This window comes from Siphateles boraxobius, unplaced genomic scaffold, assembly GCF_051911475.1.
Source record: "Siphateles boraxobius isolate OS27281-9 unplaced genomic scaffold, OSU_SipBor_1 49, whole genome shotgun sequence".
In the NCBI taxonomy this organism is placed as follows: domain Eukaryota; kingdom Metazoa; phylum Chordata; class Actinopteri; order Cypriniformes; family Leuciscidae; genus Siphateles; species Siphateles boraxobius.
In genome coordinates this window covers 2,349,775-2,493,953 of record NW_027509130.1, presented here as the reverse complement: position 1 = coordinate 2,493,953, position 144,179 = coordinate 2,349,775, and the positions used below count along the sequence as shown (strand labels likewise).

At 39.3% G+C, this 144,179-nt stretch overlaps 5 protein-coding genes and 2 long non-coding RNA genes across 7 annotated transcripts; 5 read left to right on the top strand and 2 right to left on the bottom strand.

Moving 5' to 3' along the window:
- The first annotated feature begins 10,927 nt into the window (after window positions 1-10,927).
- On the top strand, window positions 10,928-17,289 carry LOC143711071 (pregnancy zone protein-like). Its single transcript, XM_077202355.1, has 28 exons — window positions 10,928-11,032; window positions 11,119-11,233; window positions 11,312-11,432; window positions 11,517-11,626; window positions 11,700-11,870; window positions 11,959-12,183; window positions 12,262-12,474; window positions 12,553-12,702; window positions 12,953-13,102; window positions 13,190-13,265; window positions 13,477-13,654; window positions 13,748-13,973; window positions 14,056-14,179; window positions 14,254-14,375; window positions 14,456-14,507; window positions 14,600-14,683; window positions 14,791-14,967; window positions 15,088-15,163; window positions 15,248-15,404; window positions 15,495-15,569; window positions 15,648-15,810; window positions 15,885-16,069; window positions 16,139-16,354; window positions 16,441-16,562; window positions 16,679-16,760; window positions 16,853-16,936; window positions 17,019-17,124; window positions 17,194-17,289. The coding sequence occupies exons 1-28, from the start codon at window positions 10,986-10,988 to the stop codon at window positions 17,232-17,234; spliced, it is 3,648 nt and encodes a 1,215-aa protein (XP_077058470.1). The 5' UTR covers window positions 10,928-10,985; the 3' UTR covers window positions 17,235-17,289.
- A 23,156-nt stretch (window positions 17,290-40,445) lies between these two features.
- Window positions 40,446-49,072, top strand: LOC143711066 (pregnancy zone protein-like). The gene is made up of 34 exons (XM_077202351.1): window positions 40,446-40,722; window positions 41,663-41,846; window positions 41,916-42,072; window positions 42,184-42,236; window positions 42,371-42,391; window positions 42,495-42,660; window positions 42,740-42,824; window positions 42,911-43,025; window positions 43,104-43,224; window positions 43,309-43,418; window positions 43,492-43,662; window positions 43,742-43,966; window positions 44,045-44,257; window positions 44,336-44,485; window positions 44,736-44,885; window positions 44,973-45,048; window positions 45,254-45,431; window positions 45,525-45,750; window positions 45,833-45,956; window positions 46,031-46,152; window positions 46,233-46,284; window positions 46,377-46,460; window positions 46,568-46,744; window positions 46,865-46,940; window positions 47,028-47,184; window positions 47,273-47,347; window positions 47,426-47,588; window positions 47,663-47,847; window positions 47,915-48,130; window positions 48,222-48,343; window positions 48,460-48,541; window positions 48,634-48,717; window positions 48,800-48,905; window positions 48,975-49,072. The coding sequence occupies exons 1-34, from the start codon at window positions 40,643-40,645 to the stop codon at window positions 49,013-49,015; spliced, it is 4,347 nt and encodes a 1,448-aa protein (XP_077058466.1). The 5' UTR covers window positions 40,446-40,642; the 3' UTR covers window positions 49,016-49,072.
- Window positions 49,073-58,930: 9,858 nt separating this feature from the next.
- cdc42ep1b (CDC42 effector protein (Rho GTPase binding) 1b) lies at window positions 58,931-71,571 on the bottom strand. The gene is made up of 2 exons (XM_077202487.1): window positions 69,760-71,571; window positions 58,931-59,665 (listed from the first exon to the last, which is right to left on the bottom strand). Exons 1-2 carry the CDS (start codon window positions 70,208-70,210, stop codon window positions 59,181-59,183), a joined length of 936 nt encoding a protein of 311 aa, XP_077058602.1. The 5' UTR covers window positions 70,211-71,571; the 3' UTR covers window positions 58,931-59,180.
- A 9,712-nt stretch (window positions 71,572-81,283) lies between these two features.
- Window positions 81,284-83,998, bottom strand: LOC143711189 (uncharacterized). The gene is made up of 2 exons (XR_013194772.1): window positions 83,857-83,998; window positions 81,284-81,712 (listed from the first exon to the last, which is right to left on the bottom strand). It is a non-coding gene; the product is annotated as an uncharacterized LOC143711189 (long non-coding RNA).
- Window positions 83,999-85,062: 1,064 nt separating this feature from the next.
- LOC143711076 (caspase recruitment domain-containing protein 10) lies at window positions 85,063-111,726 on the top strand. Its single transcript, XM_077202369.1, has 24 exons — window positions 85,063-85,305; window positions 87,632-87,853; window positions 90,061-90,198; window positions 90,641-90,827; window positions 91,735-91,873; window positions 95,295-95,465; window positions 95,538-95,657; window positions 97,725-97,850; window positions 97,931-98,098; window positions 98,761-98,853; window positions 98,937-98,973; window positions 100,342-100,382; window positions 100,469-100,557; window positions 100,633-100,679; window positions 102,108-102,216; window positions 102,349-102,505; window positions 103,889-104,012; window positions 105,500-105,740; window positions 107,146-107,212; window positions 107,305-107,407; window positions 107,519-107,677; window positions 108,339-108,445; window positions 108,517-108,632; window positions 109,291-111,726. Exons 1-24 carry the CDS (start codon window positions 85,299-85,301, stop codon window positions 109,493-109,495), a joined length of 2,973 nt encoding a protein of 990 aa, XP_077058484.1. The 5' UTR covers window positions 85,063-85,298; the 3' UTR covers window positions 109,496-111,726.
- Window positions 111,727-115,705: 3,979 nt separating this feature from the next.
- Window positions 115,706-116,876, top strand: LOC143711180 (uncharacterized). The gene is made up of 3 exons (XR_013194763.1): window positions 115,706-115,889; window positions 116,084-116,243; window positions 116,330-116,876. It is a non-coding gene; the product is annotated as an uncharacterized LOC143711180 (long non-coding RNA).
- A 14,860-nt stretch (window positions 116,877-131,736) lies between these two features.
- LOC143711067 (alpha-2-macroglobulin-like) lies at window positions 131,737-142,568 on the top strand. The gene is made up of 34 exons (XM_077202352.1): window positions 131,737-131,910; window positions 132,119-132,302; window positions 132,369-132,525; window positions 132,635-132,687; window positions 132,855-132,875; window positions 132,976-133,141; window positions 133,225-133,309; window positions 133,381-133,495; window positions 133,569-133,689; window positions 133,779-133,888; window positions 133,960-134,130; window positions 134,205-134,432; window positions 134,515-134,727; window positions 137,010-137,159; window positions 138,187-138,312; window positions 138,409-138,502; window positions 138,799-138,946; window positions 139,038-139,263; window positions 139,352-139,475; window positions 139,545-139,666; window positions 139,746-139,797; window positions 139,893-139,976; window positions 140,056-140,232; window positions 140,372-140,447; window positions 140,529-140,685; window positions 140,760-140,834; window positions 140,914-141,076; window positions 141,155-141,339; window positions 141,408-141,632; window positions 141,717-141,838; window positions 141,951-142,032; window positions 142,119-142,202; window positions 142,280-142,385; window positions 142,469-142,568. Exons 1-34 carry the CDS (start codon window positions 131,828-131,830, stop codon window positions 142,507-142,509), a joined length of 4,326 nt encoding a protein of 1,441 aa, XP_077058467.1. The 5' UTR covers window positions 131,737-131,827; the 3' UTR covers window positions 142,510-142,568.
- The last annotated feature ends 1,611 nt before the right edge of the window (window positions 142,569-144,179 follow it).

The window sequence follows — 144,179 nt, the reverse complement described above, 5'->3', positions numbered from 1 at the left end:
GTGTTAAACACTTAAACTACATGAAATCATTACTGAGAAGTTACAATATTTGTATATTCAATAAATATAAATATTTGTTGTGAATGCAATGCTTTCGAACACTATTCCTCTGGCATGCTATGTTTTAATGTTTTAACTACAGAGCTTAATTGCTTATAATGATAATAGCAGATTGTCTGAGAAAATAATTTTGTGCAAATAATGCACAACAAGGTCAAACTGTTTCCATTAAAAATATAAATTAATTAAAAGTACTATTTGGCCAGTGGAAAAGATTGAGAAAACCTTGATCTGAAATGTATTTTACACTATTTGATTTATTTATTCAAAAACAAGGCAAGGATAGGCTATTAAATATTTTTTTATTAATGACATCCGTATTTCATATTTTCGTAATGTCTGGTACTGTTAAACATGTTATCACGTGGATGAATAATCATATGCAAATGATATTCAATTCAATTCAATTCAATTCAAATTTATTTGTATAGCGCTTTTCACAATACACATTGTCTCAAAGCAGCTTTACAGAAATTGCATTTCGGAAATGTACATAGAAAAATACAGTTAGTTAATCAAGTATTAATTTATGGCATAACATATCGCCGGCTTTGAGTCGTCTCTTCACAGGCGTCGAGTCGTCTCTTCACAGGCGTTGGGGCATCTGAAGTCTCCGTGAGAGGCTGGATACAAACTGGAGCTGACGAACGCTATTTACCTCGGGACTAGCGTCCCGAGATAACAGCAGAAAGGCAGATGGGAAATAATTAGCATAGCTGATGTTCATAATGTTAATGCATTCGAACCGATTCAGCAGTATCAAAGGTTAAGCATTAAGTGAATGCTTGGTTAAAGAGATGCGTCTTTAATCTAGTTTTAAACTGGGACAGCGAGTCTGAGGCTCGTACAATATCAGGAAGGCTATTCCAGAGTTTAGGAGCTAAATGCGAGAACGCCCTCCCTCCTTTAGTGGACTTAGATATCCTAGGAATGACCAGAAGCCTCGAATTTAGTGATCTTAAAGAGCGCGATGGATTGTATGGCGATAGAAGGTCTGTTAAATACACAGGAGCTAAACCATTTAGGGCTTTATAGGTCAGTAGGAATACTTTGTAATTGATACGTAACTTAATAGGTAACCAGTGTAGAGATGATAAAATAGGTGTTATATGATCATATTTTCTTGATCTAGTAAGAACTCTAGCAGCTGCATTTTGCACTAACTGTAGCTTGTTAATTGAGGATGTAGGACAGCCAGCTAATAAAGCATTACAGTAATCTAGTCTCGAGGTCATGAAAGTATGAACTAACTTTTCTGCATCAGAAACAGATAGCATGTTGCGTAGCTTAGCAATGTTTCTAAGGTGGAAAAAGGCTGTTCTTGTAATATATGAAATATGATTTTCGAAAGTCAAGTTGCGGTCTAGTATAACACCCAGGTCTTTTACTGTAGTGGACAAAGTAACAGGACATCCTTCTAAATTAAAGTTGTATTGTAAGGGATTTTGTGGGTAGTTTTTTGGACCAATAAGTAGTACCTCCGTTTTATCTGAATTTAATAGCAGGAAATTACACGTCATCCAGCATTTTATATCATTTAGACACTCTGTTAAATTAGATAAGTTAGTGTTTTCATCTGGTCGTGATGAGATATATAATTGAGTGTCATCAGCATAACAGTGGAAATTAATTCCATGTTTTCTTATAATATTACCAAGTGGCAGCATATATATTGAGAATAGCAGAGGGCCTAACACCGATCCTTGCGGCACTCCATAGTCTGCTGACGTTATCTTTGATTTTTCCCCATTTAGACAGACAAAATGGTAACGGTCTGATAAGTAAGATCTAAACCAGCTTAATGCCTGTCCCTGAACACCAGTGTAGTTTTGTAGTCGATCCAGGAGTATTTTATGATCGATAGTGTCGAACGCAGCGCTTAGATCGAGTAGAACTAGTATTGAGATACAGCCTTGGTCAGAAGCTAAAAGTAAATCATTTGTAATTTTAACTAGCGCAGTTTCTGTGCTATGATGCGGTCTGAATCCCGACTGGAATTTTTCATAGATATCATTTTCTTGTAAGAAAGAGCACAATTGAGCGGACACAATTTTTTCTAGTATTTTAGACATAAATGGAAGATTTGAGATGGGTCTGTAATTTGCTAAGTTATTTGGATCTAATTGCGGTTTCTTAATGAGAGGTTTTATTACTGCCAGCTTGAATATTTTTGGAACATGACCTAAAAATAAAGACGAGTTAATAATATTAAGAAGAGGCTCTTCGACTACAGGTAACACTTCTTTCAGTAGTTTAGTGGGTATTGGATCTAATAAACATGTTGTTGGTTTCGATGCAATGATAAGTTTATTTAGCTCTTCCTGTCCTATAGTTGTAAATCGGTGTAGTTGTTCTAGAGGGGCCATAATTGAGGCTGAATCATAAGACATCATAGAGGATTGTATATTTACAATTGTGTTTCGGATGCTTTCTATTTTCTCATTGAAGTAATTCATAAAATCATTACTACTATATTGTAATGGAATATTTTGCTCTGGTGATGTTTGTTTATTTGTTAGTCTAGCCACGGTGTTGAATAAAAACCTTGGATTATTTTGGTTATTTTCTATTAGTTTGCGGAGATGCTCAGCCCTTGCTGCTTTTAGAGCCTTTTTATAACGTGACATACTGTCTTTCCACGCGATTCTAAAGACCTCTAAATTAGTTTGTTTCCATTTACGCTCTAAGTTACGAGTTTCTCTCTTGATTGCATGCGTAGCACTGTTGTACCATGGTGCTTTAGTTTTCTCTCTTACCTTTTTTAATCTAATTGGTGCAACAATATCTAGTGTACTAGAGAACATGGTGCTCAAACTGCTAGTCATTTCCTCTAGTTCATCTGTTTGTTTGGGTGCACTGCGCAGCTGAGATAGATCAGGTAAGCTATTTGAGAATCTATCTATAGTGGTTGGAAGGATTGTTCTGCCTGGTCGATAACGTTGCGCAACGTGACAAATTTCAGCAGTACGTATTATACAAGTTACCATGTAATGATCAGTGAGATCATCACTTTGCGGTATAATATTTATATCAGTTGGATTGGTTCCATATGATATAATTAAATCTAGTGTATGATTTAGACGATGAGTGGGACCGCTGACGTTTTGCGTGACCCCAAAGGAGTTTAATAAATCTGTAAACGCAGTCCCTAACGCATCATTTGTATTATCTACGTGTATGTTAAAGTCTCCAACAATTATTGCTTTATCGACATTGACCAATAGATCTGAGAGAAAGTATGCAAACTCTTTTAGGAAATCAGCATAGGGCCCTGGAGGTCTATATAGGGTAGCCAAGGCTAGAGATAATATGGATTTGTTTCTTGCATCTAAGAGCGTAACATTTAGCACAAGTACTTCAAACGAATTAAACCTGTGACCTGTTTTCTGAGTAACATTAAGAATATCTCTATAGATTGTTGCAACCCCGCCGCCACGACCGATCAGACGGGGCTCATGCTTATAACAGTATCCTGGTGGAGTAGACTCATTTAGACCGAAATAATCATTTGGTTTAAGCCAGGTTTCAGTAAGGCAAAGTACATCGAAACTATTATCTGTGACCATTTCATTTACAATAACCGCCTTAGGTGTGAGCGATCTAATGTTTAGAAGACCTAGCTTTAGAAATTGTTTTTGTTCACTGATATTTAGATTTTCTGGTTTAATTACAATAAGATTTTTGCTAGATCCTACACTAGATTTATTGTTTGGCCTCACTAAGCGAGGAATAGACACAGTTTCTATATAATGTTCTACACTACTTATATCAATTAAGTTGGGACAGCAAAGACTGTGATTTGGACTTTGACTTACTAGTCAAAAGGTGATATGCAGATGAGGATTTGCATAGTAAAACTAGGCGTTGTAAGCTCCATTTATGGTTGTTTCGGGGAGGAGACGCATGTGCGCACAATCTCCCGCTAACTGGCATTTATAAAGTGAATTCTACGCAGATTCTGGTGTGCGAACGGTTTTATAAGTCTGAATATTTTTTTGCGTACGACGTTTTTGGCTTTCGGGTGCACGTACACTTTTAGTAAGGATCCTACCCAGAGTTTTATAAATGAATTTAATACAAAATTTAAAAAACTATTATTGAACAAAAATAAATTGCATTGGTTTTACTGGGATGGAGAAAGTTTCATTTTTAGGTGTCCGGTCACATCTACATTTACATTTACATTTAATGTAAATCTGACCGGGAAGATAACACATGTGACTCCGAAAAGAAGAGCACCTGAATTAAATCACTATTTAAAAAAAAAGAAAAAATCTAAAACTTGATAAGAAATAGTCTTTGAGATTGTTTAAATGTGTATTCAAATCCACCTATAAAAAAAATAAGTAAATGTGTCCATAAACAGCTGGGGAATTCACATGCCTAGTGGTTACGACATGGTTCTACGCTTTCTCTCCACACTCTTAGCAGATGGCGCTAATCTGCCTTCAAAAAATTTTTAATTTATTAATTTTTTTTTATTATTTTCAATGGCAAAAATTTACCATAAATATTGCATAAATATTAATAAGTAACATCAAATTCCCTCAAAATACAAAATTAAAAAGAAAAAAATATTATTGAACAAAAATAAATTGCATTGGTTTTACTGGGATGGAGAAAGTTTCATTTTTAGGTGTCCGGTCACTTCTGACCGGGAAGAGAACAAGTGTGACTCGGAAACGAAGAGCACCTGATTAACATTGAGCCAGAGAATGTCTAATATGGGGAGAAGTTTCACTGGCAGTAAACTTCCGGGTTCTGAACTCGTTGCAGTTCCACTCTTGCTCCATATGAGGGCGCTCACAGGACGAGTGCAGTATGAATGCAGGTCTATGGAGCTATACCCCTAAAAATTCACTTTTCTCAGGATATAATTTTTTGTCTAGTAATTTGAATGTTGTTTTCGAAAGGAGATGCAAAGAAATTACAGATTACTGGGTGTTAGATTTTTTAGAGTCACTTATTCGCTTTAAAAAGTCTTTTAAAATGGCTATGACGTCATACACGTCTTTACGGCAATCCTTCAGTCACTTTGGTGCTTTCGCGATCTGCACTTTCTTTTCTCTCGAGGCAACGACAACACAGCTGACACAGGTAAATACACGTGCTAGAAGGGTTTTTGTTTTGTTGTTTTTAAAGACCACGCCGAAAATACTTTTGATGCCACGATGCCATCAAGCGGTATCTCTGGACGTAATCAGTCCTTCACTGACCAATCAAAGTCCATTAGCAGAATGCTAGCGTGTTATGGGCAACCACAACTCAACCTGTAAGAAATCGAAAGGACATAAGTACTTGTTCATTCAACTTTGGACCTATAACCCATGTTGAACTTGCAAAATCTACATTCAAATCTGAGATTTCTGAACGGAAATTGGGTGAAAGAGACAAATTTAGCCGTCTAGCCCCATAGACTCCCATTCATTTTGCACTCGGATGATCGCCCCCCAGTGGAACTCTGGTGGAACTACAACCAAAATTCGATACAATAGGGCTTAATAGGGAGTGGCCAGGCTTTCCTTAGATGGCTTTGATTGAGCTCATTTTTTTGTACATTTGGATACCTGTATTTACTTCCTGTTTTCGGTTGAAGTCCACAGTAGTCGATTGTCGAGTGCGCGTGTGCGATCATTGTTAAATTACCATTGCCTAGTTACCAATGATCGCGAGCGCACTCGACAATCGACTACTGTGGACTTTGAACGAAAACAGGAAGTAAATACAGGTATCCAAATGTACAAAAAAATGAGCTCAATCAAAGAACACAAAACACAACCCGGGATTGATGCCGGTTGGGGACCTACTAACATTGCCGGGATCAGTCCCGGAACGCGCGCTGTGTGAACAAACGCCATAATCAATGCCGTGTCGTAATGATGACACTGGCTGAAGTGAAGTGAAAGCAGGCTAATGAAACGGTACATAATGCGCTAGTTTATGATCGAATCAGAGAAAAAAATGTACAAGCATGGTTCCTCCAGAGAGAAATCACAGCACATAAGCAAACTATTGACGCTGCTGAGACATTACATGTCACATCGATGTCACGTGTCTTTACGGGATTTTTACGGGTTGTGTGTGAACGCACTCTCTGATTCCGGAAAATCACTGGCAGTGAAAAAGAACCAAAATAAAAAAAATCCGGGTCAAATCCCAGGTCGCTTTATCTGTGTATTTTCCGGAATCTCTGTGTGAAAGGGCCTATAGATTACACAGCTTCTTTCGAGGATGCAAAATGAATCAGTTCCCGCCCTGATTGTAAAGCCCTACCATGATTGGTTGTAGCGAGAACGTGCTACGATTGGTCAGCTCAATGTGGCCGTTGTCTGATTAGCTTGAGTAAACGGTGGGTGGAGTCCGCTTATTTGTGGATTTGTCTGCACGTCCAGGCAAGAAGTGTTTAAAGGGTAACTAAACCCCTGGTCAGAGCCTGACTCCACCCACTGGCAATATTTGAAAAATGCTGGAAAAGTGGGCAGAGCCCAGCGGAGGGGGGGCGTGCACCTGAGACGCATCTCTCTGTAAGCAACAGTGATGCACAGGTCAATTTAGAAACAACCCGCACCCGACCAACGTTTTCAACTAACCCACCCGCAACTCGGACCGCAAAAAAAGAAAGAAAATATTGTACCCGACCCGCTTCCTGACCCGCATTTTTTAAAAGTATTAATTGCTCATCGTAGAATCATTGGGCCATAGACGTGTAACACAAATGTGTAAATAGCATCGCAAGAAGTACACATGACAAACCCAGCACTTTGGTCATCATCTTTCATTATTTTGGCAAATGTCTCCCACACTTTGCACTTTCTATTTGTGTATTTGTGGAGCTTCCACTCCCCAGTCTTTACCTTTTCTCTTGCCGCCTCAATCTCTACAGACTGAGCTTGTGCGTCATCTTCGTGCCAGTTATTCAGCCAATAAAGTGTAGGCCTATGTATTTCATAGAAAATTTTGTCTAGTACTATATAAATTACAAAAGTTTAATTGGCATCTTTATTTCAAACGACCCGACCGACCGTGACCCGAATATCATTAAAAATATTTTTGGATGACTCGTAACCGCGGGTGACGTTAGGCACCCGCTCATCTTGGATCAACCCGCGCATCACTGGTAGGCAAGGGCGTGGTTAGCTGGTACCCTCTGACGTCAGAGGGTTGCGTACCACAACTTCCAATAGGAAAATGCTACTGCAGTAGCCACCTGAAGAGGGCAGCACTCAGACGTTTTTATACCATATATTGTAGAATTAAAGGGGTCATGACATGAGAAACCAAATTTGCCTTGATGTTTTGGTATATAAGTGATCTATGTACTATTAAAACTTCCTGCAAGTTTCATAGCTTAAGATGTCCTCCCCATTATAAACAAACGTTTATTTAATCAAGCTCTAAATACAGCTCGTTCTGGATCCATGGTATGAAGTGACGTCACGGTACGAAGTGACGTACCAGACCATTGCATATGACCGCCTCCAGCGCAAGACAACTACGCCTCATTTCGCATCATCGCATCATCGCATGCGTTGTCATGCAGCGAGTGGGTCTGTTTACAAGATGACTGTGATGTCTCGCAGATGTGCTTATGTGTTTTATGCAGTTTATTTGCAGCATATGCAGCGCGCCAAAGCTTAATTTAAGCGGTGAGTGAGATGAGTGTGACAGGGCATGTTACTGAAAGAACGAGCAGAGAGAGAGCGAGCCCCGGCCGCGCGCGCGCGCCTTAAATCCGTCTTAAATTAAATCCTCTCTCTCTCTCCCTCCCTCGCGCATATGAATCAAAATCAATTGAGAATTTACACGATGGTAAAAGATTGGAAGACCGAAGTTTCACGTGGTGGAGCATTGTGTAGTCTACATGTGATACAAAATGATTAACGTTAATAATTTATGCATAAGCAGCACTGACCTTAGCCAATCATAACAGTATAGGCGTTAACACTGAAGTTTTAAAGGGGAAACACCCCAAAACAGACTGTTTGAATCAGAGGTGAGAAACAGGGTGGGAAAATGTCATAAATCACTACATTTTTTTATTTATTTTTTGTACAAAAAACTATAGTAATACTATAATTGCACCTAAGGGAACATGATAAAACAAAACAAAAAACATGTCATGACCCCTTTAAAACAATTTAAACCCAAATGTCAAAAAATGTACTCTAATCAATGAACAGCATTTATGAAGCTCCATTCTTAATGATCATTAACTAAAAAAAGTTGTTTTATTGTTTAGTTACCCTTTAAAAATCCACAGATGCGCGAGGGGATTTACAAATGCACAAGTGATTCACAAATGTGTGCAGCGATTTACAAATGCACAGAAAGCGGTTCACAAATAAATGGCAGGCAGAATTGTGTTTATGACATAAAACATATTTGTAAATATTTTTTTATATTTTCAAATCTCATTTTATTTATTTGTGATTTTTTTTTTGAAACTCTTTACATTTATTTGTGGATATTAATATATTTATTAGTGAATTTGATACATTTTTGTGAATATCTTTACGTTTGTTTTTGAATCTCAATCTATTTATTTGGAATAATGCAGAGTTGGCAACCCTGTGATTAATTACCGGGGCTCCGCCCTGAGGATGGCCAGATTGCCTGAGAGTGCTAAATCAACCTGTTCTGAATTATTAAGAGTGTTTAAATAACGCTGGCATCAGTGCAGCTGATTTAGAGTTAAGCGGTAGAGCAGTTGAACAGTGTGGCTCTTAGCAGAAGTGCTGCTGGGTTTTTGAAAGAGACTCTTGATTTCTGTCTAGTCTTGGATGATTGCTCTTCATGGCTGTGAGGGAGATTTGTGTGTGGAAAGGGCTCATTTTAGCCCTTTTACTCTTTGCTGTTGATGGACAGAAAAGGCCGTAAGTACCATGGGCTTTGATGAGAACAGAAGCGCCCTAATGTTTAATCTAATGCAGTTTTAAATATTGCAAAATGAAGCACCAGAGCTTTAACCATGTTAAAAGTTAATTAAGCCTAGTACTTTGTGGCCCTCTTGTGGGGGAATGGTGTTCTTAAACCCTTGTTTTTATGTCTTGTAAGTCATTGTTGAAAAGTTTCTTCCTCATCAAAAGGGTCTTGTTCACTTTTTTTATTAATATTTTTAACCATGGCAGTCCAGTGTTTCCAATTAATTTTTTTTCTGCATGTTAAAGGTTTGTCTCACCCAGACAACCAATCCCACGTACTTAAACATTTGGTGTTCTAATGTCCTATTCAACCTAGAGCTGCATGGTTAATTGTTAAAGAGATTGTGATCTCGATTCAAGTGTCTTCTTAAATGAAATCTGCCATTTAAGAAGCCGGTTTATTAAACCATTGGCAATCAAACAGAACATAAAATCCGTGTTGGTTCTGAGTCAGAGGGCAGTTTTCATGTATAGGTATGAAATTGTTGCTTCAAATGATTGTTTTGACTGTACACCACTAGTTGGTGACAAATGAATGTTAAAATATGTCATTGAATCTTTGAAGATATTCATTCAGTAATGAAACAAGCAAAGTATTTATGAATCATTTTATTAAACTTGCACTATAATTAACGTTGTTAGAACTTCTATTAAGTAACATGTTATTTGTTCAGAACCGTGACTCTTCCTGGAACAAAAACAGTTTATCCAGAATCATGCAGCTCTAATACCACTCCAACCCTCTTCTCCTGATGGAGATGATCTCTTTTGGGCTATTTTTGATGCACAGAACTGGCAACCCTGTAGCAGCCACTTTCTGTGACCGTTCAACCAACATGTAAATGTTCTGACCTCTTTCCATTTGATCCCTAAACTTCATGATATTTATACAGGTTATTCATGGTGACGTTCCCTGCAGTGATTGAAACTGGATCTGATGCCAAATTGTGTGCAAGTCTTCTGAAACCCCAAGAGAGTCTCACAATGAAAGTTTCTCTGCTTGATGATGAAAACGGGATGACTCAACTTGTGCAGCATGTTTCTTCAAAGCCATTTCACCGCTGCTTTTGTTTCAAGGTCTGTCATTAGATGCAATTATCTTGTTTTTGTTATACCATCTGGTTTGTTAACCAAGTTTCTCTACAGGCTCCTCGAGTAGATGGAGATTCTGTGCAGACGCTGAAGGTAGAAGTTCAAGGGAAGGTCTTCAGAGCGACTGAAGATAGGAAAGTCATGTTCAGACGTTATCTGCCTTTGACCTTCATCCAAACAGACAAACCCATCTACAATCCAGGACAAACAGGTGAGCTGTGAATGATCCTTAGTTGAATATTAGCGGTGTAGAAAGTCAATACACAAGTTCTGATCGTCTTCAAGTGCATTATGCAATAAATGTTTAACTTTTTTTGCAGTGAATTTCAGAGTTGTCACCATGAATGCCAAATTTGTGCCTCTTGATCAGATGGTAAGGTCTGGCCATGAACAAATTGCAAATTTATTGCTGGTTATGTTTGTACGCAGTTGCGCTTTTCTTCAATGACTTTGCTGCATAAATGTTTATGCTTTTAAATGCCTAATATTCCTGTTGTTGTCTTTCAGTACAATCTGGTGGTGGTGGAGGTAAGAATTTGCTCTAGTGCAAGTATTTGAATGGAGCCAACACAGCTTTTTGTACTTTTGCTTTGTTTGCAGTTTTTCTCTTAGCGGGTTACTGTTTTAATAGGACAATCAGAAGAACCGGATTGGTCAGTGGACAAATATTTCCTCAACGGACTGGATATTGCAGCTTTCTCATGAGCTAAACCCAGAGGCTCAGATGGGGATGTACACACTAAAGGCTTTTATTGGCGACCAAATGGTCTCCCACGTTTTTGAGGTGAAAATACGGTAAGTCTGTGTATATAATGTGCAACAGTTCAATGACATACCTGGGGTCTTAATCTAAAGCATTTTGTTTCTGGTTTAGTTTTACCCAAGTTTGACGTGACCGTAAACACACCACAGATGTACAGCGTTGCAGATGTGGGACTGAAAGTTGAGGCTTGTGCCAAGTGAGGTTTTTCTTTCTTTTTTTGTTTCCACCACCTTGTCTTGTGGTTTGTCACTACTTGATCTTGTTCCTTGTGACCTTTCCCAGATACACATATGGCCAACCTGTACCTGGTCAAGCCTTGGTGGAAGTATGTCGTGATCCCTTTCCATACGGCATTGTTCCTGACTTGACTCTGCGGTGCCTGAAACAAACCGCAGAGGTGTGACTCCTGTCTTACATTGAGGGTTTTTCTTCTGTTTGTGCTTGACTTTAATGTGACACTTTGTTCTGCTACCAGATGAATGTCACAGGCTGTGCCTCCCTTACCGTTGATACATCAGTGTTTTTCAACACCAAATTTGAAAATAATATGAAAGATACTTTTCTTGTAAATGTGAACATCACTGAGGAGGGAACAGGTGAGCTATTCACTGATATGAACCAACGGCACATGTATAGAGAGTTTACTTGTTAGTTCGGTGCATTTGTTTATTTTTCCCCAGATGTATTGATGTCAAAATCTGCAACTGTGTCCATTACGTTTGAAGTTGGCAAGGTCACGTTTGTGGACATCCCCGATAATTTTGAGCCTGGATCAATGATTAATGGAAAGGCAAGAAAGTTTATCACTTGTGGCAAAAGCCTTCACATTGGTTCCCTTTCCTAACCTTTATCATTCCCAACAGATCTCAGTGTCTCGTTTTGATGGTACTCCAATCGCAAACAAAGTGGTTTATCTCCTGGGTGGTAACAGCTGGCCCAACAAACTGCTGCAGAATCTGACCACAAACCAGAACGGACTGGCCACGTTCTCTCTCAACACTGCTAATCTTCCTAAAGCTGCTCTCAATCTGGTGGTATGATTTGCTCTTTGTATCTTGTGAAATGTTGACCCTACATTCTCTAAATCTTTTAAATGAAACCGATTTCATTGTGGTTCCCCAGGCAAGTGCAACTCCAGCAGTTGTTAATCGTTACAAATCACCATACTTCACTACAGATACAAGGGTTGTTCAGCTTCTCAATCCTGATTCTCCAAACAACCCATCTAGTGAACTGACTATAGTGAAGCTCGAGCAGCCGCTCAAATGTGGTGCTGTGTTTCCAGTGACCGTGAAGTATACTTTTGTTGGAGAGTCTGGCGACTACAGTGTTGACATCCTCTATATGGTGAGTGGATATCTGCTTTTATCAATTCCTTTGGCCTGTTTGTCCAGCACATTTTATGCACCCGTTTGTCTTTGTCAGGTCTTGTCCAAAGGAGTGATCGTCCTCGATGGATTTCAGACGGTCAAAGCGAGGCCTTGTGATGCGGTAACGAGCGGCTCTGTGTCGTTCCAGCTGTCTGTCAGTGTCGATATGGCTCCAGTAGTGCAGATTCTGGTCTACTGCGTTCTGCCCAGTGAGAATGTTGTTGTTGGTAGTGCGTCGTTTGACACAGAAACGTGTCTCCAAAACAAAGTATGTGGTACACTAGCCTCTTTAGGCTTCAAGTGAGGAATGGTGACGTGTCCTACAGTGTGTTGGTCCTTGTTCCAGGTGTCTCTACAGTTTTCTCCTGCTATGGCTGTTCCTGCTGAGGGAAATGTTCTGACTGTCTCTGCTCAAGCAGGATCTCTGTGTGGGATCAGTGCTGTAGATCAGAGCATCCGGATCATGGAGCCAGGAAGACGTCTGAGTGCTAAAATGGTATCAATGTGCAGTTGATTAAAATTCTTGTTGGTCTTGCTTACCATTCCAGGTTCAACTTGAGAATTTATTAATACTGATGGATTAATTGGACAAACCTATGCTATTATGCGGCTGTTATGATTATAGCTTTTTTTTTTAAACCGTAAATTAACACTAATATTATAAACTGACCATAAATGCATTAAGGTTTGGCATTTTTGTTAAACACTTTTTCAGAAACGTGACAAACACTGTTTTATGGTCATAGGTGTTTGACTTGCTCCCAGTGCGCTTGCTATCAGGTTACCCATCCAGTGTTCAGGATGAACCAGAGTGTCTAGGTTTTCGACCCCGTCCAGGTCTTCGTATGAATCCTCCCTACCCTGCTCCTACAAATCAAGCCTACACCACCTTCAAGGTAGAAAACCATTCGTGACCATATAGTTACTGAATAATACAGTCGTTGTCTTTAAATCTGTCTTGTTTTGGCTTGTGACTATGCCAGAGCCTGGGGATGAAGATCTCAACAAATCTCCCTGTACGAGCCCCTCCGTGCCCACTGTATCCCAGATTACCAGAAAGTAGGTCTATGCAGATCGGGAATTCTTTCAGTGAAAAATTCTGCTTGAGTTAGGAAAGGTTGTTTCATGTTTTTTGTGGATCAGCAAATTTTTAATTTTTAGTTTTAATACTACATTTTTTTTATTTTAAAGTGGGGCCGTTATGGGCCTTGTTTATTCTGCAGACACTAAGAAAGTTCAAAGTAAGGTGTAAAATCGCTTGTCTCTCCAGTGAATTTTCGTGGTCGTCCTGGGCCCATGGCTATGGCTGAAAGGGCTCCTCCTGAAATGGCTTCTCCTGAAATGGTTCCTCCCAAAGAGGAAGAGTCACCTCCAGCTCTTTCTGCTTCTGAAGTAACCATCAGGACTTACTTTCCAGAAACATGGCTCTGGCAGCTTTCTCAAGTGGGGTTAGTGAGCACAGTGTTATTCCTTCTAAAGCTATTTGCCTACAGTTTTTACTTCTCCTTTTCCCCTTATTTCTCTCTTGTGCTATCCTTCAGAGACACTGGATCCACACAAATTCCCCTCACTGTTCCTGACACCATCACCACATGGGAGACGGAGGCATTCTGCCTGTCTTCCGAAGGTTTTGGTCTGGCTCCTCCTGCTCTGCTGACGGTCTTCCAGCCCTTCTTCCTTGAGCTCTCCCTGCCGTACTCCATCGTCCGTGGGGAGTCTTTTGATCTGAAGGCCACGGTCTTCAGCTATCTGTCCAAGTGCATCATGGTCTGCCATGGTTTCTTTATATAATGGATTTTTATAAAGAAGGTCATGTGTCTTTGCTCCATGTGCTCTATTTCATTGGCAGGTTAAAGTAACTCCAGATTCATCCACGGCCTTCACTCTTAAACCATATACTGATCCGTATTCATCTTGTCTTTGTGCAAATGGGAGAAAGACCTTTAAATGGGTTCTCTTAGCTTCTGTTCTCGGTCAGTTTTGGACCTCGTGTCTCTAAATTAGGAGTATATATTAGGAGTTGCTCACTTCCTATCTGTCACTGCAGGAACAGTCAATGTGACTTTCAGTGCTTCGGCTGAATCATCCCGTAGTCGATGTGGCACTGAGGTCGTGACTGTGCCGACGAGAGGACGCATTGACATAGTCACTCGAAGTCTACTTGTCCTGGTAAGTGTCAACAAACCTTCTGGAGTCTGGTCATGAAGTTCATACTGCTTTACTGATGTGGTGTTTTATTGCTTCTATAGCCTGAAGGTGTTGAAAGGACTAACACCCAGAGTTGGTTACTGTGTCCAAAGGGTTTGTTTGCACTCAATGATTCCCCAATACTTTCTCCATGTACAGCCAAACATTAGCCTAGTGCTCAGTACAAATCCATTTTCGGTCTGTAGGAAAAGTTCTTTCTGAAGACGTGACCCTGACGTTTCCAAAAAATGTGGTTCAAGGATCAGCTAGATGCTCTGTTTCAGTCCTTGGTAAAGTATTTTATTAAATAGAAATTGACAGGTAATATTTAGGAGAACTTTTACTGGAACTTTTTAACTTATTTTTTGATGTGGGTTTTATGCTTGACCTCTTGTAGGGGACATAATGGGTCGTGCACTAAAGAACCTGGATAGGTTATTAAAGATGCCATTTGGCTGTGGAGAACAAAATATGATTGTTCTTGCTCCCAATATTTACATCCTACTGTACCTGGAAGTCACGGGGCAACTCACCGCAGCAATCCGAGAGACGGCCACAGGCTTCCTAAAGAGCGGTATGGAAAATCCACTTATGTAGGAGACTAAATTAAGAGTTTAGTCCTTCTCTTCACATTGGAGTGTGCCAGACTGTTTAACTCCCTGACCAATTTGCATGTGGCTTTTGACCTAATCAGGATACCAAAGACAACTGAACTACAGACACACTGATGGTTCATACAGCACATTTGGTAATGATGAATCGAATACATGGTGAGTTTCTCACGGTTTTACTGTGTATAATCTGTGGCACCAGCTTTTTGTAAGTTCAGTTTGTGATCTCTTCTCCACGGCCAGGTTGACTGCCTTTGTCATGAGGTCTTTTGGTCTTGCAAGGCAATTTATCTTCATTGATCCACATGTCCTGCAGAGTGCAAAGGATTGGTTGATCAGCAAGCAGGGATCAGACGGCTGTTTCATTCAGCAGGGAACTCTGCACCACATCGACATGAAGGTGCATTACATGTTTCTTAAACTGTGCTCTAATCAATTGAATTGTGAGTGTGAGGCTGTTCTTTTAAATCAGTCTGTGGGTGTGTTTTAGGGTGGAGTTGGTGATGGCGTGACCATGACTGCCTACATTGTTGCATCGCTCCTTGAACTAGGCGTCCCCGTCACAGTAAGAACATCAGTAGTTATATGAGCCCCTTGCAGGTGACCTTTTCTAGATGTTGTCTGATATCTGCTTTGCTTTCAGGATCCCATCATTACCAACGCTCTGTCATGTTTGAGGCCTGCCATTGGGGACCTGGCAAACACTTACACCACGGCTCTGCTGGCCTACACCTTTTGTCTGGCTGGAGAGACCACCACTCGATCACAGCTTTTAACTTCCTTGGACAACTATGCCATTTCTGATGGTGAGATATACCAGTCTCTTGATGGTTCATCGGGGTCTTTTGGCATTAACTTGTCCCCTCCATCTCATCTTAAGGCAATAAGGTCCATTGGTCTCAGACGACATCTGGTGATACTCTGGCGGTGGAGATCAGCTCTTACGTGCTTCTAGCAGTTCTCGCTGTTCAGCCTTTCACAGCGGCTAATCTGGGCTATGCTAACCGCATTGTCAACTGGCTCGTGACCCAGCAGAATCCCTATGGAGGCTTCTCCTCCACCCAGGTGCCTCTGACTACCAAACATGAGCACACAATCATGAGTGGAGTTTTTAATCTAGTGGTTGTTTTTTAGGACACTGTGGTGGCTCTTCATGCCCTGTCTGTGTACGCTGCTCAAGTGTTCAGCTTGGATGGCTCCAGCACTGTTACCGTACAGTCCTCAGAAGGAGACTCGTATAGCTTCAAAGTGAATCGGGACAATAGGCTGCTGTATCAGGAGAAGCGGCTGAATAATGTTCCTGGCAAATATAGTGTTAAAGTGTCAGGATCCTCTTGTGTGTCTGTGCAGGTCTGTATTTTCACCCCCACTTTGTTTCTTATGTGCACATTCTTATCCGACTGTGCTTTTTTTTTTGCTCTGCACTCATACCGTAGGTTGCGTGTTTCTACAACATCCCAACACCTGTTAAAGTCTCAAAAACACTGAGTGTTGAAGCAAAGGTGACTGGAGACTGCCAACCGCTTGAAGCCAATCTCATATTGACCTTCACGGTGATGTAAGAACCTTTCACTTTGTGTCCTGAAACCAGCTCATGTTTATGACCCTTAAAAAAGGAAGCTGTGTTCTTGATCCTGTTGACTAAACCTCTGTTTTCCCATCACCCTCATTCAGGTTCAATGGTGTAAAAGCAAGCACTAACATGGTTATCGTGGACATTAAGCTCCTGTCAGGCTTCAAGGCAGATACGTCACTGGTTCGTATGCGTTTTAAGGAGATTTAGAAGGTCCCAGGATGCTTGAAGCTCCTTCAGTTGTAAATCTGTATGTAAATGTCTCTTCCCCTCAGCTTGGTTCTTCACCCCAATCGTTTGCCCCGCTAGTGGAGCGCGTTGACTCTGAAGATGATCATGTTCTAGTGTATCTGAAAGAGGTGAGACCGTACACTGGGTATATTTCTAGATGCCATCTCATGTTCTGTGTATGTGCTGCTTTTCATCCTTTCTGTCTCGCAGGTTCCCAAAGGTGTCCCCATGAGTTACACTCTACAGCTGAAACGGGTTCTTAAAGTGAACAATCTCAAGCCAGCGGTCATAAATGTTTATGACTACTATCAGACAAGTAAGCTTTCATCCTAATCATGATTTGCTCTGGCTGAATTCCCAGTTCATTTTCATGTTCCTCCCTCAGGTGATTCGTTCGAGACCACCTATACGTGTCCCTGTCCATGATTTGATTCAGTACTGGTTGTAGGACACATGCCTTAAATAAACTGCTTTTGTACAATCGGTTCTCTTTGCCTCCTTTTCTTGCTAATCTGTGACATTTGTTTGAAGCAGGAAGTTTGTGTTCATGAGTTATTTGTGCTGTGACTTCAAATCCTTACACGACTGTAGTTCACTGAGGCCATGACTCAACTTTTTTTTTTGACTGTGGACCAATTAAGTGCTCTTCCCCTTACTAATTAAGGTAATGAACAATTTTTCTATATAAACTTTTATGAAGGCATTCAATAACAGACTATCCAGTGCAGCCAGTTTTACTCTTAAAACCAAAAAGCAATAAACAGACAATTGTGTAATGTAGACAAGTCATTATTCAATGAGCCACTCGGTGAAGCGGTTTTAATTTGACTATAAATCTATTGTTATTTTCATTTGATCCACGGTCAGTCTTCATTATGGAAGATTATGTCCTGGTTCTTACTAACGATCACTTTAAGCTTCCCTTTTCAAATACCAGTATCTCCTCCACGTCCAACTTCTTGCTCAATTGGCTGGTGCTCATTCGCTCTTACTTGTTTGCATTGTTACAAGTACTCTTCTATTTGCTCATTTTTATTAAAAGTGAGATGTTAGCAATATGGAGTGCTAACACTTGCAATTTCGTTCAAACTGGAGGCCAGAGTCTGCTTTTAGGAAATCCCATTATGGACTTATTCACTACAGCTGAATAACCTGCAGGCACAGATATTTTGATTAAACATGAAGACAATAAGCACGATTGCAACTATCTCTATTCAAACAATCTTGGGTATTTTTCAAGAATGATGTACATCTGTAATTAGGATGGCCCCAAATAGTTTACTAACACTTAGGCGACAAGGTTTAGTCAACCAATGTTAGTCGTAGAAAAAAAACTGAAAGTGGCAAAATCGCAGGCTGTAGCCTAATGGACAAATCGTAACTGCAAGAAATATAATCACCCATCATGGAATCACCTCAAAATATGGCTTATCACTTGAAGCATGTAAGAAGTATCTATAGAAAAACGTGAAAAATTTTTACGTTCATGTAACAAATTCCAATGGAAAATATACTCCGATTATATAATCCATATGAAACGTGCATGGAAGGCACATCCACTAGCTAGGCTACTGGGGAGATTAAGTTGGCAGCATTTACTTGATCTTTGCAGCTGAAAACACAAAACATTACCTATTAATTTTTAGACCGTATTTGTTTTTATTTCATAACGCATTCATAATCTCTACTTTTAACTTGTGTGCTGATCAGCCTATATACATTTTATAAAGGCAATTAAAGGGGCATTAATGATTTATGGATGAAAAGTGTGATTAGTCGACTACTGGCTTAAATGAATGACCGACTGGGCGACTAAAATCTTTAGTTTAGTTTATTTAAGAGTTTGACAAGGCAGGATATTGAAGGACAAAACCCTGAAATGTATCAAACAGAACACATACTCAAGACAACCGTATATACCTAATTAAAAAGTAAAAAAAAAAAAAAAAAAAAATTTGAAGAAACAAACAGGAGGGGTAAAACAGATGCATACAAAAACCTGAAATACATCAGGCTTCATACAAGCAGAACCTGCAAGTTATTTATAAAACAGTTTAAGAGCACGTGGAATAAAAGAAAGTTCATGTCTTTTCGATTTACTCCTGGGCACAATAAGTTCTCTACGCTGCCGTAGTAGGTAAATAGGTGTTGGAGCCACAGACAGGAAACAATGCAGTGGTGATGAACTGTCCTTGAGTAGTTTTGTAAAAGTACGTATAGTGGCCTCATCACGCCTCTCACTCAGTGATGGGAGAGAAGAAGTTGGAACACCTATTATCCGACAGCAACGTTTTTTGGACCCTTTCCAACTCATCAGAGAGACCTTTTGGTAGTCCACCCCATACTGGACTAGCGTACTCAAGAACTGGCCGTATAAATGTCAAATATATTTTCATTAAAACATCAAATGGGAGACCCGCGTTTTTAGCAACACAGAGATAGTGGATTCTAGGACGCACCTTCGAAATCATGTACTTAATGTGTGCGCCCCACGACAGATCAGAAGAAATTTGAACTCCAAGTAGTTTAAAGGTGGAAACTCTGCTAATTAGATGTCCTGATATTACAGGAGAGGAAGGGCAGGGATAGTCGAAGGCAGACCTTGGCCCTATCTATAATGCAACACTAATTTTATAACAAACAGAAAAAGAGCTATACTCTGATACAGGCAGTGTTATACAGCAACATGGAACCACAGAAGCCAGTTATTTCAAACATGACTGACGTGTGATTTTGAACGTGTGACCTCACTCGTACGAATTTGTACGATTTGTCTAAACCCACGTGATGGGTAGGTTTAGGGGCGGGGTCAGGGGTAGGTCATTCGTACAAATTCATACGAATTGGGCAACTCGTAAAATAATTATGAGAGGTCGTATGAATTCGTACGAATTAGCCACCTCGTAAAATTCGTACGAATTGCTGTGAGATCGGGCTGAGAATTCTCTTTTCTTTTACCGAAAAATATGCAGAGTCCGCTGTTGCTATAGTAACTGTGGTGGTGGTGATGGCGCAATGGATAAGACACATGCCTTAGGTGTTAGAGACCCGGGTTCGAATCCACTGAGACACCAATGTGTCCCTGAGCAAGACACTTAACCCCTAATTGCTCCAGAGGAGTGCGACCTCTGACATGTATAGCAATTGTAAGTCGCTTTGGATAAAAGTGTCAGCTAAATGAATAAATGTAAATGAGCTACACTTTTACGTGCATCTGATTGACATACATCATGTGATCTTATTTCACAGTTGTTGCTCATGTTGAGGTTATTTCAGCTTTGTACAAAGTTTGCTTCGTACGTTTAGTGCGTTAAGCTGGGAGTGTTAAAAATAGGCGCTGCCTAATCTGCCGTAATGGAAATAAAGCAAGCTCTGTAACAAAAGTGTTCAATGGGGTTGGCAAGTTAAACACCAACCAAGTAGTCCTAGCGCAGCCGCTCAGACGCATTCCGTTTAAGCTCAAACAGCAACATTACACACTAAAAATTATGAAAAACAATGTCAATATTAATGGGCTGTTAAGTGATGTGATTTTATATCCAAGAAAGGGGGGGGGGGGTGTCATGTAGGCTATCAGGATTACTAGGGTTGTTTCAAGTATTACACAACCAGATACCTTGGCAATGATGGTGCGGTTGTGTGTGGCTTGCCGTCAGGCTCGTGGTCTAGGCCCTATAGTTTGTTTGCTTTACTCTGATGATATTCGTATACAACAAATAACTCTTTAAAGTTTGCAACCTAGTGCAAACAATCTGTTGTATCAAGCGTGAAATGGCTCATATCACTCACCTCTTTTTCTGGTGTCGATACCTGGCTATCTGCGCTGCTGGCCATGTTCCCTACAGGTGAGGAAGCAAGGAAAAAATGCTGTTGACAGTGTAGCCTTGCTGTTAAGCTGAAGCACTAGAATGGAAAACGTCAGTGATTCCGGCTTGATTTTGATGCAAGATCCAATGAACTGCCATACAGTAGTGGCCAAAAGTGAGGAAAATGAAAATGGACAGATTAACCCTTTATTCAAATAGTAGGCTAAGTATTGTGTAGTTGTGCTTTGAGTTAAAGGGGTGGTAACATTTTTTCGAAGGCTTGATTTTGCTTGGGGGGTGCACTGTAATATGTGTTCATGCTTCGTTTAAAAAAAAATTTGCATTATTTATCATATATTTTACCTTTATTCTGCACTGCTCTGTCCCTCCTTGTAAAAATGGTCTGATGGTTTCCGGGTTCTATGAGGCCAGTCCCTCAAATGCGCAATGGGCTCAGATTGGTTAGCTGGCCCAGTGTGTTGTGATTCGCTAACCGCCTAGTGCACATTTTTCGGAAACGTCACGCCCCTTAACTTTACCGGTATTTTGTGCTTTTGTGTATTATAAACAATGGTGTCAATAAAACCAATTGGACCCAGAGAATGTTAGTGAAGATGATCAAGCAGAACCTGATCAAGAACGGCTGTTAAACAACGTTTCAGAAAGGTTTGTTTTTTGTTGTTGTCTCATTACTTTTTAGATAACTTTACGCTGTTATTTAATTGTACTAATTAATATAGTATTACAAAAAATAAGCTTCATAAACAAGATTTTCATATAATCGTTCTGACAAATTATACTACAGGACCCAGAACAGAGCCTTGAGGCACTCCACAGAGCAAGTCCGCAGACTCAGACCTTATTTGGTTAGCTGTAACACTGAAGCTACGCCCAGACAAATATGAGGTGAACCACTGCAGAACTGACCCAGACAGCCCTACTTGATCACTTAATCTTTTCAGCAAAACCTGATGGTCGACGGTGTCAAAGGCTGAGGACAGATCCAAGAGAACTAGAACAGTGTGTTTTCCAGAGTCAGCAGACATCATAATGTCGTTTGACACTTTCAATAAAGCCGTTTCGGTAGAGTGTTGTTTACGAAAACCTGACTGAAATGGCTCATGGATGTTACTATTGTCCAGGAAAAATGTCAACTGTTCGCAGACTACCTTCTCAATGATCTTGGATAAAAACGGGAGCTTAGAAATAGGCCAGAAAACTATTAAAATCCGACGGGTCCAAACCTGGCTTCTTTAGTAACGGTTTCACTATAGCATGCTTAAAAGCATCTGGAAAAACGCCAGTAGACAGCGAAAGGTTAACCATTTTGGTTACACAAGGGCCAATTTCTTCCAACACTTTTTGGAATAATCTAAAAGGAATGACGTCCGATGAACAGGAAGATGGCTTCATCCTGGTCACCAATTCGGAGATATCAGCAATCGTCACAGTCCTAAAAGTGGACCACTTGCTGGAGACTGGCTTAAAGACAGCAGCGGTACCCCACGGATTGGACGGGATTTTGTCTTTGATCATTTTGATTTTATTTGTGAAAAATCCCAGGAAGGCATTGCTGTCAGCTTCACAAAAAACAGGGATAACTGGGGCAGCAGGGCAAACAAGTGTATTGATCGTATCAAACAGCACTTTAGGATTTTTTTTGTTTAATGTTACTAGATGACAGATATAGTCAGATCTGGCTTTTCCAACCGTCTCATTATAGGACAACACAAGATCCCTGAGATACAGCCTGTGCACCTCAAGGCTAGTGGATTTCCACAGGCGTTCAGTCTTTCGACACTGTCTCTTAAGATTTAAAATCTCTTCATTAATCCAAGGCCACATTTTTTCCCGAGTAGCCAAGTTTGATTTAACAGGGGCCACCTGATCCAGAATTTTTTCACAGTGATTGTTTAAACAGTGAACGAAATCATCCACATCAAGGCAGTCCATAACTAGAGCAGGATCAAACAAATCAGAAAATGTATCTGCAGTATTTGCCGTGATAACACGTCTCTGAGACCTAACTACTGGAAGCTTTGGGTCAGAGCTGAAGTGAAGATCAAACAGAACAATATTATGATCGCTCATAAAGACATCATTTACAGATACGTTTAGTATATCTAGACCAAGTGTAAAAACTAAGTCTAAAATATGGCCTTTTTGGTGAGTAGGCCCAGATACATGCTGCTTAAAATTAAAAGTTTCAGTCAATGTTAAAAGTTCCATTGCAGGGCAAGATGAGCTGTCATCAACATGAAGATTAAAGTCCCCAAGGATTAAGACAGATTCCAGCTTAATTATAGAGGATAAGAAATCACTAAAATCCCTAAGAAAGACAGCAGCAGGGCCAGGAGGTCGATAAACCAAAATACAGTAGAAGGAGGATGAGAAACCCACCTTGACCATCTGCAATTCAAAAGAAGAGAAATTTTGGGGCAAGATTTCATTACATTTGTGAATGTCCTTGTGCACAATAGCCAGTCCACCACCGCTACGACCAGGGCGGGGCCTCCCAATAGCCGAGCAACCAGCTAGGCAGAGCTCATTTAAATGAATAAGCTCTTCCTCTCTCTGCCATGTCTCTGACAAACACATAATATCCAGGCCTTCTCTTGTGAAAAGATTGTTTAATGAGTGACATTTATTCGCAATTGAACGAGCATTCAACAGGCCAACATGCATTTTGGAAAACGTCACGGAGGCAGTGTCCCTGTTTTGCAGCGGGATTGGTTGAAGGCACGTCCAGCGGTCACATGGTCTCCTGCCGGTCCATACAGAAAAAGCCGGCACAAACACGGAAGTAAACATTTGCGGCGAAAGTCTCTGACCACAACTCCAGCGCTGTAAAGGATTCAGGACACCCGTTGAAAACCGAACAGGCGGCGGCGAGGACACGCTACCACACACATCTAGAAGGGGAATCCGGCGCAGGCACCGAAAACGGTCCCGGCGGCCGAAGTCAACAGAGCCACCGCGCGCTGCTGCACGCCTTCGCCTGACCTGGACACGGGACCGCAAGCCTCTTTTCCTGAATCTCCTGCGGACCCTACCCGGAGCCCGGTATAGTAACAAGTAGTCAGGTGAGTCAGGATCGATAGCAAACGGAGGAGGAAACGCCTGTTTGTATCTGTCGTAATCATCAAACAGGTTCTCCATCGACTCTCTGATGTGAAACAAAGAGTCCCGATCATAAATCCATACAGCCAGGACGCATCCATCTGTTATGCAAGCTGAAATGATCACGTACACTGAGAAAATAACCATTAATAATTTAAAAAACAGGAGACGAGCCACGGCTCTGCCAGTTACAGGCGCCATCATGTTTACTCGCTCTCGCTCTAGCAGAAAAAAAAAAAAAAAAAAAAAAAATTGGCTACTGTTTTACATAACGGGTATGCTAATTCAATTCAATGTTTGTGTGGTAGGTAATCGCCATATATCGTCAATACTATAATATCAAGCTAACGTAGATGAATCTGCAAATTTGAAAATCGATTTGCATTATAGCCTGAGGCAAGACACTTTCACCAGAAAAATAAAAAAACAAACATGACTACCAGCCTGCAGACATTAGGATAGTTATCCTGAAAGATTGTTTATTATAACCATCGTTATAATAAAGCCCAACTAGCATGTTAGTGTTTAACATTACTAGCTACCAGATTGATAATTCGCTACTCTACTAGCATTGATTCATGAAGATAAATGGAGGACCAGATAGATTCCGTAACATGGCCAGGCCATGTTATTCAGCCTTTTACATTTCGTGCGGTAGTCAGCTCCCTGACTCCCTGATTTATTTATAAATTTATAAACACTTTATAGATGACTGACTGCTGCGCTTGTGAGAGGGTGCATGTTACTGAAAGAACGAGCATAAAGAGAGAGAGAGAGAGAGAGAGCCGGTCGCGCGCACTCTCACCGTCTTCAAACTGTCTTGCTCTCCCTCCAATATTGATCCTCGTTCGGCCTTTTAATTTGTCACTTTCCCTTTTTCTTTTTTAGTCTCCTCTGACAAAACCTTTGCCTTCTTCCTTTAAGTTGTTGCTTCGGCCATGACAACAACATGGGTATCAAACGCAAGTTGGGCTCTCACGTCAGAATTTGAGGAAGTTGGGTGTGGTGGGGGAAGTGACATATGCCGTAAAGCAGTCGAATTTTGTCGTTTTTTTTGTGCTCGGGTTCCTACCCGAAACCCGAAGTTACATAGTGCCAGTAAAAGCGATACAGACACTGTCAGGTTACGGCAGATGTGCCATTCAATCTATTGTAAGTCGATGTACCATCTCAAGGGTCTTGGAAATATATTATGAAGGTTGAAAAACTACATAGGGCTGCTTTAAGTTTGAGGAATATTATACCTTTTATAACACGTTCCTCTAGAAAACTGGACATTATTTACGTTCCCAGAACCATTACTGAATATTTGGAGAAAGTTCTTATAAAAAAAGTCTGTTAGCTGGGATTTTCCATCGGCCCACGTGCGGCCCACAAAGAATGAAGGCCTTGGATTGGCCTAGATCTGGATTAAAGACAAGGGCCACAGATGGGCTTTAACTGGCCATAGTCTAAGCCAATTACTAACCCAGGCCCTGCATTAGGCCTGAATGGGTTTTAGTGTTGGTACCAAGTATCAGCCTTAAGTGAACCAGAATCCCCAAAACTGAACCACACCTGAGCATTATCTGAACTGTAAAAAAACATTTGTTAAAAAAGGTCAATGACTGGCAGCTACAGCTGCCAAACAAAAAACGTAAAATTAAAGTGCAAAAAACACTTAAAGTAATTTCCATTAAACTTTTTACAGAAAAACACTGTTTTTTACAAGTATATACATATCTACATGCATGAATTAATGTAACTATATATCACTGCTTCAGCAACTACACATTTACTGCCTCTTAAATAAAGCAACATGCAGCAAAACACCAATGTTCCCTTTCGAAAAGGAACTCGTACTGCGAACTGAAGCAACCGTCAGATCACGGCAATCGTATTGGCCAGCGACAGCCTATGACATCATACTAGTGCGACCAGGAAGTATACAGTAAAAGTGGCACCTAGATAACATGTCATCCTCTTTTCATCTTCAGGGACTGTTTGTGTTTGAAGCGCTCTGTCGAAAAGGTAAAAGAATGTATGAGAAACAAGTTTCTCAGTGTGCCGACCCGTGTCCGAGGTTTCTGACACCCAGAGACACACATGACTTGTGCGTTTATTGTCTGGAGAGCTTGCACGCTCAGTTTTCGAGGGAGCTGTTTGAGTGCACTGTGGGCATTTCCCTTTAAGGACGCTCCACTCTCATTTGTCCATATTCTCGAGGGAAGAGGCACAAGCATCTGTGCCCTGTGGCTCGGTTCCCTCTCATGCCGAGGCAGAGAGAAGATCTAGGTAATGAGGGTCACAGATGGAGCATGCGGAAGAGTTTGAGAGAGGAGTGAATTTCTCGCGTGCTTCCACCACCGACGAGAGCACTCTGCTGGGCTAGGATGCAGCATCTAATGCATTCTCTGTCTCAGCGGACAGCACCATGCCAGGAAGAGCAGGAGATGGTGGTCGAGGGCGAACAAGACAAGTCATCTGAGCCCTCGTGACCTTCCTTCCCCGTGTATGAAGAGCTGTTGGGGGTTATGGAGCGCGCTTATGGTGCGTGCTCGCGGCAGGTTAGACGAGCGGTTCCTTTCCAGCCATAACTCTCCTGCTCCTGTGAGCCTTCCATTCCTTCCTGATCAGCATACAGAGATCACGAGGGTATGGAAGAAACCGTATTCAGCCTGTATCCTCCAACAAAGGCATGCACATTATGCAAATGTCGAGGGGATGGAGGAGCATGGATATGTGGCGATGCCCCCAATCGATAGGACATTCGCAAACTACCTCGCGGGTGGGCATGTATCGACATTGAAAGCACTCGTGCTTGAATGGCAGGGCATACATGGCAGCAAGTGAGGGCGGTGCTTCACTGAATACCATGGCAGTGCTTCAAGCTTACCAAGCCGATATGCTAAAGGTGTTGGACAGACTCGCTCGGCTGCATTTAGATCATGTTTAGTGCGCCGATCCGAGTCTGCGCCCAGGCAGCCAAGGGGTCCTGGCCCGTCCCGGGTTGAGAACTGCAGACAGGACCAGAGGGCTAGCGTCGCCTCCCGGGCCCCTCCTCTTCCGCCTAATAGGTCAATAGAGGAATAGGTCAAGTAGAAGGCGCGGCCAGAGGAAAATAAAATTTCCTTCCCTCTGATGGTCTGCACATCGACTTTCTCATCTTCCTTTTTTTTCCTCGCCCTATGCCCTTCTTCCTCTTCAGGTGCTCAAAACATCAGGCCTGGGCCAATGATGAGTGTGCTGCATCATTTGGAACCCATCTGAAGGCCCGGCGCCGGGCTTGGTATTGAGTGAACCCTTTCAGGCTGTAAGAGTGTGGCAGGCCTCTTTTACATTTAAGGCCTCCGATCTTTAAGTCACAAGTTGAGCTTTGCAGGTATCTTCACCACTGTGAAAGATTAAAGAGACCTATAGAAAGGAGAATGAGGGGATGTTTATTAAAAAAAGTATAGCCTGTAGTGAGTAGCTTGGCCTCTTCTCAATTAGAGAGTTATTTTTCTAAGCCTTCGCTCACCTGAGCTCCACATAATTGATATGGCAAGTGTTCGGCCCTCTTAGGAGATTCTTTGATAAAGTCTGTGTGGTGCCCTGGTGGCCTGTATACAGTAGCTAGCACAAATGTCAAGTGGGATTTATCACTTATGCCATCACTTCAAACAAATTATATTTAAAACTAGAACTCTGATTAATACTAATGATTTTGCTATAAATTACAGAAACAACTTTCCCTTTTCCTTTTAGCCGAGGCTCGTTTTAATAACCGGTAGACTCATTTAAGGTAATGCCAGAATTGACTGAATATACCATTCATTTTTCCCATTGATTTCTTGTTGTTTTACCCCAATAATTTTCTGTACTATTTATCTTAGTACTATATATGTTGTGGAAATACTGCAATGCCGACAATGACGCGAGTCATTGAGTTGACTTAACTGAGTCGTTCACACACACTTATAAGATTAATTCCCAAATGCCACTTCTATATTAATTATATCTTTAGCATTATCATACTACTGAATGTTGGTTCATCTGAATGATGCTCGTCTTTAGAGAAATACTCTCCATTCTCTTTCAGGTCCTTAAAAATGTAAAAATGGATTCTTATTTCCCAATTTTTAAAATTTGTGTGGACTTAAAAATAGAGATCCTATTAAAAAAACGAAATTGTCTTTGAAATCAAATTGGTTTAATATCTTAACTGTGCATTATTTGATGTTCATACTTAGATTTTTTCATCCGCCTCAGTGAAGCTGTATGGCGTCCTTGTGTGTCTAAAAGATGAAGCTCTCTGCCGCTCCTCTTCAGATCTTCCTCCTCCAAAGTGATGTGTTAGCATGGTAGCAGCCTGCTGGAAGTTCTTGGGCTCAATCCCAACGTCTGCTGTGATCGGACGCCTGATAAAAGCTTCAGTCTTCGGCCCATTATGATCCATCTCAAACACAGAGCTCGGCTCCTCCTCTTCCTCCCGATGGCTCGCAATGAGGCAACATGAGCTGTCAATCAACTCCAGAACCTCACTCATGAGGGAGGGGCCGAGGTCCACCGTGAAGGTCGAGAGCGAATCAGATCGTGTCATTGAGACGTCACTGTTCTCCAGTAGGGAACTCTGTCGACTGTCTTCACTGAGCAGTTCAGACGTTTCTGCAAAGCTTTGGTCCAGTCGTGATAAACGAGGCAGCGTGACGAAACCAGTACGAAGACCTGGAGGAGAGGAGAGGGAAATCAACATGTTTCAGCACATCTTTCACATTAGTTAAGCGTGACAGGATGCAGAGATGCACTAAGATAATCAAGTATTGACAATTTACTTTCCTAAAGGGGTGGTATAATGCTCTTTTCACAAGATGTAAAATAAGTCTTCGATGTCCCCAGATTGTGTATGTGAAGTTTTAGCTCCAAATACCCCACAGATATTGTTACATAGCATGTAAAAAATTTACATAGCATCCCAGCACAGAGGGCGGAGCTTTAACGGCTTGTTCTTAGCAGCTTTGATTACCTCACACAGACATGCACTGAACATTTAAAACCTTAAACGTTTAGCCTTTTATGTTCAAACCGGAGTCAGAAAGATGGAGAGACTCAAGAAAAAGTGACAACATGTAGACAACATTTCTGAATGGTTAGTTGATGCATTTATGTAGTTTATGTGTAGACATCTTCTAGTCATTGCAGGGCTCGACATTAAGGCTTGTCCGCTTTTCCGGGACAAGTGGATTTTTTGTAGGACAAGTAGAAGAGAAAATTAGTTGTCCGACCGGACAAGTTAAATTTCAAACAAAATAAAATGCCATGTTACTTCACGTTATGTGCCACTCGTTACGTCTATTTTACAGATTTAATTTTACAGATTTGAAACGAAGACATGTCCTGAATGTGAATGGCCTGTGAATGTCCTGAATGTGACTCGCAGAAAGACGCGCACCAGTATGATGCGCATGCACAGACCGCGCGCCAGAATACAGTTCTCTTTCGCGCTTGAACGAACATCAACACACACAATTAAGCCAAAATGTCATTTGTCGAGTATCTTCATAACACAAGAGCAGTCTTATGATGGACATAAAGAGTTGTGACTCGTGAGAGAATGAGGCGCGTGTGAGATCCGCGTCTCTGTCCACAGCGGCTGCTCTTAAAGGGCCAGCTACCAATAAAGTGTTCTGTCAGTAAAGTTAATGAAAGAACAAAGGGAACAGAGAAAATTACTCACTGCTCTTGACTAAAGAACTTGTGTAGCTTTAATAAGGAGTAGTCTATATATAATTTATAATTTATGCTGCGCAGACTGTTTGATAACTTTATTCAATTTCTGTATATGTCCTACCTGTTAGACAGTTCATTTTTATCCAAACATCAATGGCTTATTGATCATTATAGGTGTTATCAATCATTTAGTTGTTATTGCTAATTTCAGAATTATCACTAATCTGTGTGTGCATTTGGTTTAGAACCAAACAAGTTGACTCATGAAACCATTTGTTTATTATATCGCAATCGCATATCACAACCGCAATATTGATCTCAATAATAGGAATATGACATTTTCCCCAAATCGTGCAGCCCTAGATAAAATTATAAATCTTTACCCGGACAAGTGACTTTTGTGCATGGACAAGTGAAACATAAATTTACTTGTCCGAAGGACAAGTGCCTCAAAAAGTTAATGTCAAGCCCTGCATTGATTAGCATATTCTGTCATGATAATATATAAATCGTGTTTCCAGGGATGGGGTTTATGTACATTTTAGGGTTAGTGATGTCACTAACCCGGGAGGAAGCTTGTGTATCCCCTACCAGCCGTTTGTTGTAGTCCTTAAAAAGCTACTTCTTTAAAAATTGCCTTTGCTTTGAAGATTGAGGGTTGTAACTTTGCAAATTACACACTAACGAAAGTTAGAAAAGTGAAATCATAATCAACCACCCCTTTAATTCACATGGTTCTATAGTGAATGATTTATCACATCACAAATGTTTTTCTGAAACTTTTTTTGACATCATCAGTCCCTCTTATTTTACAAACATCCTCATATAGAGACTTTCTCCATCCAATCAATTTCTCGTGGGAGTCGTGGAAATCAAGAAAATCAAGTCCTGTCCTACATTTCTTCCTCAAATGGGTTGTAAACAGCATTCAGCTCATATTAAGGAAGTTCTAAGAGGACATGCATTATTATTTTTCTTGTTATCAAGAAAATTTTGTTATGTGAGACAAGAGCTTTTGTTGTTGAGATTGTGACAAAAATGTGGAAAAACATAATAGCCTCTTATGGCTTCCATACATATTTCACCCTCCATATTTTGCCTCAAAGAAGCGTATTTTAGGACAGATTGTTTTGCATTGTGTTTATTTGTCATAATAACATAATGCCTCATTTAAACCCCAATTTCTAATTCTGTATAACTAGTCTAGTAGTCAACTCTAATATGCATATATAGGGGTTATTTGTTTTTATTTTTCATTCATTCATTACATGCATTCTTAACATAAAAGCTTGAGTGAAAAGTTTTATTGAAAAAACAAACATAAATTTGAGAATTAACAGAAATTTAAGTCTGTAGTTTTTCCTCTTTGTTGCCATCTCTGTTCAAAATCTGCAATTGCAGTTATTCTGGGAATTATCAACTTTATGTGGGTTGTGCCTAGGCACGGCACTATGCGGATTAATCCAATGTTTTGAGGAGAATGTGCTCATTCGCAATCACAGATTCTTCTCTTTGGAAGTATGTCCAAAGTAAGAATTTTCACCAGAAAATGTGATCTGAAAAAGTAGCTTCCACTTTTGTTCTGACCAACTAAGGGGATTGCAGTAAATAGCGCTGATTAAATCTAACGATCGCTTATCATATCACGTCAAACTGTGCAAATTTGTCAGATTGGTAATATTAACAACATCAACATTGCGTGACTACATTTACTGGTATTAGGGCTACCTGTAGCTCTGTATGTGCTGAAATGGTTCTTTGTGTTAGAGTTTATGGTTCTTGATTCCCGCTTTTTTGTTTTTCAAATCTGTAACTGTCAAAGCCTCCTCATTACTGATTTTCTGGAGCTCAGATATACATCTACAGTTACTACACAGACTGTCAACACACTCTCAACAGGTAAATGATTGCTTTCTTAAAACGTCTATAAATTATAACTTTAAAAATTTTAACAATAATTTCCTAACAATCATGTCTTTTGTCTCTTTTAGTTTAACAGAACATGTAAGTGTGAGCAGCTCTGTTCAGTTAAAGGATACTCATCTTCTGTTCTCCACAAAGTAAGTAACAGAGATATGGAATTTATGATCCATGTTGTTAGATTTTTTTTAATAATGACTTTATGCCTAAACATACCAAAAAAACATTAAAGCTAGGCCTATACAATATGCATACAGGTTGGAGGTGGAGCAGCTTACATCATTGTGCAGACTTTACAACCTTGCCCTCAATGTGGACAGAACAAAAGTGATGGTGATTTTAGGGACAATCACCACCACTCACCACTCAGAGCTATCGTGGAAAGAGCCAAAAACATAAAATTTATGGGCATTCATTTGTCTGATGACTTACCTCCACCACCAACACCACAGCAGTCGTCAAAAAAGCCCAGCTGCGGTTAAACATTCTCCGGAGACTTAGGAAAGCAGGTCTCCCTACTTATCTCCTCATCACCTTCCATAGGGGAACCATCAAATGCATCCTGACCTACTGCCACACTTTCTGGTTCAGTAGCTGTAAGGCACATGAACAGCAGCAGCTTGATAGGACACTGAAGACAGCTTGGAAAATCATTGGTGTCCCTCTCCCTCTCCTGATGGATATGTACAAACAGCATTGCATTCTCAGAGCCACTTCCATCATAAATTATCCTTTCAACCTTTCACATTGCATGTTCTCTCTTTTGCCACCAAGACGAAAGGGACCAACCAGACTTTCACCAGCGACAGGTGCAAAAGCAAACATCTGTGCTGGTAATGAGGTGCATCACTGCAAACGGTATGGGTAACTTGCAATATTGTGAAGGTACCATTGACATGGAGGCATATATTTGGATTGTACAGAGACATAAACTGCCATCAAGATTACATCCTTCCTGGGAAGCAAGACAATGCCAGGCCTCATTCCGCACATGCTAAAACTGAGTGGTTTCTAGACACTCTGCACCATGGAAGGGATGTGCCTGCCTGTTTACTGCAGTCCAGATATGTCTCTTATGGAAAATGTATGACCCATCATGAAAAGGAGAATCAGGCAACGATGACCACAGACTGTTGAGCGGCTGTCTTGTATCAGACAAGATTGGGCAAATATTCAAGATTGGAGCAAAACTCCAACAATTAGTATCCTCAACTCCCAAATGATTAAAAAGTGTAATTAAAAGGAAAGGTGAAGTGACACAGTGGCGAACATGTCTCTGTCCCAACTTTTTTGGGGTGTGTTGCAGCCATCAAAATCAAAATGTGTTCATATTTACCAAATACAATTATGTTGGTCAGTGAAAACATTGGAAAACATGTCTTTGTACTTTTGTCAGTTAAAAAAAGTTTAAAATAGAATTAACAAATCACAGATTCTTGATTTTAATGCATTTTACAAAATGTTCCAACTTTTTCTGATTTGGGGTTGTAGATCGTAATTTTTCAGTTCAGTTCTGACGTAACATTGAACATAACTGACTGATAGGGAACTACTCTTAGTGTTATTGAGCTTTTACTCAACATATCTACGTATATGCTGTTTACACTACCTGTGTATCTTACCCCTTGACGTTTAACACCAGCACATTAACTCTTTACTCTAAGAGCTATTTACACCAGGATTTCAACGTTACATAGGAATGTTATGGAAGTGAGACTGGAATTACTGATGACTCATTTCAGCAGTTCAGAATTGCTCCTTTCTTTGAGATGGTCCTCACGGCAGAACACGAAATCCAGTGGGAGCAGTTGTATCCAACTCCTCCCACCTTACATATACCTAAACCTACCCATCTCCACCCCCTGATCCCTAAACCCACCCCTAATCCTACCCATCTTCACCCCTTAGATCTGGATCCAACTCCGCCCCCTGGATCTCGTGTACTGCAATAAAGTGCTACTGCTTTCTTTTGGGAGACAAAAACTTTATCACGCACTTTGATCTTTAAAACTTTGCAGACATTTAAAAAAAATATATATTCACAAACACCTATATTATACATTACAAGAAAGGTATAATACATGAAAAAGCATAATATGGGCACCATTAAAATCAGTACTGTCAGAAAGTGATGTAAATATAATGAATACTAAACAATCAGTTTGCAAAAAGTAATCATGCTTGAATGCAGAACTTTAATCGTTTTCTCAGAAAGTAGGTAATTTGTTTCAGCATTTATTGTTTTAAAGTAAAGATAAGTTTATTGCTACTGGTACAAGTTGAAGCAGAACACTTGAGGAGGGCTCTCAGGCCATTGCTTATATTTTTTGTCATATAATTAAAAGTTCTCTCTGCAAGTGTTGCTGTCATAAGTCTTGTCTGTGTTTCTGTCTTGTTTCATGGTTAGCAGCTCCCCGTTATGTTTATTAGTCTTCCCATGTGCTTCCTATTAGCCACACCCTCTTGTTAGCTTGTTTGCCCTTGTATTTAAGCCTGTGTGTCTAGTTCAGTCGTTAAAGGAGAACTCCGGTCAATTACCCTCAGGTGATCTATGGTCATTTCTGACCGAAACATTTTTCGTTTTGAACTTTTAAAAATCACAGCTTCATCGGAATGTTACGGAACTTGGTAACTTTTATGGCATTAGGTATGTGATCACACAAAAAAAATTAGGTCATGATCCGAGCAGGCTTAGTGGTCATAAAAAAAAAGTCACACTTGTACTCTTTGCTCAAAAATGAGGACCATAGGAAATGAATGGGACATTGACAAAAACACAAAAAGTCAGAGAATTTTTGTGTGTACAATCTACAAATCGGCCACGATGCAGAAAAAAAGTGTTCAAGAATGAAGGGGTGACACTCTAAAACACCAAGAGTGCAAAACAGAGACACTCACCCACACACACCCACACACACACACACACACACACACACACACACACACACACACACACACACACACACACACACACACACACACACACAAACACACTTTTTATACACATACACACCAATGAATTGTGACCAACCATAGGAAATGAATGGGAAATTGACAAACACAAATTCTCTACAAATTGGCCACCATGCAGAAAAAAACATCAATAGTGAAAAACATAACATAATTAATTATTATAATTAATATATATATATATATAATTATTATTAAAATTATTAAAATAATGTTTAAAAATAATAATAAATTAATATGTTTAAAAATGATAATAATAATAACATATAATAATATAAATAATAATAATAAGCTGTGAAAAAGCATTACTGTTTATTTTTTTTTTATTGAATTGTAATGTTACCTCTAACAAAATGCTTTCTCTGTATTGAGGTTTGACTGTAGCAACAATGCAAAAACGTGTACACTTAACATCAAATTCATTAAATTTTTTTCTATAAACCATGGCAAAAATTATTATTTGAGAATTTCAAAAAAATACATTCAAATCCTTAAAAGTAAGTAATTTTGTCCAAAAACAACTAGAGAATTCACAAGCCTCTCCGTAGAGAGCTATACAGGCATCTAGTGGTTACACCATGACATCACACGTTTAATGTTATTTTCTCTCAACAGATGGCGCTAATCTGACTTCAAAAATTGGATTTAAAAGGTCATGGGCCTCATTTATAACCGTTGCGTACGCACAAAACAGGCCCTGAAAGATGCATATGCTTCCAACGCATAAGTTGTGATTTATAAAAACAAACTTGACAGGAAGTTTTGCGCACCTGCATGCAAACTCTGACCCATGCGTACGAACATTTTGGAGATGGAGCACTTTGGCGACACCGATGGTGCGCTGGAGTTAAATATCTTTTTGGTCACTTTTAGACAGAAAATCAAAAGACAATTATACATACAGAAAGATAATACAAACATAATTTAACTCACCAAGCCTGAAGCAAACATCCATCCCTTCTTAAATGTCCGCGCCAGCATGTTTTAATGTTTTAACTACAGAGCTTAATTGCTTATAATGATAATAGCAGATTGTCTCAGAAAATAATTTTGTGCAAATAATGCACAACAAGGTCAAACTGTTTCCATTAAAAATATAAATTAATTAAAAGTACTATTTGGCCAGTGGAAAATATTGAGAAAACCTTTATCTGAAATGTATTTTACACTATTTGATTTATTTATTCAAAAACAAGGCAAGGATAGGCTATTAAATATTTTTTTATTAATATTACATCCGTATTTCATATTTTCGTAATGTCTGGTACTGTTAAACATGTTATCACGTGGATGAATAATCATATGCAAATGATATGCAGATGAGGATTTGCATAGTAAAACTAGGCGTTGTAAGCTCCATTTATGGTTGTTTCGGGGAGGAGACGCATGTGCGCACAATCTCCCGCTAACTGGCATTTATAAAGTGAATTCTACGCAGATTCTGGTGTGCGAACGGTTTTATAAGTCTGAATATTTTTTTGCGTACGACGTTTTTGGCTTTCGGGTGCACGTACACTTTTAGTAAGGATCCTACCCAGAGTTTTATAAATGAATTTAATACAAAATTTAAAAAACTATTATTGAACAAAAATAAATTGCATTGGTTTTACTGGGATGGAGAAAGTTTCATTTTTAGGTGTCCGGTCACATCTACATTTACATTTACATTTAATGTAAATCTGACCGGGAAGATAACACATGTGACTCCGAAAAGAAGAGCACCTGAATTAAATCACTATTTAAAAAAAAAGAAAAAATCTAAAACTTGATAAGAAATAGTCTTTGAGATTGTTTAAATGTGTATTCAAATCCACCTATAAAAAAAAATAAGTAAATGTGTCCATAAACAGCTGGGGAATTCACATGCCTAGTGGTTACGACATGGTTCTACGCTTTCTCTCCACACTCTTAGCAGATGGCGCTAATCTGCCTTCAAAAAACATTTTTGAAGGCCAAGTCTCTATTTTAACATAATAAGCTGTTTTAACATAATTATATATATATATAAAAATTTTATTATTTTCAATGGCAAAAATGTACCATAAATATTGCATAAATATTAATAAGTAATATCAAATTCTCTCAAAATACAAAATTAAAAAGAAAAAACTATTATTGAACAAAAATAAATTGCATTGGTTTTACTGGGATGGAGAAAGTTTCATTTTTAGGTGTCCGGTCACTTCTGACCGGGAAGAGAACAAGTGTGACTCGGAAACGAAGAGCACCTGATTAACATTGAGCCAGAGAATGTCTAATATGGGGAGAAGTTTCACTGGCAGTAAACTTCCGGGTTCTGAACTCGTTGCAGTTCCACTCTTGCTCCATATGAGGGCGCTCACAGGACGAGTGCAGTATGAATGCAGGTCTATGGAGCTATACCCCTAAAAATTCACTTTTCTCAGGATATAATTTTTTGTCTAGTAATTTGAATGTTGTTTTCGAAAGGAGATGCAAAGAAATTACAGATTACTGGGTGTTAGATTTTTTAGAGTCACTTATTCGCTTTAAAAAGTCTTTTAAAATGGCTATGACGTCATACACGTCTTTACGGCAATCCTTCAGTCACTTTGGTGCTTTCGCGATCTGCACTTTCTTTTCTCTCGAGGCATCGACAACACAGCTGACACAGGTAAATACACGTGCTAGAAGGGTTTTTGTTTTGTTGTTTTTAAAGACCACGCCGAAAATACTTTTGATGCCACGATGCCATCAAGCGGTATCTCTGGACGTAATCAGTCCTTCACTGACCAATCAAAGTCCATTAGCAGAATGCTAGCGTGTTATGGGCAACCACAACTCAACCTGTAAGAAATCGAAAGGACATAAGTACTTGTTCATTCAACTTTGGACCTATAACCCATGTTGAACTTGCAAAATCTACATTCAAATCTGAGATTTCTGAACGGAAATTGGGTGAAAGAGACAAATTTAGCCGTCTAGCCCCATAGACTCCCATTCATTTTGCACTCGGATGATCGCCCCCCAGTGGAACTCTGGTGGAACTACAACCAAAATTCGATACAATAGGGCTTAATAGGGAGTGGCCAGGCTTTCCTTAGATGGCTTTGATTGAGCTCATTTTTTTGTACATTTGGATACCTGTATTTACTTCCTGTTTTCGGTTGAAGTCCACAGTAGTCGATTGTCGAGTGCGCGTGTGCGATCATTGTTAAATTACCATTGCCTAGTTACCAATGATCGCGAGCACACTCGACAATCGACTACTGTGACTTTGACCGAAAACAGGAAGTAAATACAGGTATCCAAATGTACAAAAAAATGAGCTCAATCAAAGAACACAAAACACAACCCGGGATTGATGCCGGTTGGGGACCTACTAACATTGCCGGGATCAGTCCCGGAACGCGCGCTGTGTGAACAAACGCCATAATCAATGCCGTGTCGTAATGATGACACTGGCTGAAGTGAAGTGAAAGCAGGCTAATGAAACGGTACATAATGCGCTAGTTTATGATCGAATCAGAGAAAAAAATGTACAAGCATGGTTCCTCCAGAGAGAAATCACAGCACATAAGCAAACTATTGACGCTGCTGAGACATTACATGTCACATCGATGTCACGTGTCTTTACGGGATTTTTACGGGTTGTGTGTGAACGCACTCTCTGATTCCGGAAAATCACTGGCAGTGAAAAAGAACCAAAATAAAAAAAATTCGGGTCAAATCCCAGGTCGCTTTATCTGTGTATTTTCCGGAATCTCTGTGTGAAAGGGCCTATAGATTACACAGCTTCTTTCGAGGATGCAACATGAATCAGTTCCCGCCCTGATTGTAAAGCCCTACCATGATTGGTTGTAGCGAGAACGTGCTACGATTGGTCAGCTCAATGTGGCCGTTGTCTGATTAGCTTGAGTAAACGGTGGGTGGAGTCCGCTTATTTGTGGATTTGTCTGCACGTCCAGGCAAGAAGTGTTTAAAGGTTAACTAAACCCCTGGTCAGAGCCTGACTCCACCCACTGGCAATATTTGAAAAATGCTGGAAAAGTGGGCAGAGCCCAGCGGAGGGGGGCGTGCACCTGAGACGCATCTCTCTGTAAGGAACAGTGATGCACAGGTCAATTTAGAAACAACCCGCACCCGACCAACTTTTTCAACTAACCCACCCGCAACTCGGACCGCAAAAAAAGAAAGAAAATATTGTACCCGACCCGCTTCCTGACCCGCATTTTTTAAAAGTATTAATTGCTCATCGTAGAATCATTGGGCCATAGACGTGTAACACAAATGTGTAAATAGCATCGCAAGAAGTGCACATGACAAAGCCAGCACTTTGGTCATCATCTTTCATTATTTTGGCAAATGTCTCCCACACTTTGCACTTTCTATTTGTGTATTTGTGGAGCTTCCACTCCCCAGTCTTTACCTTTTCTCTTGCCGCCTCAATCTCTACAGACTGAGCTTGTGCGTCATCTTCGTGCCAGTTATTCAGCCAATAAAAAGTGTAGGCCTATGTATTTCATAGAAAATTTTGTCTAGTACTATATAAATTACAAAAGTTTAATTGGCATCTTTATTTCAAACGACCCGACCGACCGTGACCCGAATATCATTAAAAATATTTTTGGATGACTCGTAACCGCGGGTGACGTTAGGCACCCGCTCATCTTGGATCAACCCGCGCATCACTGGTAGGCAAGGGCGTGGTTAGCTGGTACCCTCTGACGTCAGAGGGTGCCGTACCACAACTTCCAATAGGAAAATGCAACTGCAGTAGCCACCTGAAGAGGGCAGCACTGAGACGTTTTTATACCATATATTGTAGAATTAAAGGGGTCATGACATGAGAAACCAAATTTGCCTTGATGTTTTGGTATATAAGTGATCTATGTACTATTAAAACTTCCTGCAAGTTTCATAGCTTAAGATGTCCTCCCCATTATAAACAAACCATTTATTTAATCAAGCTCTAAATACAGCTCGTTCTGGATCCATGGTATGAAGTGACGTCACGGTACGAAGTGACGTACCAGACCATTGCATATGACCGCCTCCAGCGCAAGACAACTACGCCTCATTTCGCATCATCGCATCATCGCATGCGTTGTCGTGCAGCGAGTGGGTCTGTTTACAAGATGACTGTGATGTCTCGCAGATGTGCTTATGTGTTTTATGCAGTTTATTTGCAGCATATGCACCGCGCCAAAGCTTAATTTAAGCGGTGAGTGAGATGAGTGTGACAGGGCATATTACTGAAAGAACGAGCAGAGAGAGAGCGAGCCCCGGCCGCGCGCGCGCGCCTTAAATCCGTCTTAAATTAAATCCTCTCTCTCTCTCCCTCCCTCGCGCATATGAATCAAAATCAATTGAGAATTTACACGATGGTAAAAGATTGGAAGACCGAAGTTTCACGTGGTGGAGCATTGTGTAGTCTACATGTGATACAAAATGATTAACGTTAATAATTTATGCATAAGCAGCACTGACCTTAGCCAATCATAACAGTATAGGCGTTAACACTGAAGTTTTAAAGGGGAAACACCCCAAAACAGACTGTTTGAATCAGAGGTGAGAAACAGGGTGGGAAAATGTCATAAATCACTACATTTTTTTATTTATTTTTTTGTACAAAAAACTATAGTAATACTATAATTGCACCTAAGGGAACATGATAAAACAAAACAAAAAACCATGTCATGACCCCTTTAAAACAATTTAAACCCAAATGTCAAAAAATGTACTCTAATCAATGAACAGCATTTATGAAGCTCCATTCTTAATGACCATTAACTAAAAAAAGTTGTTTTATTGTTTAGTTACCCTTTAAAAATCCACAGATGCTCGAGGGGATTTACAAATGCACAAGTGATTCACAAATGTGTGCAGCGATTTACAAATGCACAGAAAGCGGTTCACAAATAAATGGCAGGCAGAATTGTGTTTATGACATAAAACATATTTGTAAATATTTTTTTATATTTTCAAATCTCATTTTATTTATTTGTGATTTTTTTTTGAAACTCTTTACATTTATTTGTGGATATTAATATATTTATTAGTGAATTTGATACATTTTTGTGAATATCTTTACGTTTGTTTTTGAATCTCAATCTATTTATTTGGAATAATGCAGAGTTGGCAACCCTGTGATTAATTACCGGGGCTCCGCCCTGAGGATGGCCAGATTGCCTGAGAGTGCTAAATCAACCTGTTCTGAATTATTAAGAGCATTCAAATAACGCTGGCATCAGTGCAGCTGATTTAGAGTTAAGCGGTAGAGCAGTTGAACAGTGTGGATCTTAGCAGAAGTGCTGCTGGGTTTTTGAAAGAGACTCTTGATTTCTGTCTAGTCTTGGATGATTGCTCTTCATGGCTGTGAGGGAGATTTGTGTGTGGAAAGGGCTCATTTTAGCCCTTTTACTCTTTGCTGTTGATGGACAGAAAAGGCCGTAAGTACCATGGGCTTGGATGAGAACAGAAGCGCCCTAATGTTTAATCTAATGCAGTTTTAAATATTGCAAAATGAAGCACCAGAGCTTTAACCATGTTAAAAGTTAATTAAGCCTAGTACTTTGTGGCCCTCTTGTGGGGGAATGGTGTTCTTAAACCCTTGTTTTTATGTCTTGTAAGTCATTGTTGAAAAGTTTCTTCCTCATCAAAAGGGTCTTGTTCACTTTTTTTATTAATATTTTTAACCATGGCAGTCCAGTGTTTCCAATTAATTTTTTTTCTGCATGTTAAAGGTTTGTCTCACCCAGACAACCAATCCCACGTACTTAAACATTTGGTGTTCTAACGTCCTATTCAACCTAGAGCTGCATGGTTAATTGTTAAAGAGATTGTGATCTCGATTCAAGTGTCTTCTTAAATGAAATCTGCCATTTAAGAAGGCGGTTTATTAAACCATTGGCAATCAAACAGAACGTAAAATCCGTGTTGGTTCTGAGTCAGAGGGCAGTTTTCATGTATAGGTATGAAATTGTTGCTTCAAATGATTGTTTTGACTGTACACCACTAGTTGGTGACAAATGAATGTTAAAATATGTCATTGAATCTTTGAAGATATTCATTCAGTAATGAAACAAGCAAAGTATTTATGAATCATTTTATTAAACTTGCACTATAATTAACGTTGTTAGAACTTCTATTAAGTAACATGTTATTTGTTCAGAACCGTGACTCTTCCTGGAACAAAAACAGTTTATCCAGAATCATGCAGCTCTAATACCACTCCAACCCTCTTCTCCTGATGGAGATGATCTCTTTTGGGCTATTTTTGATGCACAGAACTGGCAACCCTGTAGCAGCCACTTTCTGTGACCGTTCAACCAACATGTAAATGTTCTGACCTCTTTCCATTTGATCCCTAAACTTCATGAGTTTACACAGGTTATTCATGGTGACGTTCCCTGCAGTGATTGAAACTGGATCTGATGCCAAATTGTGTGCAAGTCTTCTGAAACCCCAAGAGAGTCTCACAATGAAAGTTTCTCTGCTTGATGATGAAAACGGGATGACTCAACTTGTGCAGCATGTTTCTTCAAAGCCATTTCACCGCTGCTTTTGTTTCAAGGTCTGTCATTAGATGCAATTATCTTGTTTTTGTTATACCATCTGGTTTGTTAACCAAGTTTCTCTACAGGCTCCTCGAGTAGATGGAGATTCTGTGCAGACGCTGAAGGTAGAAGTTCAAGGGAAGGTCTTCAGAGCGACTGAAGATAGGAAAGTCATGTTCAGACGTTATCTGCCTTTGACCTTCATCCAAACAGACAAACCCATCTACAATCCAGGACAAACAGGTGAGCTGTGAATGATCCTTAGTTGAATATTAGCGGTGTAGAAAGTCAATACACAAGTTCTGATCGTCTTCAAGTGCATTATGCAATAAATGTTTATAACTTTTTTTGCAGTGAATTTCAGAGTTGTCACCATGAATGCCAAATTTGTGCCTCTTGATCAGATGGTAAGGTCTGGCCATGAACAAATTGCAAATTTATTGCTGGTTATGTTTGTACGCAGTTGCGCTTTTCTTCAATGACTTTGCTGCATAAATGTTTATGCTTTTAAATGCCTAATATTCCTGTCGTTGTCTTTCAGTACAATCTGGTGGTGGTGGAGGTAAGAATTTGCTCTAGTGCAAGTATTTGAATGGAGCCAACACAGCTTTTTGTACTTTTGCTTTGTTTGCAGTTTTTCTCTTAGCGGGTTACTGTTTTAATAGGACAATCAGAAGAACCGGATTGGTCAGTGGACAAATATTTCCTCAACGGACTGGATATTGCAGCTTTCTCATGAGCTAAACCCAGAGGCTCAGATGGGGATGTACACACTAAAGGCTTTTATTGGCGACCAAATGGTCTCCCACGTTTTTGAGGTGAAAAAATACGGTAAGTCTGTGTATATAATGTGCAACAGTTCAATGACATACCTGGGGTCTTAATCTAAAGCATTTTGTTTCTGGTTTAGTTTTACCCAAGTTTGACGTGACCGTAAACACACCACAGATGTACAGCGTTGCAGATGTGGGACTGAAAGTTGAGGCTTGTGCCAAGTGAGGTTTTTCTTTCTTTTTTTGTTTCCACCACCTTGTCTTGTGGTTTGTCACTACTTGATCTTGTTCCTTGTGACCTTTCCCAGATACACATATGGCCAACCTGTACCTGGTCAAGCCTTGGTGGAAGTATGTCGTGATCCCTTTCCATACGGCATTGTTCCTGACTTGACTCTGCGGTGCCTGAAACAAACCGCAGAGGTGTGACTCCTGTCTTACATTGAGGGTTTTTCTTCTGTTTGTGCTTGACTTTAATGTGACACTTTGTTCTGCTACCAGATGAATGTCACAGGCTGTGCCTCCCTTACCGTTGATACATCAGTGTTTTTCAACACCAAATTTGAAAATAATATGAAAGATACTTTTCTTGTAAATGTGAACATCACTGAGGAGGGAACAGGTGAGCTATTCACTGATATGAACCAACGGCACATGTATAGAGAGTTTACTTGTTAGTTCGGTGCATTTGTTTATTTTTCCCCAGATGTATTGATGTCAAAATCTGCAACTGTGTCCATTACGTTTGAAGTTGGCAAGGTCACGTTTGTGGACATCCCCGATAATTTTGAGCCTGGATCAATGATTAATGGAAAGGCAAGAAAGTTTATCACTTGTGGCAAAAGCCTTCACATTGGTTCCCTTTCCTAACCTTTATCATTCCCAACAGATCTCAGTGTCTCGTTTTGATGGTACTCCAATCGCAAACAAAGTGGTTTATCTCCTGGGTGGTAACAGCTGGCCCAACAAACTGCTGCAGAATCTGACCACAAACCAGAACGGACTGGCCACGTTCTCTCTCAACACTGCTAATCTTCCTAAAGCTGCTCTCAATCTGGTGGTATGATTTGCTCTTTGTATCTTGTGAAATTCATTCTCTAAATCTTTTAAATGAAACCGATTTCATTGTGGTTCCCCAGGCAAGTGCAACTCCAGCAGTTGTTAATCGTTACAAATCACCATACTTCACTACAGATACAAGGGTTGTTCAGCTTCTCAATCCTGATTCTCCAAACAACCCATCTAGTGAACTGACTATAGTGAAGCTCGAGCAGCCGCTCAAATGTGGTGCTGTGTTTCCAGTGACCGTGAAGTATACTTTTGTTGGAGAGTCTGGCGACTACAGTGTTGACATCCTCTATATGGTGAGTGGATATCTGCTTTTATCAATTCCTTTGGCCTGTTTGTCCAGCACATTTTATGCACCCGTTTGTCTTTGTCAGGTCTTGTCCAAAGGAGTGATCGTCCTCGATGGATTTCAGACGGTCAAAGCGAGGCCTTGTGATGCGGTAACGAGCGGCTCTGTGTCGTTCCAGCTGTCTGTCAGTGTCGATATGGCTCCAGTAGTGCAGATTCTGGTCTACTGCGTTCTACCCAGTGAGAATGTTGTTGTTGGTAGTGCGTCGTTTGACACAGAAACGTGTCTCCAAAACAAAGTATGTGGTACACTAGCCTCTTTAGGCTTCAAGTGAGGAATGGTGACGTGTCCTACAGTGTGTTGGTCCTTGTTCCAGGTGTCTCTACAGTTTTCTCCTGCTATGGCTGTTCCTGCTGAGGGAAATGTTCTGACTGTCTCTGCTCAAGCAGGATCTCTGTGTGGGATCAGTGCTGTAGATCAGAGCATCCGGATCATGGAGCCAGGAAGACGTCTGAGTGCTAAAATGGTATCAATGTGCAGTTGATTAAAATTCTTGTTGGTCTTGCTTACCATTCCAGGTTCAACTTGAGAATTTATTAATACTGATGGATTAATTGGACAAACCTATGCTATTATGCGGCTGTTATGATTATAGCTTTTTTTTTTAAACCGTAAATTAACACTAATATTATAAACTGACCATAAATGCATTAAGGTTTGGCATTTTTGTTAAACACTTTTTCAGAAACGTGACAAACACTGTTTTATGGTCATAGGTGTTTGACTTGCTCCCAGTGCGCTTGCTATCAGGTTACCCATCCAGTGTTCAGGATGAACCAGAGTGTCTAGGTTTTCGACCCCGTCCAGGTCTTCGTATGAATCCTCCCTACCCTGCTCCTACAAATCAAGCCTACACCACCTTCAAGGTAGAAAACCATTCGTGACCATATAGTTACTGAATAATACAGTCGTTGTCTTTAAATCTGTCTTGTTTTGGCTTGTGACTATGCCAGAGCCTGGGGATGAAGATCTCAACAAATCTCCCTGTACGAGCCCCTCCGTGCCCACTGTATCCCAGATTACCAGAAAGTAGGTCTATGCAGATCGGGAATTCTTTCAGTGAAAAATTCTGCTTGAGTTAGGAAAGGTTGTTTCATGTTTTTTGTGGATCAGCAAATTCTGATGTTTTAATACTACATTTTTTTTATTTTAAAGTGGGGCCGTTATGGGCCTTGTTTATTCTGCAGACACTAAGAAAGTTCAAAGTAAGGTGTAAAATCGCTTGTCTCTCCAGTGAATTTTCGTGGTCGTCCTGGGCCCATGGCTATGGCTGAAAGGGCTCCTCCTGAAATGGCTTCTCCTGAAATGGTTCCTCCCAAAGAGGAAGAGTCACCTCCAGCTCTTTCTGCTTCTGAAGTAACCATCAGGACTTACTTTCCAGAAACATGGCTCTGGCAGCTTTCTCAAGTGGGGTTAGTGAGCACAGTGTTATTCCTTCTAAAGCTATTTGCCTACAGTTTTTACTTCTCCTTTTCCCCTTATTTCTCTCTTGTGCTATCCTTCAGAGACACTGGATCCACACAAATTCCCCTCACTGTTCCTGACACCATCACCACATGGGAGACGGAGGCATTCTGCCTGTCTTCCGAAGGTTTTGGTCTGGCTCCTCCTGCTCTGCTGACGGTCTTCCAGCCCTTCTTCCTTGAGCTCTCCCTGCCGTACTCCATCGTCCGTGGGGAGTCTTTTGATCTGAAGGCCACGGTCTTCAGCTATCTGTCCAAGTGCATCATGGTCTGCCATGGTTTCTTTATATAATGGATTTTTATAAAGAAGGTCATGTGTCTTTGCTCCATGTGCTCTATTTCATTGGCAGGTTAAAGTAACTCCAGATTCATCCACGGCCTTCACTCTTAAACCATATACTGATCCGTATTCATCTTGTCTTTGTGCAAATGGGAGAAAGACCTTTAAATGGGTTCTCTTAGCTTCTGTTCTCGGTCAGTTTTGGACCTCGTGTCTCTAAATTAGGAGTATATATTAGGAGTTGCTCACTTCCTATCTGTCACTGCAGGAACAGTCAATGTGACTTTCAGTGCTTCGGCTGAATCATCCCGTAGTCGATGTGGCACTGAGGTCGTGACTGTGCCGACGAGAGGACGCATTGACATAGTCACTCGAAGTCTACTTGTCCTGGTAAGTGTCAACAAACCTTCTGGAGTCTGGTCATGAAGTTCATACTGCTTTACTGATGTGGTGTTTTATTGCTTCTATAGCCTGAAGGAGTTGAAAGGACTAACACCCAGAGTTGGTTACTGTGTCCAAAGGGTTTGTTTGCACTCAATGATTCCCCAATACTTTCTCCATGTACAGCCAAACATTAGCCTAGCGCTCAATACAAATCCATTTTCGGTCTGTAGGAAAAGTTCTTTCTGAAGACGTGACCCTGACGTTTCCAAAAAATGTGGTTCAAGGATCAGCTAGATGCTCTGTTTCAGTCCTTGGTAAAGTATTTTATTAAATAGAAATTGACAGGTAATATTTAGGAGAACTTTTACTGGAACTTTTTAACTTATTTTTTGGTGTGGGTTTTATGCTTGACCTCTTGTAGGGGACATAATGGGTCGTGCACTAAAGAACCTGGATAGGTTATTAAAGATGCCATATGGCTGTGGAGAACAAAATATGATTGTTCTTGCTCCCAATATTTACATCCTACTGTACCTGGAAGTCACGGGGCAACTCACCGCAGCAATCCGAGAGACGGCCACAGGCTTCCTAAAGAGCGGTATGGAAAATCCACTTATGTAGGAGACTAAATTAAGAGTTTAGTCCTTCTCTTCACATTGGAGTGTGCCAGACTGTTTAACTCCCTGACCAATTTGCATGTGGCTTTTGACCCAATCAGGATACCAAAGACAACTGAACTACAGACACACTGATGGTTCATACAGCACATTTGGTAATGATGAATCTAATACATGGTGAGTTTCTCACGGTTTTACTGTTGTGTATAATCTTCGGCACCAGCTTTTTGTAAGTTCAGTTTGTGATCTCTTCTCCACGGCCAGGTTGACTGCCTTTGTCATGAGGTCTTTTGGTCTTGCAAGGCAATTTATCTTCATTGATCCACATGTCCTGCAGAGTGCAAAGGATTGGTTGATCAGCAAGCAGGGATCAGACGGCTGTTTCATTCAGCAGGGAACTCTGCACCACATCGACATGAAGGTGCACTATATGTTTCTTAAACTATGCTCTAATCAATTGACTTGTGAGTGAGGCTGTTCTTTTAAATCAGTCTGTGGGTGTGTTTTAGGGTGGAGTTGGTGATGGCGTGACCATGACTGCCTACATTGTTGCATCGCTACTTGAACTAGGCGTCCCCGTCACAGTAAGAACATCAGTAGTTATATGAGCTCCTTGCAGGTGACCTTTTCTAGATGTTGTCTGATATCTGCTTTGCTTTCAGGATCCCATCATTACCAACGCTCTGTCATGTTTGAGGCCTGCCATTGGGGACCTGGCAAACACTTACACCACGGCTCTGCTGGCCTACACCTTTAGTCTGGCGGGAGAGACCACCACTCGATCACAGCTTTTAACTTCCTTGGACAACTATGCCATTTCTGATGGTGAGATATACCAGTCTCTTGATGGTTCATCAGGGTCTTTTGGCATTAACTTGTCCCCTCCATCTCATCTTAAGGCAATAAGGTCCATTGGTCTCAGACGACATCTGGTGATACTCTGGCGGTGGAGATCAGCTCTTACGTGCTTCTAGCAGTTCTCGCTGTTCAGCCTTTCACAGCGGCTAATCTGGGCTATGCTAACCGCATTGTCAACTGGCTCGTGACCCAGCAGAATCCCTATGGAGGCTTCTCCTCCACCCAGGTGCCTCTGACTACCAAACATGAGCACAATCATGAGTGGAGTTTTTAATCTAGTGGTTGTGTTTTAGGACACTGTGGTGGCTCTTCATGCCCTGTCTGTGTACGCTGCTCAAGTGTTCAGCTTGGATGGCTCCAGCACTGTTACAGTACAGTCCTCAGGAGGAGACTCGTATAGCTTCAAAGTGAATCGGGACAATAGGCTGCTGTATCAGGAGAAGCGGCTGAATAATGTTCCTGGCAAATATAGTGTTAAAGCGTCAGGATCCTCTTGTGTGTCTGTGCAGGTCTGTATTTTCACCCCCACTTTGTTTCTTTTCTGCACATTCTTATCCCACTGTGTTTTTTTTTTTTTTTTGCTCTGCACTCATACCGTAGGTTTCGTGTTTCTACAACATCCCAACACCTGTTAAAGTCTCAAAAACACTGAGTGTTGAAGCAAAGGTGACTGGAGACTGCCGACCGCTTGAAGCCAATCTCATATTGACCTTCACGGTGATGTAAGAACCTTTCACTTTGTGTCCTGAAACCAGCTCATGTTATTGACCCTTAAAAAAGGAAGCTGTGTTCTTGATCCTGTTGACTAAACCTCTGTTTTCCCATCACCCTCATTCAGGTTCAATGGTGTAAAAGCAAGCACTAACATGGTTATCGTGGACATTAAGCTCCTGTCAGGCTTCAAGGCAGATACGTCACTGGTTCGTATGCGTTTTAAGGAGATTTAGAAGGTCCCAGGATGCTTGAAGCTCCTTCAGTTGTAATTCTGTATGTAAATGTCTCTTCCTCTCAGCTTGGTTCTTCACCCCAATCGTTTGCCCCGCTAGTGGAGCGCGTTGACTCTGAAGATGATCATGTTCTAGTGTATCTGAAAGAGGTGAGACTGTACACTGGGTATATTTCTAGATGCCATATCATGTTCGGTGTATGTGCTGCTTTTCATCCTTTCTGTCTCGCAGGTTCTCAAAGGTGTCCCCATGAGTTACACTCTACAGCTGAAACGGGTTCTTAAAGTGAACAATCTCAAGCCAGCGGTCATAAATGTTTATGACTACTATCAGACAAGTAAGCTTTCATCCTAATCATGCTTTGCTCTGGCTGAATTCCCAGTTCATTTTCATGTTCCTCTCTCAGGTGATTCGTTCGAGACCACCTATACGTGTCCCTGTCCATGATTTGATTCAGTACTGGTTGTAGGACACATGCCTTAAATAAACTGCTTTTTTACAATCGGTTCTCTTTGCCTCCTTTTCTTGCTAATCTGTGACATTTGTTTGAAGCAGGAAGTTTGTGTTCATGAGTTATTTGTGCTGTGACTTCAAATCCTTACACGACTGTAGTTCACTGAGGCCATGACTCAACTTTTTTTTGCAGCCAGTTTTACTCTAAGAACCAAAAAGCAATAAACAGACAATTGTGTAATGTAGACAAGTCATTATTCAATGAGCCACTCAGTGAAGCGGTTTTAATTTGACTATAAATCTATTGTTATTTTAGATTTTCATTTGATCCACGGTCAGTCTTCATTATGGAAGATTATGTCCTGGTTCTTACTAACGTTCACTTTAAGCTTCCCTTTTCAAATACCAGTATCTCCTCCACGTCCAGCTTCTTGCTCAATTGGCTGGTGCTCATTCGCTCTTACTTGTTTGCACTGTTACAAGTACTTTTGTATATTCTCATTTTTATTAAGTGAGATGTTAGCAATATGGAGTGCTAACACTTGCAATTTCGTTCAAACTGGAGGCCAGAGTCTGCTTTTAGGAAATCCGATTATGGACTTATTCACTACAGCTGAATAACCTGCAGGCACAGATATTTTGATTAAACATGAAGACAATAAGCACGATTGCAACTATCTCTATTCAAACAATCTTGGGTATTTTTCAAGAATGATGTACATCTGTAATTAGGATGGCCCCAAATAGTTTACTAACACTTAGGCGACAAGGTTTAGTCAACCAATGTTAGTCGTAGAAAAAAAAACTGAAAGTGGCAAAATCGCAGGCTGTAGCCTAATGGACAAATCGTAACTGCAAGAAATATAATCACCCATCATGAAATCACCTCAAATATGTCTTATCACTTGAAGCATGTAAGAAGTATCTATCGAAAAGCTTGTTTTTACATTATAACAAATTCCAATGGAAAATATTCTGATTATATAATCCATATGAAACGTGCACGGAAGGCAGATCCACTAGCTAGGCTACTGGGGAGATTAAGTTGGCAGCATTTACTTGATCTTTGCAGCTGAAAACACAAAACATTACCTATTAATTTTTAGACAGTATTTGTTTTTATTTCATAACGCATTCATAATCTCTACTTTTAACTTGTATGCTGATCAGCCTATATACATTTTATAAAGGCAATTAAAGGGGCATTAATGATTTATGGATGAAAAGTGTGATTAGTCGACTAATGGCTTAAATGAATGACAGACTGGGCTACTAAAATTTTTAGTCGAAGGCAGACCTTGGCCCTATCTATAATGCAACACTAATTTTATAACAAACAGAAAAAGAGCTATACTCTGATACAGGCAGTGTTATGCAGCAACATGGAACCACAGAAGCCAGTTATTTCAAACATGACTGACGTGTGATTTTGGACGTGTGACCTCACTCGTACGAATTTGTACGATTTGTCTAAACCCACGTGATGGGTAGGTTTAGGGGCGGGGTCAGGGGTAGGTCATTCGTACAAATTCATACGAATTGGGCAACTCGTAAAATAATTATGAGAGGTCGTAGGAATTCGTACGAATTAGCCACCTCGTAAAATTCGTACGAATTGCTGTGAGATCGGGCTGAAATTTCTCTTTTCTTTTACTGAAAAATATGCATAGTCCGCTGTTGCTATAGTAACTGTGGTGGTGGTGATGGCGCAATGGATAAGACACATGCCTTAGGTGTTAGAGACCCGGGTTCGAATCCACTGTGAGACACCAATGTGTCCCTGACCAAGACACTTAACCCCTAATTGCTCCAGAGGAGTGCGACCTCTGACATATATAGCAATTGTAAGTCGCTTTGGATAAAAGCGTCAGCTAAATGAATAAATGTAAATGAGCTACACTTTTACGTGCATCTGATTGACATACATCATGTGATCTTATTTCACAGTTGTTGCTCATGTTGAGGTTATTTCAGCTTTGTACAAAGTTTGCTTCGTACGTTTAGTGCGTTAAGCTGGGAGTGTTAAAAATAGACGCTGCCATATCTGCCGTAATGGAAATAAAGCAAGCTCTGTAACAAAAGTGTTCAATGGGGTTGCCAAGTTAAACACCAACCAAGTAGTCCTAGCGCAGCCGCTCAGACCTATTCCGTTTAAGCTCAAACAGCAACATTACACACTAACTAAAGTTAGAAAAGTGAAATTATAATCAACCACCCCTTTAGCTGTAGAAGCAAAGGCCTGTATGTTTGCATATTTTAATAAATATGATAGCTTTTTGTTAAAATGTCTTTAGTGAAAAATGAAAATGTTGAGAGAATTATGAAAAATAATGTCAATATTAATGGGCTGTTGATTTTATATCCAATAAAGGGGGGGGGGGGGGGGGGTCATGTAGGCTATCAGGATTACTAGGGTTGTTTCAAGTATTACACAACCAGATTCCTTGGCAATGATGGTGCGGTTGTGTGTGGCTTGCCGTCAGACTCGTGGTCTAGGCCCTATAGTTTGTTTGCTTTACTCTGATGATATTCGTATATAACAAATAACTCTTTAAAGTTTGCAACCTAGTGCAAACAATCTGTTGTATCAAGCGTGAAATGGCTCATATCACTCACCTCCTCTTTTTCTGGTGTCGATACCTAGCTATCTGCGCTGCTGGCCATGTTCCCTACAGGTGAGGAAGCAAGGAAAAAATGCTGTTGACAGTGTAGCCTTGCTGTTAAGCTGAAGCACTAGAATGGAAAACGTCAGTGATTCCGGCTTGATTTTGATGCAAGATCCAATGAACTGCCATACAGTAGTGGCCAAAAGTGAGGAAAATGAAAATGGACAGATTAACCCTTTATTCAAATAGTAGGCTAAGTATTGTGTAGTTGTGCTTTGAGTTAAAGGGGTGGTAACATTTTTTCGAAGGCTTAATTTTGCTTGTGGGGTGCACTGTAATATGTGTTCATGCTTCGTTTTGAAAAAAAATTGCATTATTTATCATATATTTTACCTTTATTCTGCACTGCTCTGTCCCTCCTTGTAAAAAGGGTCTGATGGTTTCCGGGTTCTATGAGGCCAGTCCCTCAAATGCGCAATGGGCTCAGATTGGTTAGCTGGCCCAGTGTGTTGGGATTCGCTAACCGCCTAGTGCACATTTTTCGGAAACGTCACGCCCCTTAACTTTACCGGTATTTTGTGCTTTTGTGTATTAAAAACAATGGTGTCAATAAAACCAATTGGACCCAGAGAATGTTAGTGAAGATGATCAAGCAGAACCTGTTCAAGAACGGCTGTTAAACAACGTTTCAGAAAGGTTTGTTTTTTGTTGTTGTCTCATTACTTTTTAGATAACTTTACGCTGTTATTTAATTGTACTAATTAATATAGTATTACAAAAAATAAGCTTCATAAACAAGATTTTCATATAATCGTTCTGACAAATTATACTACAGTCCTCAAAGGGATTTCTTTGAGTAAAGACTGCGGATCTATAGTGATCGTTACTGATAGTATGGCACCGTTACTTTTGTATTTATAGAATGATTGTAGCCAAATATTTGTCGCCAAAACTATTAACCCAAAACGAACACTAAACATTGGCTTTACTAACGTTACAGTAGCCAAATCAAACACAGAACCATGTTTAGCATGCCTGTAGATAAACAAGCATGTAGATAAACAATACATAAAAGCTCTAATCAAAGAATAATTTACACTAATTCCAAGTTCGCTGTTGAGATAAAAAAAAAAAGTTTGTAACGTTAGGTGTTTGTCGGATAACGTTAAGTATGAATGAGCATTTAACGAACTGGTTTGCAGAGCCAAACAGCGTTGTCATTTGTTTCCTTCCTTGCTACATCATGCAATTAAAAATACAAACTATTACAGGAAAACACATCGACCAAAAATAAATCATACTTACAGGTTGTGGCCCGTAAACAAAAGCTTCTGTTCTTAAAGTTGGAACTGCTCCATCTTTTAGGACAAGCCGTTGTGCGAATCCTGCATTGAACTCGCGAAGATTGTGGAAGCTTTCCTCCGTACAATGTGCAGCACAGAGAGCAAGATTTGGGTAATAAATATGAGGGACGAGTTAAAAATAAATTTTAACCATTGATCGTTTTGACGGCATTGCGGCAACAACACTCCAGTCTATTATACCACAATAACTCTTCTCCAACGCAATATAATATGGCCTCGCCCTTATTTAGTATTCTCGGAGGAGGGGTTTATGTAAATATTGGGGTTAGTGATGTGAGCAACCCTGGAGGAATGTCGTGTAGTCCCTACGGGCCGTTTGCTGTAGTCCTTAGAAATTGATTTCTTTAAAAGCAAATATCTCCCTTTGCTTTGAACTTTGAGCGTTCTAACTTTGCAGATCTTGTTTATGCTCAAACAGCAACATTACACACTAGCTAAAGTTAGAAAAGTGAAATCGTGTTTTACCACCCCTTTAATTGTATATAATTGTATATTTGTGATAACACAATGAAACATGCCAAATTGTACAGACATAATTTTTATTAAAACATACATGTTGATCTGCTTTATCAATGCAGAAATGTTCTCCATAAACACCTGCATTTGCTGAGGCACCAACTTAATGAAAGTCAAGGGTCAAGAGCCAAACTAAAGCAAACACTGATAAGACGTCAACAGCTAAACCTCTGTTAATTCTCAATAAGAACTTCTGTAGATGTAACAGAAATAAAGTCAGTCTGGCTAGTAATAAGTGAAGCGGGTAATGCTGTTTGTGGAGTTGTTCAATCATTTCTTCAGAGTCAAGTCATCCTCATTTATATAGCGCTTTTAACAATGTAGATTGTTTCAAAGCAGCTTTACAGAGATAAAGATATAATTTAAGGTAACAGAGATGGGTTTGGTTTTATAGTGGCTCTTGAAAAATGTTTTTTCCAGCTAAAGTTAGTTTTGATTGATTCACTTCCGTCTAAATGATCATTTGTTATTAAATTAGGGGCCGCTAAGACGACACCATTCTCTCTAAACAGACTTTAAACGTGAACCTGTGATAGACGCTGATGGCGTTCACATGCGCATTAAGAATTGATTCTATAGTTGTGTGCAAGAACACAAACTACAACTACAGAGATTTAATGTCTACTTTTATCTTTAGTTAATCTAAGGCTGTGGCTGAAGAAAGTTGTAGTTTGTGTTCTTGTTCTTATTTGGAAGATTGAAGGAATGTTTCAGGAACATCATTCTAACCTTTAAATAAAATTATATTATCATTCAGGAAACTGTTCTTTTTATGTTCTTGGAATGTTACAAATCAACATTCCTCGAATGTTGAATTTTAAATCAAAATTAAAGCGACATTATGTCGTTTTTGCGTTTTTTGCTCTCCGGGTCCCCCTACAGTTGGGAAACGGTATTGTCTTCTACTACTGTTGTGAAATCTGTCATGGTAACATCAGGGGATACACCTGCATTTGTTGACAAGCCAATACCGTCTTGAGTTCTCGCGAGTTCTCACGTCTTTGGCAGACTGCCAGCGTTGCGTGTGAAATGTCTTCATCCCAGGTACATTGGCATATATTTTATCATGTCATATGAATATAATTTCATGTTTTTTTTTTTTTTTTTCAAACGTCAAAAGATCGCGTTGCTCACGTTTACAAGACAGCGTCATTATAGTACCCTATTGGCTACTGTTTTACATAACGGGTATGCTAATTCAATTAAATGTTTGTGTGGTAGGTAATAGCCATATATCGTCAATACTATAATATCAAGCTACCATAGATGAATCTGCAAATTTGAAAACCGATTTGCCTTATAGCCTGAGGCAAGACACTTTCTTGTCTTTATTTTTCCCGCTTCCTCTCGTTGTATTGACGGAAATGTCGAAAGTTCATAGGGAGAGGAAGCGGGAGCCGGTAAGAGGACTTTTCACGAGTGAAGATATTATTGCGCCAAGTCGAAGTGCTCAAAAGCACTTGTTATGGTATTCCGCCATACAATATAGTCATCAATTTTAAACGCTTAGAAAAGCGCAACGGTTCATTTTGTGTCACCAGCCCAGGTCAAGTTACACTACTCGAGTAACTGTGTTTACATAGGGAAAACGTGGAAGTGTTTGGTCGCTTCTCTGCTTGGCCCATATTTAATGCATGGGCTAAGCTAAGTGCTAACATAGTTTTGCGGCAATACAGAGCGATATAGTGCACGCACTGAGACGAGAGAGGTATGTATCAACTCGTCTTAGTTAAGGGAATAACATAGTTTAATAAGAAAAACTGGTGGAGTATCCCTTTAAAGATTATTTATTATAACCATTGTTATAATAAAGCCCAACTAGCATGTTAGTGTTTAACGTTACTAGTTACCAGATTGATAATTCGCTACTCGACTAGCATTGATTCATGAAGATAAATGGAGGACCAGATAGATTCCGTAACATGGCCAGGCCATGTTATTCAGCCTTTTACATTTCGTGCGGTAGTCAGCTCCCTGACTCCCTGATTTATTTATAAATTTATAAACACTTTATAGATGACTGACTGCTGCGCTTGTGACAGTGTGCATGTTACTGAAAGAACGAGCATAAAGAGAGAGAGAGCCGGTCGCGCACACACTCTCACCGTCTTCAAACTGTCTTGCTCTCCCTCCAATATTGATCCTCGTTCGGCCTTTTGATTTGTCACTCTCCCTTTTTCGTTTTTAGTCTCCTCTGACAAAACCTTTGCCTTCTTCCTTTAAGTTGTTGCTTCGGGCCATGACAACAACATGGGTATCAAACGCTAGTTGGGCTCTGACGTCAGAATTTGAGGAAGTTGGGTGTGGTGGGGGAAGTGACGAATGCCGTAAAGCAGTCGAATTTTGTAGTTTTTGTTGTGCCTGGGTTCCTACCCGAAACCCGTAGTTACATAGTGCCAGTAAAAGCGATACAGACACTGTCAGGCTATGGCAGATGTGCCATTCAATCTATTGTAAGTCGATGTACCATCTCAAGGGTCTTGGAAATATATTATGAAGGTTGAAAAACGACATAGTCCTGCTTTAAGTTTGAGGTACATTATACCTTTTATAACACGTTCCTCTAGAAAACTGGACATTATTTACGTTCCCAGAACCATTACTGAATATTTGGAGAAAGTTCTAATAACAAAAGTCTGTTAGCTGGGATTTTCCATCGGCCCACGTGCGGCACACAAAGAATGAAGGCCTTGGAATGGCCTAGATCTGGATTAAAGACAAGGGCCACACATGGCCTTAACTGGCCAGAGTCTTAGCCAATTACTAACCCAGGCCCTGCATTAGGCCTGAATGGGCTTTAGTGTTGGTACCAATTATTAGCGAACCAGAAGTGAACCAGAAACCCCAAAACTGAACCACAACTGAGCATTATCTGCACTGAAATAAAACATTTGTTAAAAAAGGTCAATGACTGCCAGCTACAGCTGCCAAACAAAAAACGTAAAATTAAATAGCAAAAAACACTTAAAGTAATTTACATTAAACCTTTTACAGAAAAACACTGTTTTTTACAAGTTTTACAAGTATATACATATCTACATGCATGAATTAATGTAACTATATATCACTGCTTCAGCAACTACACATTTACTGCCTCTTAAATAAAGCAACATGCAGCAAAACACCAATGCTAGTACTATACTAGTGCGACCAGGAAGTATACAGTAAAAGTGGCACCTAGATAACATGTCATCCTCTTTTCATCTTCAGGGACTGTTTGTGTTTGAAGCGCTCTGTCGAAAAGGTAAAAGAATGTATGAGAAACAAGTTTCTCAGTGTGCCGACCCGTGTCCGAGGTTTCTGACACCCAGAGACACACATGACTTGTACGTTTATTGTCTGGAGAGCTTGCACGCTCAGTTTTCGAGGGAGCTGTTTGAGTGCACTGTGGGCATTTCCCTTTAAGGACGCTCCACTCTCATTTGCCCATATTCTCGAGGGAAGAGGCACAAGCATCTGTGCCCTGTGGCTCGGGTCCCTAATGCCAAGGCAGAGAGAAGATCTAGGTAATGAGGGTCACAGATGGAGCATGCGGAAGAGTTTGAGAGAGGAGTGAATTTCTCGCATACTTCCACCACCGACGAGAGCACTCTGCTGGGCTAGGATGCAGCATCTAATGCATTCTCTATCTCAGCGGACAGCACCATGCCAGGAAGAGCAGAATATGGTGGTCGAGGGCGAACAAGACAAGTCATCTGAGCTCTCTTGACCTTCCTTCCCCGTGTATGAAGAGCTGTTAGGGGTTATGGAGCGCGCTTCAGGCAAGCTTCAGCTGTCTTGGGAGCACGCCAGGAAAGAGACCGCTCGCAGCAGGTTAGACGAGCGGTTCCTTTCCGGCCATAACTCTCCAGCTCCTGTGAGCCTTCCATTCCTTCCTGATCAGCATACAGAGATCACGAGGGTATGGAAGAAACCGTATTCAGCCTGCATCCACCAACAAAGGCATGCACATTATGCAAATGTCGAGGGGATGCAGGAGCATGGATATGTGGTGATGCCCCCAATCGATAGGACATTCGCAAACTACCTCGCGGGTGGGAAGGCATCGACATTGAAAGCACCGCCCCTGCCTACCAAGCCACTGTAGGACACCTCGTGCTTGAATGGCAGGGCATACATGGCAGCAAGTGAGGGCGGTGCTTCACTGAATACCATGGCAGTGCTTCAAGCTTACCAAGCCGATATGCTAAAGGTGTTGGAGAGACTCGCTCGGCTGCATTTAGATCATGTTTAGTGCGCCGATTCGAGTCTGCGCCCAGGCAGTCAAGGGGTCCTGGCCCGTCCCAGGTTGAGAACTGCAGACAGGACCAGAGGGCTAGCGTCGCCTCCCGGGCCCCTCCTCTTCCGCCTAATAGGTCAATAGAGGAATAGGTCAAGTAGAAGGCGCGGCCAGAGGAAAATAAAATTTCCTTCCCTCTGATGGTCTGCACATCGACTTTCTCATCTTCCTTTTTTTTCCTCGCCCTATGCCCTTCTTCCTCTTCAGGCGCTCAAAACATCAGGCCTGGGCCAATGATGAGTGTGCTGCATCATTTGGAACCCATCTATAGGCCCGGCGCCGGGCTCGGTAGTGAGTGCACCCTTTCAGGCTGTAAGAGTACGGCAGGCCTCTTTTACATTTAAGGCCTCCGATCTTTAAGTCACAAGTTGAGCTTTGCAGGTATCTTCACCACTGTGAAAGATTAAAGAGACCTATAGAAAGGAGAATGAGGGGATGTTTATTAAAAAAAGTATAACCTGTAGTGAGTAGCTTGGCCTCTTCTCAATTAGATAGTTATTTTTCGCTCACCTGAGCTCCACATAATTGATATGGCAAGTGTTCGGCCCTCTTAGGAGATTCTTTGATGAAGTATATGTGGTGCCCTGGTGGCCAGTATACAGTAGCTAGCACAAATGTCAAGTGCAAGTGGGATTTATCACTTATGCCATCACTTCAAACAAATTATATTTAAAACTAGAACTCTGATTAATACTAATGATTTTGCTATAAATTACAGAAACAACTTTCCCTTTTCCTTTTAGCCGAGGTTCTTTTTTATAAAAGGTACTCATTTAAGGTAATGCCAGAATTGACTGAATATACCATTCATTTTTCCCATTGATTTCTTGTTGTTTTACCCCAATAATTTTCTGTACTATTTATCTTAGTACTATATATGTTGTGGAAATACTGCAATGCCGACAATGACGCGAGTCATTGAGTTGACTTAATTGACTCGTTCACACACGCTTATAAGATTTATTTACAAATGCCACTTCTATACTAATTGTAGCTTTAGCATTATCCTACTACTGAAATGAAATATGGTCATTTAAATTTAAAATGCCCTTTAGAAAAGTTTCTTCACTACAAAATAATGTTCACTCACCTGCTTAAAGTGAAGAATGTACTTGTGAAAATATGTAAGGAGAGATTCATCAAATACACTTGATTCCAAATTTAATTACATTACAAATAAAGACATTTACAGCTGAATGTTGGTTCATCTGAATGATGCTCGTCTTTAGAGAAATACTCTCCATTCTCTTTCAGGTCCTTTAAAATGTAAAAATGGATTCTTTTTTCCCAATTTTAAAATTTGTGTGGACTTTAAAATAGAGATCCTATTAAAAAAACGAAATTGTCTTTGAAATCAAATTGGTTTAATACCTTAACTGTGCATTATCTGATGTTCATACTTTGATTTCTTCATCCGCCTCAGTGAAGCTGTATGGCGTCCTTGTGTGTCTAAAAGATGAAGCTCTCTGCCCCTCCTCTTCAGATCTTCCTCCTCCAAAGTGACGTGTTAGCATGGTAGCAGCCTGCTGGAAGTTCTTGGGCTCAATCCCAACGTCTGCTGTGATCGGACGCCTGATTAAAGCTTCAGTATCCGGCCCATTATGATCCATCTCAAACACAGAGCTCGGCTCCACCTCTTCCTCCCGACGGCTCGTAATGAGGCAACATGAGCTGTCAATCAACTCCAGAACCTCACTCATGAGGGAGGGGCCGAGGTCCACCGTGAAGGACGAGAGCGAATCAGATCGTGTCATGGAGACATCACTGTTCTCCGGTAGGGAACTCCGTCGACTGTCTTCACTGAGCAGTTCAGACGTTTCTGCAAAGCTTTGGTCCAGTCGTGATAAATGAGGCAGCGTGACGAAACCAGAACGAAGACCTGGAGGAGAGGAGAGGGAAATCAACATGTTTCAGCACATCTTTCACATTAGTTAAGCATGACAGGATGCAGAGATGCACTAAGATAATCAAGTATTGACTATTTACTTTCCTAAAGGGGTGGCATAATGCTCTTTTTACAAGATGTAAAATAAGTCTTTGATGTCCCCAGAGTGTGTATGTAAAGTTTTAGCTCAAAATACCCCACAGATATTTTTACATAGCATGTAAAAATCGTCACTTTTTGAGGGTGAACAAAAACACACCGTTTTTGTCTGTCCCTTTAAATGCAAATGAGCTTCTGCTCCCAGCACAGAGGGCGGAGCTTCAAAGGCTTGTTCTTGGCAGCTTTGATTACCTCACACAGACATGCACTGAACATTTAAAAAAAACGTTAGCCTTTTATTTTCAAACCAGAATATGGAGAGACTCAAGAAGAAGTGACAACATGTAGACAACATTTCAAGAAAAAAAAAAGAAATCAAGAAAATCAAGTCCTGTCCTACATTTTTTCCTCAAATGGGTTGTGAACAGCATTCAGCTCATATTAAGGAAGTTCTAAGAGGACATGCATTATTATTTTTCTTGTTATCAAGAAAATGTTTTTATGTGAGACAAGAGCTTTTGTTATGTGGAGATCGTGACAAAAAGGTGGAAAAACATAATAGCCTCTTATGGCTTCCATACATATTTCACCCTCCATATTTTGCCTCAAAGAAGTGTATTTTAGGACAGATTGTTTTGCATTGTGTTTATTTGTCATAATAGTATAATGCCTCATTTAAACCCCAAATTCTCATTCTGTATAACTAGTAGTCAACTCTAATATCCATATATAAAGGGGGTTAAAGTTTTTATTTTTCATTCATTCATTACATATATTCTTAATATAAATGCTTGAGTGAAAAGTTGTATTGAAAAAAACGAACATAAATTTGAGAATTAAGACAAATTTAAGTCCGTAGTTTTTCCTCTTTGTCGCCATCTCTGTTCGAAAGCTTACCGTTTTGAAACGACCTAAGGCAAGCGATAGTTTTGAACACTGGCTGGTTATGTACTTGCTCCAATTTATTTTGGATAATTTGTAACCTCAAAAAGTTATGGACTGCAGCTTTAAATCTACATCTTGAATGCAGTTAAAGTTAGTTTAGATAAAAGGGTCTGCCAAATGCATAAATGTAAAAATAATGTCTGCATATTTGTTTGTTGTCTATTTTAATGACAGCAGCACTGGAGCTAAATTAACAAAACCCGATGAACATGATCGATGACACTTCACTCTAAAAAAAAAAAAAGATGGTTCTTTAAGGGTTCTTTACACTAGAGTACATAAAACAACACAAAATAGAACTGTTTATAGTAACAGTTCTGTTTAGTGCTGTATCGTCCAGGAGAATCCTTTATATACTGAAATGTTTCTTTGTGTTAGAGTTTATGGTTCTTGATTCCCGCTTTTTGGTTTTTCAAATCTGTAACTGTCAAAGCCTCCTCATTACTGATTTTCTGGAGCTCAGATCTACAGTTACTACACAGACTGTCAACACACTCTCAACAGGTAAATGATTTCTTTCTTAAAATGTCTATAAATTATAACTTTAACAATTTTAACAATCATTTCCTAAAAATCATGTCTTTTTTGATTTTTTTAATTATGACTTTATGCCTAAACATACCAAAAAACATTAAAGCTATACCATGACTTTATATTACTTTTTCCTTTTAACATGGTAAAGGGCTCATAGTATACTGTCCATTTTTTTCTAATTTTGGTCTTCATGAACATAATTGTTTTTACATAATCAAATGGAAGAGACACAATGTAACTCTAAACTCAATTGTGTATTTCAGATGCTGTCACGTATCATAACCTCATCATCTGCAGAGAGAAACTGCCACTCAGAATACTTCACTGAAACAGATATTTCACTGGAACTTGGTCTTCATTACATCTATATCGTGTTCAATGGCAATTGTTATTTATTACTGTATTCAGCTAACCTCTGTTATTAACTTATGTCATTTTTGCTACAATTTTCCATGTCAATAAAAAATAAAAGTACCTAATTGACACAACATGCTTTTTTTTATGTAAACCCAAATAGAGGCAACAAGATTTAAGACCAGGCAGATAGAGGGCTAAAAAACAATATTAATAAATATTTTATAAAAACGAAAAAAAATAGTAATAATAGTAATATTAATAATGTGAAGATACTAATAGCCTATACTAATATTAATGAAAATAAATATAATTGAAAAGGTTATTTATAAGACCATTAAGGTCCTTTATAGCATGTTCAAAGCATGGTTCTTTATGGAACCTTATAAAAAGGGTTCTATTTAGCACCAAAAATGGTTCTGCCATAGTTACATGCTGAAGAACCCTAATTTGGTGCTGTTTAGAACCATTTTTCTTAAGAGTGTAGTTTAATTACATTACAATAAATGTAAGTAGCAACTCTTACAATATTGTCGCAATATTTAATATGTCCAGAAGGCGGCAGCATGAGGTCTTTGTGTTGTGTGTGTGTTATATTTAGTGGTCTTTATGTCAGTCTTTGAGGATTTTGGATTTCCCAGAATGAGGGAAATTCCAGAATTCCTGAGACATGAAACACACTCCATTGAAAACAGCACTGCACTCTTCTTCAGTCCCACCATCAATTGTGTGAGTTTCTGCTTCATTTAATGCAGGTGTGTGTGTCGGTGTGTATGTTCAACTGGCATCTTTTAAGATACCGTTTCATGTTAAAAATAGCTTAACTGTTGACATGCAGTTTTGTTCATTTCCACTGCAGCGTTCAGTACAGACTCGATTACAAAAGTACCAAAACTATGACTAAAACTTTGACACAATATTTTCTTGGCTTCCATAGACTTCCATAGTAATTTTTTTGCCACCGTGTTGGCTCTGCCCACAAAAAAAATGTTTTCGGTGTTTGCAAACACTCAAATGGTCTATAGCTGTGCCCGAAATCGCATACTGTCTTGAGTTTTTGACAAGGAACCAAAAAAAAAGTATGTTCTATATAGTACAGGTCCTTCTCAAAAAATTAGCATATTGTGATAAAGTTAATTATTTTCCATAATGTAATGATAAAAATTAAACTTTCATATATTTTAGATTCATTGCACACCAACTGAAATATTACAGGTCTTTTATTGTTTTAATACTGATGATTTTGGCATACAGCTCATTAAACCCAAAATTCCTGTCTCAAAAAATTAGCATATCATGAAAAGGGTCTCTAAACGAGCTATTAACCTAATCATCTGAATCAACTAATTAACTCTAAACACCTGCAAAAGATTCCTGAGGCTTTTAAAAACTCCCAGCCTGTTTCATTACTAAAAAAATTTGCATATTTCATCCGACCAATAAAAGAAGTGTTTTTTTTATTACAAAAAAAGTCAACCTTCAAATAATTGCTCAGTTATGCACTCAATACTTGGTCGGGAATCCTTTTGCAGAAATGACTGCTTCAATGCGGCGTGGCATGGAGGCAATCAGCCTGTGGCACTGCTGAGGTGTTATGGACGCCCAGGATGCTTCGATAGCGGCCTTAAGCTCATCCAGAGTGTTGGGTCTTGCGTCTCTTAACTTTCTCTTCACAATATCCCACAGATTCTCTATGGGGTTCAGGTCAGGAGAGCTGGCAGGCCAATTGAGCACAGTAATACCATGGTCAGTAAACCATTTACCAGTGGTTTTGGCACTGTGAGCAGGTGCCAGGTCGTGCTGAAAAATGAAATCTTCATCTCCATAAAGCATGAAGTGCTCCAAAATCTCCTGATAGCTAGCTGCATTGACCCTGCCCTTGATAAAACACAGTGGACCAACACCAGCAGTTGACATCGCACCCCAGACCATCACTGACTGTGGGTACTTGACACTGGACTTTAGGCATTTTGGCATTTCCTTCTCCCCAGTCTTCCTCCAGACTCTGGCACCTTGATTTCCGAATGACTTGCAAAATTTGCTTTCATCCGAAAAAAGTACTTTGGACCACTGAGCAACAGTCCAGTGCTGCTTCTCTGTAGCCCAGGTCAGGCGCTTCTGCCGCTGTTTCTGGTTCAAAAGTGGCTTGACCTGGGGATTGCGGCACTTGTAGCCCATTTCCTGCACACGCCTGTGCACGGTGGCTCTGGATGTTTCTACTCCAGACTCAGTCCACTGCTTCCGCAGGTCCCCAAGGTCTGGAATCGGTCCTTCTCCACAATCTTCCTCAGGGTCCCGTCACCTCTTCTCGTTGTGCAGCGTTTTTTGCCACACTTTTTCCTTCCCACAGACTTCCCACTGAGGTGCCTTGATACGGCACTCTGGGAACAGCCTATTTGTACAGAAATTTCTTTCTGTGTCTTACCCTCTTGCTTGAGGGTGTCAATGATGGCCTTCTGGACAGCAGTCAGGTCGGCATTCTTACCCATGATTGCAGTTTTGAGTAATGAAACAGGCTGGGAGTTTTTAAAAGCCTCAGGAATCTTTTGCAGGTGTTTAGAGGTAATTAGTTGATTCAGATGATTAGGTTAATAGCTCGTTTAGAGACCCTTTTCATGATATGCTAATTTTTTGAGATAGGAATTTTGGGTTTTCATGAGCTGTATGCCAAAATCATCAGTATTAAAACAATAAAAGACCTGAAATATTTCAGTTGGTGTGCAATGAATCTAAAATATATGAAAGTTTAATTTTTATCATTACATTATGGAAAATAATGAACTTTATCGAAATATGCAAATTTTTTGAGAAGGACCTGTATGTATGTAAACTGGATGAACATCTGCCATAATATTGTAGGACAAATCACGTCTGAATCCAATGATTTTGTCACACACCTTCATCTGATTGATTTTTGAAGACAACATATCCTTTGTTGTCTTTGATATCCCACAATCCTGTGTTCCATTCCCTGACAATTGAGCTAAAAAAAAATAGGCCTAGTTGAATAGCTAAAAGTTGCGGTCAGTTGGTGGTCAGTTTGTGTGTAAATGTATGTTTTTCCACTTTGTATGTAATTTCTAGATAGAAATTAGTATTGTAGAATGCTAATTAAATATTTGCTTAGTTATCACTAAAGCGCTCTTTACTTTGCTGTAGATCATTAAACCGTTATGCACCCTTTCGCAGTTTCGTGAGGTACCCTTGTGGGAAAACCTGCAAAGTCATTGCCTGATAAGACAGCGAGGCAACAAGTCAGTATTTAGACACAGCCACTGCCATTCTTGCCCCATGGCCTCATGGGATAGTGTCCATCAAATGCGCATTTCAGAATCTTGGTAAAAGTACACTAAATGCTAAGTTTTTTCAATCCAAATTTGGGTCAAATATGGAGAAACTCAACCATTGGGTTAAAAAGTAACCCAATGGTTGGGTTTGCTCATATTTTACCCAAATTTGGGTTGAAACAACAGTAAGACACATAAGTACTGGTACTTTTCGTCTACTGTTTTATGAATACTACGAATTCAGACACTAATTTCACATATTGGTTTTTGTATACTATATAGCCTGGAAGAAGGCATATTCAGACCAAGTGGCCCAACCTTCCTGCCTCTCTCTTAAAACCAACACGGAAGTGTGACTTACGCCCGTTTCACACATACTCCGTGTGCGGTGCGTATTTTTTACATACCCATGTTAACAGGTTAGAGCTTTCACACTGCACGCAGGTGCGGTCCGGCGATCCGTTCCAGGTGCGGTGCGTATACAGCAGTGCAGAGATCGTTTCTGCACCGAGTCTATTTTTGCTGTGCTGCACCGCACTCAATTAAAGTGGCGGCGTATTGTTCACATTAAAATAGACATAGATTGACAAGAAACTGTAATAATGTCATCATATATGCATAATTACAGTTAATGTGTTCTACTAAATTACAGGGTCAAGAAAAACAAAAATACCATCATATATGATTTTTTTTTCCCTCAAAAAAATACATGATATATATTTTGGGGAGGGGATCGGGGGAAACTACATCTAAAACAAAGAATCACGATGATTAAAATAAATTTTCATACTGTTTCAATGTCTTAAACAATGTCAAAGTTAACGTTTGGATTTAAAATCAAAATGACTTATATGGAAGTAAAATAATGTCAAATGTTTTTGAAATAAAAAGCCTGTTGAATTGCACTACTTGGAAAAAAAATAGGCATTGCATTAACCATGCTTGCAATTTAATGCATTGTATTTTTAGGGCTTGCATTTTTATGGGCTGAAATTCAACATGGTTGAATATTTAAGCTGTGAATATTTCAATTAAAAACATTTCAAACACATTTTCATTATTAAAAATTCAATAATCCATATTCACCCTTCATATTTCATTTCCAAAATATTCAAACTGTTTAAAAATACAACCTATAATTTTCAACAGGCAATTTTCGGTCCATTTTATTTCGCTTTGCAAATTCAGTGGTTCAAATTCGACAGTAAATTCAACATTGACGTCCAGGAACTGCAGGAAAAGCAGAAGATTGCCGAGCATACTCTCCATCTGCTGTTAGTCGACCTCACCAGCAGGGGGTGCAAGCTCTTGTTGTTGACGAAGACCAGCAAAATTAGAGCAAGTCATTCATTCATAAAACTCATTTACAGCAATGTAAGTTTATTTGTGATTATTATGACGGCTGTTTTTGTTAAATTCGGTGCCTTCGGTTACTTTTCCTGTGTAGCCTACATGCATATTTCTCTACCGTGAACGAGATCATAATGTTATTCCCCGATGCGGATATACAGATCCAATGTTACATTTTTGAGGTTGACATATATTTCTCTTGGTTGTTTAGTTGCCTTAACTTTACATTGTGGCGATGTGCTGCATGCAGGCTATTAGGGTTTCCCTCAATACTTCAGGATTCCCCTGCTGGACCTGTACAACGCTTAACGTAGCTTAATGGACTAGTGATGTAAAAGTCCAACCTCACAGGCAAGCAGAAGAACTCAGAATAACGCGCACAGCTGAGCGTTTCCCAGTGATAGACTGGCATAAAGATGGCCTGATGTTGGACATTCGCATATTTAGGGACCGTCGCTAAAGTTTATACGACTTTGGTATACACGTTTCTAACTTCAATAGCATTTGAATAGAACGACTTACAGTCATAAAACCAACTGTAAAGTGTTCATATAGTGTCAGGCATAATGTGCACCCTTTGGATTTTTGATATTTATTCAAATAAATTTAAGTTTGCTATTGAAGTTAGAAACGTTCATGCCAATGTTGTATGCAACTTTAGAGACGGTCCCTAAATTCGCGAATGTCCAATGTCAAGCAAATTTTACATTTAGTCATTTAGCAGACGCTTTTATCCAAAGCGATTTACAGTTAAACTAACAATAGGACAACAATATGCAAGTGCTATGATCCCAGTTTAAGCTAATGCAATACACGTAGGCATTTTAGGACTTTAGGACTTTCTATATATATATATATATATATATATAGAGAGAGAGAGAGAGAGAGAGAGAGAGAGAGAGAGAGAGAGAGAGGGAATAGAATAGAATAGAAAGTGTTAGTATTAATTGATCAAGTGTTGATTTTATGCCAGTATATCACGAAACACTCAGCATGAAACTTTGCGCTTAAAGTTTACAATCTGAGTCCATCTTCTTGCCCGCGCATATATAGTAGCCTACAGCCTACATCCCCAATAAGGTGCAAGATTGGTCTTTCATATCACTGTATGTGTTAAGCGTTTTGTCTCAACGGAAAGGGAATACTTGAGTATGAGGTATTGAGGGAAACCGATTATAATCCTGTTCATGGTAGAGAAAGCTGATGACGTGTAGAATACACAGGGAAAGTAACAATGAAGTTATTGAATGAAACATAAAGACAGCTTTTGTGTGTTTATCATCTTTTCCGCGTATACTGTCTGTCACAGATAATCATTTCCATTTTATGAATGAATGTCTTCGTCAACAACAAGCGCTTTTGCACCATCTGACGGTGAGGTAGACTAACAGCAGATGGAGAGTATGCTCGGCAATCTACTGCTTTTCCTGCAGTTCCTGGACGTCAATGTTGAATTTACTGTCGAATTTGAACCACTGAATTTGTGGAAGCGAATTTGCAAAGCGAAATAAAATGGACTGAAAATTGCCTGTTGAATATTATAGTTTGTATTTTTAAACAGTTTGAATATTTTGGAAATGAAATATGAAGGATGAATATGGATTTTTGAATTTTTAATAATGAAAATGTGTTTGTAATGTTTTTAATTGAAATATTCACAGCTTAAATATTCAACCATGTTGAATTTCAGCCCATTAAAAATGCAAGCCCTAAAAATACAATGCATTAAAATGCAAGCATGGTTAATGCAATGCCTATTTTTTTTCAAGTAGGGCAATTCAACAGGCTTTTTATTTCAAAAACATTTGACATTATTTTACTTCCATATACTTAGCCATTTTTGATTTTGTGGCACACAGAAACTGCGGATCGGTAGCGCACTGCAAACGCAGCATATGTGGAAGCACTATAGTGCGTGCTGCTCCTGTACCGTATACGCACCGAAACACATACGCATTGCACACGGACTATGTGTGAAACGGGCGTTAAACTGCAATTCATCGACTGGCCACTAGAGACAGGCTGCAGAAGAGAGTCTATCCCATAGACCCCCATGTTAAAATGCCCAACTTTACAACAGATAAAAATGTGTTGACAGCCTGGTGCAAAAAGTGGTTTTGGTCTATATAGCTAATTTTGCCCTTCATGACAACTGTGAGGGGGTGAATTTTTTATAACTCATCCGTTTAAATTATATCAAGCCTTACACCGTGTCCTAACCAGACACGATGCGAAAAGATTCCAGCGACAAATAATTTGTCTGTCCACACTAGACGCAACGTGACTGCAAGATGCGTCAAAATCAATCAGAACAGCGTGTGGGCGGAGTCTCGGGGCAAGTGCACAGCACCAGAGAGTAATCTTGACACACTCGCAAGAAAATGGATAAGTACATAATCAAATTCACTAATATCACACCATTTAAAGGGTAACTAAACACTAAAACAACTTTTTTTTAGTTAATGATCTGTAAGAATGGAGCTTCATAAATGCTGTTACTTGATTCCAGTAAATTGTTTGACATTTGGGTTTAAAGTGTTTTAATTCTACAATATATGGTATAAAAACGAGTGCTGCCCTCTTCAGGTTGAACGGTGGCTACTGCAGTTGTATTTTCCTATTGGATGTTTGCGGTGGTTCGTGACGCAGCGGTTGTTGGTGACGTAGGCAGGTTCCATACAAAGAGATGCATCTCAGGTGCACGCCCCCCTCCGCTGGGCTCTGCCCACTTTTCCAGCATTTTTCAAATATTGCCAGTGGGTGGAGTCAGGCTCTGACCAGGGGTTTAGTTACCCTTTAAACATTATTAAAATAAAAATACATAGGCTACTGAGTTACTAATTCAATCTTTGTTTGAATGTTGTTGTTTCCAGTTGTTTAATTTCAAGATCTGAGGTGAATTATCCATTCTTGTTTTTACAGCTGCAAAGCTGGGAGCACTAAATGATATTCAAAGTCATATTACATGCTTTTAACATTAAATAAAGCACATAAACAGTACCTGGGATTATAATTGCCACACTTTGTGTTTGTTGTTCCAGCGCGACGCCGACATCGCATAAAAATAGAAACCGTTTCTAAAATACAATCGACGAGTGTCGCCGTTGTGGCTGGTTAGGACAAAAACTCTGATTAACATGGAAAATAAACCTTTTATCCTGTGTCGCGGCATCGGGTGTATTTAGGACATGGTGTTAAATTTCTGCATAATTAGGGCGTGGCCACTTGAGTGACAGGTGGATTGCCGCTGATGTCACTACTAGCCATTTGTCTGCTGTCTGTTAGCGTCACGTCTCCTCAGCTAATCCTCCTCACTGCCCATTTTCAGTTATCCGGGAGTGACGCGCTGCCAAGATGGCGACGGCCTGCTCCGCCCACTTTCGGCTTTAAAATGCTCTTCAGAAACCTACGGGTGACGTCACGGACACTACATCCATATTTTTTTACAGTATATGATTCGGACGCATCACTAGACAAAACTACAGTGGTGTTTGATATGTTTGGTGCCAGGGTTCGTACCGTATTGACAGAGCGGCTCGTCCGGCGAGCTGGTGGAGGTGGGCAGCAGCGCCCTCATCAGGCCATCGGTGGTCATGTTCAGCTGAGGCAGCGAGATGGCGTTTTTAATGATGGGCGAGATGGGTGGCGGGGGGGACGAGAAGTCACGTGACCCTCCTCTCAGCCGGGGCATGGGGGGTTTCCGTACGTGCTGTAGAGTTCGCGACAAAAAACGTGTTGTTTTGGAGCCAGGGGGCGAATCTGGGTAACTATCGTTGTTAGCCGATCCGCCGTAGTTGCTCAGGAACGAAGTGTCACCGAAGACGTCGCCACCGCGGCCCACGTGCATCGTGTGCCGGAAGTCTCCGAGCGGCGGGCTGATCATGTCCACCGACAGCTCGCTCTTAAACCGCCGTTTGACGTGAGACGTGGACACCAGGCCTTTGATCGCCGGCAGCTTTCCCAGACTCATGACGAGAAATATGAGATTTATATGATCCTTAAAGAAGATCCAAAATGACTGTCAAAAATATAGCAAACTGTTGATGATGATGTGCTCCTCAAATATTAACAGACGTTGGACGTACTGTAAATGCAGCATAAGTATTAAATTAATTCCCCAAAAAGTGGTGGAAAGATGGAAGGTGTCTAAAAAAAATGGCCAATCAAATATTTACAGATAAATTAAGCATAATAGAGGATAAACTAATGTCAAATAATCCCCAAAACAGATCCAGAGAGAGAGAATGTTTTATGAAGCTATAAAATACCCAGATAAACAAAGATCGAGTGCTAAATTAATGTTGAATTATCGTTAAAACAGATCAAGAGAGATAAAAATTGTGGTGAAGCATGTAAAAAAAAAAAAAAATGCTTAAAACTAGTTTTATAAAGCTATAAAATACCCAGATCAACGAAGCTCAATAAATGCTAAAATAATGTTGAATAATCCTTAAAAAAGATCCAGAGAGAGAAAAAATGTATCAGAAAAATACTACGAAAAATGCCTAATTCTAGTTCTATGAAGATCTATTACCAAGATAAAATAATGCTATATTAATATTAAGACAGATTTAAAAAAGAGAAAAAATACAAAAAATACAAAAAAATTCTAGTGATAGTTGAAGGAATCAATAAAATACCTGAATAAATCCAGATGAATAAACAAAAAAATAATGTGAAATAATTATTAATAAGATATAATAAGAATAAGAAAATAATTTGTCAAAAAATATCAGAAAATGCTAAAATAAATTTCCGAATGCTATAAGCTTAAATGTAAACATAAATCCATTAATTAAACAAAACAGCAGTTTAGGTTAATTTAAGTGTTTTTTCAGATTCAAACTTCTAGATGTGCAACAAAAAACACAACAACTCTGTTTGATTATAATATGAAAATGTTCAAAAAAATGTCAGCTGTGACAAACTCTCAGCTGCTCTGATACGAGTGCCATCTAGATACTGATGACATCACATCTACTAATAAATACGAACTCCAAATTCAACAGTGTTCATAGAGACACGCATTCATCCTGTACTGTACGAGCGCCATCAGTCCGTGAGCCGCGGCTCATCCCGACCCGGAGTTTAAAAATAACCTGGTAAAGAAAAGTCTAATAGGATTTACCAAGAGTTTAAACACCTTCCAGTGAGCACGAAACCCTGCACTCTCTCTGATAAAGGAAAAAAACACCTTTCTTGCACAAAACGTCTTCAAAAATGTCTTTAAAAAACACCAAACAGCTTTTAGAGACACCTTCAGATTTCACAACGACTTCCAAACATCCGTTTCTTCACCTCTTATATCTCTATTTGAACACACACACATGCACTGGTCGCTGTTTTTACAAAGATTTGGCTTTCCGTTAGATTTGTGACTTCCAGCACCGTGCTTTTCCTTCAGTCCCGGCACATCTGTCTTCCACTGTCGCTCTGATCCGATGTTTTAGTGTTCATGAATCCCACCGCAGGCCTTTCGGTGTCCCCGAATCCCCCAAAACACCCGGTCGAAAGCGCATCAGGCGTGCGTGTGATCCGCTGTGTTTTGTCTGTGGCTCCAGAGGAGTCTGAGCGGCTGGGATTGGCCCGGATTAGCGGGATTATTAGTCCTCACTCTTTCTCTCTCTCTGTCACTCCTCTTATTCTTTCTCTCGCCGGACTGTCTCAATCCATTTAGCCGCCCGTCAGTCAGTATTTTCTTTTCACACCGTGACACGAGTCCTGAGAAAGAGAAAGATAGAGAGTCAAAAAACAGACGGCTAGAGTGATATCGTGTGTTCTGTTAAACAAGCATCTTTATTCTGTACAGCAATAATGATCGTCATTCATGCAGCACTTTCATAAAACAATACTAAGGTCGTGTGTCCACCAAAGCGTTTTTAGCCGGCTGAAAACGCTGGACGCTCTGCTGAAAACGCCTAGCTGTGGGCGCTTGAGAGCGTTTTGGTAGCGCTGCGTTTTTCAGTTGAGACGATTCGTTGCTATGATACAGAATATCCGCAGCACAGTTTACTTTTAACTGATTTCGCAGATAATTTTGTTTCATACTAAAAATTTATTTTCATCCATTTTGTTCGGTTAGCTCTGCTGGTTGACGTCATTGTACAGAAAGAATGTAGTGACAGTTGGTCGTGTGGTATTTGTCCCGCCCCTCCTCCACTGTGATTGGACGGCTGTGTAAATAGTGACAGTGATGAGCGCAGCGTTTTACCCAAAGTTGAACATTTTTCAACTCTCGGCGACCAGTAAAAAATGCCGGGCGCTCAGCGCTTGAGCGTTAGGCCGTGTGTCCACCAAAGCGTTCTTAGCCGGCTGAAAACGCTGGACGCTCTGCTGAAAATGCCTAGCTGTGGGCGCTTGAGAGCGTTTTGGTAGCGCTGCGTTTTTTCACTTGAGACGATTCGTTGCTATGATACAGTATATCCACAGCACAGTTTACTTGTAACTGATTTCGCAGATAATTTTGTTTCATACTAAAAATTTATTTTTCATCCATTTTGTTCGGTTTGCTCTGCTGGTTGACGTCGTTGTACAGAAAGAATGTTGTGACAGTTGGTCGTGTGGTATTTGTCCCGCCCCTCCTCCACTGTGATTGGACGGCTGTGTAAAAAGTGACAGTGATGAGCGCAGCGTTTTACCCAAAGTTGAACATTTTTCAACTCTCGGCGACCAGTAAAAAACGCCGGGCGCTCAGCGCTTGAGCGTTAAATACTCGCTCAGCGCCTCGTTACGCTCATGGCGTTTAAAAAACGCGGCGCTCCCATTGAAAACAATTGGAATTTTACGCCAGCTGCATGAAAAAACGCTTTGGTGGACACACGGCCTTAAATACTCGCTCAGCGACTCGTTACGCTCATGGCGTTTAAAAAACCCGGCGCTCCCATTGAAAACAATTGGAATTTTACGCCAGCTGCGTGAAAAAACGCTTTGGTGGACACACGGCCTAAGAAAAAAATTCAACATAGTAATAGTAAATGTAGAAAGAAATGCTTAAAGCCCAGGTTGCAGGTTAACCACCACTGTCGATTAATCGGTACATAAATCACTCAAGATATGTATATCATTTTTAAAATGTCTCAAAAATGGTCTTAAAGACCAGTTTTTTACGTTTTTGGTATTAACGTTTTTTTTTTACGCAGTTCGGTGATGACGTCACGTTGGGGAGAAGTGGAGGAAAGGTAGCCTCAGCCTAGTATTAGAACTATGGCGACTGACTGGGATGAGGAAGCGGTGGCAAGAGCCAACATGTATGATGGCCCGCAGCCGTATAATTTCGAACCTGCCAGATGTGAGAGGGCAAATGAGGAATTGCCAAGAACTGATGGCAGTCAAACTCAATTAAATGCATGGTCCGAGGAGAATGAGTGGAGAGTTGGTGAAGTGTCCTGGTGAGTCGCTATCATTTAGCAATGCAGCAATGAGCACTGGAGCTAGTCTACGAGCAGCAGTGCACAATAACCACACCATTTTTTTTTTTTTTACTGTCATTGAATAGCACTAAAAATCTGTCTTTTAATCTAGTGGCAGTGATCATGACGTTAGTTCAGATAAGTACCGGTAACCTTTGTCATAGTGTCGTAGAGTACTGGTAAACTTTGTCTTTGTCATCTAGAAATAGAAGGCATCATGCTAGCTATATGGGCGTTTCTAAGGGTTTATCTCTTCCTCCGGTGAAAATGTTGTTGCAGACGTAGCCGCCGCGTGTCTGTCGCTGTGTTTGGCAGGTGCTTGTGTGGGCGGTATAGAGAGAGATAGGCAGACAGCCAGATAGCATAACGTTAGCATAGATAGCTAGCAGCTAGATAGATAAATAGATAGAAATATAGCGTGATTTTTTTTCCCAAACCACTTCAGCGGAAATCCCGCCCTGCAGCCGATTCTAAAGTTTTCATTGGTCATGTCAATCACTGTACTGATTGCCTACACCAAACACTGATCCCTAAACCTACCCGTCACTGTAACCTAAACCAATGAAATCGGCTGCAGGGCGGGATTTCCGCTGAAGTGGTTTGGGAAAAAAAATCACGCAGAAATATATAGTAGGTAGATTGACAACGTAGAGTTGGTCGCACGTCAGAGGCGCCCGCGCCATTGGATGTGCAGTTGCCGCATATATTAGCCTATCTATCTATATCTATATATCTGTCTGTATCTATATATCTAGTCTATCTATCTATCTATCTATATCTATGTATTTCTCTATTTATCTATAATCTGTGCTATCTGAATACTCTTGTCTACTACTCGTCTCTCTAGTCACTCTCAAGGCGGGCTTTGGTAAATTCTCTCCCCAAGGTGACGTAATGCAATGCATTGTGGGGGAAAGGAGAATCGTTGCAAACCACTGTAAGATAGTACCTACTTTTTCGTATAATATTCCGTTTTGTGATACCCAACAACATAAAATACAATGGATAACAGTTTAAATGTTTATTACCAACAAGCAAATTGCACAGATTCGTTGAAAAATTAACCCTTCAACGCGGCCTTTAATCATCATGAAAATAGGGGTCACAATGATTATTAAAATAGGGGTCACAATGATTATTAAATAATATATAATTTCTTAATGAAGAACTTGATTGTCTTCATAAATAGTTGGTTTTTATCTTCATTATTTTCCATTTTTTGGGCTCATTGTCAAATAAAATCACTAGATGAAGTGAGGACTGATCAGTATTTTATATTAAGCTCACTGAAAATGACAAACACTTCAAATAAAAGTTATTTTAAACGGAAAAGCACTCCTGTGACATTAGAGTTAAAGGATAAAGTGACTCTAACGAGCCCCAAACTAACTTTATGGTTCAGCAAGTTATTTCCTGTCGCCCTTTTAATTTACACAATTAGTGCAGAGAAACATCAGCATCTGGCTCTATTTTGCCCTCACAGACATACTTGTTTACATGCTTTAACATACAAACACACACACACACACACACAAACACACACACGCACACTTGTCTACATCCATCCAGACATTGTTGTGTTTAATTACACCTGTGTGAGTCTCTCTCTGGTCTCTACACAAACAAACACACACACACACACGTTCAGCCCATCTGAGGAAGTGAGTGGGAACTAATGGAAACATTCTGTGTGTGTTTATCTGTTTCTGTCATTCACTCACAGGCCATGCATTAATCTTTATGCATTACACGTTTTGTGATGATCGAAATTTTCTTGTGATGAAGTGAACATAGTTGCTGTTTTCTACTATTTTTGTCTTGATCTGAATGTAACAAATCCTCATGCTCATATAATGATGTTTGACTGATAACAATTCAATTAAACTGTTTTCACCCCAAAATCAAAAGAAATAAATAGCCTACAACATTATGTTTTGGCATATAAATGAAGTCCATTATTATAACTAGTGCGATATGAGTATTCTGACATTATTTTAATAACAATTAAATTACTTTACCCCCAAAATTTCTGTAATGCAAAATAATGTCATTCACATTATGTGAACAATTATTTTGTGATGACATTATGACATATTCGCCACATATTGCCTGTCTGTTGTAGGAAAAAACAGTTCACAAACACAATATGACTGAACCATGAATCATTGCTGTCCTTCAGTCTCGGTATCGTGACAAAAAACAGTTCGTTTGTTTACTTACAATAATAAAACGTCATGAGCGAATAAAATAACCAAACATGCATATTCACCTTTAAAACCTTTAAAATGTCATCCACGCGAGCATTTTATTTTCCTTTTTTGACGTAATAATCATTAAACTTACCAAAAACATAAGAATAATGCCAAAGTTTCAGAGCGCTGATGAATAATCTCCAGAGATTGCTCAGCGCGCACCCGCGACTGGCCGCGAGCAGAAGAGGACGCGCATGCGCAGTGAGCGCAGCTAAAGTAATGCGATACACAGCATGTTCACTTTTGACAAACAGATTTTAGTTTTATTCGTTTTATTTACCAATTGTTATAAAGGAAATATATGAAGGCTACATGACATTAACAATCGTTTCTCTTTTACAAAAAAAAGAAAAAAGAACGCAACCCACAGCTTATATTTATTTAGACTATTATGTAAATAGCTGTAGCTAATAACAAGGGTAAGATATACCGTCTCACTCGCTCTTGAACATGTTTCCTCCCAGAAAAGAGAAAAAAGAGCAAAAACAAGAAGCAGAATAAGAATATATATTATTCTGCTGTTTCTTTTTCCTCTTTTCCCTCTGATTCTCATTCCATTCATCTCCAAGAAAAACAGTCTCCGGCTGAAGAAATGTATTCATATGAAGAGAAAATATTTTTTGGACTTGGACGCCGGACAGACGCTCCCACAGCCAGGACAAAATTACACTTTCACCTTCTCGTCTACATTACTTCCTCTCACTCACACACACACACACATTTATGTCACATATATTTATTTATGATTGAGAGGAAGTGATGTAGGTATTTAATATCTAAAGTATGTAATATGATGTTGCTATTTAATATAAAAAGTATATAATATGATGTATTATATATATATATATATATATATATATATATATATATATATATATAATGAAATCATTAAATGTGCAAGTGCTGCAAAAATATATTTAATACATTGCACAAATAAATGAGGGCATAAATTATTTTTCATGCAACATGAAAATGAATGTGAAAAAACACCTAAAACATGCCTTAAAATGAAAAAAAAATCCTCTAAATATGAAATAAATCAACCTTGAAATAAAATGAAGTAGACAATATGAAACAAATCAAAATATCAGCGACTATATGTAACTTTTCATGTTCTACAAGTAACTGTTTTCATGGCTCTGTTGGCCGAGACACTCTCTCTCTCTCTCTCTCTCTCTCTCTCTCTCTCTCTCTCTCTCTCTCTCTCTCTCTCTCTCTCTCTCTCTCTCTCTCTCTCTCTCTCTCTCTCTCTCTCCTCCTCCTGTTTCTCTTCTCTTCTTGTGTCGCTGACCACACAGTCAGACACACCCTGAACCTCGAGCCAAACGCTCTCGCTGCCCACACAACCTTTACTAGCGTCTGCGGGGTTCATGAAGCCTCAGACTCTCCAGACGTCACATGAGGATCCATCACGGCCCGGGTTATGCTTAGAAATGGTTTTGCTGGTGTCTTCTGGTGTGGGCTGATGGTTTTCATGATCCCATGTTCCCAGGCAACATGCAGACTGATAAAATATAAATTCTGAAGTCACTATGGAGGAAATCTGCCACAGTTTTGAACTGACTGCTGATAAATCACATCAATTTCCATTTCCCTCCATCTGATTTATGCTTTCAATGTTTATTATTATTACAGTATGTATTTGAGGTGTTTAATTCGTCTGAACAGGTTTCAGGTTTTCCCCGTGAACATGACGTAACACTGACGTACAGAGTTTGATGATGTGGTTTTGTTTTTTTCTCTATCTTTCTCATGGGAAACAAACAGATAGGCTTCTCTCATACTCCTCATTTGGATGAGGTCACTTTGAACATGTCTGCTAAATGAGTAATATATAATAATATCATGATAGTCACCGTCCAACAGGTGGGACGTTTGCCATTATATTTTTAAAACAATAATATCTTAGTAAAAACCTAAAGTAATATTGACAAACTATATATCATTTGAAAGCTCACAATGTCTAGTTTTCATATTGGGTGACTGTTTTCTAAAATAAATTACAGAAGAGCAGTAATTTATCAATTTACAACAAGAATATTTCATATTCATTAGGAGTGTTTAGGCCTTTGTTTTGAAATATCAATGAACATGAAAAATCATGAAAGATTGTTACATGCCAAGAGTTCAAAAGATAACACCAATTCTATTTTATGAGGAAAAAAAGGTCTGAAAATGTTTTAAATATTAAGAAAAATATTATGGATTCTCGATTTGTGATGCGGCTGCGAGCTATTACGCACATACGTGCTCTTTTTATGTGTTTATTAGAGGTTGAATTCAAATCAAATACTGCCAAACCACCCATACTACTTCTGAATATGTCTACTTCGTAAATCGTATGGAAATTATGGAAACGCATGGTTCAGATCAGATCACTCAGAACATATATGAAATGGAGGCGCCCTTATATGGGCAGTAATGGAGTCTGCTGTTCACCTAGTGGAAAAGTTTGGTACTGCGCCCAAATACATTTTTACTGAAAGCTCATTTTTTGAAATATCAACCTAAAATTTGGAACACAACTTGTTCAGATTTTTGACTTTCATTTTTATCGCGGTTTTAGAGTAAAATATATTTTGTACTATATATATTTTACATAAAATTTTAATAATTTTATTTTTACATTGCACATGTTCATAAACTCAAACTTATATAACTTTTTTTTCTGTTTCACTTTCAGAATTTCTACACTTCTATAATAATCTGGCAAAAAAAAAACAAGACAAACCATAGGTCTATATTACAACGCATTCTTGAATTACAACCATTTAAGTTTTGGATAGTGATTTTTATGTCTATGTGAAAAAAGGGTGGTGACATTTATTAAAGTGGTTGATATTATGTTTATGATTATTTAATAGTGTGTCCAATCAAAGCAGACACTTGATAAATGTTCCTCAGTGTCTCCGGGAAACACTGTTAGGAATCGTTTGGTGTCGGGACAACCGGAGCGCTCGGGAAAGCAGCTTGGGACAGATGTTTTTGAGGAATCAATCACAGCTGAAGGAAGTTCACAGTCTGAGCAGATTTCAATGCAAATGAGCTGTGTTTAAGAGCGGGATTCCACAGCTTCCTGAACGCCGTCTCCCGGGTTGTTTTCTCGACAGTTCATAGAAGAGAGTCCACACACAGCAAACACTTACTGTACAGTGTGTTCACTGTAAAGCTGCACACATTCCTGCACAGATATCAGCCTTTTACTGGCCCATCTGACAGGAAACGTTTCATAACTTTGGCTATTATAGCGTTCTGGCAAGGTTTTCTTGAACAAACGTTCTTCCAGTAGCCTAATGTTAAAGTATTTTTCAACTGCTTACACACGTTTCCAAAACTTTGCCTCTTTTTTTTTCAAAACTTCACACACAAATCCAAGAATTGCACATACTAAATCCAAAATGCCTCACATCTCTTGTAGCATCTATTGAAGAAAATGAACTACTGCATTCAAAATAACACAAAAAGCAAACATTTGTCTTACGTTGCAAACACCTTTGCCATGATATTTGTGGATATATCATATACGCACAGTTATTCAAAACCTAAAGCTCTTCTTCCATGAGCTCCTATGTACATTTCTGTACAAGATTGAAAGTAATTGGTAGATAGATGTTGAAAATTTCACGGTAAACACGAAAGCAACATTGAAAACCAAACTATAATTTTTTTTACTGTAAGCATTTGTTGGTTGTGAATACAGTATTACACAATCTGAAAAACCTATAACGTGACCTTTGGTCTATTTTTAGGCCTATTCTAAAGTCATGATTGTTTGGTGGTCAGTAAAGCGATGAGTGTTTGCACACGTGAGGAGTGTGTGTGGGGCTCTGATGAATTACTGAGGCATTTTGGGTTTGAAAAAGGAAATCAAAATACTTCCTTTTAGATTGTTGTGTGTTATATAGTGAATTTTGTGTTGTGGTTTGCAAAAAGTGTTATATGACATTGAAAACTGAGTCGAAGGTCGAGAATTAGAGCATGGTTTTGCAGATTTGGTGTGTGGTTCTGCTGTTTGAGTGTCAGGTTTCAGAAATTGTGTGACAATAAGGTTTTGTGTGAAGCTTTTGTTCAAAGTTATCTGGTCTGGTCGTTTTTTTCTGAAACATTTTAGTTGGATGTTTGTCTAGCATTTTTTAATGTTACTACTTATTTCGAATTGAATGTTCCCTGAATGTTTTTAATGTTCTGGGAAGATTAATGGGTACGATAGTAAAATGTTCTTAGAAAATATTTTTGGCTATGGAGTCAAGTCAAATTTAGTTATATTTCATAATTCACATTGTCTCACAGTAGCTTTACTGAAAATCATGATGCTAATCTACCTTAAAGTCTGGGTCATAGTATATTTTACATTTTGCAACAATATACTGTAACAATCATGCAGCCGAGATGTGCTATCTATCACATAATGTAGCTGGTTCACATTTTGCGCTGAAATAAAATGATCAGGCAGTTGAGGTTTGTGTTGAATGCTATATCTAACACTTCACGTGAGAATAGGCCTATGTGAATAATTTTGGATATAATTTATATTCAACTTTGTTTATATTTTTGTGATGATAAGCAATCACACAGCGAGATTTGCTTTATTTGTCTGTATGTGAATAGGTCTACAAAAGTTGGATGTTGGCCTACTTTATATCCAACTTTTAATATATCGCTGGGCAGTAATATATATGTGTTTGGGACATAATACAGTACCATAATTGTTCTCTGTCTGTAGTTTCTCATGGTTTGTGGGTCTGGTATGCGGATGATATCTGAATCCTGAATGATGCAGATTCCAGTGATATTAGGCTTGTTCGACTTGAACCGGCGCTGCACAGACCGATCGGTTGATGACATCAAAGTACCGCGAGAGCGATTAGAGAGCAGACGGCTCCTTATGCTTTTGAATCGCTCTCGCGGTACTTTGATGTCATCAACCGATCGGTCTGCGCAGCGCCGGTTCAAGTCGAACAAGCCTATTCTCTGCTCATGTTCAGACTTGATCACCTGACGCTGACAAACCCTTTCTGATTGGTTGAACCTGTGGAACTCATCATGTGATCAGGGTTGGTGATGCTATTTCAACCTGAAGTTTGCAAAGCAACTGTACAAGCTCATAATACTAAGCATTAAATTAGTACAAAAAAATACTTCAAAGAGGCTGCGTGAACAATGATGACTCAAACGAATCAGTAATTTGAATCACTTAATTGAAACGACTCGTCAATTGGGTGAATATGTATCAGAGGCTGCATTCAGAATAGTAGTCGCATACTTGTACTGTAGGCTATTATTTCTGCCGTATCCTGGTAATTAATAGGTCAAAATTAATAATAAAGTATAAAGAAGTATACTATGCTTATTTATTTGATTAAAATAAAGAGAAAACTGTAAAAAAAATAACGTATTTATTCCATACTTTGACCGGTATTAAAGTGAGATTTCAATATGAACTCAACCATTTCTCATTACATTCATTTTTTAGCTACTCTTACTCTGTCGTACTCTTATTTGTACGACAACGATTTTTAAGACATTTCAGCAGAAACACTTGAAAAACATGCTTCTTCCTTTCATCCAAGCATTGAAATGTTAATCAGCTCTGCTGATGTCAGATCCTGTTCTGTGCTGTCTATTAATGGCACAACAGCAGTTAAATCTGTCTGAAAGGAGTCATAAAGAGTCATTCTTCTGCAGGACAAAGCTCTGATTATGTGTTTTGGATGGGACTGGATGCTCGGGTGCCCTCCGCCACATTCCTCCCTCGCTGAACCGCTGGACTTCTCTTGATCTTCAGCTTCTGCTCGAGTGTTTAGTGTTGTGCTGGTGGGACAGAGAGACGATTGAGCACAAGACAGATGAACAGACAGAACATGAACATGCTGTCAGTATGAGACACCATCAAACTCTGAGCTGGACATCTGAAACACATCATCATCACAATAGACCATATTTATTTTTTGTCAGGAATTAAAACGGGCTGTGATATGACTCATTCAATGGTTGTACTGTTGTTTAACAACATGCCAATTGTTTAGCTGATGAAACGGCTTTCGAAAAACTTCCAGAACACATAAACTATCAATTTGGAAAGTAGTAAGTTATGAAAATAACATGTGATAGTATCAAGATTGCATATCTCTGACAACCTCTTTTTCATCCATGTAAATTCAGTATGGCATCTACATAAACGTGTAAATACAAATAGGCTATTCATACTGTAAAAAGTCGTTTCAAGTGTTTGACAATTTGAAATTTGAGAAAAAGGTTTAGTCAACTTGAAATTTTAATTTGCATTAATGGGACTAGGGCTGTCACTTTACGTTCGACAATCGATCGGACCAACACAAGTTTCGAAAACGAAAATAGGGAATCGATTTTAACTGCCTTTTTTTTTTTTTTTTTTTTACCAAAAATGTGTTTTAGGTAGACAGATCAATACAGTACACAGAACATGTAGGATGTTGGAAAATAACAATGTCTTTTCTGTTAACCAAAATGCTTTTTAATATTCGCTATTACTTCAGTGCAAGTGAACAAGCGCGCCGTTATTTGTTGCTTAGTGACGTGTGTGTTCAAGCAAGCCAGAAATGCGCAGATTCTGCGCAATACGCTGTATTTAATATATCATGAGGACTCACGAATTGCGTATTTGCGCTAAATCCACGCAGATTTGGCTTACACGAACTTCCCCAGCAAAGTGAGTAAACATAGAAACACGCCACATTGGCTCGTGATATGACAGCGTTACCCGCCAAAGTTAAATTTTATCCGAATTTGGCGGGTGTTAATTTCAATCCTTGAATGTTGCACTCCTGTTTGTCATTGTGCAAAAAACTTCACGCCAATAAATCATCAGAAATATTTCTGACTTGTGCGCGTCTCAGGCGCCCTCTTTACGTTCTTCCTAATGCCTGTTAGTTGTTAGTTGATTTGCCAATATTTGGTTTTGAAAATGGAAACGTCTTTAGACGTGGAAAAATCGATTTTACAATCGATTCAGTGAACACATATGTCTCAAAAATCAAACAGGATTTTTTTTCACAAAAGTGACAGCCCTGTAAGGGACTACTTGGATTTTTAAGTTATCTCAATTTAAATCTGGGAACATTATTTAAATGTAATTTTAAGATAGCTATATAGTAATATAAGAAGATTTTTCCCAAATGCATGTACCGTATTTAAATTGCTTTCAAGTTTTTACTTTTAAGATATTTAAAGATTTAATGTCAGTTTTAAATAGTCCAAACATTATTTTCCAAATCATTGTGACTAAAATAACGAGCGAATATAATAATTAAAGCTGCAGTCGGCAAGATTGTTGTGCTCATATTCACTGAAACCGACACTATGCTCCGACAGAACAACATAAATCAGCCGGTTATAGGGAAAAAAACACGCTTCTACCTCCACCTAGAGCCTGTTATTTGTTTTGCAAAAATCCACCGCTCCCGGTTCGTTTGGTCCAATCAGCACAGGGCTGTGTGAGATCTGACTGTCAATCACAGTTCATGCACACACCAAATACCCCCCCCCCCTCGCAACCCTTACAATATTCACGCACTGACGAGCACAAACTGGATGGGAGGGCTCGGTGGTAGTGGGGGCGGAGCATGAGAGTTATAAACATTCAAAATTTTGGCTAAGTCCCCTCAATCTGCCAGACTTGCCAACTGCAGCATTAAAATTATTGCTGGGCGACAATAAATCCAAAATAAAAGTTTGTGTTTACATAATATATGTGTGTGTACTGTGTATTTTTATTTTGTAAGAAATCGAAGAAAAAGAAATAATTTGCATGTATATTGCTCCGCCCACTCGTTCACTCTCCCCAGAATTCTGATTCACTGCACCTGCACTTCATCATCAGCACACTATAAAGAGGCCCTTCTCCTTCACTTCCTTGTCTGGTCTTGTCCTTATTTGCAATGCAAACAGACTCTACCCTGATACCTACCCGTGATTACCTGTTTCAAGGATTTCTTATCTGAATTCCGTCATCTGTCTTTCCCCTTCAGCCTGACACATCCTCTCCGTCCATCTACAATCAACATACCAAGATTAACATTCAGCTAGGTTCATCATTCTACTCTGATTCTCTGCCACATACTCACCGCAGTCTCCATTGCTGTCCTGCTCCATCCCTCTGCTCTGCTCAATAAAGACCCTTTTTATATCACTTACCTGTCTGCTTCCCTCTGTGCCATGACATATTCTGTATATATAATATTTATACATAATTTATATTACATATAAATAACAATATTCTTAAATATATGCATGTGTGTATTTATATATACAAAAATACACACACACACACACACACACACACACACACACACACACACACACACACACACACACACACACACACACACACACACACACACACACACACACACACACACATTATGTAAAAACAAACTTTTTATGTAACCTAACTTTTAAATAAATGTAATTATTATATTGGCTGGTTATTATAGTCACTAATTATAGTCTAATTACTGGATTTTTATCACCATCAATGAACTTTTAAATAAATGTAATTATTATATTGGCTGGTTATTATAGTCACTAATTATAGTCTAATTACTGGATTTTTATCACCATCAATGAGAAACACCTTAAAACACATCAGCTTTTACAAGATTAACAACGATCTTAGGTTTTTTTCACCAATTTTTCTGAATATTAGGCTACATTCCCAAAATAAACATACACTTACGGTTATTTTGACACTCAACGTCGGATTCACCGCTGTGTAAGGAAAGCTGAGTAGTGTATACAGCATTCATCTTCATATTTTCGGTTCATCATTCAGGAATTTTAAATGCAGTTTTTATTTTTTATTTTCAGTGCACTAATACTACAAAAAGAAAGAATGCGTGAAATTGGGGGACAGTGAAACAGAATGACACTCATCGGTCAGTCGTATACAAGCGATCAGTGTTGATATCCAGTATCATGTCTCCCTCCAGTGGATCGTCCTCATCTTCACCGGCATTCTAACAGGTCATTGCACTCTCTGACCCGCCCGGAATGTGACTGATTACACTATTGAAATATTAACACGAATATTGTGACACAAAGTTTACACTGTGTAATCAGTCACACTCATATGTTGAGTGACTCAGACATTTTGAGGATTATTCTCTTATGATACCTTGGGTATAGACGGATTTGATATCTTAAAGAATTAGCATATTATATAGCTACATATTTAAACAGCTTCATGTCAGTGAAGCTTTGACTTCTGAGAGAGAGAGAGAGAGAGAGAGAGAGAGAGAGAGAGAGAGAGAGACGGTTTGCTCATAACAAACTTGGCTTCTCATCTTCTCTGATTTGTGTCTGAAGTGTTGCTGTTGTTTTTTTCCCCTCTCTCATCTCGATTGCTCATCTGCTGTGGATCATGAGCGGTAAGATGTTTATCTGTTCAGCTTAAGCAGCTGCTTGATGAATCGATTCATAATAAGATCAGAGTGAATCAATTCATTAAATGTTTGATTTAAAGAACGATGCGGTGGCATTATGTGACATTATCATGGACCAAAACACGTTTAACCTTCAAACTTGATGAGTTTCTTCTGTTGTTGTGTTGTTGTTTTACTACTAGTCAAGCTAACAAAAATATTTTCTAAAAACGTTTTGCTAACGTTCCATTTCAGAATGTTCTGGAGTTTTTTTTTTCATGGTCATGCGAACATTAAGGGAACATTCAATTTTCTAAACATTATTCGAACGCAATTTTGGAATGTTTTCAGAACCTTCTGAAAAAAATAAATAAATTAGCCTAACATTTAATTTTTTTAAGACGAAAATCCATTTGTCAGATAAAAAAGTAAATAATGAACAATGTGTTATGTTTTGTACTACATTATTAAACAAATCAGATAACTCTGAACGAAGGTTCTGTTAACGTTACTGGCAGAACGTTTGTTCATAAGTTTGAGAAAACCTAAGTTTTGAGAACGTTCCCTGTTAGCTGGGTTGTTAGTGCTAATATAGCCTACTGTCTGTAGTAGTTTTATTTAGCATTGTGTTAATATTATTGTAGTGTTGTTTTTGCAATTTCTGTAAAGCTGCTTTGAGACAATGTGTATTGTGAAAAGCGCTATACAAATAAATTTGAATTGAATTGAATTGAATTGAATTGTTGTTGTGTGTTTTGTTTGTAATGTAGCCTATCAGGTGTGTTAGTTGTAAAGTGCCTAGCTGTGGATTCCTTCACTATGAGACATTCATTGAGATTCCAGCATGTGTTTGGACCTGCCTCACCTGAACAGAGACCATACAAACCGCTCACCCCCCCCCAATCTTCATCATCTCTCAGGAGGAAGACCATTGTTTGTTTGGAAAGTCCTCCTGGTAGAATTTTTTTTTTCTGTGTGTGTGTGTGTGTGCTTGAAGAAAGCTATGTTTCAAACATCTTTGAGATAAAGTTGATATTTAAATGACTGATATCTCCTGTGGGAGTGCAGGTATCGGCAGGCCTGGGTGAAAATTAAGTTTGTTTTCCATAGTTCCTCTGGCAGTGTTATCGCTTTGTCTGTTTGAGGATCTCTTGTGTACAGTGAGAGGATGGTACCGCCTGCATTCTTCTGCTGTGAGACAACTGCTGTCTTACAGTTGCTCATTCGACCCTCATGCAGTGCATTTACATGCTCTTATCTGTGTTTTATGATCATGTGGATCTGTGATATTTCACCTTCATCATATGCGTTCACCTCAGTCTCATGAAAAACTAGCTATTTTAAAAGATGTTGTAATAATTTGTACGATGTGATTCATACGGAATTTCTCTTTTCAGAAAAAAGCAAGCATGAACCCAGCTAACAGGAAACGTTTTTAGAACTTTGGCAAACGTTCTGGCAAGGTTCTCTGAAAGTTATGACGTTCTTACAGAATGTGAATAGAATGTCTGTCAACATTATCTGGTCTTTAATAAAGTCCTCAAAACGTTAGCACAAAAAAAAAATAACGATATGAATAATGTATACATTTTTTTCTGTGAAACATTTTACAGAAATCAAGACTACAATAGAAATAAGTTAATGCAACTTCATTGTGTTATCCTTGACATAGAAGTTTTGCTACTTTATGGTTACTGTATTGCTACTTTTTATGTCAAATAAACTCAACTCAACTCAAAACTTAAATTACTAATGAATTGCCAGCAAAACATAAAAATCTACGAATTGTCAGCAAAATGTAAAGAAGCGCTACGAATTGCCTGTAAAAACATAAAATAGTTTTGAATTGATGCTGAAACGTAAAATAGCTATAGATTGCAGCCAAAACGTAAAATAGCTACTGTACGAATTTCAGCCAAAACATTAAATGGCTTTAAATTGCTAACAAAACATAAAATATGTATTGGCACCAAAACTTAAAATTTATATAAATGGCCACCAAATAATAAAATAGCTATAAATTGCTGTGAAAGTGTATTGCATGCATTTTTGCGCCACAGATTTGGCCTTATTATTTCTGTTGCTGTAAATCTACCATCACTCTACAGTCATTGTGACCGTTAGATTTGAATCTTTTGAATCATATTGTCAAGGAATCTTGTTGAGAGAGATTTACTATTCGCTATTTTTTTACCCATTGCCATCTTTGATGTAGCTACTACAACAGCCACAAAAACAGGAAACGGGCACAATTTAGCCACTTTTCTTGCTTCCTACTGTACAACACCTACACTTGAGAAAAGCCCCCTGTGAAGATCTTGTGTTTCCACAGGTGAATGGCTGCAGGGATACGAGAGCTCGGTCGTGACCCCGTCAGAGGAGGAGAAGTGCGAGGAGCTCTGGGAGCGAGTGGAAGGAGTCCGACACAAACTGACCCGTGTTTTAAACCCGGCGAAGCTGACGCCGTATCTGCGGCAGTGTAAGGTAATCGACGAGCAGGACGAGGACGAGGTGCTCAACTCCAGTCAGTATCCGATGAGAATCAGCAGAGCCGGTGAGGACGCAAAACACCACACGACAATCACATCACAGCGCACATAAAGTAGTGATGGGCGCTTTTGAAACGCTGCTTTGAAATATTTACAAATGTTTTGTTTTGAATTAGTGCTTTGTAGCACCTAAAGCCATGTGAAATGAGGCTTTGTTTTGTCATACAGGGCTCCAGACTAGACTGTGACCATATTTCTTGCCGGTGCGACGTAAAATTAGATATAGGTCGACCACAACAATACCCAGCATCAAATGGCAAACGAAATGAAATCGTAACGAAACTGCACTACTCATTTGTGCTTCACGCACCGTTTATTTGTTCGGACCAATAATAGACAGTGCAGAGGCGCGAGCTACTCGCCATTCTCGATCACACGACACTGTTACTAAACAGCGCTGGGAGATCCAGTGAAGACATCCAATGAATTTGCCACAGAATTAATAACATCGCTGCGAGATCCAGTTTCGAGTTCTCTGTTATAAACCATAGATATCAGATCAAACAACGCTGACTTGAAAACCAGGAGAAACATTGTGCCATGAGTTATAGAAGGCTTTAAGTCCACAAATCAGTAACATTCACCATGGATTTAATGTAGTAACAGTAACTGTAACTATGGTATTGTGACAGGAATAGTCAAATGCTTACGAGTACAACACATCTTTTTCAAGCACATCAAAACTATAATATCATATTTAAATGTTGTTAAATGTTGTTTTTAATGTGATGACCAAACCATTTTCTGTTCGTCCTTCAAATATTGTCCCCATTTATAAAACTAAAAGTTTCAAGATGTAGGAAAACTCACACTTATTTAAAAATAAAAAAAGATCAATTACCATTTTAACCAGTAGGTGGATGCAGAGGATGCTTATGAGTTATTTTCACTAGGGAATGTGAATAACTGTGTTGCAAGTTGATTTAAGGTGTGCCTCTAAATTTTCTGCCTGTACTCCTAAAAATGTTCAGTTAGGGGCTACAGCGCTCCTAGTAAAAACAGTTGGTCTGGAGCCCTGTCATATCCCAGCTAGCATTTTTTTGTTCTAAGAACATTAACATTCTGGTTTGGTTATGGGAACATTAAAATGTCTAGTTTTCTTGATGTTAGAGGAAAGATTATAGTGTTCCTGATACAATCTTTCAACTTATTTTTATTAACAACTCAACATTATAATAATGCTGTTTTGTAATATTCTAAGAACAAAAAAATGTCCAGTTTCCTTAATGTTAATAGAATGTCATTTAAAGGTTAGTATGATGTTTATTTCAAAAGAGTGAATCAGTTGGTTCAATTGATTCAGCCCTCCGCTCCATTTGTCCCTTCACTAGTGTAAAGTTCATACTTCAGAGCGTGTAGTAAGACAGTACGGCCATTTTGGAAATTCTGCAACGTCATAAGATTGAGTCATGGTACCACAAGACGTGTTTGTTCTTACTGTTTGCGCACAGGTTCATTCATTGATAATCTTCAGCCTCACATTGCTCACACGCACATCTGGAAAAGTCAATAGGGAAACAAAAAAAACTTTTCCTCTTGTGTAAAGAAAAGTGTTGTGGGGAAAATATCAGCTTAAAGACAATTTACAATTAGAAATGTTATCGATTTGACTGCACTTGACACAATCAGATGAGAACAAAACTTGAACTGAATTAAGCTGAATAATGACTATTATATTCTAGAGCTGCTATACAGCTGAAATTTCATAATTTCAAGTAGTTTTATAATTGGTAAATTTTACAACACTAATGTTTTCCACTCATTTACCAATGCAAATTTTACCCTAAATAGCACACTCTCCTCTTTGACATAATGTCAAAGAGGAGAGTGTGCTAAGACGCGGGGTGGTGATGGCGCAGTGGATAAGACGCATGCCTTTGGTGTGAGAGACCCGGGTTCGAATCCACTGTGAGACACCAATGTGTCCCTGAGCAAGACACTTAACCCCTAGTTGCTCCAGAGGCGTGCGACATCTGAAATATAGCAATTGTAAGTCGCTTTGGATAAAAGCGTCAGCTTAATGAATAAATGTAAATGTAATGTTTTCAGTGTGCTTTGATTTAGTACACACTCATTCTCACATCACATGGATAGTTTGTGATTTTAGAAGCAAACCTTCACATTTACAGAGAGAGAATGTACAGTGTGCTGTGATTGGTTGACGCGTGTGTCAGTATCAGTGTGCAGTGATTTGATTGGTTGTTGTGTGCAGGCCGTTTATTGGACATCCTGAGGGGGCGTGGCGAGCGCGGTCTACAGGCTTTCATGGAGTCACTGGAGTTTTATCATCCGGAGCAGTTCACACAGCTGACCGGACAACAACCGACTCAACGCTGCTCCATCATGCTGGGTGTGTGAATGCGTCACATTTCTGCCGTTTAAAGTCGGCACGAAACGGAAGTTGCTCTATTCTTTTCTCCCCTGTTGTGATGTATATCCGAGTGAACGGGACTGGATTTTGTCAATATGGAATTGACTGGATTTTTGCAATTTTTTTTAAATTCATGAGCTTCGCAAACTTGAATCAAAATAACTTCCCCTCCTCTCTTCTCTTATAATGTGTTTAGTGGTGTGAGGGCGGGGCAACCTGTCAATTAAAACCAGATCCACCAATAGTAAACCACAAACATCCAATCAATTCCCCATGGACCAAATCAAGCCATACCCTACATTTGTTCTTGTTTGAGAAGTGGTTTCATGTGGATATACGTCACTGTATAGGGAAGAAAAGACGACTTTAATGGTCATTCATGCAGCAGTTTAATGTTATTTTTATAATACTGTGTGTGTAGATGAGGAGGGTCCTGAGGGTCTGACTCAGTTTCTGCTGCTGGAGGTGCGTAAGCTGCGAGAACAATTGCGCGGAAGTCGTCTGTGTGAGCGGCGTCTGTCTCAGCGCTGCCGTGTGGCCGAGGAGGAGCGCAGCAGAGCTGAACGCAAAGCGCAAGAGCTGCGACAGGACCGGATACAGCAGGAGAGGTCATATACATATATTAGAGGTGTAATGGTTCTTGATAAAAGAAATCTAAACGTACTGTTCTCCACCCAAGGTTCGGTACGCACTTGCACCATGGTTAATCTCAATTATGACGACGCATACACATCTATATTTTGGTTTGGTGAAAATAACATGTAAAACAGACAGACAGAGTTTGGCTAATGGATGTTTCTGTCGCTGGATACACATTCTGGCTTCCCCTAAGCTTTGTTCAATGCGAGTGCCGTATGCTCTAATATGAGCAGTCATTTACGCTGTCATCACTCGGGTGTTGATAGTGCGTGAATGCAAGTGAGAGCTGAACAGCACACATTACTACCTGTGTTTCAACTAAAGTCATTTTAGCCTTGCCAATTTAAACATTCAAGCACAAGAAGATGTGAAACAGGACTCTGGTGCACTGTAAGAAGATTTGTGTTTGCTCACCCGAAGCACGCTCACAGAAAGCCACGTCTCAGAATGCAGCAAATATTAAGCTCTCTTTCAAGTCTTGAAGTCATGATTCACACAAAATTATGTCAACTTGCTCATCTTGGCCAGTATTCTAGCAAACATACTCAGTTACATCTTAAGTGAAGGCTAACAGTAGACAAAGATAACGCATGTTTCAGTATCAGTTTATCCGATCAGTGTATTATGTCTTAGATAGCAGGAATATTAGGCTGCTGTCACTTTGTGTTTTTAATGTTAATCAAGCAAAAAAAAAAAAAAAAAAAGACAAGGAAATCACTCACTGCTCTTACCTGAATAGCTTTTGTAACTTTAATAACGATTAATCTTTATTTAATTCCTACAGTGAAGATTATATGCAATGTTATTTTACATTTGATTACTTTACAAGTCAAATGGCTGAGTGTAAATGTTTCTACCTTTGTGTTTCTGGGTCAGGTTGAGGCATGACTGGGAGTCTTGTACTCGTGAGTTGGGTTTGCTGAAGGACAGACACCTGGAACAGGCTGTGAAATACTCGCGAGCTCTAGAGGAACAGCGCAAAGCTGCTGTGCGCGAGAGAGAACTACTCACAGAGGTACAGTATACGGAAAATTAAGACTTGTCTCCACTGGTGTATGCCCACGGCGTATACCCACTTCTTTTTCAGCTGGCATTGCGTATATCCACTTCTAAATCCCCTCTGATGTGTATCATTTAGTAGGCTAGCTAATCCAGTCTCATGTGAAAAAAATCCGGTCAGGGCCGTACCCACCATTGAGGTCCCCGAGGTCCGGACCTCAGGAATTTTCTTGAGTGTATAAAATGAAAGTTGTGAAATAATTGCCTGATATTAACTCTAATTTGGTGCTGCATTGATAAGCCCATCGCGACGATAACTGACCTTCTCATCTAAGCTGTTTCAGCACTCAAACACCCGCTCATCAATGTCAAAATGTTTGAAACCAATCAAAGTAGGTAGAATTTATGTTAACTGAAGCGCAAGCCAAGCGCGAATCCCAACGCGACGCTTCACGCTTCAGTTATAGTAAGTAATATATATATATATATAAGTTTTAAACAAACGACAGAAATAATCAGTTTGATCAAAGACTGTGGGAACTATTTGTCAATTTAACAACATGTAGCACCCTCTACCCTCTCAGAAATTATGTACCTGAGCTCTTAGGGCGGGTACTCGGGTCCAAACTTTGCAGTCTCTCGACTAATTATAAGGGGAACTCTCTTAACACCCTTTAACACAATACCCAATTTCCTCTGTCAAGCTATAACCATGATTTTATGGGAATGTGAATTAACACATTAGAAATATTCAGGTTAATCTTCAAACGAACCAATTAATAAACTTGATGAAATCACTTCAAGTAAACAATTACAGTGTTTATTAAACAAATATGAATTTAAATGAAATGGGAAAAATGAAACTAAAAAGCTTGATAAATAAACGGTAAACTACAATTAACTGTCTATTTTAAAGTTATGTCACAGAAGGGCAGTTAAGATATTTTAGTATTACACAATCTCTATGATTAAATGTACTTTCAGAATTGTATGACAACCCACAGATGAATATGAATATAGACAGTTGAGTATAACTCTTTTCAACCCAAGATAAATCAAATGCCTCACAATGTAGCTTTAGCACTGTTTTAAGTGCACCATAAAATCTATATACGTACATGTAGATGCACTGCCTTTTACATAAAAGGAATAACAATAAATCGAACCCCTCTTAGGAAAATGCTATGGCAGTTATAAAATAATAGGTAGACACATTAACTCACGTGGGCCCACTCACACACACACACACACACACACACACACACACACACACACACACACACACACACAACCCCCTCGTTGCAGGCCTGTACCGTTGCTCGCGTGCGTTGAGGCCGCGAAACAAAAAGGTAATTGACCACTTCACTCCGAAGAGCCAAATAAACATAAAATGGGATACCTTCAATCCGTAGTGCTGAGTCCTCCCGGGTTAGGAAACTCTAATCGATCAGTTTGTCCCTGATATGCGCGGCCAGGCCTCTTTACAATCCCTCGTTGCCAGGGGAACCCTGAACCCCTCTGCGATTCAGGGCGCTACCTGGATGCTATTGGGATGTCCAGACGTGCAGTTCCTCCTTATCACCGTTATTCACGTTGATAAAATCCACTTTATTTAGATACTCAGTCACTATTTTGTTTGCAGTTAGCTTTAACTCGTCTGGAACTCATACAAGTGTATCGAGTCTATCGACAAACTAAGATGACTCGGCTCTCCACTTACAGCCAGTGAATCCTTACTAAAACAAAATATAGTTATGCTGAATAAACTATTTCAACACTTTTTGTTAATGAAAGAAATAAAATTAACCAATCCTGGTCGGATTAATCACAATTCTCTTACAGAGCGGTGCGCTTACACCTCGCTGCGTTCGCCCCTCTCTCTCTCTCTTTTTTTCCACTTCCCCCTGGACCCTCAGAACCAATCATACATCACATCGATTAGGTATCAGGCGGGCTTAGTACATTATGATCCAATGAATAAAGGACAAACCCTAACTTGCTTGTAAAACCCACGTTTTGCACATGTAAATTTCAACCAAACTCTTTCACAGAACGATGCTCTTAAAGGGCAGATCCTATATACACATTGTAACGAAATAAGAACTTGTTACCCAAGAAACATTATTATAAAGGATCTTAAATAACTCCCACTTAACTTTTAGGGGAAAATCACCAGGGTTACAAACACAAGCACCTTATTACATATATTGCCATTATTATTATAAATATTATGTATAAATATATTAATATAACGTTACCTCGAATGTGTTCGTATATTTCCCGAGTATCAGCACTGTGACTTTTCACGGTTTGTATCACTCCGCTTGTCTGTGTTTGCGCAACTTTCATCATTAAGCCAGAAGGTGGCAACAAGTGACTGTCTTTATGAGAGAGCAATTGAACCATTTATTAAATAAACAGATTAGTCCAAAAACATTGATTCATTTAGGAAAGAAAAAGTAGCTGAAACTGATCTTTGATGCTCATACTAATTGTTCATATGCCTCTAGACACAGAAGGATTGCATTGGTGTTTGTTTGAAATGTAACATCTATGGCCATTCTCATTTCCTACAGCTTATGTGATTGTGTATTGTCAACAATAAGCATAAACATTCTGCATTTCAATTTTGGGGATCATTCATTGAGACATTTAAACTGATTCTCATGTTTAAAATGATCTGATAAAATAGTTCATGCTACTGCAGTGATTTTAAAGCTACTGTTGTCCAGTTTTTTTGTCCTTCAAAACAAAATGCACAGGTAGAGATCAGGAAAATCAATTTTTTCTCCAGGGCGCAGGCCCCCGAACCCCCTTAGCAAGAACATTTTTGGGACCTCTGTATTTATAAAACCCTACAAACGGGCCCTAAGGAATAGTCACTCAAAATTAATAATTATTTAGTAATAATAAATAATTAAAGGCCAGTATTAATTTTAAAACTGCACCTCTTCTGTGGCTAATATTAATTTCATAATGATCCATTCTCCGTGAAGTCAACCAGCAAAAGTTAAGTGATAATGTGCAATACTGGCCCATTTTGGCATGAACTAATATGCAAGACTAGTCTTACATGTCACCGTTTATAACACAGAGTGTTCATCTTTTTCTGGAACGCTTAAAAAAAATATTGGGGGCATACATTAAGAGTATACCCACTTCTCCAGGCACCACTACATCACTGCTCGTCTCCCATGAAATCACCTGTTGATCAGTTGAAACATTTATTGAAGTGCTGAAATGCTATTTTCTTCTAGAAACAAACATTGTTGCATTATTTTCCTGTTTTCACTGTAAAACTGCTTTGAAACAATCTGTATTGTAAAAAGCGCTATATAAATCAAGTGACTTGACTTGACTTGTTGAGACACTATGAATAATGTAATTCAGACCTGCACAGAGTTCATGTCCGGCTTATAGAGGCTGTGTCTGTGCAGGTGGAGCAGCTCAGGAAGAGATCGCTGGAGGTGGAGAAAAGAGCAGACGATGGTTCTGCCCTCTCACTGATGCATCATACGAGCAGTGAGGCGTGTGACGGCGCATCTGCAGGCCCGATGGAGACGCCCACTCTCACTGTGAGAAAGACAGAGCATAACTCTGGAAATCAGGTCAGTCACAAGACTTTCTCAGCTCATCATTACACTTACAGGAGTGTGAGTAATGTGTGTGTGTGTGTGTAGGCTCTGTTGGACATCCTCCAGCAGGACCGGCGAGAGGCGGTGGAGCAGCGACAGGAGTTGTGCGGCGCCATTGCCCGACTGCAGGGAGAGCTGGAGAGCTCGGAGATTCAGAGAGAGAAAGTGAGAGGAAACTTCTCGGTTACCTATGTAACCCTCGTTCCCTGAAGGAGGGAACGGAGACATGAGTCGACCGTGCCGAATGATTGGGATCACGCTTAGGGAGCCTGTCATCTTCGAGTATTAATAAAACGAGTCGATGCACATTGGCGTGCGAGATTTGCATCTTGGGCTCCGCCCCACAGTGCGGGGATAAATATGGAAGCGGATGCACGCACCATTTGTTTTTCGCTGAAGAGATTCAGTCTCCTCGCGCCCATCAGGAACCTGACGATCAGGTCGTGCTTCCCTACGGATTTTCCATCAACTGCATCGTGATGTGTGGCAATAGAGCAACATACACTTTGAGGGTGGAGGGAGCCTTCACTCCAACCCAACTCGCAGAAAAGGATAGCACAGTACTGATTGAACATCTTCGGGGGACTTCTCTGTGAAGAACACCACTCAATGAACAGGTTCCACTTCAGAGCGTAAGCACGCCCATAGAGAGTGCTCTCGCAGAAGTGATGGTGTCTACGACAGCTTGTGGTAGATCACCTGGAACCTCCACGTCCCGTCCAAGGACCAGACATGGAGTTTCCAAAGGTTCCCTCGGTCAGGGAATAGAACAACTGGCAATGTGACGAGTCCGGAGAGGCAAACAGATCTATCTGTGCGGCCTCGAAGTGGTACCAGATCAGCTGTACGGCCTGGGGATGGAGTCTCCACTCTCCTGGGGCCACAGGCTGTGACACGAAGTGACACGAAACCACCTCAGATGCTTTTGACTCCATAGGAGAAGATGGCGGGGCGAGTTGCGACATGCGAGGGGAGCGTAGACCACAGTCGCAGTGGTGTATCAGCCAGTCGTCGAGATAGTTGAGGAAACAAACACCATGCTCTCTCATTGGAGCATGTGAACTCTCTGTGAACTTCGTAAAGACGGTTGGCGACAGGGCCAGCCTGAAGGATGGGACTTTGTACTGATATGCTCGACCCTCGAACGCAAAGCGCCGGAATGACCTGTGTGGCAGGACGATGGAGACATGAAAGTACGCGTCCTTCAGGTCGATTGATGCAAAGTTGCAAACCAATCTCGGTGACAATGCATTCGAAAATGCGTTTTTGCATGAGCATCTGGAACGGAAGCTTGTTAAGGGCCAGATTCAAGACTCGCAGGTTCAAGATTTGCCGTAACCCACTGCCTTTCTTGGGTACAATGAAGTACGGGGTGTAGAAGCCGGTCTTCATATTGGCTGGAGGGACTGGCTCTATCGTGCCCTTCGCCAGTAGGACTGCAATCTCTGTATGCATGACAGGGGCCATTCGCTCAACACCGTAGTGTAGTCAACACTCCTGAACTTGGGCGGGTGCCAGATGAACTGAATCGTATAGCTGTACGCCCTCTAACCAACCGTCAAACAAACACACAAATAAATGCTGTTGAAACAGAAATTCACGACCACCGCTGCACTAGCGCTGTAGAAACACCAGCATTAGAGGAGTCTTCCTGAAGACGCGCAGACACACTCGCTCATTGAAAAAACCAACACTCATCAGAGACATCAACACCGATCGGCTCCGAAGCGAAAGACAAATGGTGCGTGCATCTGCTTCCATATTTATACCCGTTCTGTGGGTATTGAGATGCAAATCTCGCATGCCAATGTGCATTGGCTCGTTTTATTAATACCCGAAGATGATAGTGTGATCCCAATCATTCGACACGTCCGACTCACGCCAAATGTGACCGACTGAAAGGGAATCTGTATTTTCCTGATTTTTTTCCATTTCACTTATAATTGCATAATCATTTTAATTGTAATTATTATAGTTTTATTATATTAAAAATTTTCAGTGACCTCTAAATCCATACATTTTATTGAAAATATTTGAATAAATTAAGTTCATGTAGTCTATTGAAGGAGATTTTATATATATGTGCGTGTGTGTGTGTGTGTGTGTGTGTGTGTGTGTGTGTGTGTGTGTGTGTGTGTGTGTGTGTGTGTGTGTGTGTGTGTGTGTGTGTGTGTGTGTGTGTGTGTGTGTGTGTGTGTGTGTGTGTGTGTGTGTGTGTGTGTGTGTGTGTAGCTGGCGTCTCAGTGTGAGCAGCTTCAGCTGCGGCTCAGGACTCTGCAGCTTGACTGGGAGACGGAGCAGAGCAGGAGTTTGTCCTACTTCACCCAGATCATGGAGCTGGAGAGAGAGAGAGACCAGGTATGAACACACACACACACATACACACACACACACACACCCACCTACGTCCACTCTTCTGTTTCTGTGTGTGTTTCAAGGCGCTGCGCAGCCGTGATGGTCTGCAGCTGGAGTTCACCGACTGCCTGCTAGACAAGAACCGTCTGCGCAAACGCATGGCGGAGCTTCAGAACAGCCTGGAGCAGCAGCAGAGAGAGACGGAGAACAGTCGAGAGCAGAGAGAGCAGAGCGCCACCTGCCTGCACTGCGTACGACTGCACCACTCACTGTCCAACACCACACAAGCAGCTGCTAGTCAGTTTGAGTTCTTTTTTTAGGAATAGTTAAAGAAATATAAAAAAAGTTTTTAGTCATTTACATGCCCTTTTAATGTCTTATTAATATACATACATATTTGTTTTAATATTTTACATTACTTTTGAAGATTTTACTTATTTTATTTTGAATATTAATATTTAAGTTTTTAATAATTTACATGCCCTTTTAAGGTCTTAATCTTTTTCATGAAAATGTAAGATTTAATGAATTTACGTGACTTTTTAAGATCTTATTAATATACATAAATATTTATGTTTTTAATATTTGACGTGACTTTTTAAGATTTTATTTATTTCCATAACTTTTTAGGGTTTTAATTAATTTACATGACTTGTTTAGATCTTATTTATTTTAATATTAAATTTTTTTAACAACATTTTTATATATCCAGGTTTTCTAAGAGCATGGGATCCTGGTTCTTCAATAAAGAGAGCAGAATTACTAATTCAAAATAGAACGTCTGTTTACACAGTGAATTTTAGCTGTTTTCGTTTATCTTAGTTGTGTTTAGTGTACATTTATCTGTTACATTGAACGACGTCACCTCAACAGATCCTAACAGATGTGTGTGTGTGTGTGTGTGTGTTTGTAGTCTCATCTGTCGTTGTTCAGTGAGGATCAGTGTTTCGGGCCGTGCTGTTCAGTCGATCTGAGTCCCAGTCCACTCACACTCAGAGCTCAGAAGGTCAGAGTTCACACACACTCACACAAAATAATAACAACAGCGGTGTGTACTTGATCTCTCATGTTGTTATTTTGTTTTTACAGTCAACCTCTCAAGCTCAGATCTGTGAGCTGTCTGAAGGTGAGTCTGTGTGTGTGTGTGTGTGTGTGTGTGTGTGTGTGTGTGTGTGTGTGTGTGTGTGTGTGTGTGTGTGTGTGTGTGTAGAGTTTCAGTAATATTATCAATTTGACTGCACTAACAGCATCGGATGAGAACACTTTAACTTTGTCACTTTTTAATTTAATTAATTATTTTCCTAGCTAACAAAAATATGCTATAAATGCGTTACTTTTCTAAAAAGGAAACATTCCATTTTATACTTTTGTCAACATTTTGGGAACGTTACTTATTCTCTGAACGTTCTGAAACAAATTCTGAACTAAAACTTGTCACGAGTCGCCTGCAGCGCGCTCGACAAGACGAAGGAGTAGCAAAGCAAAACAGTCTTTATTCAGAATTCGTAACACTCAGGAGAACTAGCAAACCACATAAAGTATACTGTATGTACACATGGCAAACATAACCATAAACAGGTGATACTAATAAGTAACCATAGAAACAAACAAGGAACATCAGTAACCAAGGAAACAGAGCAGGGAAACAGGAACTAAAGGAAATAATAACAGAATACAAAAAGAAGAGTGCAGATAACGAAACATAAAAAAGTTACATGAGCTATGTACAAATATTTTTTTGCGCTAATGTTTTGAGAACATTATTAAATACCAGAGCGAATGTTCTGTTAAAGTAACTGTGAGAACATTATTAAAACATTCTTTTTTAGCTGGGTTTATGATTGAAGAACTTTGCAGCATTGACACTGTTATCGAACTGAACTGAATCAACATTGAACTGAATTAGTAGAGCTGTTTTACAGCCAAAATTGTATTTTTGGCTGTAAAACATAATTGATGAATTTTGCAACATTATCATTTCTTTCCCAGCTAACAGGGAACGTTCTCATAACTTTGGCTAACACTCTGGCAAGGTTACGAACAAAAGTTCTTCCAGTAACGTTAATAGAACCCTAGTTCTAAGTTTTCTGGTTTTAATAATGTTCTCAAAAGGTTAGCACAAAAAACACAATTTATACATTGCTCATGAAACTTTGTAGTTGGACGTTCTTCTAATGTTTTTTAAACATTACAATTTACTACTTGTTTCAAAATATTCAACATTTAAAAGTAACGTTCCCTTAATGTTTGTGCTAACGTTCACATAAACAAGAAAACATTTTTAAAACTGCATATTTTGTACATTCTGAAAACATTCAGAAATATCGATTCCATAACTTAATGGGAACGTTATCAAAACATTCTCAGAACATATTTTTGGTAGTGGGGTTTCCTGTTTATTTCTGTGAAGCTGCTTTGACACAGTCTGTCTGATATAAAGCACTATAGAAATGAATGTGACTTGAATTGATGATTTTATGTGTTTGTGTCACAGACTCTTACTGCTCAATTTCAGAGGAGAATCTGCTGACGCCGGTGAATAAAAAGATATTTTTCTAAATTATGTGGTGATGATCATGTGCTAAGTTTGAAATCTCACTGTATGTTTTGTGATTGTGCAGGAGTGTAACACGGAGAAGGACATCAACAGACTCTCGACATTCCCATTTCCTCCCTGCATGAACTCCATTCACCGCAGAGCAAACGTGGAGTAAGACACGCAGTGGAGAAAACAGTGTAAATATATGTGATTCACTGGCGTCTCACTGTCTGCCTGTGTTTGCAGGTTTGATCTGAACTCTTGGGGAAGCGACGAGAACGTGACACCTACAGGTGTGTGATACAGCCGTCTGTCTGTCTGTCTGTCTGTCTGTGTATATTCCTCCAAGATGGCAGAGAAAAATGATTCTTTCTTCAAATTCTGAAATGATTCTTATGAACTGCAGAATCGATTCTGAGCTTCATTTTAGCCTGGCAATGTTACTTATGTATTCTGCTTACTGCTTATTTCACACACAAAAAAACTTCAATTAGTATGTAAACCCCTATAAATGAATCAGAAAGGTTGAAGCAAATTACTAGGCCAATAACTGGCTTCATTGCTCATCATATATAGATAATAATCAAATGGCAATAATGCCAAATAAAGAGAGAAAAATCTCTCACTGCTCTTACCTGCAAACTTTCAGACTCTTAAACACCCTATTAATTGCTTGCAACGGTTCAATGGAAGTCATACTCAGTCAAAATTCTGACTTAAAAAGTAGAAAATATGACCTAAGAAGCTGAAAATGGTTATTTAGATTTTTTTTTTGTCTCATAATTTAATTTTTGTTTTATCTCATAATTTTGTACCTTCATACCTAATTTCATAACTTTTTCATAAATATGACTTTTCGTAATTTGGACTTTGTCATAATTGTGATTTTATATATTTTTTTATTTTAAGCTTTTTATTTTATTTCAGGATTTAACTTTTTATTGAAAATTATGACTTGGTATGTCAATTTTAACTTTTTATCTTATAATTATGACTTTATTATGTCATAATTGTTATGTCACACTTTTGACTTTTTATGTAATCTTTTTGACTTTTTATGTCATAATTATGATTTAGTTTGTCATAATTATGACTTATGTCATAATTTTGGCTTGACATCATAATTTTTGTAATGTTATAATTATGATTTACCAAAGCAGGATTTTTTCCTTATCACGTTTTATGACTTTTTATCTTATATTTTTTACATCTCATAAAATTATATCATAATTTATATCATAATCTAGACTTTATGAGTCATAATGTGTAAGTTTAAATGTGCCTTAGAATTTTTTTTTTGAATTAAATATTAATATTGTTATTTTAAAAAGTACTTTATTATTAAATTGAATAAATAAATAAAATATTTAACGTAGTAAAACCGTTAAAAATAAGTGCTCAATTTTGGTATTGAGAATATTTGGTGTTGAGAATCCTTGCATTGAAAACGATCAGGATAGATATATATTAGCATCTACTTAGCATAGCATTTATATAGTTATTTAGATTTATTTCACTAGTATTTTTCCGGCTACTAAAATTTTGGTATTTTGACAAAACTTTTGTTGTGTATTAATTTGTAAAATAATTGAGAAAAAGTTGCATGACAATGCTTTCAGAATTATTTTGCAATCTAATCTTTACCTTTTGAATCAATTTGAATCAATTTGAATCGTGAGGCCAGTGAAGATTCACATCTCTACTGTGTGTGTGTGTTGTAGAGGATTTAGACTCGTGTCTGTTGAGTTCATGGAGTTCCCTGCCGTCTCAACTCTTTCCTCCTGACGTGATCAACGTGATCGAACCTTCATCATCCTCATCCTCACCGCGGTACGAGCTCTTCATCGTCATTGGAACCGGGCTGCTTTCACACTAGATGCGGCTGATCTGAATCGAGGTTCGATTCCACCAGTAGACACTAAACTTTCCTCTTGTCTCATTTGTGTCTTGTTCGTTTCTCAGCTTGGCTCCAGCACTTTCCTCTTCGCCCAAAAGCATCAGTCTGGCGGGTGACATTACCATCATCGGGGGCAACCGGACGGGCGTGTTCGTGCAGACGGTGAGGACGGGGTCGCCGGCGGAGCGATGCGGTCTGAAGGAGGGTAGTGAACTGCTGGAGGTGAGAGACTGAAAACTGTTTCATGTAAGACAGGAAGTTCCTCCTTCACTGAAACACATTTTCACTGCACATACTTGCAGTCGTGATAATAAAGACTGAGGGAGACCAGAATTAAAGTTGTATTGCATAATATTTAGGAGGATCTGTTGACATAAATGCAATATTATATATATATATATATATATATGTGGTGTATAAAGACCTTACTTAATGAAGTGACGCTTTTCGTCACTATGTTGTTCTTCATGCAAAGATCTAGCTAAAGTCAGCAATTAAAACACTGACACAATGATGAACAAATAACAATAATATTCGCAATAACGTATCATTGTACTGAATAATTAAGTAAACCTAATTTCTTAATTTATGTTTGTAAAGAAATCTCATTGCTGAACTGGCTACTCTCTGCTGTCTCAGATGACGTCATATTTTCCTGTCGGCCACCGTTACTTCTGTTGGTTGCAATTCGCAACCTCACCACTTGACGCCGCTAAAAATCACACACGGCACCTTTAAGAAAGTTACAATAATATATTTGTGATGTTAGAAGTGCGTGAATCGCAACTTCTAAATCTTTACTTGAAAGTAGATGCTTCAACTTTGCGGTAGAACTTAAATGGAAAAAGCTTGGTCTAATAACTTCACTATTAATTAACAAATTAGTGCTGAGTCAAAGATCACTCCAAGGTTATTGATTAGTTTATGTACACTGGTTGAGAGAGGACCTAACCGGGCTTCCAGAACAGGGGACAACCCAGAATTAAAACCTCTGTTTTATCCTCATTTAGTTTCAGACAATTATTTGTTATCCAACTCTTAATATAATTTACACATTGAATGTAACAGTGGTGTCAAGCCTTACTGGAAGGTAAAACAGAGAATCATATGCATGACAGTGATATGAAATGTTGTATTTCTGAAAAATGTGGGCCAAGGGAAGCATTTAAAAGGAAAACAATAAAGGTCCCAAAACGGATCCCTGGGGCACACCACACAAGATAGGTGCAGATGATGTGGAAAAATGTCCTAAATTTACAGAAAAAGTCCTATTCTTGTGGTAACAAGCGAACCACTGTAGTACAGTGGCTCTATCATAGTGAAACTAATCAATATCCAGTGAACAACTATGAACAACTGTGATTCATCCTGACAATAATCATGTGACAATAATTCTGGTTTAGACAATAATTTAAACATGAATAATGACAAGATTAGACAAACTCTTATAGACATTAATTTAAAAAATGCACAGTGAATATCTCAAATAGGAGGAATATTTATTGGATTCATTGTAACTGACCAAGCAGAGATGATGTCTAAGGGGTCCCTTTCCAGAACCCCTTTTTTCAATCATTTGAATGCTTTTTTTGTTGTGTGTGTTAGTTGGATCAGGTGTTGCTGGGTGAGGGTCATGTTCGCCTCAGTCAGTGTACGGCTGAAGTGGCTCATTTCTCACTGCAGTGGTGGACCGAACCGAACGCACTCAAACACACACACAACCAGGAGGGTGAGAGACAAACATCCACGGACATCTGTAGTTCACTACACAATGTGACGTTTTCACTCTGTGCTTGTGCTTTGTTTTCCAGCACAAACATGTAAATCTTCTCAAATCAAGATACGTTTTCTAGATATGCAAAATGATGTAATATATTAAGTGTTGAAATTGATCGTAATGAAGTGAGTTTATGCTTAAAGGGTTAGTTCACCCAAAAATGAAAATTATGTCATTAATGACTCACCCTCATGTCGTTCCAAGCCCGTAAGAGCTCCGTTCATCTTCGGAACACAGTTTAAGATATTTTAGATTCAGTCCGAGAGCTTTTTGTTCCTCCATTAAAAATCTATGTACGGTATACTGTCCTTGTCCAGAATGGCAATAAAAACATCATCAAACTAGTCCATGTGACATCAGTGGGTTAGTTAGAATTTTTTGAAGCATCGAAAATACATTTTGTTCCAAAAATAACAAAAACGACGACTTTATTCAGCATTGTATTCTCTTCCGGTTCTGTTGTCAATCCGCGTTCATGAGTCCGCTGACGTAAGACGAGCTGACGTGTGTCTGGTGCGCCCGAGCTTCGTTTACAGTCTGAGGGAGACGCACGCTGTAAACAAAACAATCTTTGCAAACATGTCTAAGGATTTCGACACAGGGAAAGACTTGCATTTTTTTGTAACCAGACATATTTATTTGAACCCGAATACACGGACGCACCAGATAACACGTCAGCAGCGTCTTACGTCATCAGCGTCACTGCGGACTCGTGAACGCGGATCCCCAACAGAACCGGAAGACAATACAATGCTGAATAAAGTCGTCGTTTTTGTTATTTTGGGAACAAAATGTATTTTCGATGCTTCAAAAAATTCTAACTAACCCACTGATGTCACATGGACTAGTTTGATGATTAAATCTAAATATCTCTCGGACTAAATCTAAAATATCTTAAACTGTGTTCCGAAGATGAACGGAGGCATTACAGGCTTGGAACGACATGAGGGTGAGTCATTAATGACATAATTTTCATTTTTGGGTGAACTAACCCTTTAAACAAGAACAAATATCTACCAAATGGGGTCAGAAAAATAAACTTGATTCAAAGGGCAAATAAGGTTATTTTTCCTACCGCAATGGTAGATATTTGTTCCGCAGAAGAAAATCTAGGAAAAATTGTTGTTTAGTTCTCCGGTTAAAACTCCTAGACATCCTTAAAACAATACACAAGCAAAACTATGTGAGATATTAATGTGATTGCAAAAAAATGTATCTCATGATTTTGTCTTTTTTTTCCTGACAGATTATTTTCAGCTGCTTTAAGAATATAATTTTATTGTGAAACAAGTAATTATTTTGCAGTGCAATGCATTTTTTCCATGTACAGTATATACATAAAGTAATTCATTAAAAGATAAAAAGTAGACAGAGAACAGAATTTATAAATCAGAAATGTCTTAAGATCATTTTTATCTAATTCAATCATTTTCTTTCAGGTTACTCTCGTTTAATGGCTGAACTCTCGTCTCCATCCTTCACCGGCGCCGACTCGTTCTATGTGCGCGTGAACCTTGACCTCAGTTCCCACGGCGACCCGCCATGTCTCAGGGTTCGCTGTGACGATGTGCTGCACGTCACGGACACACGTTACAACGGCAAATATCAGTGGCGCTGCGTTCGCGTGGACAAACACACGGGGGCGCCGCTGCAGGCCGGAGCCGTGCCCAACTACAACCGGTACACTAAACATTAAAATATTATGAAGAATTCAAATTAAATGCCTTTAACTTTTCTGAACATAAAGGCCTGTTCAAACCAAGAATGATAATTATAAAGATAACTACAATGATAACTATATTCACGTTAACATCAATAGACTGTTTAATGTTCTGTTTATTATCATTTATACATTTATTTATAAATGTATAAATTTCTTTTTATAAGTGAGCGCTGCCATTTTGTCATCTACCGCTTTAAATGCTTGAGCTTATTAAAGCAGAATTGGATTCTGATTGGCTGGAAGAAATCGTTCTGATAATGATTCCAACTATATCATTTCTCTGCGCCTTAATCATTATATTTGTTGTTTTGATTTTACTATTCTTTTATTTTTAGAACGATTTTCAGAACTATATCTTTATCATTATATTTATAGTTATCGTCCTTGGTGTCAACAGGCCTTTAATCAAGTAACACGTAAATAACTGGTGGTCCCGGGCTGGGAATTGACACTATATTTTTCAATGTTGTGAGTATTTGTTTCTTTAGAGATGTTTATTTGATGGTTGATGACATCACTTAAACAGCTCTAAAAAAGTAAAACATACTCACAATATTGAAAAAGATAGTTTTTATTATATAGCCAATCACAATTCAGTATGTAAATATGCTGATGATGTCATTGCTGTGGTCAGCACTGAAAAAAAAATCTTTCTTAGTATTTTCTTCTTGTTTTCCTTTACAAATGCATTATTAAATATGATACATTTACTGAACATGCAAAACGACAAGACATTAAAGGGATAGTTCACCCAAAAATGAGAATTTGCTGGTAATTTACACACCCACTGGCCATCCAAGACAGTGACTTTCTTTCTTCAGTAAAACAGTAAGGAAGATTTTTAGCTAAACTTATGGTCTTTGGTGATTCATAACATGCAAGTCAAGGGTGCCGTCCCTTTAAGAGAACAAAAAGCAGATACAAAGACACAAAATGATTACCTCCTGACAATATATGAGGCAAAACGATCGGCCTGTGTCGCGTTCAGACGGTGTCAGGTTATGCGATTTTGTCTTCCTTTCATATTCTTATCGTGTTGTGGAGTTTATGATTTAAACGCAAACAAATATCTGCCAAAAATAAACTTAATTCAAATGGAAAACAACTTTATTGAATCTAAGCCCATTAGCAGATATTGATCTGATTTTAATCCTAAATTCACTTCATTTTCATCAACTTCTCAAAAAACAAAACTTCTTATTTTGTCATTTTGCGCCTCCAGTAAATATATCTTGATTTAGGAAAGTTTAGATATTTGTGCTTGATATTTTTGGCAATATAATACTGCATTTCTTTGTTAAATGTCCGTCTGATGTCAAATAAAGCAGGTCAGGAGTCTGAACAGGTGTTTTTCTCATTCAGAGCTCAGCAGCTGCTGTTGGTGAGACTTCGTACGATGGCGATTGAACAGAATCAATACAGGAAGAAGGTGATGGTCTGTCTTTAGATACCTGTCTGTCTTTCTATCTGTCTGTCTCTCTATCACAGATATTGAGCTGTTTGCTGTGTGTCTGTCTTCAGTTCTGCAAGAAAACCCCAGAGCACATTCGGCTCATTAAAGCTGTCGCTTCAAACTATCGTGCGATCGGCTCCTCCAATCAGGTGCTCTACACACTCAGTAACCGTAAGCCCCGCCCACTTACACATGCAACCAATCAGACAGAATAAAAGGAACACTAAAAGCCAACATTAGCAATGAGTGTGTGTTTGTACATGTATTTGTGTGTGTGTATAGGTCATGAGGAGCAGCTGATCCCGTTCAGTCTGGTTCAGATGGTGCGGGTCTCCAGCAAACGGCCGGTGGTTTTCTGTCCGTCTCTGCTGTCACGCGGGATCATCGAGCGGCTTCTGCAACCGGCCGAATCCGGTCTGGACTTCAACACCTGCCATCCAGGTACACAATCTCAGCATCAACTAAACCAAGAGTTTTTATTGGTAACTAAAACTAAAAACATGTTACTTGTAATAAAATAACTGATACAATAATACAAAATACATAAATTAAAATGTTGCTTTGGTAACTACCTGACATCAAATAAGTTTAACTAGATCTGAAATAAATACCACATACTCATATAAAAATAAAATAAAAAAAACCTGACTAAAATGACAAACTTTACAAAACAATGATACAGGGGTCGTGACAACTATAATACTACTACTACTTAAATGACAAAAACACAACACAATTACTACAACTTAAAGATATTGAACTAGTTTAAAATTTTCCATTTATATTGTCATTTTAGTTTATGTATACTATAAAACTATTACTAAAAATGACAAAAAAAAAATACTACAAATGATAAAAAATACTAAAAATGACAAAAAACTAAAAATATATAAATGGAAAATTGGGGAAAAATTAAAAAAAAAACTCAATCAAAATATTAAATACTATTAAAAATACTTTAATATTACTAAAACTTAACCTTACAATGAAAACTGAAAATGTAAAATAAAAACTTTCTGTTTTTCTTTTTGTTCATGTCAGGAATTTATTATACATTTTATGGATTTTGTTCCATTATTATTACTATTATCATTGTGTGCAGAGCCGCTGGAGGGTTGTGTGCGTCAGGATAAAAGTGTGTTCCTCTTAGACTCTTCAGATCAACCACTGGGAATCAAACTACAGAGTATTCAAGAGGTTATTAACCAGGTAAACACACACTCACACACAAAACATACTGAGAGTCACCACTGTGTTAAACTCTGTGTGTGTGTGTTCAGGACAAACACTGTCTGCTTCAGCTAGGCTTGAATCATGTGGAGAATCTCCTGAAGCAGAGCATCTATCCCATCATCATCTACATCAAACCCAGAGACAAGAAGGGCCGCAAGTTCAGGTGCGCATCTGCATCTGTCGGTCTCTCGGCACTGGGAATTAAACTGAAAGTGTCTTTTAAAGTTCAATCCCTGAATTTGAAGTAATGTAGCAAATGTGATGTGGAATTGCAATTGGAGTTGAAATGTAAGGAAGTAGAATTACAATAAGCTGAAATTTATGACTAATATTTAAAATACTTTTTTTTTATGTTTTGAAAACAAGTTCTAAAACCTTAATGTTTGAAGGCCAGATATATGGAAAATGGTTAGTGGATAAAGATGATGTAGTTACAAGCTTTTGATATCACGCAAACATAAATAACTATTAACTTTTGCCTCAATAAACTCCTAATTACTGCTTATTACCAGTTATTAAAGTAGTAGTTAAGTTAGTTATTGGGTAGGATTAAGGGATGTAGAATAAGGCCATGCAGAATAAGTCATTAATGTGCGCTTTAAGTACTAATAAACAGCCAATATCATAGTAATATGCATGCTAATAATAACCAACTAGTTAATTGTGAGGATTGGACATTAAGAGCCGTGAGTGTCTGTCTCTGTGTGTGTGTGTGTGTGTGTGTGTGTGTGTGTGTGTGTGTGTGTGTGTGTGTGTGTGTGTGTGTGTGTGTGTGTGTGTGTGTGTGTGTGTGTGTGTGTGTCTCTGTCTCTGTGAGTCAGGAAGCTGTTATCAGGGCACAGAGAGGAGGATCTGATGGAGGCGTGTCAGATGGAGGAGCTGCAGCTGGAGACTCTTCCTCTGATGTTCAGTACGCTGGAGCCGAACACGTGGAGCTCCACAGACGAGCTGCTCGCCGTCATACGCAGCACCATCCTGATCCAGCAGAGGGCCGTTGTGTGGCTGGAGCAGGAGCGCGTCCTGTAGACATCATCATGCTTTTCAGAAAATACAGGGTTTCAATCTGGAAGTAATGATGGTGCCTCCAGACATGCTTTACACTTACTGTTATTTTAGGTTTGGTTATGAGACAGATGGTTTATGAACATACTGATTATATATGTATACTCAAATACTCCATAATGTGAATAATTTAATATGAATATTTATAACAAACTGATGCTGGATTTTTCTGGGCTTGTTTTTGTGTTCATGTTTTATATCATAATTTAACTTTGAGCTTTGTTGTAGTAATTAAAGGACAATTCCGGCCAAAAATGAACCTAGGGCTAAATAACACCTTGGTACTGTGACTATCGACCAGCATGTAGCACGCCGTTCGTGGTTCGACTGGTCGAGACTGTTTTCCAAAGATGGCTCCTGCCTGTATACGCAAAGTGTACTGTCTTTATAAAGTATCTTCTTATTAAACTGTCTGTACACTTACAAAGTTCTCAATGCTTCGGTTTGCAGGTATGCTACTGTGTTAGTGTGGGGCTATTCTGAGCCTTGTTAGTGGTATTAACTAGCGATTTTTATTTTTACTTATTCAATGCCCCATACACTAGCGTTATAAGCTAATCTGTGGTTAAACTAAAACTAACGTTAAAACTGTGTACATTCGATTATCATGAAAACGCATCCCAGAGAACGGTCGACTCGGTCCCCATGTGTTAATTAGCCATACACTGCAAACTGTTCATTACTGATTTAATGTTAATTTATCAACCCATTGTAGTATTAATTTCTGTTTTGTACCATTGTAATACACTGACAACCAACAATCATCACAGCAGTGATGAGAGTCACGTGATAAATCAAAGCTTATCACTAGCAATCTTCCACAAGAAAGTTAATACTATTATATAGAAGCTGCAGAGTGTCATTCGCACAAACATTAAACACCATCACGGTAACACACATGAAATTATAAAAATGCAATAACCATTAATTTAACAACATTAAATGTGACATAAAACCCTAATGTACATAACTGATTAGAAAAGAACTAAGAAAACTAAGAAGAAACATAGTTATTTCAACAAAAATACATCAAAAGTTGAAGTGTCACGCAGGGAATTGTGGAAATGTCAATTTATGTTTTTTCACTGTAAAGTATACAATGAGTTGTTCTTTTTCACTTTCAAAAAATGTAAATTTAACGGTATTTTACAGTAAAATTACATTAAATGTACCGTTAGATCTATCACAGTTATTTACCGTATATAGTAAGGAAACTTTCTGTTAACCAATTAACAGTTTTGCACTGTAGCAGTTTTACAGTCTTTTACCGTTAAAATCACGATAATTTTTTACAGTGTATAGGTTCATTTTTGGCCGGAATTGTCCTTTAAGTTATAGTTGTAAACTTCTATAAAAAAGAGATTCAGAAAACATGGCCAAAAATATTTACAGATATTTAGAAGTTTACAAAGGAAAAACTTTTCTGTTTTTAGTACATCATTGTCATGTAAACGTGTTCTTGAGTTTCATGCACACAGGAGTGTGTAAACTAATCCATGAGCTGTATTGTATTTTCTACTTTTTTCAGAGTATATCTGTGAATTGATCTGTATTTATTATGATCACTGACCTAGAGAACTGCATGACTACTGAACATTCAACCAGTCAGTGTTACTGTCAGAGGTTACAGTAGAAAATATGTCTGATATTGATGATTTCTGTGATGTTAGATGTTATGTTAGAGGTGTTTTTTTATCAATTTTTTGTTGTTAAAACATATCCCAGCATGTTTTTGTGCAATCGAGTTTCTCACTGTCAGTTTGAGATGTTCTTGAGGCCTATAAGAGTTTTTATTTCTTTATAGCAGATGTTAAGATATAAATATGTAGTTTGTAATGACTGTACTGATGGTACCAAGCATGCATTGCAGCATGAAGCGTTTTGTTGATTGTCATCATCAAATCATATATATACATTACATATATTAAGCTGTGTAGTCAGCAAGTCGTTTCCTGGTGGAGAGCGAATCCGACACATCCGACTTGCGGTCGCAAGGGTTTTTTGTCATACGTCAGCATGACATCAAAGCAAGGAGGACAGCACTCGGACACATTTCTAACAGGCACGCATCTCGCTGTGATCACCGGTGATCCGTTCTGCACAGATTTTGCTAATCTCAAACAAGCCTAATGTTTCGTGTAAACTCCATGTCATGTCCATTGTTTTGAATAAAACTGCTCTTGGGTTCTTCAAAATTGTCATCAGTGGACATTATTTACAAGTTCTTGTTTCTCTTTCCTTCAGTGATTCTGCTTGTTAATAGCAGTGGGCAATTGATGTTGAAAAGACATCAAATTGAAGTCCAAATCAACGTCAAGGAACAAATTGTGAAAATTTGATGGAAGAACCCTTACAGAGATGTTCAACTAAAAAAAATGACCATAAAAATCTCAACCTCATTTGTCACATTTAAAGCATGTAAATGATCTTCAACATATCTCATTTCTGGGTCAGCCTTGTCTGTCACATCTAAAGTATGAAAATGATGTTTAATATATATCATTTCTGGGTATTTATCTTAATTTAAAATTAAAATCAATCGGGGGATAGTGCCACATTCAACATTAAAAACAATTTATAACGTTTATAACAAAAGTAAGCTAAACTACAGAAAAAGTAGTTGTTAAACCACCATAATGCAGTTGTTCGACCAGTAAAAACTAAACATATTCAAACCTCTGTTAATTCGCAATAAGAACTTCTGTAGACGTCTGACAGAAATAAAGTCAGTCTGGTTAGTAATAAGTGAAGCTGGTAATGCTGTTTGTGGAGTTGTTTAATCCTCCTCTGCTGAGATCTTCACAGATTTAATGTCTTCTTTTCTCTTCAGTTCATTTCATTTAAGGCTCTGGCTGAAGAAAGTTGTAGTTTGTGTTCTTATTTGTCTTTCTTTCAGAGCTTGTTCACAGCAGGAGTTTGAATGATTGAAGGAATGTTTCAGGAACATTACACTAACCTTTAAACAACATTCTAGTAATATTAAGGAAACTGGACATTTTTTATGTTCTGGGAATGTTACAAAGCAACATTCCTAGAAAGTTGAATTTTAAATCAAAATTAAGTTGAAAGAACATTTGAGGAACATACCTTTTAAAACATGTCCCTAACGTCAAGAAAACTGGACAGTTTTTACATTTCCAGAACCAACACTGAATATTTGGAGAACGTTCTTATAACAAAAATCTGTTAGCTGGGGAACACCCTCTACGGTGTATCGTCATTAAATTTCATTTAAAATTCCAATTGTCACGGTCACCAGCTCTGTCACCGTCTGCACTACATGTCCCATCATCCTCTCCAGCTCTCACCTGCATTCACTCCTTCATTACCCGCACCTGCCAGAGATCACCTGATTATCTGCATCACCTGTGTCCTTAATCTGTGTTAGTTTTTAGTTCCCTCTTGCTCAGTCAGTCTTCGTCTGTTCTACGTTGTATTAAGTGTGTGTACCTTCTGCCCATCTGTACCTGTTTTAGTGATATTGTTGTAACAGTTTACTTTGGACTCCTCATCTCCTTCTGCCTGCACCACACACTGACAATAATAATATTCAACCCAAAAAAATACATTATAGTATTATCATATGACATCTAGCACATGTTTGGTCACATTAAAAAAAAAACATGTTTGGTCTAGTGATGGCCAAATGAAGCGTTTCGAAGCATTATTGCTTTCTGATACAATTGTGTCGAAAATGGTTCATTACTCGAAGCTTCATTCAGATAGAAATTGCTGCACCATCTCCTGGTGAAGTAAATGTACTGCAACAAAGCTGACAACCATAAAATGAAAGTTGGCTTATATGTTAACGCCCCGTTTATTACGTGTTTACCGAGGCGATCAAAGCTGAAACAGTGTTAGCAGAGGTGGGAGTAAGTCACACATGTTCAAGTCACAAGTAAGTCTCAAGTCCCTACCATCAAGTCTCAAGCAAGTCTAATGCCGAGTTCAGACCGCACGATTTTCAAAATAATCGGGTCACTGTTGTTTCCACACTGCATGACTATTTGGGGTAACATTCAGTTGCTGCTGTGTTCACACTGCACCATGGATCGGCGACAGGAGGTTTCACACTGCATGACTTTACAAAAGAAAGAATCGCCGACAACTGCTGCCTGGTCCGCAAACTACGTTTCACAACCAAACAAACGTGAGAAGTGATAAGGAAATAACGGAAGATCACGCGTGCGTGAGACCGGAGTTCTCGCTCGACACTGAATTTGTTATTAAAATTGATAGCCTACAAGAAGATTGCGATCCAAATTGTCTGTTCACTGATTTGTAGCAAAAATGATAAAAAATAAACAGTTTATGCAGGAAATGGTTGGGAAGAAGAGTGGAGCAAGGACTGTGTTTTGCAAAGGGAGTTGGGGATAAATAAATAATTTTGCAAATGTCCTGCTGTTGCTGCTGGCCATGCAAATGTTTGTGCTTTGTTTCTGTTTGATATAATTGTAAATATAGGCCTATCTATTAAAATACTGATATTCTGGTCTATAACTCCTCCCTGAACACCCAGCTGTCCTGTATCTTGCTCTCTCATTGGCTGTCGGTCATCGCCGATGTAGTTTTCAGTCAGAACACATTCACACAGCAGGATTGTGAATCGCCGACAGGTCCAGATATTTAGCATGCCAAATATCTCACAGGCGTCGGTGACTCGTCGGCGATTCTCTCAGATCGCGTCTTTGCTCATTCACACTGCGTGATTGTCACTCGCGTGAACGAGCACCGATTTGCCTGTGATTTCGGGCATTTGTCGGCGATTTCTCAAAACCTGTCGGCGAGCCAAAATCGGGGCTAAAATCGTGCAGTCTGAACTCGGCACAAGTCGCATGTACATGCAACCAAGTCAAGTCAAGTCAATGGTTCACTTCAAGCAAGTCAAGTCGAGTCCTGCTAACCCAGATAGCAAAAAATATCCGCACAGCTTCTCCGTCTAATGGACCGCGGCCGTCTCCTTTGAAATAGGATTTCTACTCTCAAAATCGACCAGGCATGGCTATTTTTATTTTTTTTGGTCCAAAGCCATTAGGGTTTAGACTATAACAGATTCTTGACTCTTGATTCAGTGATAAGGTTTAGGAAATTACATTCAAATTACTTTGAAACTCTGAAGATTATACAGTAAAATATATTTAATTATTTTATGCAGGTACAAATTATTTACATTTCTTTGAATGATGCACATTTGAGACATGCACCAATAAATAAAAAATAATTTGGCAATAAAACTTACTTGGCAATAAATATCTTTCTGATTAGGTTTTAAACTAGATATTTAATTAATGGTATGAACAATTTAGCAGATTATTTTTTTAAAGGCAATTAAAAAAAATCTAAACACATAACATATAAATGTTAAAAATGTATTACTAAAACACATTACAAAGACTGTGAACTGTGAAGTACTGAATTCTGGAGTTAGACCATACAGTTTTGGACCATTGCTGTGTTCAGGATTTTTTGGGCGGGGCTAAAACGGTGGCTCGATGACGCACTGGAGCGACTGAGGCTGGCCCCTCTCCTAACGATATGACTAGAGCACATTGCGCATCAGTTTGCCGCAGTTAGATTAGAACCCTTAAATAGCACGGTGTTACAAACTCCTGTACGGTAGGTGGCGGTATGCACCTAAATGTTGGTTACAACTTACAATCCGCCATTAATCAAGAGAAGAAGAAGATTGCCGAAGTTACTACAGCCTACAGTTTGCTAGCTAGCAAAGTTATCGACTAACATCGTTTAAGTAAGTATATGTTTCCTTTTTGTGTAACGCAATATTATGTTTACATTGTTTTTAGTTTATCTTTTTAAAATATCTAAGTTAGTAATCTTTGTTCTTGCAGTATGCTGCTAGTCCAGTATCTAACGTTAGCAAGTGTTAGCTAACACATGCTGTTTTGCCTTTGTTACAGTAAGTTACACACTGAGGTTAAGCAATGTTGCTAGTAACGTTACATGTTGAAATGTAATTCGCTACTTACAGTAGTTAGCCAAAGCTTTACATCTAGAAAGACTACGTATAACCACTGGGGTCACCTGTATGTAGTAGACCTAGATATAACTGTCATAGTTTAGTAGTTGAGGGACCAGGACTGACTACTTTATTCTTTTATCCTGGGAACCCCTGCAGGTGCAGATCAGACCCCAATGCTGCAACGTCTAGGAGAGTTTGGTGATGTTGTGCGTAGCATGGACAACAAAATGGACACTATGCTGCAACATTTTCAGTGCCAATGTGTCTGTTGGAGAGTTATCCCTGCCAGGGGATCTGTTACTCCCCCTAGACACCCAGGAAGATTCGGCGTTACTTGACAACAGTATGAGGCAGGATAAAGAGCTCCAGGAACGATTTGTAAGTGTGCTGATTTCGTTTATAACGCCATAGTGTAAAAAAAAAAAAGTCTTTTTTTTTTTCTTCTAAAAAGTAAAATTAAGATTGTACACTGCATATTCTACAGTCTGAATCCACAGCCTGTTACATTTTAAATTTATGAGAAGCTTCAGAGAAATGTAATTTGTTACACTTTTGTTTTTTTGTATTTTCAGCTTCGGTTTTTGGAAATCGCATGTGGGAGGGACCTAAAGACAACCGTGTGGCGAATGCTTCAGAGTATCTTCTCTAATCACCTTTCCATCAATACAACCTGGACTGGTGTAGGGGATAAAGCATGTTTTAGAGACCTTTTCCTGAAGACCATTGTTCAAAGTAAGTTGGATATTTTTTTTATATTTAAGTAGATGTGTATGAGCTTATGCCATTCAAATGGAATGACAGATCTTTATTTTCTACAGGAGCCATCCGGAAGAACCCGGCGACCCAGGATGCCACTGATGAAGCGATCCAGGTTAACGTTACGCGTTACCTGAAAGGAGCATCTGACCTTGAAGGTGGAAAAAGGCGCCGCACAGCTGAGAGGGACCCACAGCCGACCCCTTAAACCTAGGCTGACACCCCAGCATCACTGACAACTGGAACCCTTTTTTTATCCTGCAGTCAGTAACATCAAGACCTCTAAAAAAGCCTTGTTACAGTGCTTAACTATTCTATTTTTAAATATACCTTGTAAATCCTAGATTATACATCTAATACTTGATATCTGCACATTATTTGGTATCAAATATTCTACTTGCCGTGACTTCAGTATTGGCTTATTTCATTCCGTCAGTGCTGAACGATTCTATTATAGTTTGTAAATCCTATTTCGTGCCTGATATTTTATATTGCACATTAACTAGTACCAAAAAATCTACTTTCATTCCATCAGTGTGCTTAACTGTTATTCTATTAAAAATAGCTTGGAATACTATTTCATACCTCTGATACTTGATATTGCACATTACCTGGTACCAAATATTCATTCCGTCACAGTGCTTAACTGTTATTCTATTGTTAAATATAGCTTGTAAATACTTGTGCCACAGGTCAGCATTGCAGTTATAATGGTATATTCTACTCCAGAGCTTTACTCTAAATTATTACCACTTATCCTATTGTTAAAAATCACTTGTAAATATGATGTTATACCTCAAATTATTTGGTATCCTTCACTTTCTTTGGTACCATATATCCTCATTACTTGTGTTTACTGGTAATTCTTTTCATCCCAGAGCTGACCTCTTTATATTATTAGCAAGTATTGTAAGTGTTAAAAATGTGTTTTTTTACAAGTGTTTTTTTTTTTTAACCAAAATTTAATTGGAAACCTGCGTGTGTGTGTGTTTGTGTATTTGTATTTTTCTGTTATATTTCAGTGATCTGACATCTTGTTTTAATGACGGTTACTGTACTTTGAAATGTGGAATTAAAATGCCAAATGGAAATTTGTCTGGTTTGATCAATCATTATTCTTGATAAACTGCATGCTATAAATATTAAAAATATATATAAGTGCAATAAGCGGCGGGACAGCTCGCTCGAAAATAGCGTTTGCCTCCGACGGGCCGCGGAAGGTCCGCCTTCGATATAACGGCGGCGGAACGGCGGCTGGCCTGCGGGCCGGCTGCGGAACGAAGGCGGCTGCCGCTTTTAAAAAGCGGCTGCCGCCGGCGGTGCGCCGTCAAACGTGTTTGCGATTACGCCATTCTGACGCTTCTACTGTCTCCGGAGCGCCGCCGGCGGTCCGCCGACTCATTGCTATCTGGGTAAGGGTCAAGTCAAGTTACAATACCAAACAGAAAAAAAGTTTATATTGGCCTCAACCTTATTTATTTTTGATTACCTTGATTACCTTTCTTATACATTTATATTGTAATATTAATAATATGTGTATAATTTATTACAGCATGTATTTATGATTATCAAAATTTGGAATTATTATTATTATAATAACAAGTATATGAAAAATGTTGAAGATAAAACATTTGAAGGTAAATTCACAAGTGTGATGCATTAATTATATTGGTTTTATAGTAAATGTCATATGTTTAACTTTGCTTATATATTTTGTATGCAATATCACCCAGATATTAACTTTCCCCATTAATGGCCCATATTTGACCCTTACATTGATTTCCAGGGGCATTTTTTTCTAACTATGTTCTAAAAAAAAAATTTCTTCTATCCATGCATTTACACTGCAATTACGAGACCATAAATATTGTTATGAGATTAATTATTTAAATATAATCATTTTAATATAGAAAAAATAAGATGCTAACAAATAATAAATTATTTTAAGGCGAGACACGGTAGGCAAAAACATCGTTTTTTTTTCACTGGTCAATTTTGAGATTTTAGGATATTTGTCTTCAATAACATGTCTTCTTTCAGACTTGTGGTGAAAAAAAGTCAGAAATACACATTTAGGTCTTTATTTTACTACACTTTGCCTGTTTGCGTCTGTAGATTTCTCATAAACTCATCAAAAGTTGTCGTTATAAATCATCCTTCTGCTCCGCGATCGCGATCTGCACTCTGTCATCACACACACCGTTAGAAAGCTTGCTCTCTGCTGTACAATACTGCCGGATCCAAATATGGTCATTTCCTTTTTATCAGCAACCAATCGCGAAAGTAAAAGGGGGGATTTTACTCTAAATGCGCGATCTCATTGGCTGATGCTAATTCTTTAAAGCCCGTTTTCTCAAAATGACTTTTCTCCCACACTCCAAGTCCGAAATCTCCACGTCAGTAGCACCTATATATACACCAAACTTTCCAGTCTTGTACCTAGTTATATTATGAAGACATTTACAGAGGGATTTGTAAATATATTATTCTTAGCCTGATTTACATAACATTTTATTCCAAAAAACATGTCGAAAATCATTTTTTTAAGGCTATTGGCAGTATATTCTGATTTACAGGATAACAAAAGTAGATATCCATAAATCCCTCTGTAATTTTTTTCCCATCTAATATGTGAACACAATGAAAAAATAATTTTGAACCTGGCTTTATCCAATACTCAGATTTCGTTTTTTAAAATATATGCAGATTTGCGCATATTTAATTAGATAATGTCTAATTTGCATATTTAAACATTAAATTACAGAAAACTTGTAATACATTTTTTCTCATCTTAATGTAGGTAATCAACTGGCAAAGTTTCATGGTGATATCTGCTAGTTAAAAAAAATACCCTATTCACCTGTAGTGTCTCGCCTTAATTAGGAAATTAAAACCGCCAATAGGTGGCGCCAAATCAACGTCTTAATGTACGAGTCATAGAAGTATTCATTCTACTGATTCGTTCAAAGCGGCAGATTCAATCTGGAACTAAGCAACTAGGTCACCCAATCACAAAAACACCGGATTTACTCTTTCTGTGGCTTGTTTGAAACTATCCTACTGTCATTGGAGAAATAGAGCAAAAACAGAATATTTACAATATTACGTCTAAAATGTCACACCACAATATTCACTCTTTGTTTACTGGACTGTTGTATAAAATCATTATCACATTTGCAACCGCGCCAATATTCGGGAAATATTTTTTTAATATCATATGTTAATATAAAAATAACTCCCTACTAGGACATTTTTTCCACATCTTGAATTTTGGTTGCATATTAATTCTGCTCACATTGCCCCCCAAGTTACCCCCTGATATCTGACTCTGCTTCAAGAGAAACATAAAACACGACAAAACATCATTAACAATTTTCTAATAATTTTCTATAGCCTAAAGAGCGACATATTTGGCTTTAAAGCATGATTTGAAAGAAACTGTGGCAAATGTCTGCGTGAATTTATGCACGTTATACAAAATATATGCCACCATTAATTATCATTTGAATCTATTGACAGCCTTAAGCTACATTTGAAAACATAATATTGTTTAAAGAGGCATGCTGTTTTGACCACTATTCCGCTTCTTCTAGATTTAACGTTAGTCAAATTAACTATAACAAACAGGTTAAACAAGCCATATAGCTTACTTTTTGACGTGGTGAAGGAAGTTGTGATGATTGTGTCCGATATCCCTTGCCAGTTATTATGCGTACAGCAAATCTTCTTGTATGAATATGGTCAATTTCTAGTGTTTATATCCAAAAAGAAACGATGCTGGGAGATGTTTTTGTATTCAGCGCGCTCACTGAGGTGTATGTTTTTCTGTGCTCTGTGCGTCACGCAATCGCGCAGAATCTGATGACTGGCGTCAATGGTTCCGTTGCTTTCATTTTGTTCATCAAAATGTTGCGATGATTTATATAAAAATGTATATGAAGTCATTTTCGAGTCATACAGTTCAAGTCAAGTCAAGTCTCGAGTCATTGGATCTCATGTCAACGTCAAGGAATTTTCTTAATTTAGTCAAGTGTAACACGTTGTATCACTCTATTGTAAAGTTCTAAATAAACTGATCAGGTTGAATGGGCACAGTATAGCTAACGTCTAAGTTCGGAAAGGAGGATTGAGACAGCAATTTCAACACAACTTGAGATATTAAACAAAATGTACTGTATTGGTACCAGTTTGTAAACATACAGTTAACAAAAAAAATAAAATAAAATACAATCAGGCCTGTTGAGTATAACAAATAAAATAAATGGTTCCCCCAAACACAGTTCAGAAAGTCTTTTCCTTGTGTTGTTATTTTATTTTTTCCTTTTAAAGTCTGATCCTTCCAGGAAAGGAATATTGAAATAGGAAAAAAATAGAAGCAGAAGTGGTCACGTGACAGGGAAAAGAAAACAGAAAGAATTTACTACCCGGGTAGTTTTAAACTCAGTTTCACTCAAAGTATCCAAAGTCTATGGTGTGTTGTATTCTCTTATCTGTTTGATGACAGATTAAGGATACTGAGCTTGCTCCAGTGAAAGATGCATTGTCCTTCAACTAGGCACTGTTGGCTCGCCGTTCGCTCGTCCGCAGTCAACTCAAGAAGTACACATCAACTGGAAACAAGGAGGAAGAAAAAAACCAACCGGAGTTCTTCGAAATAAAAGTATGAAAAGATGTTTCTTCCCCCGGATTTCAGTAGAAAAGAACTAAAAAAAAATGTTCTTCACACTCTATTTCTTTCTTTTGTTTGAATAGTCACACTCTGAATCGTCTTATTCTTTCTCCGCTCTCTCTTGCGTTTTGTAATAATACTTTTTTTCCAATTATTTTACTAGTCATGGAGAAACGCCCTCTAGTGGCAAAATAGTAGTTACTACATTTTTTCCAAGTTAAGAGTCTGTTAACTACCTAAATTTAAAGGGGTTACATCCTCCCCCCCTAAATCTGCATGCGTCCCTGCATGTAGTTAATTTATACAATTTCATGAGGTAAAAGTGAACTAACTCTAGGGCTCATGTCATAGTCAAGGGCTTGGGAGAATGCTTTGTCGAGTCCACCAAATAAAGATTGCATAATGAGGACTAAAGGATTCCCTAAAGTCGGGTAAGTCAGTTTACGTGGTGGAACTATTTGTCTAGTAGATCTTCTTTGTGTGAAATGTTCCTGCACCAGTTCATCACTTGATTGAGGTATTCCTTCAGTTTCAGAATTGTCAGACTCTTTAGAGACATCAGCTTTAACTTCATCTTCCTCTTCTTGGCCTTTGATTAATTCTTCTGGAGCAGTCAAATCTGTTTCTGCACCAACTGACGGGGTGTCAGTCAATTCAATCAACACTGATGTTGTCTGCGGATAGAATGGTTGAGCCTCTGGGCTTAAGGTTGACTCTGCATAATCCTCATGTTCAGATGTCCTAGTTCCTTCCTGAGACTGCACAGGACACATGTTTCCTAGTTCAGCAGTCTGTTCTTCTGAACTACATACTTCTCCCTCAGGTTCAACCACTTGTTGGCTTGGAAGCGGGAGGTCAATTGTTTCGATCCAAGACAGTGACTGGGGTGAGTAGTACTCTACTACATGATCCTCAGGAATGTGATCTGAAATATCATCAATCTTATCTGTGGGAGCATCCTGGGGTACACTGAAACTCTCCATCCTCGGTTGAGACTCTGCACTTGTAGATCCATCTGTACAAGTAGACAGAAATCCACAGGGTAAAAGTAAATCCCTGTGTAGGGTTCTCCCTGGACCTTCTGAGTCCACAGGTGCAACAACATAAACTGGTGAGTCATCGATCTGCTTCACAATCCTATACACAATTTTGCTCCATTTGTCAGCAATTTTATGCTTTCCACGAAGTCCCACATTCCTTATGAGCACTTTGTCACCAGACTCTAGGATGGATTCTCTGACTTTGAGGTCATATCATTGTTTGTTCCTTTGTGCGGTTCTGTCACTCTGTTCAATGGCTAGTCGGTAACTCTCTTGAAGGCTCTCTTTCAATTTCTTTGCATACTCTGAATGAGGCACTTTACCAGGGTTCCTGGGAGTCAGGCCGAATGCAAGGTCAAGGGGAAGGCTTGGTTGTCGACCAAACATCAGCTGGTATGGGGAGAATCCTGTTGTGTCATTCTTGGTGCAATTATAAGAGTGCACTAAAGGCTGAACAAATTCCTTCCATCTCAGCTTGTTTTCTTCAGAGAGTGTCCCGAGCATCCCCAAAAGAGTCCTGTTAAACCGTTCCACCGGATTGCCACGTGGATGGTACGGCGTTGTCCTGGTTTTCTTTATACCTAGCAACTGACAGAGGTCTTTTATGACAGAGGACTCAAAGTCACGGCCCTGATCACTATGAAGTCTCTCTGGGAAACCATAATGAACAAAGAAGTGGTTCCATAAGGCTTTGGCGACTGTCTTCGCTTTTTGATCAGAGGTTGGCACAGCAACGGCATATTTTGTGAAATGATCAGTGATTACAAGTATGTTCCTTGTGCCCTTTCCATCTGGCTCCAAAGACAAATAGTCCATACATACCAATTCAAGGGGACGACTTGTGTTTATATTGACAAGAGGAGCACTCCGCTCTACCCTTGCTTTGCGTCTCACACACCTCTCACAAGACTTAATCCTCTCCTCTACATCCAGTGCCATTCTGGGCCAATAAAACCTTTGACGCACAAGGTCTACTGTCCTTTCAATGCCCAGGTGACCAACGGAATCATGCAGTTCTGTAAGAGCCACTTGTCTGAAAGCTTTAGGAAGGACGAGCTGGAATAGAGGCTCCCCTCCAATGATGCGCTTCCGGTACAAGACATCATTAGTAAGAACAAACTGGTCTACAACTCTCAACATCACCTGGACTTCTCTATCCTCATGCAACCTAGCACGGCAGGAAAGGTGCTTGCTTGACTTAACAATGTCAATCACTCGGTTCACAGCAGGGTCATTCCGTTGCTCTCGAGCCCAATCCTGCTGGGACATACTTGGAAGCGTGCTAGATCCAAGGAAGGAATCTGTGGATAAGAAATCAGGTGGAATAGCTTCTTCACTCATGGCCAGACACTCAACAATTGCTGGTTCGCTATCTGCTCCATCTTCAGAGTTTGCACTGTCGAGCACGTTATGCCTCTGACACACTGCTTTCACAGCCTCCTTAGAGAATGCTGGTTCCGATCCTTCTCTCACAAACCGAGAAATGAACTGTTGTATCCGATCGTCCTCCTCCTTGGAACTATAATCGTACTCGTTCTGTGTGTGTGGTCTTCGGGATAAACCGTCTGCATCTTGGTTCCTTTTCCCGGCTCTGTACTCTATGCTGAAATCAAAACTTGAGAGGGCAGCTAACCATCTGTGTCCTGCAGCATCGAGCTTAGCTGAGGTCAACACATAGGTTAAGGGGTTGTTGTCAGTCATGACGACAAATTTGGCCCCATAAAGGAAGTCAAAGAATTTGTCTGTCACCGCCCACTTGAGGGCAAGAAATTCAAGTTTATGAACAGGATACCGCCTTTCACAGTTAGACAGTCCGCGGCTTGCATAAGCGATTACTCTATGTTGGCCATCCTGTTCCTGATATAGAGCCGCTCCGAGTCCATGCAGACTGGCGTCAGTGTGCAATATATAAGGCTTCCTCGGGTTCGCAAATCCTAAGACAGGTGCAGATGTCAGCTTCTGTATTAAGGTCTGAAAGGCCTCTTCACACTCTGAAGACCACTTTTCATTGAAAGGTCGTTTCCAGTCAGCAGGGGAAAACTGAGCTCTTTTCACACCAGACAGCCTTTTAGGTGAAAGATATCCAGCAGTTAGACTGTTGAGAGGTCTGGCAATTTTTGAATAATCTTTAACAAACCTCCTATAGTATCCTGTAAATCCAAGAAAGGACTTCAGCTCCTTGATGTTGTTGGGTCTAGGCCAGGAGGTGAGTGCTGCAATCTTTCCTGGATCGGTTTCTACACCTTTCTCTGACACTACATGCCCAAGGTACTTGACAGAGGTTTGAAAGAAATGGCATTTCTGAGGGGACAACTTTAGACCATAATCTTTGAGTCTGGTGAGAACACGCATGAGGCGATCTTCATGTTCCTCAAGTGTACTGGAAAACACAATGAGGTCATCAAGGAACACTAAGACTTCTTTTAAATTCATACTGCCTACACACTTCTCCATTACACGTTGAAACGTGCTTGGCGCATTAGTGACCCCTTGTGGCATGCGATTGAATTCCCAGAACCCTATTGGGGTCACAAATGCTGTCTTGTGCTTGTCTTTTTCCTCGACCTCGACTTGATAATAGCCAGATTTTAGATCCATGACTGAAAACCACTTGGATCCAGTCAAAGATGCAAAAGCCTCCTCAATGTTCGGTAGGGCGTACGCGTCCTTAATAGTCTGGCTATTCAGTTTTCTATAATCAACACAGAGTCTTATGGCACCATTTTTCTTTTTCACTACCACAATGGGTGAAGCAAAAGGGCTCTCTGACTCGCGGATTATGTTAGCGTCGCGCAGCTCTTTAAGATGGAGTCTCACCGCTTCAAGGTCTGATGGATGAATTGGCCTTGCTCGTTGTTTAAACGGAGTAGAATCAGAAAGACGAATTCGATGTTTGACTTCAGTAGTATGGCCATAGTCCAGATCACTGAGAGCAAAGACTTCTGGAATGGAATTAAATTGTTGCGTGATCCTAGCTTTCCACTCTTCTGGCAAAGGAGATTCGCCAAAGTCAAGAGTGATGGAGCCTTTAGTGTCTGAGCACACTTCTGCACACGGCACTGCAAGCGAGGAATCTTTTGATACAGTTTGTGTAGGATTGGAAAGAGAAAGTGGTACTGAAAGCTCAGCTATGATCTTCTTTGACGGTACTGTAATGTCATGATCTGTGCAGTTTTGCACAAGAACAGGCACCCTGAAAGAAGTCCTGGCTGGGCAAGTGAGAACATAATTACAGAACAGAAGCCCACTTGGTAAATTGGAATGGGAAAAGGGCTCGACAATAATAGGTGTACCCAAAGGCAGAGAAACATTCCTTGCATATCCAGTCAATACCATCTTCTGACCGGCAGAAACTGTATGGGCCACTTTGCCTTGGAGCTTCACATTCGCAACCCTCCCATTCCTCAGCTCAATTTTATGTCGGTTACTCAATTCTTTTACAAGAGCTGTATATACATGGCTCTGGGGGCTTCTGCGATGACTCTCAAGACCTTTAGTACAAACTTTGTACAATGCATCCAGAGTATTTGTCCCAACTAAGGCTGGAATTTCACTGTTGGTTTTGCAGTCAGGAACCACCAGAGCTAATGTACGGACTTCTGCTGTCCTTCCAGCAATTTCTTCTGGAAACTCAATACTAAGATGAAGGTATCCCAAATAGGGTACTACTTGCCCTCCAGCACCTTCGATTTCGAGTATATCATCAAGGGACAAGATTGAATGTGACTGCAAGTATGAGTTATAAAAAGATTCTGACACAGTGGTCACTTGTGAACCAGAATCGAGAAGGCATTCACAAGGGGTCCCATCAATGACAAGTAAAGCAGTGCAACGGGGCCCCACCAATCCATTTAGGGGACCTTCTGGGAAAGACTGAATTGGTGTATGAGTATCACTTTGATTCAAATTGGGACGATGGATCAATAGATCATCTTGAGCCTCAATATGTCCCTCTATCGAGACCCTTTCTAGTTTAAATGTGGACCATACTTCAGTTTCCACTCGTTTTGCTTAGCCTTCAACTCCTTGTATTTCTGATCCACAACATCTTTGTTAGGAGGATTCGCACACTGTCTGGCTATATGGCCATCACCACCGCATCTGAAACAAAACCAAGCTTTTGGCTGGGGCTTTGACATTGTTTGATATGCCTGAACTTCTGCTTTCACTGTGTGCTCTTTTCCCTTCTTAATCTTCTCGGATTCTGCTTTCTGCTCCTTCTTTGACTTTTTAGAATTCAGCTGCATTTTTAACTCTGCAACCTGTCTCCTCAGATCCTCAGTTTCAGCCTGGTAAGCAGTGAGAATGGCTGCGTTCGAATCATAGGGTAGTGAAGCCTCATTTACTGTATGAACATTCAAGAAGGGTTTTGCCCTGGAACTACCCAAGTGACGCTGTAATCTTTCAAGCTTTGCAGCTCGTCGGTCTTCCTCAGTTCTAATCTGGAGCAAAAGCTGAGCAAATTCAGGTTTGTCTGGTTTTGACTCTAGCTGTAACAGCAGAAGCAGGGACTGATCCCAACAGCCTCGAGTAAACTGCTTGAATAACTGTCGGTTGGAATCTGTTTTCTTCAACCCATTTCTTTTCACAGCAGAACTGAGGAGAATTTGCAATCTTTGGAGGAAATCAGAGGCTTTCTCACCTGAGTTCTGATAAGTGTTGAGGAACTTAGCGAATATCTCATCCCCATCCTCCACAAGACCATATGCAGAATCAAGGAGACCAACATATTCTTGTGGGGAAGCAGAAAGACCCAGCTGTTTGACCACATCTGATGCTGGTGGAAGGAGACTTTCCAGAATTTTCCTGCGCTGTACATCAGTTGGCAGACGATCTTGAAACATCAACTGAACACCATGTCTCAAAGTCTGCCTCACCAGGTGGTCTTGGAATGCGACCTGAGAAAGATTTCAGCCATTTTGACCCTTGAATGGATGAAGCTGAAGAAGTGTCATTCTTAATCACATGTTCAACTACAATTCTTTGTATTTCAGATGGGTTCAGCATATCAGAGGAGATGCAAGTAACAGGCTTCTGTACAGGTGTGGATTTTGGCACTTTAGGTCGAACAACTGTTGCAGTGGGGGTTCCTTGCACTGAGCCACGATTCTGACCTAATCTCTTTGTCTTCCCTTTAAGGAGAGGGGTTTGACTACCGTCAGTGTCAGAGCTATTTGAGTCTGTATCTGAACCTGATTCATCAGGCGAAGCAATATCTACTGGACTCACAGTCTGGTCAGTTTTCTTTGTCAAAACATTTACATTATCAACTAGCCATGTTACTGTAGCATCAGCTACATTTGGTACATAACAAGGGAAATCTGGCTTCAAAATACTTATAGGCTGATCAGAATCAAACTCGACAATTGCTTTGGTATTACCAGCTCTATCCGGTTTACCCACCCGTACAACCTTAGTTACTTTTCCGTAAGTAGCAAAGGATGCCGCTAGGTCATCATTAGGATTAGTCCCAGAAAGGTTTAACACACAAAGGGACTTCTGCACATCTACTCCAAATGCAGTTTCAAGATCCATGGTTTTTTTTTTCCTTTTTTTTTTTTTTTTTTTTTTTTTCCAAAAAATAAATATAACTAATATGAAACAAAATACAAACTTTGTTGGTTTCAAAGAATTTCAGAACACTTGAATTTGAGCTTTGGATGTCTGATAATAATAATAGTTAAACTTAAAGCTGTCAATAAGAATCCTCCTGGCTGGCTCGCCACTTTTATATGTAACACGTTGTATCACTCTATTGTAAAGTTCTAAATAAACTGATCAGGTTGAATGGGGACAGTATAGCTAACGTCTAAGTTCGGAAAGGAGGATTGAGACAGCAATTTCAACACAACTTGAGATATTAAACAAAATGTACTGTATTGGTACCAGTTTGTAAACATACAGTTAACAAAAAAAATAAAATAAAATACAATCAGGCCTGTTGAGTATAACAAATAAAATAAATGGTTCCCCCAAACACAGTTCAGAAAGTCTTTTCCTTGTGTTGTTATTTTATTTTTTCCTTTTAAAGTCTGATCCTTCCAGGAAAGGAATATTGAAATAGGAAAAAAATAGAAGCAGAAGTGGTCACGTGACAGGGAAAAGAAAACAGAAAGAATTTACTACCCGGGTAGTTTTAAACTCAGTTTCACTCAAAGTATCCAAAGTCTATGGTGTGTTGTATTCTCTTATCTGTTTGATGACAGATTAAGGATACTGAGCTTGCTCCAGTGAAAGATGCATTGTCCTTCAACTAGGCACTGTTGGCTCGCCGTTCGCTCGTCCGCAGTCAACTCAAGAAGTACACATCAACTGGAAACAAGGAGGAAGAAAAAAACCAACCGGAGTTCTTCGAAATAAAAGTATGAAAAGATGTTTCTTCCCCCGGATTTCAGTAGAAAAGAACTAAAAAAAAATGTTCTTCACACTCTATTTCTTTCTTTTGTTTGAATAGTCACACTCTGAATCGTCTTATTCTTTCTCCGCTCTCTCTTGCGTTTTGTAATAATACTTTTTTTCCAATTATTTTACTAGTCATGGAGAAACGCCCTCTAGTGGCAAAATAGTAGTTACTACATTTTTTCCAAGTTAAGAGTCTGTTAACTACCTAAATTTAAAGGGGTTACACAAGCAAGTCTCAAGTCCTTAAATTTGCGACTCGAGTCAAGTCATGTGACTCGAGTCCCCCATCTCTGAGTGTTAGTGCTGTGAAACTCATTTATGTAGGTGAATTTTACAGATACTGATGAATTTCATGTGTTCACCTTGATAATAACACATTAAGCATGATGTGTGTGTGTAATTATTTCTTTAGACAAGGACAGAAGATCTGACCAGCTTAAAAAAAGTTGGAAGCCATCACGGAAATTCTAATGGTTTATATTAAAATACCAATAGGAACCATTGGCTTTTAACATTTAAACCACTACAGAATTCTTTTGTGTAGTGTGTTTGGGACATATTCCATTAGGATTTAATGGAAATACCAATAGAACCCAACACATATCAGTAGAGACCCACAGAGACCACTATAATTCCCATTACAACCAATAAAATTCCCATGAAAACCATTAAATCCAAGAGAATTTCTGTAATGGTTTCTATGTTTTTTTTTAGCAGGGCAGTATCATGTGTGAAAGCTTTATCTTGTTTAGCTGTGGGAAGCAGAACTCTAACTTGTTAACTGGTGGGACTGATATTTTTGTATGTTGAAAAGGATGTGCTTGTGTAACTGGTTGTACTTGTATAATGTAGCAGAGGGTTTTTGAAGTTTCAGTCTTTGATGCATGTTTTTATGTAATGTTCATATGTTCTCTAATTAATAATAATAATAATAAAAAAAACATTTTCTATTGGTTTTTTTCATGTGGTTTTTATTCAGAAATATGATTTTCTCTGTGTTGCCATGCTTGGCTTCACTTTTATAAGAAATACAGCCGTCAGGTTTCAAACCTGTCAACACTGGATTGGGCTGTCAAAGCAGTCATGTGGTTCACTACAGGACTGAACCAGTGTGTTTGCTACAGAAGTCATTTTCATGTGACTAGTGACGTAATGATACAAGCTCCGAAGCAGTGGTTCATTGCAAGGACCGTTCAAGTTTGAAGCAAGCTTCGGAGCGTCGGTGTTGGACGTAACATCACTAGTTAGGTCACGTGCTGTCAAGACTCCATTGTAAGTTCATTTTAGAATAGAAAATCAGGTGTGGCATCTTGATATGCTACACCTGTGAGGTGGATGGATTATCTCTGCAAAGGAGTAGTGCTCACGAACACAGATTTAGACAGATTTGTGAACAATATTTGAGAGAAATTGGCCTTTTGTGTAGGCCTACATAGAAAAAGTCTTAGATCTTTGAGTTCAGCTCATGAAAAATGGGGGCAAAAACAAAAGTGTTGCGTTTATAATTTTGTTCAGTGTGTATACATACATACATATATATATATATATATATATATATATATATATATATATATATATATATATATATATATATATATATATATATATGTAGATATATATGTATATTGTTTGATCATTACAGATAATACATTTGCCAAATGTTCTGCTGATTCTCAGTTTTTAGCATCATGAAACAGGTCAAGTTACATGGAAAGTGTGGGCTACACTGAAAAGAAGAGTATTGTTGATTTTCACTTGTGCTACAATCATTGATTTGGAATTCCAAGAAAGAAATAATGTTAAATATGTTTTAAATGTTTTTTTGAAAGACTGAGAGATGTTTTCACATCTTTCTAGGCAGGGAAGTTGCATCTGAATTTGTCAAGTTTTTGACATTTTTAAATCCCACATAGCAAGCAACCAAGCACAATGAAACAATGTTAAATCAATAGTCAACAATAGTGAGCAATGATCCCTAGTCCCCTAACAATAGTCCCCTAAAAGGACTTTGTCATTTATGTATAACTCACAGATTCTTTTGGTCTTTGTGTAATTGATTTTGCAAAATGTGCATTAAAAATGACCAAAAACGTATGTATATGTATTTCCTAGTCTAAAATGAACTCACGATGGAGCCTTGACAGCAGGAGACCTAACATGTGCTAATGTCTCATGAATTCTGTGTTGCCAAAAATGTCAAGCACATGGCACATAGATTTCAATTTTATTGGCCGAAGGAGATGTCATATAATAATACTAATGTGTAATTATTTTGGGTTGAATAGAGAAAATTCCATTTAAAATACAATAATGTGTCATTTATAAATGACAATACACAAAAGAGTGTGTTTACTGCTCGACAGCTTCAAATACAATAATAATGTGTCATTTATAAACGACGATACACCAAAGAGGGTGTTTACTGCTCGACAGCTTCTCTCACTCATCTGCACTGATGATGGCAGCGATAATGAAGTATCAGGAACAGGTTGATTTAGCACTTTATTAGCAGGCAATGGAAAAGTCTTGAGGGTGGAACAATTCAATAAGATTAAATTAAAAGACTTGGATTCAATGTTTGAGAACGATTTTTTCTAAAAACTCTGGCCAAAGTAACGCCAGTTATGTGTTGGCGTACGTGTCAACTGGGAGAAACGGGGTTTTAGGTTCCCAAACGTCACATTATGCGCCAGAAAATGCTTCTCCCTACACTGTCACCCATAGGTTTGGTAGTTATGATGGCGCTCGACTGCGTATTTATGCGTATTTATGAGGGTTGATGGAGCCTAAATGACAACTTTTTTGAAAAAAAAATAAAAAAAATCAGGGTGTGTGCAAGATGTTATTGAAAACGGAGGGGAGGAATATTAATTTCTCTAAATACCCGGCTATGTGTAAATGTGGCCTTAAAACACATAATTTACAGTTGTCATTTACATCAACCCGCATAGAGTAATGCCGTAGAGCGCCATTATAACTATGCCAAACTGGGCGCTCAAATTAAAGCATTTTCTGGCGCATAATGTGACGTTTGAGAATCTAAAACCCAGTTGACATGGCAACACATAAGCGTTATCAGAAATCTCCACTTTGGCCGGAGTTTTTAAAAATAATCGTTTTCTGTGATAAAAACAGGGTTTTCTTGTAAATGAGAGGCCAAACCGCAGGGAAATATCTGCGTCTTCCCATCATGTAAACGGGGCATCAATCAATACCAGATAGAACTCCTAATTAACAGACTAAATTAATTCCAGGTGATGGTTAATCAATTAAATCAACAAAATGAACGTGTTCCCTGACAATTAAGAGTGTTTAAATATTGCTGTCTTCAGTGCAGATGATTGAGAGAAGCAGCAGCAATAAACAGTGGTAGGATATTCCAAAAAAAGATCTCTAAGAATTTTGTAAAAGACTCTTGATTTAGGTTTGGTCTTGGATGATTTTTCCTCATGGCTGTGAGGGAGACTAGTTTTTGGAAAGGGCTAATTTTAGCCCTTTTTCTCTTTGCTGTTGATGGACAAAACCCAGGGCCGTAAGTACCATTAAATGTGCTTTAAACTGAACAAGCATTCTGTTGTCTTTTTTTATGTGGGGATTAACTCCGCTTTATAGATGTTGACAATGAGCTTTGTGAACTGATTGAAGCATTGTAAAGGATCACTACTCTTCATGTGTTGCTATCCAGTGATAAAATTGATGTCCTGTGGTTTCTGAAACTTAACCTCTGTAATTTTCCACAGGTTATTCATGGTGACGTTCCCTGCAGTGATTGAGTCTGGATCTGATGCCAAATTATGCATAACTCTTCTGAAACCCCAAGAGAGTCTCACAATGACAGTTTTTCTGCTTGATGAGAAAAACAGGATAACTCAACTTGCGCAGCAGGCTTCTTCAATGTCGTTTCACCGCTGTTTCAGTTTCCAGGTCTGTCATGAGATGTATATGTGCCTTTTTTTTGTCTGTTTTGATGTTAACTGATTTTCTCCACAGGCTCCTCGAGTAGATGGAGAATTGGTGCAGAAGCTGAAGGTAGAAGTTCAAGGGAAGGTGTTCAGAGCGACTGAAGAGAGGAAAGTCATGTTCAGACGTTACCTGCCTTTGACCTTCATCCAAACAGACAAACCCATCTACAATCCAGGACAAACAGGTGAGCTGTGAATGATCCTTGGTTTAATATTAGAGGTGTAGAAAGTCCAATACGCTAAAAGTTGATAATCTTCAAGTGCATTGATTTGAGTTTATTGCTGTCTTTGCAGTGAATTTCAGAGTTGTCACTATGGATACCAGATTTGTGCCTTTTGATCAAATGGTAGGATCAAATGTTTCACCATATTGAGTTCTAGCCATAAAACTGCAAGTTTAATGCAGGTTATTTTACGTGCACTATTTAGCAATTTCATTTTCAGGTTGTTTTTTTTGCGGCATCAATGTGTTTGTGATTTTTAAATGTTTAATATTCTTGTCTTTGTCTTGCAGTACAATCTGGTGGTGGTAGAGGTGAGTGCTCTGGGGCAGGTCTTTGACTGGAGAAAACACAGCTTTTTGTACTTTTGCTTTGTTTGCTGTTTTTCCTCTGAGCTAGTAATTGTTTTATTAGGACAATCGTAATAACCGGATCGGTCAGTGGACAAATGTTTCCTCAACGGGTTGGATATTGCAGCTTTCTCATGTGCTAAACCCAGAGGCTCAGATGGGGATGTATACACTAAAGGCTTTTATTGGTGAACGAACAATCTCCCATGTTTTTGAGGTGAAAAAATATGGTAAGTCATTCTGTGTATACATTGTGCAGCAGTTCAATGACAGATCTTAGGTCTTGATCCAACTCATTTGGTTTCTGGTTTAGTTTTGCCCAAGTTTGATGTGACCGTAAACGCACCACAGACTTACAGCGTTGCAGATGTTGGACTGAAAGTTGAGGCTTGTGCCAAGTAAGTTGAGCTTTATTTTCTTGTCTTGTGGTTGGTCAGTTCTTGATCTTATTGCTTGTGATGTTTCTCAGATACACATATGGCCAACCTGTGCTTGGTCAAGCCTTGGTGGAAGTGTGCCGTGAGCCATTTCCATATGTCGCGGTTCCTGATTTGACTCGTAGTTGCCTGAATAAAACTGCAAAGGTTTGACTCCTGCCTTACAGTGGAGGGTTTTTCTTCTGCTTGACTTAAATTTGACTGCCTGTTCTGCTACTAGATGAATGCCACAGGCTGCGCCTCCCTTACCGTCGATACATCAGTGTTTTTCAACACCAAATTTGAAAATAATATGCAAGATACTTTTCTTGTAAATGTGAACGTGACTGAGGTGGGAACAGGTGAGCTATTGGCTGATCCGAACCAATGTTACTTGCTTAAAAGTTTGTTCCCTGTTCACTTTTTTATTTTGCATTCCTCCACCCCCCAGATGTAGTAATGTCAAAAGCTGCAACAGTGTCCATTACGTTTGAAGTCGGCAAAGTCACGTTTGTTGACCTCCCGGATTACTTTGAAACTGGATCAATGATTAATGGAAAGGCGAGTAAGTTAATTTTGTCGTGGAAGACTTCACATTGGTTTGCTTTCCTAACCTTTATCATTCCCAACAGATCTCAGTGTCTCGTTTTGATGGTAGTCCAATTGCAAACAAAGTGGTATATCTCCTGGATGGGAACAGCTGGCCCAACAAACTGCTTGTGAATCTGACCACAAATCCGAATGGACTAGCCACGTTCTCCCTCAACACTGCTGATCTTCCTAAAGCTGCTCTGAATCTGGTGGTATGATTTGCTCTTGTTACATGTAGACTTCTCCCATCTCTCACATGAAACCAATTCCATTTGTTGTTCCCCAGGCAAGTGCGACTCCAGAGGTTGTTTATGGTTATAAATCGCCATACTTCACTACAGATACAAGGGTTGTTCAGCTTCTCGTATCTGCTTCTCCTGACAACCCCTCATTTAGTGAACTGACTATAGTGAAGCTCGAGCAGCCGCTCAAATGTGGTGCTGCGTTTCCAGTGACTGTCAAGTATTCTTTTGTTGGAGAGGCTGGCGCCTACAGCACTGACATCATCTATATGGTGAGTGAACATTAGTTTTTTGTTTTTTTCTGCACGGGTCATTTTGTTTAGCACCTTTTTATGCACCCATTTGTTTTGTCAGGTCATGTCCAGAGGAGTGATAATTCTCCATGGATTTCAGACAGTCACAGCGAGGGCTTCTAATACAGTCACCAGCGGCTCAGTGTCGTTCCAGCTGTCTGTCAGTGTCGATATGGCTCCAGTTGTGCAGATTCTGGTCTACTGCGTTCTGCCCAGTGAGAATGTTGTTGTTGGTAGTGCATCATTTGAGACAGAAACGTGTTTCCAAAACCAGGTATGATGTGCACTGGCATCTTTAGTCTTTAAAGTAACACTAAGTAAGATTTTTTTTTTTTACCTTAAAATGTTTCCAAAATCGTTTCAGTGGTTCAAAGTCGTGAAATGCACTTATGCCACAGCTTTGCGGTCCTTTATCTGATATTCAAGCTATGTAAGATTGCCAGATCGGGTCGTGTTTCTGTGGTTCTAATGAGACATAAGAAAACTACTAATTTGACTTGCTTTACGGCAAGCGTTACAATTGCTCGTTTGTGATGTCGCAATACATCATCCTTTCATAAAATCTTGCATCATACTCTACCTTGTCTGTGGCCGTTGTTGATTCCAAAGCAAATTGCTGTTTATCCAGCGACCCCCGGTGCTGGATAAACGGAGCATGTGCGTGTGACAGTAGCCTGCTGAAGGCTAAATTATTTATGACAGCGGTAATGGACAATTCCGCTTCCAACCTGTAGGGTGACCGCCAGGGATATACTGGGACTGAAATTCAGCCCGGGACTTTAAGATGGAGAGGGCTTTTACGCGAGTGCCCTTGGTGCATGAGCAGAAAGATTTTTTGCAGTTATTTTAATTCTAATAGTGTTTTTATGGTATAAAGAGAATCGGATTACACTGAAGACCTTGAAGAAATTTTAGGATGATACCTGCCTCTTCAGGTAGTATAAGCAAGTCACCACTGCACTGAACACAACCAGGTCAGCAAAACCTAATCTCGAACACATAAGTCACAGTATACTGCTAACTACCAGCATGTCATGTGTACAGTCAGTTGGAGTGAAAAAATAGTTACACATACTACCAAATACCCACTCAGATACTCAAACTACAATGCAGTCCCATAAAATAGAGATTTGTGTGCGTGTCCTCACTTTAACTCTCCCTGCCTCTGCTTACTGATTGTACAGCTGAGAAGAACATGAGAAGAACATCAGTAATAAATATGACTAAGAATAATACATTTTCTACCTATGCATAATATGATTGCCTAGTACCGTGCCCTGCACTCTGCCCCTGTACCGGTCATTGTTTTTGTGCTGGTTCCATTCTCCTCATCCTCCAGCTCTTCTTTCTCTTGCTGCTTTCCTTCTCTCCCTCCTCATCAAATGACTGCAGGGGTCATCAACCTGTCCCTCTCCAACACTGACCTTAACAGCTAATATACATATACAGACATACAGAGATTCCTTGCTTATAGAAGGATGTTGTCTGTGCCGACAAACTGCTGTTTATAATATATAATGTATCTATAAATATATGTAAGGGATAATGTATAGCGAGGCGGTTGTTATAGCGCTTGTATTTGCTATAGCAACCGCCTCAATATACATTATCCCGCTTATTACATGTCTACCTACCAAATAAATCAATAATTTCTCAAATATTGATTTTAAAAAGCAGTTTATTGATTTAAAAACTATTGTATTGCTTCCGCTAAAGAAAATAGTCTGTTCCGTCTCTGAACTGCATCCATGGCAACGCGATGTTTTTCATGGCAACGGTGTTATACTTAGCAGCGGTCTGTTATCAAGAAATAACACACCGAATGCTACATTGGAATTCTACCAAGCCATGTAATAAATGCCTATATTTAAATGCAAATATAAAAAATTTCTGTGTATAATAAATCACTAATATATCCCTAATCGTGCACCTGTCCATGCTGCTGGGTCCTTCCTCATCTGCACCTCCGGATGCCAAAGCACTCTTTCCACTACGGAAAAGGTCTGTTAATTTGGTGCATTTAGCTGCCTCTTGTGCCAAATATCTTTTCTTTAATTCTTATTTTTTCTGCCCCACCCATTTCTTTCTCTTCTTTCCATAGACAGTAATCTCTCCTTTTCGCCATTTTTACCGTCCGTCTCTGTTGCATTGCATTCACACAAACCCGCCAAACATGACCAAAAGTAAACGCCTTTGATCGGCGCCTAGTTAGAGCCAATCGGATGTAAGGAAAAACGAGGATCAGTCCAAGTTAAGAGGGGCCGCTCGCAGCCCCCTCAGATTGAAAGTATTGGTTTGGCCCGGTCTGAATCACACAGCGTTCCGCTGGAGGCAGCTAAGCGGCCGGTTAAGCCGTTCGCGTATCATTAAAAACATTTAAATAAACTCTTTGACCACCGGCCGGTCTTCGGCCTGAAATGGACCGGCCGTTTCGGGATTGTTCCCAGTATTCCCGATGGCCAATCCGCCCCTGGTGAACGCAGAGGAAAAGTTACTTGGTGTTGCTTTAAGTGGGGAATGGTGACGTGTCCTACAGCCTGTTGATTCTTGTTCTAGGTGTCTCTACAGTTTTCTCCTGCTACAGCCGTTCCTGCTGAGGAAAACGTTCTGACTGTCTCTGCTCAAGCAGGATCTCTGTGTGGGATCAGTGCTGTAGATCAGAGCATTCGTATCATGGAGCCAGGAAGACGTCTGAGTGCTGAAATGGTATAACGTGCCTCAATCAGATTTCCTTTGTAACATTAATTTTAGTACATAAAGTTCATTATAATAAATCCAAATATTCATAATTAATATTTATTTTAAGCTAATTTGCTACAATCAAGTAACCTGTTTGTCCTATGAACAAGTGTTAATTGTTTAATTCTAAGAAATGTACATTTCCGGGGTATGGGAAGTGTGTTACAGTATATTTGCATATTAGGGACTCTGGTATGAGCATGAAACATGGACAACTTTGTGACATGAACAAGACTTTAATTAGACTAAACTTAAACCACTCTAACTAAACTTAAACCACTCTAACATGCATACAGTTTACCAAGGAAAAAAGAGCTGTAGCGAAATACAGTAAAGCAAGAAGTTATAGCATTGTTTGAAATGCAGCAGCTAAACAGTCTTGAGCAAACCATCAGTTTAGTTCTAACACTCTCTTTAAGAGGAGTAAGAATACGTAATGTATCAAATAATGAGACTAAGTTTGATATTTGCATGTCTCGCCGATTTGAATAACTGTCCTGATGCAATTTGAGGCTCCAGTTGATCTTTGCTGATGTCTTGAGAGAGAACCAGTGGGAGTCAGAATCTTTGAATGCAAATTCCCTCTGGGTCATAAGTCTTATCAATCTTAATGTGTCCTGTAACAGTATGTTAGCTTCATTTGGGATGTTAGTTTTGTGGGAAGTTTCATAGACCTTTGTTGGGAGAGTGAGTTTGCTGGATTATGTCTGGTCCAGAAGCTACACCTTTTTAGACCTAAATAAGTGGGATTCTAATCGGATGTGTGCCACTAAAATATTCAGTTTACTGCAGATCAAAGATGGGGAAAACCCTGACATGTCATCACTGAACTATTTTGTTAATTAAGTTTAATCAAATTACAGACCTTTGTCCTTTTTAAAATGTGTTATACACAGGTCTTCAAATGTGTTATACACAGGTCTTCAAAAAGACCTCAGTGTTGTGACTTTTACTACTAGAAGAAATCTCTCTCTCGACCTCTCCATGTTCTCAGCTGTTCAACTTGCTCCCAGTGCGATCACTATCTGATTATCCATATGAAGTTGAGGATGAACAGGAGTGCATAAATGTTCGACCCCGTCGGGCTGTTCCTACAGACCAACCCTACGAAACCTTCAAGGTATAAAATGGTTCATTATCCTGTTTACTAAATTCACCTTAATACTGTTCACTAAATTCACCTTAATCTTCAAACTTCAATCTCTTACTCTGACAGAACATGGGGATGAAAGTTGCCACAAATTTACCTATCAGAGTACCTCAGTGTGTGATGTACAGAGGCCTGAATTATTATCGTAACTTCAATTATGGTATGTCAGTTTGTTTCTTGCTCTCATATTGCCAATTGACTTGATAGAAGCTACCAAGTATAATAAACCTAAGGAATCTTTGACCTGAAACTGCAAGGCATTTGCAAAAACTTTAATCTCTTGCATTGTAACGGTGTATATTCCTCTTTGTCGTTAATTTGCCATGTAAAGTCACAACTAATCCAGTTTTTTTTTTATTTTTTTTTTTACAACTGGTAAAACCTGCATATTTGAAGTTGTATGAACCCTGTTTATTCTGCAGACACTAGGACAGTTAAATTGCTGGTCTCTTTCAGTAATGTATTCTCGTCAACCTGTAGCCATGGCAATGGCTGAAATGGCTCCTCCATCAGCAGAAAGTGCTGGAGGTTACACTTCCTCTTTTGACGTGACCGTCAGGACTTACTTTCCAGAAACCTGGATCTGGCAGCTTGCTCAAGTGGGGTTAGTAAAACCTTTATTACATCTAAAGCTACTTTCCCACAGATTTTATTTCTGTCCCCCTCACTTAGTTTTGTTTCCTTTTTTTTTTCAGAGCGACTGGATCCACACGAGTTCCCCTCACTGTTCCTGACACCATAACCACATGGGAGACGGAGGCGTTCTGTCTGTCCTCAAAAGGTTTTGGTCTGGCTCCTCCTGCTCTGCTGACAGTCTTCCAGCCCTTCTTCCTGGAGCTCTCCCTGCCGTACTCCATCGTCCGTGGGGAGTCTTTTGATCTGAAGGCCACAGTCTTCAGCTATCTGTCCAAGTGCATCATGGTCTGCCATGGTTTTCTTTATATACTGTAATGGATCTGTATAGAGAAGGTCATGTGTCTTTGCTCCATGTGCTCGGTTTCATTGGCAGGTTAAAGTAACACCAGCTTCATCCATGAACTTCACTCTTAAACCTTATACTGATCCGTATTCATCCTGTATTTGTGCCAATGGGAGAAAGACCTTCAAATGGGTTCTCTCAGCTTCTGTTCTTGGTCAGTTTTGGATCATGTCTAAATTTAAGTGTATATTAGGTGTTGATCAGTTCCTGTCTGTCACTGCAGGAACTGTCAATGTGACTGTCAGTGCTTCAGCTGATCCATCCCAGACTCGATGTGGCACTGAGGTTGTGACCGTGCCAACAAGAGGACGCGTTGACGTAGTCACTCGAAGTCTACTTGTCCTGGCAAGTGTTACCAGCCTTCTGGAGTTTGGTCGTTGAGCTCATGCTACTTTACTGAATTGGTGTTGTATTGCTTTTATAGCCTGAAGGAGTTGAAAGGACAAACACCCAGAGTTGGTTACTGTGTCCAAAGGGTTTGTTTGCACTTAATGATTCCCCACTACCTTCTCCCTGTACAGCCAAATATTATCCTAGCAATCAATGCTGATCAATTCTGTTCGGTCTGCAGGAAAAGATCTTTCTGAAGACGTGACTCTGACGTTTCCAACAAATGTGATTCAGGGATCAGCCAGATGCTCAGTTTCAGTCCTTGGTAAAGCATTTTCACGGAGTACAAATTTTTGGCAGAATGACTGTTCTGATGTCGGGTTGTGTGCTTTACATCCTTGTAGGGGACATAATGGGTCGTGCACTGAAGAATCTAGATGGGTTATTACAGATGCCATCTGGCTGTGGAGAACAGAATATGATCATTCTTGCGCCAAATATTTACATCCTGCTGTACCTGGAAGTCACGGGGCAACTCACCGCAGCCATCCGAGCAACCGCCACAGGCTACCTTCAGAGTGGTATGGGCGAACCAATCCTTTTTAGTGTTGGTGACTAAATCTTAATGACTTTGTTTTATTTTGTGATTCCCATAAAGTCTGTCAAGACTCTCTAAAAAGCTCAGCTCATCCCCTTTCCCTGATTTCTTTCTTTGAACAGGATACCAAGGACAATTAAACTACAGGCACAGTGATGGATCATACAGCACATTTGGTTATGATGCATCCAATACATGGTGAGTTTCATGCTGTTATTCTAGTTGTGTAACCTTTGTCACAAGCGGTTTGTTCAGTTTAACAACTTCCTTCACAACCAGGTTGACTGCCTTTGTCATGAGGTCTTTTGGTCTAGCGAAACGTTTCATCTTCATTGATGTGAATGTCCTTCAGAGTGCAAAGGACTGGCTAATAAACCAGCAGGGTTCAAATGGTTGTTTCATGCAACAGGGAACTTTGTACCACAACGACATGAAGGTACATGTGTTATCAAATATTCCTTAACCATACATTTTCCAAGATTGTTTTTAATCTATGTGCTGGTGTTTTAGGGTGGAGTTGGTGATAACGTGACCATGACTGCCTACATTGTTGCATCGCTGCTTGAACTAGGCGCCCCCGCCACAGTAAAAACATCTCTAGTAGTTGTATGAGCTCCTTGAAGATGGCCTTCTGGCTGTTGTCTGATATCTGCTTTGCTTTCAGGATCCTGTTATTAGCAACGCTCTGTCATGCTTGAGGCCTATCATTGGGAACCTGGGAAACACTTATGCCACGGCTCTGCTGACTTACACCTTCAGTCTGGCTGGAGAGACCACCACTCGATCACAGCTTTTAACATCCTTGAATAACGTTGCCATTTCTGAAGGCAAGACTTACCAGCCTCAAGTTTGTTTGTTCATCAAGTTCTTTGTCATCAACTTTCTCCCCTCAATCTCATCTTAAGGCACTAAGCTCCATTGGTCTCAGACGACATCTGGTGATACTCTCGCGGTGGAGATCAGCTCTTACGTGCTGCTAGCGGTTCTCGCTGTTCAGCCTCTCACGACAGCTAATCTGGGCTATGCTAACCGCATTGTCAACTGGCTCGTGACCCAGCAGAATCCCTATGGAGGCTTCTCCTCCACCCAGGTGCCTCTGACTACCAAACATTAGTGCACTAATTTATAAGGAGTTTTTAATCTGGTGCTTGTTTTTAGGACACCGTGGTGGCTCTTCAGGCTCTGTCTGTGTACGCTGCTCAAGTGTTCAGTTTGGACGGCTCCAGCACTGTTACCGTACAGTCCTCAGTAGTAGTAGGAGGAGACTCGTATAGCTTCAATGTGAATCGGGACAACAGGCTGCTGTATCAGGAGAAGCCGCTGAAGAATGTTCCCGGCAAATATAGTGTTAAAGCATCAGGATCCACTTGTGTGTCTGTGCAGGTGTGTATTTTAACCCCCTTATTTCTGTTTCTTTAGTGCATATCCAAATCTTCAAGTTTTGTCTGCCTTGCGCTCATACCGTAGGTTGCGTGTTTCTACAACATCCCGACACCCGTTAAAGTCTCCAGGACACTGACTGTTGAAGCAAAGGTGACTGGAGACTGCCGACCGCTTGGGGCCAATCTTATGTTGAACTTCACAGTGAAGTAAGAACCGTTTTGGCTTTGTGTCCTAAAACCAGCTCTTGTTTGACTCCTTGAAAAGGATCCTGCATTCTTGATTCTGTTGACCTGAACCTCTTTATTCACTGTCATTCAGATACGACGGTGTAAAAGCAAGCACTAACATGGTTCTAGTTGACATTAAGCTCCTGTCAGGCTTCACAGCAGATACATCACTGGTTCGTAGGTCTAAGATTTAGAAAGTCCCAAGATGCTTGAAGCTCCTTGATGTAGTTGTGTCTGTAAATTATGGTCTTTTCCTCAGCTTGGATCTCCACCCCAATCGTTTGCCCCGCTAGTGGAACGGGTTGATGCTGGAGATGATCATGTCCTAATGTATCTGAAAGAGGTGAGACTGTACTTGAGATGGCAGCTAGTAATATACCCAGTGTACACAGTGTATGTGCTATTAATCATTTCTCGCAGGTTCCGAAAGGCGTCCCCATGAGTTACACTCTGCAGCTGAAACAGGTTCTTGTAGTAAAAAATCTCAAGCCAGCAGTCATCAACATTTATGACTACTATCAGACAAGTACATTTTCATCTTAATCATCATTGATCTGGCTGATTTCACTATTGAACATGATCCAGTTAATTTCATGTTTCTTTTTTCAGGTGATTCGTTTGAGGCTACTTACACATCTCCCTGTCCATGATTATATTCAGTACTGGCTGTAGGATGTGCGACTTAAATAAAACCGCTTGTATACAATCAGTCCTTTTGTTGCCTCCTTTTTTTTCTCATCTGTGATTATTTGAAGGTCAATGTTCATGAGTTGCTATTTGTCCTGTGACTAAGTTTTTTTCATTTATGAAGGCATTTAAATCAAGACAATATCCTGTTTTACTGTACATTATTCTGGTATTATCCATTTATAGATTTTTTTTTTTGGTTTGTCATTATTCAATTAGTCTCTCAGTGCACTTAATTGGATCAAGGTCACAATCCTGATTTGGACCCGATGATCACTGGTTGGTTGATCTGGGCCACATTCCTCCCACAAACAATCGGCCCTCGTGTTTGCTGTGCCATTGCCACACATGGCCCAGTTCTGGTTAATACATGTCATGGCCTGAATGTGTCCAAGCTGGAACTGCTGGCCTCCTGTCAGCAAAGCTTGCTATGTGGGTGTAATTTTTGAATACTTGTTATTTTTTCTTATTGTTATTTGTCTTTCAGTGCTTGTTACAGCAGGTGCTGGAATGATTGAAGGAATGTTTGAGGAACCTCATACTAGCCTTTAAACAACATTCTAGTAACACAAAGAAAACTGGACATTTATGTTCTTGGAATGTTACAAAGCAACATTCCTAAAGTTGAATTTCAAATCAAGTTGAAAGAACGTTTTAGGAACATGACTTTAAAACATGTTCCTCTACTGTCAAGAGAACTGGATAGTAGTATGTATGGGGAACCTTGTGTCAAGTGATTTATGACCCTAAATTATGATTTTTATGACGGTTATGCTATATTTATGTTTATGACAGGATGTGCAGCTGGGAGGGGTTTTATGAGCACTAGGTGGTATGTGAACTTTGGCCCCCCCCACTGTGTGTTTGTGGAGTTTTTGGCTGTGTGTTTATGACGGGGAATTTGCTTGGTGTGACTGAGGAATGTAGAAATGTTTTTCAGGGGGTTGTCTTTTACTATAGTAGAATAATGTAGACAGAATGATGAAATTATGGACACGAGGAGGTCCGACACGGATATGATTTTCATATGCATCGGCATCCATAATGTCTGTGGGAAAGAATAAGAAAAGAGTTTAAAGAAATGGCATTGTGGCTCAATAAAAAAAAATAGCATTTTATTAAACATTTAAAAGTAAGTTTTAAACATTAAACACATGATGAACTTAATGAGGTGATCTTTGTGTCTATCTGGATGAAGTCACAGAGTCTTAAATCTTTCTGAACAGATGAAAATGGTGCAGAGAGTCTTTATGAGTTTAAGAAAATAAAGAAAAAAACCATTATTTAAACGATAGGGTCACGCCACAATATACTGACGTACACAGATAAATAAAACATGTAAATTAGTGAATAATAGTGCATATATTAAATGAGCTGTTAAATTATCAAGTATACATATTTTAATCTAGTACATCACTGTTATAAGGTCGCACTGCGATATACGGACTTAAATAAAACCCATAAATATTAGATAAATGAAATGTGTTAAATTACCAAGTATACAAATTTTAATCTAATAAACGTGAAATACTGTCTTACACAGATAAATAACCATATAAAATAGTGAATAATAGTTTGATAAATGAAATAAGTTGTTAAATTACCGAGTATACACATTTTAATCTAATAAACA

Coding starts and splice junctions, on each gene's coding strand:
- LOC143711071 (XM_077202355.1), top strand. CDS start 10,986: ATGTACAGCGTTGCAGATGTGGGACTGAAAGTTGAGGCTTGTGCCAA. Junction 15,570..15,647: donor AACTAGGCGTCCCCGTCACA/GTAAGAACATCA, acceptor CTTTGCTTTCAG/GATCCCATCATTACCAACGC. Junction 17,125..17,193: donor TTATGACTACTATCAGACAA/GTAAGCTTTCAT, acceptor TTCCTCCCTCAG/GTGATTCGTTCGAGACCACC.
- LOC143711066 (XM_077202351.1), top strand. CDS start 40,643: ATGGCTGTGAGGGAGATTTGTGTGTGGAAAGGGCTCATTTTAGCCCTT. Junction 46,153..46,232: donor CTCGAAGTCTACTTGTCCTG/GTAAGTGTCAAC, acceptor TTGCTTCTATAG/CCTGAAGGAGTTGAAAGGAC. Junction 46,285..46,376: donor TTGGTTACTGTGTCCAAAGG/GTTTGTTTGCAC, acceptor TTCGGTCTGTAG/GAAAAGTTCTTTCTGAAGAC.
- cdc42ep1b (XM_077202487.1), bottom strand. CDS start 70,210: ATGAGTCTGGGAAAGCTGCCGGCGATCAAAGGCCTGGTGTCCACGTCT. Junction 59,666..69,759: donor CGAGCCGCTCTGTCAATACG/GTACGAACCCTG, acceptor CCTCTCCTCCAG/GTCTTCGTTCTGGTTTCGTC.
- LOC143711076 (XM_077202369.1), top strand. Junction 95,466..95,537: donor AGCATAACTCTGGAAATCAG/GTCAGTCACAAG, acceptor GTGTGTGTGTAG/GCTCTGTTGGACATCCTCCA. Junction 100,383..100,468: donor AGGAGAATCTGCTGACGCCG/GTGAATAAAAAG, acceptor GTGATTGTGCAG/GAGTGTAACACGGAGAAGGA.
- LOC143711067 (XM_077202352.1), top strand. CDS start 131,828: ATGGCTGTGAGGGAGACTAGTTTTTGGAAAGGGCTAATTTTAGCCCTT. Junction 137,160..138,186: donor GACGTCTGAGTGCTGAAATG/GTATAACGTGCC, acceptor CCATGTTCTCAG/CTGTTCAACTTGCTCCCAGT. Junction 141,633..141,716: donor CCACTTGTGTGTCTGTGCAG/GTGTGTATTTTA, acceptor CTCATACCGTAG/GTTGCGTGTTTCTACAACAT.